Source organism: Sebastes fasciatus, chromosome 20, assembly GCF_043250625.1.
Source record: "Sebastes fasciatus isolate fSebFas1 chromosome 20, fSebFas1.pri, whole genome shotgun sequence".
Taxonomy (NCBI): domain Eukaryota; kingdom Metazoa; phylum Chordata; class Actinopteri; order Perciformes; family Sebastidae; genus Sebastes; species Sebastes fasciatus.
Genome location: NC_133814.1, coordinates 4,418,099 through 4,562,277, shown reverse-complemented (window position 1 = coordinate 4,562,277; position 144,179 = coordinate 4,418,099). Strand labels below are relative to the sequence as shown.

The 144,179-nt window shown below is 41.1% G+C and overlaps 3 protein-coding genes across 5 annotated transcripts in view; 2 read left to right on the top strand and 1 right to left on the bottom strand.

The window, feature by feature from the left end:
- lmf1 (lipase maturation factor 1) overlaps window positions 1–24,952 on the top strand; it is a 28,622-nt gene extending 3,670 nt beyond the window's left edge. For both annotated transcript variants that reach the window (XM_074620962.1, XM_074620961.1), the window contains 8 exons: window positions 2,256–2,404; window positions 12,702–12,767; window positions 18,660–18,827; window positions 19,352–19,532; window positions 21,627–21,780; window positions 21,919–22,102; window positions 23,370–23,482; window positions 24,431–24,952. In XM_074620962.1, the coding sequence (XP_074477063.1) occupies window positions 2,393–2,404; window positions 12,702–12,767; window positions 18,660–18,827; window positions 19,352–19,532; window positions 21,627–21,780; window positions 21,919–22,102; window positions 23,370–23,482; window positions 24,431–24,617 (1,065 nt within the window). In that variant the 5' untranslated portion in view covers window positions 2,256–2,392 and the 3' untranslated portion in view covers window positions 24,618–24,952. The remainder of the gene's footprint in view (window positions 1–2,255; window positions 2,405–12,701; window positions 12,768–18,659; window positions 18,828–19,351; window positions 19,533–21,626; window positions 21,781–21,918; window positions 22,103–23,369; window positions 23,483–24,430) is intronic.
- Window positions 24,953–32,620: 7,668 nt separating this feature from the next.
- On the top strand, window positions 32,621–136,361 carry rab26 (RAB26, member RAS oncogene family). The gene is made up of 9 exons (XM_074620322.1): window positions 32,621–33,231; window positions 37,148–37,258; window positions 73,673–73,714; window positions 75,213–75,279; window positions 91,200–91,252; window positions 125,241–125,306; window positions 126,635–126,691; window positions 127,448–127,524; window positions 131,944–136,361. Exons 1-9 carry the CDS (start codon window positions 33,055–33,057, stop codon window positions 132,044–132,046), a joined length of 753 nt encoding a protein of 250 aa, XP_074476423.1. The 5' UTR covers window positions 32,621–33,054; the 3' UTR covers window positions 132,047–136,361.
- On the bottom strand, window positions 112,919–117,828 carry LOC141758493 (uncharacterized). 2 transcript variants are annotated; one of them, XM_074619985.1, is made up of 3 exons: window positions 117,686–117,828; window positions 115,997–117,095; window positions 112,919–113,726 (listed from the first exon to the last, which is right to left on the bottom strand). In XM_074619985.1, the coding sequence occupies exons 1-3, from the start codon at window positions 117,713–117,715 to the stop codon at window positions 113,665–113,667; spliced, it is 1,191 nt and encodes a 396-aa protein (XP_074476086.1). In that variant the 5' UTR covers window positions 117,716–117,828; the 3' UTR covers window positions 112,919–113,664. The 2 variants fall into 2 exon arrangements, with proteins under 2 accessions (XP_074476086.1, XP_074476087.1); XM_074619986.1 differs by having other exon boundaries at window positions 112,919–113,723; window positions 117,686–117,827.
- Window positions 136,362–144,179: the final 7,818 nt, after the last annotated feature.

Genomic DNA, 144,179 nt, shown 5'->3' with positions numbered 1-144,179 from the left:
ATGGATCATAACCATAATACAGCACATGAATCTACGTTTATGCTTATGCTTGTGAGTAACCCTCCCAGCTTTCTCATGATTGTTTACAGCCAGTTATTGGGTTTAAAACACAGTCACTGACAGAATGACGGTTTACTGATGTGCAGTATTGCCTCTTTGCTTGGTGAACCCAATAAACTGTCATGAACGTAATAATAAAGAGGGGGAGGACAGAAAGGAGAAAGTATAAATAGGAGTTTGTATGAAGGGCTCCGGCCCAGATAAGTGGCGAGGTCAGTGGCAGCTCTGTGATTGGTTAATGACACTTTGTAGTCAGAGACGCCAGGCCAGTGTCTGTGGTTGGGAGTTGTGGCTTCTGTTTTGCTTTTTTAAAAACGTTTTTTTTTTCTTTTTCTCTCACTCTCACTGTCTTTCTCCCTCACTAACTGTTTTCTTTTTGGACCTATTATCACCCTGTAGCTGACAGTGCAGCTTCGAGTCTGCAGACAGAGCTTCTCTGATTGTTCCCAAGTCTAGAGGCCTGTTAGGGCCATTAGTCTCTGGAATATATGACAGACAGACATTGTTCAGTCCCTTTTTAAAAATGAAAAACTCAAAAATTAAGTTAAACAATCTTTACACAAGGTCTTCTGGAGCGTTTCACCATATAACATGGTCTTCATCAGTACATGAGGTTTGCTCAGTTGTCATCAAACTGCAGATTTCAAACTCTCCATTCTTCTAATCACTTTTAGTGAGATTTTTAGCCAAGCTGGCCCAGACTGAAATATTTCAACAATAATTTGATAGAAGTTGTTTATACAGACATGCATGGTTACCAGAGGATGAAGCCTACTGGTTCTGGTGATCCCTGACTTTTCATCTACTTTTCACCAGCAGGTCAAAGTATTCACTTATCCTGGGGAAAATCTCACATCTACGAGATGGATTGGTGCAAAATTCTGTTCAGACATTCATGGTCTCTATAGGATGTATCCTAAAGACTATGGTGATCCCCTGACCTTTTCTCTAGCACCACAACAAAGTCGACATTCGTGGCTTGAAGTGAAATGTCTCAACAACTGTTGTGTGAATCAGCATGACATTTAGTACACACATTCCCCCCATCAGGATGAATTTCGTTGATCCCTTAACTTTTTTTTTTTCCTAGCACAATTAGTTTTTATTAGCAAATTTTAGAATGCTTACATGCTGAACTAAGATGGTGAACATGGTAAACCCTGGTGGCTGGCTGCAGTATAAGTCATAAATCCCGCCCTCTCTGTGTTTGCGGATGGGACATGGGCCAAACTAAAAAAGTCAAAGTTCTCGTCAAATATTTTTTTTCCTAAAGATGGTTTCTGTCATTTTAAGTAGTTCTTATCAAGCTGATGTATGTTCAAGTGTTAATTTTTCTGATAAGTTTGATTTTATTTAGTTATTTGATGCTATTAAAAGGTGGTGAGACGTCATGATTGACAGCTGTGATTGACAGCTGCTCTGAGTGAATCAGTCGCAGCCGGAGGCTCGGGAATTGTACGAGAGAGGAGAAGTTACTTTAACTTTCCATAACCGTCACAAGTGTGTTTAATAGAACATGTGTCAATTTGATCATGCGTGCAGTTATAGGGATATTATATAGTTAGTTGCTGTGTCTTTCTCACCAAACATCTCCTGTGGTGCTAACGTAGCAGCTACCGTAGGTGGCTCACACTAGCAAGCTGTGGCCGTGCTAGGCTCGTGATTGGCTCGGGCGGGTGTATGGGTAGCGCTGCTACCCCCCCCCCCCCCCACCCCCCCCCGATCAGACTAGCTCCAAATTACGTCAAAATCTCAAATGGCAGCTCCCGTATCTGGGATGTTTCGCTTCACTTTTGTACAGATGGATGAAGTGGAGCCACGGTGTCCAACTATATATATATACAGTCTATGCTCTCAGTAAATATGCTTAAAATAAGTTATAAATAAGCACCTGTAACCATGCTTGAAATGATCAACTGCTTTAAGCAGCACCAAACAAAGTTTCTGTGTAAAAATGAGGCTATTTCAGAGAGGTCTCTCCAACACTGCTTACCATATCCTGTTGACTTAGATTACATGATATTCTAGATTGAGATATGAACGACTCATAGCCCACAAATGTAGGTCTGTGGTTTAGCTCGAGTGTTCTGCGTGCAGCTAAAGGCATTAAGCATTGTTTGCTCTTGTGTGGCACATTGCCCCTTAGTTTAGAGGAACACTTTTTTTTACGAATGCCCCTCTGATGATTTGTCCAGGTTGGGAGAGTCAGCTGTTGGAGACAGGGTTTCTGTCCATTTTCCTGTGTCCGGTGTGGAGTCTGTCCCAGGTCCCCCGCCGCTGTCCCCCCTCCCTCATCTGCATCTGGACCTTCAGATGGCTCATTGTTCGCATCATGCTGGGAGCTGTGAGTAAAACACTTTACAAATACATGCAACTAAGGGTTTTGCTGCATCTCTCGGACCACCGGAACTAGAGAGTACAACTAACTTTGACAGAAAACAACAAAAAATAGCAACAAGATCATGTTTGCATGTAACTTCTCGTAGCGGCAGTCTAACTTGTCAAACACAATCAAATTGAATTGATTGGAGTTGACTTAATTTAATGCCAGCAGCACCTTGACTAACACATTTCCTGTCGGGAGACCCTGAACAGGCATTGATAACATTCCTCTCTAGGAGGAAGCAGATATTGTAAATTCAAGCAGAAAGGCATGTACCGTACACACACACACACACACACACACACACGCACACCTGAATACATCCAGCAAGCTAACATGGAGAAATAAAACCATTTTGCAACGGTATGATTCCACGGGATATTCCAGTGTTTGTCCTCCTCATTTTAGATCGTTACTTTTGGAGCAGTGCTTCGCTGTAAAACACTGCCAGTATTTAGAAATCCAACCCAAATATATGGTCGGCTAAACAACATGTCTGGTTGTTTGACAGTTTCCATGGTAAATTTTAGACCACCGGCTCGGTTTTTATCTGCCAATCACTGCAGTTGCAGGGTTTTTCCTATTAGGACCATGAAGAGAGCTGAAACACAAGGGGAACCACCTCAGCCCTGTTTAACTGTAGAGACCTCATTTCATTCAGTAATATGCAAAGTCACCACAATGTTGAGAGTTTAGTTGTAAAGTTAGATAGCCCCCATTTCTTATAGCTCGTCTACACTTACTGTTACAGAAATGGTGATTGAAGAAATATATGACATAATGGCCCATGACATAATGTATTGGTTACCAGAAATATTCATCAAATTTTGGATCAGAACTCGTGACATTACAAGTATACATATTTAAATCTGCAGTCGGTAGCTTTGAGCAAATATGATAAAAAGTTATTTTTATAAACCTGTCACTATATCCTGACAGTAGTGCATGAGACAGATAATATAAAAATCATGTTCCTCTGTGTCCTCCTGTACCCCGCATTGTAAGATTTCACCGCGCCCGAACGTAAACAACCAATCAGAGCCAAGGAGACTTGAACGCAGCTGTCAATCACTGCTCGCGAAACTTGCAAACTCCGATCAAACGGTCAAATTAGGCATCGCTGATCAAATATGAATCAAGATTCTGTTACTGTAATGCCTATTTCTCTCCTCAAATGTTTTCAGAAACATCTTGTAGTGTACTGTTAAGCTGTAAAATGAAAAAAGTTTGTGCGTTTGTCCATTCTGGGCTACTGTAGAAACATGGCGGCCGGCTCCCTGTGTAGATAAAGGCTGCTCATTCTAAGGTTACGAAAACACGATTCTTATTTTCAGGTGATTATACACTAAAGAAAGCATAGTAATTAATAGTATATTCCATTTTTTTCCATTAGATCCCCCTAAATGCTACACACTGTTCCTTTAATTGAGAAAATACTCGACAGATTAATCGAAAATAAAAATAATCTTTTGCTGCAGCTCTAGTACTCTGCATATATCGGCTTTTTCAGCATGATATTCACTTAATCTGTTCGTGGCAGTTGGCTACTATCCTACTTGTTTCGTAGTTCGAATTAAACCCAACATTATACTTCATTGTTTAATAGATATTGCATTACTATGTAAGTGTTTTTAGATTTTTTTATGTTTGCAAGGGTTAATCTTCTCCAGCGAAATTAGCAGAAGGTGTCAGACTGTGTGCAAAGTATTTCAGGAAGTCACCCCGACATATTCTAAAATCTGCTGAACAGATCACTTTCAACCTGATTGGATCAGATGATACGATTTGGGCGATTATCCAGATCAGATCTATTTTCATAATGAGATTTTAAATTTTTTTGGTAATTTATAACAGTGCTGCATTCAAGTGCTGTTAAGAATGTCAGACATCCAGAACTTGGGAAGTTTTGTCAGGAAATCAAATCCAGACGTCAAACAATAAACAAAGGAAACAAGAATGTCACCGAGGCTACGTTTTTCTCTCAACTACTCAGCTACATGTCTTTTCCTCATCTTTACCGACACTACGTGAGGTGTTGTGTGAAAATGTGCAACTATGTAATTCCCCGAAATTGCATTTGCGTATACTTCATAGAGACAAATCCATTGCAGATTACATGATAATACGTTGGGAGAGCTCAAGTTGTTTGAAACTATGAAGAGCAAAGACTCCGTCACAGTGACTGTGTTTGTGTAGCAGCTTAGCAGTGTGAAGCCCAGTCCAGCCCCTGCCCACAGTCCCTCAGTGTTTGATCCAGCCCGGTGACTGTCATTTATCTGTCTGACAGCCTGTGGTTCACCGCTGCTCTGTAAGTGCTCTACAGTTTCTGCTTGTGAGGATGACATGACTTAGCAGCACACGCTTCAAAGGCCCCCACGGTCGTAGGAAACGAGTGGGAGATGGGGTGCATAAGCCCACCCATCATGCTTGTTGAGTGTAGTTTCACGGCATGACTAAGAAGTGACCCAAATGGTCACACTCTGGTTACACGCTTTAATCTGGGATGCCTCTTTTTCTGTCTCCACATCATGGTACATGCAGTCATGGTGGCATTTGTCACGTCAATATTTGGGTTTAAGATGGGTAATTTATATTAATACGTGGGATGGGCTCATGTGCTTTTATACGACCAATACTGATGTTGCATCTTCCCGTTATTATCCTTCTAGCCAGCTGTTGCAATAATTCAATACAAATACTGTATAGTCTGTGTGTCAGCCCGGCGTAACGTTAGCGAGTGTCTAATAAACCGTGTGTGTATGTGCTACGTTCACAGCTGAATCGTTGCCGGTGGCTTCGTGTTTGCCGTTGTCACACACATACGGTCTGTCAGCGCGGTGTAAAGTTAGCGAGTGTCCGACAGACCGTGTGCGTCTTGCGGCGGTGAGTGTGGGGTTGTCGGTGGCGTTATAGTTGTGAACGTAGCAGTAGCAGTGTGTGTACAGTTTATTTGCCGGAATAAATGCTACAACTCCTCAGACCCAAGCAAGGTTCCCGTGTTTTGCAACACCGGCTCAGACTCACTTAAGGTGGGCTGTTAAGGTGGACCAGCTATTCTCCGTTAAGTGACGAGCCGCTTCTCTGAGATTTGCTCAGCTTTTTATTTAATAATTAATATTTCTTTTAACCGTTTAACCGATAGCATAGTGAGCGGAGCGGTGCTCAGATGGTTGCAATCTGCAACCACACCACTAGATGTCACTAAATCCTACACACTGTCCCTTTAAGACACACGGTATCTTTCTTTAGAATATCAACATTAATGAGAGTGTTGTGGAAAAGAATCCCATTAATATAGAAGGAATCAAATGCTCCTGTATTCTTGGTTACCTTATAATAACAACAGACTCTGCTAAGCTACATAAAGCACCACCTCATATGGGAAGTAATTGGCTCATTAGAACAAATAGAACTTCCATCACACACAGTAGGTCGCCCAAACATAATCACTTCCAACATATGGCTGCAAAAATACAATAAAAGTCAGATGACCATTTGTTATGCTAAACAAGATTGTTGACATAGAAATATTTGCTAATTAATAGATTAATTGCCCTTATTAGTGTGGTCATTAGCATAGTTGGATGTGTTCAATACATCATGCAGATTGTGTTGGGACATTAAGCAGCTGGTGTGATTCGTGCTGCACCAAGGTTGTTTACATCAGCAGCCTGTGCGGGTTAATCAGGCGAGAAGCTACAAAAAGTGTAGCTAATGTGATCCGATCGGACCATGTTGGCTCACAAACTGTGAAATATTCTGAAATACAATTAGCCGTGTTTACATAAGGGCAGAGCGAAAAAGTAGTGCCGATTCACATGCAGCCCTGTAGTCCTTTTTAGTTTCCTTTTCCTTACAAATAAATTAGCGTTGAGGTTTCAGTGGACCTCAGTGGCTGTAAGATCTGGTTATGCTGTTTGATTATTATACTAAGGTGATACATTTTAGAGTGCATGTTTAAGACTCTCACCTCTGTCCACATCGCTGTAGTTCTTCATGAAAAGTTAAAGGTGCAGTGTGTGGGATCTGGCGGCATCTAGCAGTGAGGTTGCAGATTGCAACCAACTGAAATTTCTCAAGCATGTAGGAACACAAGCATGCAGGAGAACTGCGGTGGCCGACACGAAAACGTGAAAATGCGAATGGCCCTATAGAGCCAGTGTTTGGTTTGTACGTTTCGGGCTACTGTAGAAACATGGCGGCCATCTTTGTGAAGAGGACCTGCTCCGTATGTAGATATAAACGGCTCATTCTAAGGTAATAAAAACACAACGATTCATATTTTCAGTTGAAACACTAAAGAAAACATACGTATTAATATTATATTCCATTTCTGCCAATAGATCCCCCTTAATGTTGCACAATGTTCCTTTAAAGGATTTTAGCATCTCCACAAATTGGCCGTGCAGCCTCTGATGGCTCAGTCTATTCAGTGTGGCTTAATGCTACAGCGAGATAATGGTTTCCAGTATGACCCGAACAAAACATCAATGTGGAAGTATTTTTTTTAACCTGTACTAGTCTTGGTACTGGGGCTTTACTTCTAAAATCCCAACAAAATATTTAAAACAGGCTAAATTAATTGATAACGGAGCACCCATCTTTACTTGCTAGCAGTTAACTGATAGCATAGCATTTGCAAAGCGAAAAATATTTTAGGAAATGTCCTTGTATCCTGGCTTTTTCCATCATCACATAAGAAGGTATAGAGATATGTCCAGAATGTGGTTAGCATTGTCTTAGCTTAGCACAAATATTGGAATCAGGGGGGGAACTGCTAGCCAAGCAAGCTAGTATCCTGGGTGGTGTCCAGTGTCTACAGTGCTAACCACGGAGAGTGTTTAGCATTAATCTTTCCTTAATGAAACCCTGTCAGCTGAATCATGTTGTTTAATAAATAATAAAGCCAGTGAATATGAGGTTTCTTGATATTTAATTTGTCACAGAATGAGTTGCCTTGGCACAAGGCACATTTCTTGTGAAGAAACTCTTAAATGATTCATTTCTCTGGTTTTCTACTAAATGTTTATGAGCTTCCTGTTTAAAGTGCTGGCATGGAGATTGTGAATTGGATTACACATTTCACTGCTGGCAGGAACATCTCTATGAAACACTCCCATAACAGTTGGAAGTGCTATGCTAGGTGTGGAGTTTTGGGTATTAACTGGGATTAGAGTTAGCGTGAGAATGTGTTTCGTGGGTGCAGATCAGATTGGTTTGCCTGTTAGCTAAGGATCTTGGGATATAGTGTTGCTGGCATGCTCACCAGGGTGTTGGTGTTCAACTGGCCGACTGGAATAGGTTCGCCCTGACTCTTATGATAAAGATCTGTGGTGAGAGTGACTTTGAGGTGTACAAGTGTGGTTGATGATGAGGTCCTATGATCTTGCTTTACTGCTGCTGCACAGTGGCTCTGACCTATTTAGAAATGTTTCTTTTCTTTTACTGTTACACTGAACAGTCTGGTAAATAACTGTTTTACTAAGAGTTTTGTTTTGTGGTGCTCTAATTTCTTCTTTCTAATGTTCAAGCAGGATTGAATAGCTTACAGAAAATTTACGTCTGAAATAGGTGACCCCCATTTCCCCTACTCTCCTATGTTTTGAAATACAAAACCTGAATTGATTTCCTAAACCTCTTTATGAAATAATCTGAAATGATTACATTAGATCTGTTTGGCTCTCCACTAACTCCTGGGGGAAATATCTGGCTGTGTAGCAGCTAAACGCTCCACTATGCTCATCAGCTAGTAGCTAACTGCTGTCTGCCTGCTGTTAAGTGCTCGGTAGGTAGCGCACAGCGAGTTTATCACAGCTTTTTCGCTGAAAACAGATGTCTACTTTGGCCGAAAACGCAGATGAGAGCTGTGAGACTGAAAAAAACAACAGTGAGCAAATTGGAAATGGGACTGTGTCATCACCGGCAGATTAATTATGAAAATGAAAAACTGTCATGGCCATTTTCAAAGGGGTCCCTTGACCTCTGACCTCAAGGTATGTGAATGATAATGGGTTCTATGGGTACCCACGAGTCTCCCCTTTACAGACATGCCCACTTTATGATAATCACATGCAGTTTGGGGCAAGTCATAGTCAAGTCAGCACACTGACACACTGACAGCTGTTGTTGCCTGTTGGGCTTATGTACCTGTGAGGGTTTCTGGACAATATTTGTCATTGTTTTGTGTTGTTAATTGTTTTCCAGTAGTAAATATATACATAATTTTGCAGTATTTGCTCTTTTAAGGTACATTTTCAACAGATACAAAATTTGATTAATTTGCGAATAATCGCGATTAACTATGGACAATCATGCGATTAATCTGGATTCAATATTTTAATCGATTGACAGCCCTAATGAGTAGCCAAAGTTGTGTTAGCATTTAGTTAGCATAACATTAGCTAGCTTATCTGTGTCTGTATAATTATGTAGTTGGCATTTGACTTGTAGATCTGAAGGTCCTTTACCCACCCGTTCGCACATTGGAAATGGGCCTCCAAAGATTTACATTTTTTGAATTACAGACAGGTGTAACTTTAGGCACTGGCACATAACACCACATAGACATCAGTGACTGTAATGGGTGGCAAGCTGTCAAGGTCCTTTGACCATTTTATGTCTCCTAATTCGTAAGGATCGATATCATTACCTAACTTTATTTTTTTAATATAGCGCTCGTTTGCCTCTTCCCTTGAGAGGGCGATTGACAGGTGACAGATGACCAGACCGGTGACAGATAATCACAGCAACCGTAGGCCCAATTTTTTTTCCTAGGATGGCAAAGTCATGACCAACCGCCCTATTCTGCCTCTGAATCTACGTATGCTATCCTCCAAAAATGGTGGCGCCGACCCAGAAGTGCCCCACAATTCCCATTACCTGTAGAGCTGAGGGGAACTGCAGAGACGGATGATAATTCGTTGTGGGTTTGTCACAATGTGCTGATATGAATTCCTTTTGAATGAAGGATATCCTGGAAAAAATTCCATACCCGTGTCCGTCACAGTGCTAAAAATGAGGCCCTGCTGTGGCACTGCCACCGTGGTTCCTGTTGCTTTCTTTTTGAAACCCTGTTTTTGTTATTGTTGGGATCCGGGGTAAGGCGTCGCTTTGCCAGTCTCTCCCTTTGAAATGGTGCCGTCTACCTCATGTCATATGTATTTTTGTCAGTGTCGGTGTACCTGGAAGACAGAGCTTGTGGTCTTTACCTCAGTTGCTTTGTAAGTTCCTTTTTTAGCGAGTCGAATCAGTCTCACTGTGACTTATTTGGTATAACATGCTGACAGAATTTGTCATGGTCTCTTTTAGTGGTGAAGTTGATGGTGAATTTACCATTTTTTTCTAGTTTGCTAGAAATAGTGTAGACATTTTTATTTGTTATTCTCTTAATTAAATCTCTGTGTTCTTCCTGGAAAAGTGCTAAATTCACATCAGTATCCCTCTCCCCGGGGCTCTGCAGGGCTCTGTTTATGTCAAGGTCTGCATATCAGCTTGTAATTGATGACATTTCAGGATCTCATGACTGAATTGGATTATCAGCAACATCTTCGGCCGCATCATCTCAACAGCCAGCAGCAAGCAGTCAGCAGCCGAGCTCATAATCAGAGTGAAATGTCCTGGCTTTTTCTAAATCTGGTTAGAGAAGTTAGCGGACGATTTTTTCCGCATTCCATGCGGCGGGCTGATGTGTCAATATTGACAGTCCCGTGTCCTGGATAGCTTTACTTAGTTCATTTGGTGAAAAACAGGCTTGGAGCAGAGGACACATTCAGTGTTTCCCAGTGAATTCTGTGAGAAATTTTCTGATTAGTATGGGGGTTTATTACCTGCGTCAGTTAGTGATTTCCTTCATTTCCCAAAATGCTTTGATAGCAGAGTACTTCCTCATTTTTTTCAGTCAAAAACAGGCTACAGAAGCATTTCTCTTTTTTTCATGTTGCACGATATATATGATTTTTAGGGAGAGCGTTCCTGTTCAGTTCCTAACACCCTGTATAGTTAGATTTATCATTGCTTATTGCTTGTCTACATGTGTAGCTCTCTGTAAGTGGGACGTCTGTGCAGCTGTTAGGTCAGAACACCTCATGATGTGTTCAGACGGCAAGCAAATTAGATTTGTCCTTTTTTAGATTTGCTCTGTAAGGCAGACCGTCCACTTTGTAGTTTAGTCAAGTCAGGGGACTGAAATGGATCCGTGTGTTTAGAGTTAGTGTGGTAATATGAACCGAAGAAGAGTGGTCAACAATGTAACAACTTATTTCCGCAAGAAGAAAATAAAGATTATCCTTCAAAAAGGCCTCATATGTGACAGCAAAATTGACCCTCATCACTGATAAGGGCTGCTGGATTTATGTAACTGCTCTTTATCCTGCTACTAACCATGCCCTGGCATGAGGGCACTGTTTCTATAGTAACAGCATCCTCTGAGGAGGAGCAGAGGAGACATTAACAGTAAAGTTAAGTCAAGTGGTTAGGAAATGTACAGTATAGGTTTCAGTTTTAACTCTGAATAGACGCTGCAACTCCTAAAGACCCGAGTAAAGTAAACAAACTCCCCTGTGCTTTCCGACCACGGCGTGGAACATTTGAGGGTGTGGGCATGTTCATAATTGTCATGGGACGCAGCCTCGACCTGGAATGTTTATTAAAAGTAACGCAAGCCATCGCCTGTCCACTGTGCGCTGGCGACTGAAATAAGACAATAACACTTGAGTAATCCAGAACAACAAACTGTTGAAAATAGCAATAATTATATTATTGAATTTATTAAATTAAAGCGGTCCTCAATTATTGGTCTGAAACGTAGCTAAACCATGTCATGTGATATACTGTTTCAGTACACTTTATGAACAAATATTACTGGGACCAGTACGGAAAGTTGCAGATGAACATTTAATATCCTGGAATTCACATTATAGACACCGCTGACCATCCCCTTTAACAATGTGGCCGCAATTCAGCACATTGAACACAAGTCTTGTTTCATTCCATTGTTGTAATTTTGAGGGCATTATATAGTAAACAGTAAATATGGTGCACTACGTAGTAAACAGGGACAGATTTCAGACATGGCCTTTATTTTCTTGTTTTTTTTATCTCCTCTTATGGCTCCATCACTTTGCTCTTTCTTCTTTTCTCACCCCCGTCCCTCTCTTTGGCTCCCTCCTGTTTTTCAAAGGGGTTATATGGTCAAGTCATCCTGTTTATACGCAAGAGAGCTCAAGCCGGATCAAGCATGTGTCTAATTTAAATGGGCACAAGTTTAGTCTGTGTTTTCGTCTTAGAGCTGCAACTCTTTCACAGTGTGTTTTCAGTTTTCAGATAGTTGATTGTAACATTTTTGTCGTCTAAAAATGTCTTATTCAGCGTTTGATTGTATGGAGTCATAGGAGTGCCATAAAAAAAATAATAAATCTGTAAAAGAATAAGCAAATAAATGTGGGAATATAAAGATGAATAAATAAAAGAATAGATACATGTGGAAGACAAATAATAAAATAAAATATAAAAGAATATTAATAAGAATTTTAATTTATTTTCACATTTATTTGTTCAATGATTTTTCTATATAATTATTTATTTTTAAATATTTATTTATATATGTATTAGCATTTAGATTAATCTATTTTCTGTATTTTGCAATTATTTATTTTTATATACAGTAATGTAATTTATTTATTTTTATGTTTTATCCCTATTGCTTTTCCTTTTTCCTTTTTGCTTTTCCTTTTCTGGAAGTTTTAAACTGTCAATCAACTGGCTTTGGGCAGGCCTTCCTGCCCAGGCTGAGTAGTCAATGCCTGCACACATATACTCTATTTTAAATTAAAAGAAATTAGTAATTTATATGCAAGAAAGTAAATAATATAAATATTTTTAAATATGTATAAATAAATATGTACAGAAATAAATGAGAAAATAAATGAAAATGCTTATAATCATTCTATTATATTTTATTATTTATCGTTATATTTCCATATTTCTTTTCTTATTCTTTGACAGATTCATAATTTTTTATGGCACTCTTATGAATCCATGAGATTGTGCGTAGCTCCATTTATGTATGTACCTGGATGAGGGTAAATCCTACTGTAATTATTCCTTTTAGACCGTTTCAGTCAGTGATGAGATTTGAATGAATGCAGTCTGTAATCTGATCTTCTGATGGACTGCTGATGGTTGCTTATTTGAGCTGATATACAACAACACTCATAAAAAATAAACTGTAACATGTTTGTATGTTCTCTGTCTTTTTCAGGGTCTCATTAAAATCAGAGGCGACCAATGCTGGAGAGACCTCACCTGCATGGACTACCACTACGAGGTGTGTGTACAGAATGTTAGTGTATTTAATGTGCTGTGTGTGTGTGTGTTTCCCTGTCTATTGAGTTGGCCCGTTACAGCACATGAAGCAGATGATCGCTCTCCTGCTCTGCAGCTATAAATTGATTAAACCGACTGACCTTTTCATCAGCTGCTCAGCTTATCTTGATGTTTTCCTCGACATTTGTAACCTTTTCAGCTTTCTTTCCGAGGTTTTCATGAATTCAGACTTTCCAATGTGAAGACTGATACAACAAGGAAACGTTAGCAAACAGTCCATTACTTACTACTACTTTCCAGGAAACCATCATTTCTATAAGGGCTGCAACTTCTGATTATTTTCATCGATTATTTTATCAATTCATTATTTTTTATAAATGAGGATACATGCTCAATTTAGTTTCTTAGAGGCAAGTTCTTTGTTTTGTGACGAACAATCCAAATATGAGTTTGAGTTGGTCCACTATGTTCACTAGCTAGTCGCTAACGTATCACTTAGGGGCAGGTAGTGTGCTGTGGGTTTATCACAGGCGGCAACCTTCAGTTCTGAAAAGTGAAGCCAATGAGGAAGTGCCTTAAACCTGCATTCTTTCTAACAGCCAGCAGGGGGCGACTCCTCTGGTTGCAAAAGGAGTCTGATTGTATAGAAGTGTACGAGAAAATGAGCCCTTTCAACCCTTTCACAGTGTGTTTTTAGTTCATGAAAGTTAATTGTAACATATTGGTCGTCTAAAAATGTCTTATTCAGCGTTCAGTTTTACTTAGCTTCACCCTGTCATGTCACTTTTGGTTACAATAAACCAAGATGGCGACGGCCAAAATGCAGAACTCAAGTCTTCAAAACGGCAGTCCACAAACCAATGGGTGACGTCACAGTGACTACGTCCACTTCTTATATACAGTCTATGGTTTAACAGAGTTTTTTTTTCCTGAAAACTGGAAATTATACTAATGAGAGCGGTGTGACTCAACCAAAACAGTAAAGTTATGAGCTGTAAAACTAAAACAAGGTGCTGAAAGACGTTAAAATGCTCAATAGAGCTGAGAGGAACTGCTGAGTCGTGCCATTTCATTTTGGTTCATCACTACGAGCAACACCTTTCACAATAAACTTAGTCATCTGACCAACTGTTAATACACAAATATTGATTAGAGCCCCTTTAAGGTATACTAAGTTCATGAAACGTTTAATATTTTCAGTGCAGAGCACTTTGTACATGGCTGTTCTTTCATGGGAAAAAAATCTGCTGGTGCACAAGAAATGTGACGTTTGTAGCTGCAGCAACAGAGAAAGAGAACAGGGTGATCATTATGAGTGACAAAGGAAATAAGAGAAACTCAGATTTTCTCAACATAAAGTATCAAGAGCTGTTTGTTGACTTCTGGGAAGTGCAGTGCAGAAAACAGCACCAATGATTTCACATTATAAATAGCTCAGGGAACGACTTTCTAAATTTCCCAAAGACCTGTTATTTGACAATCTGAACGTCTTAAGACGGGTCCAGATGTACGAAAACATTGCGCCATGGCTTTGTCTCCCGAATGATGACAAGACAGCAATGAACTCGCATCAGGCTAACCACACCAGGGCAACACATTACAGTGACCGCTCTTTCAATAAATCAGTCTCTTATGCAGACCGTGAGGTTGTGCAAATCCCATGTTTGTTTTTTCGCTGTGGGACGCTCGACCGCTCTGACCCACACTGCTCTGTGTTAGCAAGCCGCAGAGGGAGGAGGGCCGTCTTCTGTAATTAACATAGACAGGAATACACTGGCTCCTATGGGACTGGATGACTGGAGATGACACACACACGTCAAGAATACAATATAGATACTCACATAGTCTTTTTTTTTAAGATCATTTTTTGGGGCTTTTTTATTGAGAGTGATAGTGACAGTGGTGAAATGGGATGACAATGCAGAAAGGGCCACAGGTCGGATTCGAACCCTGGGCCGCTGCAGCAAGGACTCGCCTACTTGATACATGGGGCGCCCGCTCTACCCGGTGAGCTAACCGGCGCCCCGATACTCACATAGTCTGAAATACAATGGGAAATGATGGTGTTTCTGCAGCTACGGACATTTTTAAGTCCCAGCAATACAATTTTGAATTTATGTTCAAATTTGCAGTGCAATGGCTGAGAGCGCTGGGTGACATGTGTCTATCTGTCAGCATGGAGTTCTGCATTGAAACAAAATTGAAGCATAAAGATTATAATCTTCCATAGTGCAAAATAACCATCTTATGCTCTTAGAAATGACAATTTTATCACAAATTACAATATATAATTTTTTGTCTTTAAAGACCTTTACACACCGGCAGCATTTTTTTTTGTGCGATCAATACTCACGTCAATATCATTTTTTTAAACGTTGTTCTTGTCATGACAGTATGCAAATATTACGCGGTAAGGTTGATTTTTCGCACCGCGAATAAAAGCATCAATCCGTCCTGTAGTTGTCGAGACATTTTGTTGAAAAACTAAAATGTCAACCTCATGGTGGTGCTATAAAAAAAAGTAGATCATTAATGTCAGATGGATTCATCCCCTGGGGACCATGAATGTCTGAGGATATTAAAACCCCTCTCTGAAACCAGGCTAAATGTAATTCTTTAATGCAGAGTGAGCCACTATAATTATACAGTGGTGAAGTAATTAAACTCTGAGACACATTGAGCCTTTCAGTTACAAAAAAACACAAAATGTAACAGCAATTCACTGATGCACTGATTGCAGATTCCAATGGTTTTAAAGAACCAAAGTCTTAATTATATTGTCTACACCGTTCATATTTTAAAAGGGGCAGGAGCAGTTTGACAAAAATGCAGGAAAATGTGAACCCACTAGTGTCAGCATGTGAACTTGATGAACTTTAAACGAGGAGAATCATGTGTAACATCTAAATGTAAGCTGGATAATTTCACATAAATCAACATGGTGTGGCTTCCAATGTACGCTACTGTGATTTATATATATATCTATGTCCCGTGACGGTCTTCCTTATATGTGCGTGTGCGTGTGCCCTTTACGCTTTAAATCAATTAATTGTATGCGGTTCTTTATTGTGTCCTTATACATTTCTGTTCTATTTTTAATCCAGCTATATACGTCAAATAATCGCTGAGGCAACGATGGATGCTTTTGCAAACAACTATGACTCTCCTCTACTAGTGCTACTATTAGTCTATATTTTAGCATTTACCCTTATCCTCGAGCTGACGTGTGTGGCCACATTGGCTAACAAAAGCTGCATAATCTGGCTTTAACTGAACTCCAAATTCAACTCTTAACCTCTTAAACCCTATAGGGTGCTGGAAGGTGTGGTTCGACTAGACAGACATACCCAAAAATAAATCAAGAATAGCTCCACAACTAGCAGGTCTATAACATGATCTTGGTCTCTATGGATAGGTAAGACTTCAGAGAATTCATCCCCAGTGTCAGTAACATTGTGACTGTTACTATGCCGGAGTAAATTGTGATGAACCAAAGGAAAAATTAACATTTTTATCCTCGCCTAAAATGTTTTCAGTGGATAACACCATTATAGCAATGATGTCATGCACAGAGATGCCACTGAATTCATTCAGCAGCTCCTTGACTACAACTGTGCCAAAACAGATATATAAATAACACAAAGCACATAGATGCTACAAAGGTTTTAGTCAGGATAGGACCAGGCCGACTCTATTTTTGGCCACCCAAAGTGTGCCAAATGGGTTTTCTACCTCTTGAGAGAGAACCTGGCTATAAAATACTCCTGATATCCACTACAGGAGGCTATGTGCACACAATGGAGTCGTTGTCCATGACATTTACCCTGTGCATCATCACATTCTACCACTGTGCACTGTATAAAATCAATAAAAAAACAACTAAATTGTATAATTTTGACTACAAATGGAGTAGTTTTATTATAATAATGAACTTAGATAATAACACATAAGATCAATAACAATGTAAATAAGATAACAAAAAATAATCCAAAGTCAAGTGTGTACATTCAATATAAAAACGGTCAATTTTAAAGTAAAAATACAATTTCTCGTGCGTTGATTTTGTAACTAAAATATTAAAATCATTGCCAAACAAACATTGGTTGGACAAAATACACTTGGAGTGTTGTTTTGGTAGCGTTAAGGCCTCGTCTTTTAGAAACAGTTCGGAAAGAAGACCACCACAGCATTTTATTTTAAGCATTTTAAGTTTTTAAAGGTAGGGCTCGTCGGGTGATTAAATGGGAGAAAATGCTTGCAAAGGGGATTCTTCTTGGTACATGCATACAGGTGTTTAAAATGTAATTAAATGTAGTGTATCAGAAAATATGTTGTCACCTGACAAATCATATTACAGTATGGACCTTATGCCACGCTGGGTCAGTTTGCTTTAACCTGAGCTGTCGACGGTCTTAGGGGTGATATAGATTTACATATACACACACATACAGAGCACCGGAAGCCACTGGCGCCAAGTGAAGCCTTATTAACCCCATCTGACACACTGCTCTCTTTCAATCCTGCAGGAAAAACTGCAGATCGCCTCCTGTCCTCACTCTCAGGGGGCCGCGTAGGTGTTTCTTCGGCATAGTCGGTGTTTTGTTTGCTTCGGTATGTTTGTTGTAATGCAGCTAGCTCGCAGACCAGGTGGGGTTGTTTGGTTGTCTGCGGTTGCAGGCTCCTTGCCCTTGGATTTCCACGGGCGTTTTGGTAAGTTACAGGTTAAATAACCCCCCAATTATTTAATTCCATTCCATAAAAGAAAACAATAAGAGTATAGACGAGTGTGCCAGTGCCTTGTTTTCTTTTCCTCCCACCTATTTCAGTGGTGTATTTATTTTCCGCCACCTCACCTGACACTATTTGCATGTTCGGCTATTACACGGTTTGTATGTGACCACCTCTCACACACACACACTTAATCATACGCACACAAACACTGCACGGCTCTGTGCGAGTGTTTTTTGTGTGTAGGTGGGGTTGCCTTCATTTAAATAAAGTTCCACCTTTATTTAGACATGGAAATGTTTCCCCCAAGGCGTGGCACCATAAATTACTCTCCATCCTGGGCTCAGACGAGATTTTAGTGCCAAAGTAAAGCAGAGAAAACATGCATTTTGAGCAGAAGAAGTCTGTGTTCAAGAAAATGTTTGGCACAAGTATTAACCTTTTATGCATAAATGCATGGAACAAAAATCAATTGATTAAAGATCAGGATTATCTTGACAAACCCCTCTGTTCTGACACGTTTGCTGCTACAAAGCACCGCTTCTGGCATCATCAAAAGCTTAAAGATATGGAGGACAGAACCTGCCAAAATCAAAAATACATAAATAAATAGATAAATAAATGACTTGATAAATAAATAAATAAACATGTCATTAAATAGAGCAAAAATAATATTTAAATGTTAAAATGTTTTGTGACTTAAATAAATTGATATTTCTGTTCTAATTTGCTTCTTTATTTATTTATCTTTGTATTAATTTCCTTATTTATTTACTTTTCTGTTTAATTTTTTCCATTTATTTATGTATTTATTTTTTATTCGATTTTAAATGTATGTATTTTTTTTCATTTATGTATTTTGTTTTTGCATAATTTTTTTATTCATTTATTTATTTTTGCATTTATTTTTAATTGTATTTATTTTTTTTATTTGTGCATTTATTTATTTATCCATGCACCCCTATTTATTTCCCCTGCACACCTGTGCCGGTACGAGGCAGCTCCTGGGGGAGAAGCATGCCGACGACCTGCTGTACGGAGCCAGGAATGGAGACTGAAGTGCAGCTAGCTGGCTAGCATATAAATCTATGCACTCTGACCCATGCTCTGACTGATCTGGGTTTCACATTTTCACCTCTGATTGTCCTCCATCTCTCCCCACCAGACCCAGCCAGTTCCTAACCCCATGTCCTACTACATGCACCGCTCCCCGTGGTGGTTCCATCGCTTCGAGACGCTGTCCAACCACCTCATCGAGCTCATCTTCCCGCTCTTCACCTTCTTGGGCAGGCGGATGTGCGCGTTCAACGGAGCGATCCAGATCCTCTTCCAGGTAACTCGCACTGTTCACCGACTAACAGGAGCCGATGATAACAAACACTGGTGCTGTTAATGGTGGCACCTCGTGATGAAAGCCTGTACTTCTACAGATCCAGATTTTGAATTTAGAGTTTTACTCCTCTGGCTATCAGGGTGCCAACACCAATGTAGTTTGAATGTCTTAGTTCTTGAATTGGTTTTGGGCCAGTCATAGCATGACATGTTATTATTACATTAAACATGTTCACTGGCTGATTTAAGGAGATGTTTTATTAAATTTATCTGTTTTATTGAATTATGTGTGACTTGTGTGAACTTAAATTGAATTTGCGCATCATGTGCAGTGGGTGTCAGAGCTGTATGTTACTGTAGTCGGCTCAAAATAAGTCAGTGCTCAACGTCCACATGTTGGCTGAACTCCTTAAAATGCTGATATACTAACGTGATGCAATACAATCAGTCCAGCAGGAGTTTAATTCTAATGTTTTCTATACCACCTGTGTGTCTTTTCACTCTGCCTTGTCTCTCATGCTACAGGTGGTTCTGATAGTGAGTGGGAACCTCAGTTTCCTTAACTGGCTGACCATTGTTCCCAGTCTGGCCTGTTTTGACGACGCATCGCTGGGCTTCTTGTTTAACTCTCGAGGTGGAGCTAAGAAGGCTGTGCTCGAGATACAGGATGAGGATGCAGCTGGACGCACCCCCAAACCCACCAAAGGTATTCAGGGGCCGCATTCACAAAACATCCGTAGGATAAAAGTAGAGAGACAACTCCTCAGAGTAAAGGGCATGTCAGTTCTGACTTTAGGGACTTTGGTGAATCTGTACTAACCATTTAAAACACCAATAACAAACAAACCAACCAATCGAGGCAACAACTCCCGTGTTCTGTGAGGTAAAATTACTGTTTTTGTCAAAGGAGTCTGGTGGCTTTGACGAGAGCATAGATCGATTTTATGAACCTTTCGTGCCATTCAGGAGGTGAGATAAGATCCTTTGTTACTGTAATAAGACCCCAGACTCGGAAAAATGTATGAGTCATAATGAGTCATGGCCATATGCTCTGTCTATGGTACAGTATTGCAAATGAATACACATTTCCACGTAGTGTTTTTGACCTTTTTTCACTTTGTTTTTCAAATGGTTGGTATCTCATTTTGGAGTTAAACTTTAATACACACAATGGTGTCCAGAGACTCTTGTACTCTTGTATAGACATCGGTATCTCTGACAGTCGAGGCTAATGGGTACAGGAGGAAGGGAATTATGGAACAGAAAGGGAATTATGGGAAGAAAAGGGATTAGCTCTTGGACAGCTGAGAAGCTGGGAAAAGTATGACATATGGTTTATTGGAATTTAATGCGACGTGGCTTACATTTTTACAATACAGACTGCTTCAAATGGGGTCAAAGCAACAGCGGCCCCTCTCTAATTGGTCTCATTGGACCCGTTAGTGTCTTTGCTTTATCGCAGGATGTTGGAATATAAAATAGTCTCCTACCTGGAGCGTGAGCATGCTTCAATCATTTGAACAGTGTGAGAAGTTTTAGTTGGATTATGCTGATGTGTTTAACATGCGTGGGATAAGCAGGCAGACACTGGTAGGAACTGATGTGGACTCGGCCAACATTCGTCAATACCAGCCGTCCCATGATCTAATGGGTCAAACCTCCACTGAGGAAGTGTTGAAGTCATCACACACACACAATTCTGTTAACGTATCCTCACGAAAAGTTATTCCTCATTTTATGAGTGTTTTCCAAAGAATGTGCAGCAACACGTGACGCACGTGTCAATTTCCACTTTGATATTTTCAAAATAAAATTACTTAAATAGGAAGACATTGACTTGGTTAGGTTTAGGCAACAAAATTACCTAGTTAGGTTTCGGAAAAGGTTGCGGTTTGTGTTAAAATAACTCCGGAAGTGGTGTAACTTAAGTACGGAAGTTACGTGACAAATCAATGTCTGGGTTAAAATAACTATGGAAGTGGCGTAACATAAGTAAAAAAATTACGTGACAAAAACTACTTAGTTAGGTTTAGGAAAAGGTCGTGGTTTGGCTTCAAATGACTTTGGTATTTTAACCCAAACTTATGGAATTTTGTTCCATAAGTATGGAAGTTATGTGACAAAAAATACTTATTTAGGTGTAGGAAGAAATTGTGGTTTGGTTTAAAATAACTACAGAAGTGGCGTAACTTAAGTACGGAAGTTACATGAAAAATAAATCAATGTTGACTGGGGTACTAACAGCGGTCTCCTGGGCGAAAGTCCGGTGTTTTTTGACCCACCCATCCACCCTGATCTCCTACCTACGCGCTGTTTGTTGCTCTTTATACTTCCTGGTTCACGATTACATGGATTACATACGAATTGATTTCGTGGGATATATACGAATTACAGTGCATTACTTTTCGTAGGTATAGCTACGAACGGTGTAAAAGAAGAGCCTGATTCTGTTCTCCACACGTACCAGTGAACACGTCGTCCCCACACAAAGGATGAATCCCCCTCCAGGCCAGACACTAAGAAAAATGTCATCTTGATGTAAGCTGTAATTACTGTTTTCCCCTCAGGCCACTCAGTGTTATTTTTGAAATCCTGGATTGGAGACACGAGGAGTATTATTTCTCTAAAAGTCAACAAAATTGAACAAGTAAACAAAATGCTGTAGCAGCTCCTTCAGGCAAAGCAGGAGCAGTTTCATCAAATGTGTCTCTCAAAGAGCAGTGTCTAGATAGTGTGTAACTGATAATGTAGACAGATGTAGCAGTGTTCCATTGCTGTGCTGTTTTTTCATGTGATCCAGGTATGACGATACGTTGGATGGTGAACATTTCTTTGGGCGTTCTGATCGGCTACCTGAGCATTCCCGTGGTGATGAACCTGTACAGTTCCAAGCAGGTGATGAACACCTCTTTCGACCCGCTGCGCATCGTCAACACCTACGGGGCCTTTGGCAGGTACAGCAGGGTCAGGGGTCATGACATTGGACAAGGTATCTGTGGATCCTTAAAACAGCTCCAGAACTGCTAAAGTCATATCTCAATGTAAGGCCTTAAGATGTCCCCCCCCCCCCCTCCCCCCTCCCCCCTGTCCAGCATTACCAAGGAGCGTACCGAGGTGATCTTCCAGGGCACTCTGAGCCAGGATCCCAAGGACCCTGAGGCGCTTTGGGAGGAGTACCAGTTCCTGTGTAAGCCAGGGGACGTTTACCGACGACCATGCGTCATATCACCATACCACTACCGGCTGGACTGGCTCATGTGGTTTGCTGCCTTCCAGGTGAGATACTGAACAACTGCAGGAGATGATGACAGGGCTCCGGACTAACTTTTTACATTGGTTGCACTGGGGAGCCTTACTTTTTCATTTAGGTGCACCAGCACATCATTTAGGTGAACCCCAAAATTTTTCACTACGCCCTTTTGGGCACCGCAATAATACATTTTAAGTGTGTCTTAAAAGTCTTTACACATCATGTTAATTATTTTAAACTGGAATAGGTGCATCATTTTTTTTTTTGAGTCCGATGAGGCGCACTGCGAACAAGTGTAGATGAAGAAAACAACGTGTAAAAATGCCACGCCACGCCAAGCTTTGATGCTCGTAGTACTACCGTGTGAAAATAGCCAAGACTGTGTTTAAGTGCAATCCACATTTGTACATATTTCGTTGCTATACAGTAAGAAGAGCGTAATGTAATGTGTGCGTTGCGAGTGTGTGGTCGATTGACAGAGATGGAGGAGAGATGCACTCAGAGCAGATCAGCTGTTTGGCGATCGATTGAAGCAGAGAAGAAATTAACGGTAGAGTTGTCTTGTGTTATTAAATGTAGCCTGCAGCGTCACACATACACTTTTTGCCCTCCCTACTCGTGAAATGCATCCGGCGTGTCAGATCAGGATTAGGCATCTTAGCAGGGACTGGGGAGCGAAGTACACTACCAGCCTAGAAACATACTGTCTTCACGATGAATGTATTTTTTGTGTGGATATAGGATTTAGTGTGATTAATCAGTATCATTACATGTAAGACTTTCATTATGAAAAACAAGTCACCTCTGATAATATGAAGCCAAAACACATATAGAGACATCAGTTAATTGTGTAAGAATTCCCCCTTTTAGCTGGTTTATCCCTTCATTTTTAGGGCTTGTGTGCCAAAAATGAGTTGTGAGCCTCAGCTGTTTAGTCCTGCATGTGGCATTAAGTGTGTTTAGCCACTAGAGGGCAGTAGTGTCATGTACCTCAATTAAATAAGATGGATTTTGGTCTGTGTTTCTCTGCTCCTTATCTTCTGTCAGTCTCCATATCTTTCTTCGTGTCTCTTTCTGTGTTTATTTTCTTATTGTCTGCACACCTGTCCCTTTTTATCCTTGTCTCTTTGTCTTAGTCTTTATTGTTTTGCCTCAGAGCCTCTAACTACACTCTCCATCTCTCTGTGCCTCTGTAAGTCCACATTTACGTCTCTTTCACACCATGTGTTATTTTCGTCTCTTCCTCTTACTTTCTGTTCCTTTCTAACACCTCGTCTCCATGTCTTCACACAGACCTACGAGCAGAGTGAGTGGGTGATCCACATAGCAGGACGTCTGCTGTCCAATGACAGCAGCGTCCTGTCCCTGCTTGACCACAACCCCTTCCACGGCAGAGAAACTCCCAGGTAAACACAGATCCTTCTGCAGGGTGGTGATACTATATGATGAACTTAAATTAGCATCAAGCATTTTATGTGGACATCGACTTCACCAAAGCACATATTTGTCATATTAATAATCAAGCTCCGGTTAGAGAAATATATTAGTCATTAAATGTGTTAGCATGAGTCAATCAAAATGACAATCCCATACTCCCCATGAGTAGTTATTCTCTGTGCTACAGCCCCCTCTGGTGGAGCAACGAGCACATAATCTTTGTTTTGCTAAAATACAAAAAATGAAATATGTAGATGTTGACCAGTGTATCACAATGAACTTGTTTTTTCGACGGTATACTGTATACCTCTAATTATAATATTAATAATAATGTAATAATTTACGGTCCTGAGAGGCAAGTGAGAAAAAAAAATCTGGTGATCCGTTTTCTAAGTCTGATTTAAATTGTTTTCTCTCCTCTGTTTATGACAGGTAAAACAAGTTTTGCCAGGATAATCTTTCTTAGTTCCTTACATGTTTTTTTCATCTATGAAACAGCTGGAAAAAGATTTTTCGTTGTCGTTGTCAGGATCATTTTTAAGTGTTTGTTGCTGTAATACTCATTTTGGCCACAATAGGCTGAGGTGCACCACTACCACATGTTCTAAACATAGGCTGTATATAAAGATGGACGACATGACAGCTCCCCAAAAGTGAAGCCAAGATATCTCGATCGCTCCCTGGTGGCTGGCTGCAGTGTAGGTCATAAATCCCGCCCCCTCCATGTTAGTGGATGGGACACGGGCCAAACTAAAAAGTCAAAGTACACATCAAATAAATTTTTCCCAAGGTAGGTTTCTGTCATTTTAGACCGACATTGCCGCTAGCATGATTGGCTAAAAAACTGCTCGTTGTGAACTGGGACTCCTCCTCCTCCTCCTCCTCCTCCTCCTCCTCCTCCTCCTCCTCTTCCTCAGGTGGGTTCGAGGGGAACATTTCAGGTACAAGTTCAGCCAGCCGGGCACCACCAGCGCAGCTCAGGGGAAGTGGTGGCTGAGGAAACGCATCGGAGCCTACTTCCCTGCAGTGGACCTGGAAGGACTCAAGGGCTACTTCCAGTCCAGGAGCTGGCCCCACCCTCACATACCAACAAACAGGAGCTAAAGCCATGACCTTTGACCTCTTCACTACAGCACCAAGAGGAGACATCAGAGGACTTCAGGTGTTTGAGGTTGGAAAGAGGTCAGTTTCAGTTGTGATGCTGCTGGAGTTGAACTCCGGGTTCAAAGGACCATCAAGTTTTTTTAAGGTTGCCATGTTTCATGAAGAACTGCTTGATAAATTCCTGATATTTAATCACAATGTGACACTTTTCAAGGTTTCATTTAGGGATGCATCTATGTATCACAGATAATTACTGCCTCTTGTATCTCATAAAACAACCTCAGTGAACGCACAACATTGAATGTGACTTCAACATTAAAACTGCTTCAATTTTATATTTAGCTTTTCCTTCTTTCTATTCTATTCTCAATGCGGAGTTCAATATGTGGAACTCATACCTAGGATCATTTTAAATCAAGGATGAAACCGTTTTTGAAGAGTGATCAGACATGTAGACACGAGCAGACACTAGTATGCTCGAATGCTTTGTTTGCATGCTCTGCACTTTTTCTCCCATGCAATAACCAACCAGCAAAATGTTACATAAAGGAAAATCTGCCACCTTTAATGTGGATGTTCAATCACTGTTGATGGTAAATGAAGCCACTTGAGGCAATAAATTCCTCGGTATTGACAGAGAAAGCTGAGTTTCAGCGCCGTCATAGTCATATTTCTGTTATTTATATAGTTGCTATTGTTATTATCATTGTTGTTGTTGTTGTGCATCTCTCATACAAACTTTGAAATAACTGGTGTTGGTTTTAGCTGGTTCCTTTCTTGCAGAATTATTCCTGAAATTCAAATTTCCATATCTTTGAGCTTTTTGATTTATGAATTGTCTCTGAAATGGCTCCACGAAGGGATTTTTTCTCATCAACACTATTCAGAGTAACCAATTCTATCATCACCACAAGTATTTAGATGAAATATGATCAACAACATTCAGCCTACAAATTAAGTCAATTTTACACTGAGGTGAAGTGTATGAAATCAGTTGTGTATATTTGATAAACGCTAATTTAAATTTGAAAGAAAGAATAAATTAGATATGTATATAAAAAACAAATGCAGTAAATGAAAACATTGCTAAAGAGTTGGCTCATGATAAGATTTCAACATAAGACCTTAAGTTGCAAATATATAACAAACATGAATTACAGCATTAACATCATAATGTGTAAAATAACTGTTGAAGGTGATATGAACGAAAATAAATTAGAAATGAATTAGGGCAGGCAATTGATTAAAATATTATGTACATTTTTTATCTGTTCAAAATGTACCTTAAAGGGAGATTTGTCAAGTATTTAATACTCTTCTCAACTTTGGAGTGGACAAATATGCTGCTTTATGCAAATGTATGTATATATTTATTATTGGAAATCAATTAACAACACAAAACAATGACAGATATTGTCCAGAAACCCTCACAGGTACTGCATTTAGCATAAAATACATGCTCAAATCATAACATGGCAAACTGCAGCCCAACAGAAAACAACAGCTGTCAGTGTGTCAGTGTGCTGACTTGACTATGACTTGCCCCAAACTGCATGTGATTATCATAAAGTGGGCATGTCTGTAAAGGGGAGACTCGTGGGTACCCATAGAACCCATTTTCATTTATATATCTTTAGGTTAGAGGTCAAGGGACCCCTTTGAAAATGGCCATGACAGTTTTTCCTCTCCAAAATCGAGTGTAAATTTAGAGCATAATTTTATTGTCCTTCGCGACAAGCTTGTATGCCATGGTTGGTACCGATTCCTTAGGTCTTTTAGTTTCATATGATGTCAGTACCTTCACTCTAGCTTTAAAACTGAACCCGCTACAACCTTAAAAACTTTAAGTTGAGTTGGTGCGTTAAAGAAATTAGTGGCATTAAAACAAATTTGCGTTAACGCATTATCATATTAACTTTGACTAAAATGAATATAAAATAAAGTATACTCCTAAATAAGTACAAAATGTTTGTTGCTGAGCAGATACACATACCCAGTTGTCCTCCTCACTGGTACACCATGCTGGCACTGGATATTATAGCTGAACACAAACTTGTGATTATGGCTTTCTGGTAGGAGTTCCAGTAACACAAAGAGGCCACTAGATGGTGCTGTTCTCCAGGTAATTCATACTATCTGTTCTTGGTGGTTCACTCTGCCTGATTCACCACTTCAGCTGCATTTTCCTCAAAGTTAACCAACCTGAACCGAGGTGTTGTGCTCGGTATGGTTTTTGAGTGACACCACCCCTCCTGTCTGTAAGCCAATAACATCATTTAGCCTCCTCTTGTGCCAAAAGAATTCAAAAACACAGAAGACTGATCAGACTGACTGCACCCTACGCCCACTAAAAACATTTATCTTCGTCAGTGACAAATGAACTGTAATATATTTGGATTATTTGTCTTCTTAATTTATCAAAACCTTCTCTGACTCTTGTATGTCTTTGATTAATTGAGCCTGTTTTTGGCTTTGGATTCTACCAATCTGATGAAAAATATTTTCCAAAGAGCTGCCTGAAACACTAGAATTTAGTACGTGCAGCGCATCTTAAATATGAATTATTCTACTCGTCGCCCGGTGCCTTTGCGTCTCTTGTGCCAGAGATCACGCAGCACAGAGACGTTTATTGACCCCCTCGTGTGAGAGTGTGATCCAGTTGCAACAGCAGATGGAAAAACACTCAGCAAAGTCATTATTGTTGGCTCTCAAATCCAGAACCGGCCATGTGAGTGTCAGTAGAGACAGATGGTTTGTTTGTGCTGATAATAAAAAAAAAATATATTAACCTGGTGATTTGTTTGTGTTTGTGTGACAGAGTGGATCTGTCTTTTTGAAGATTGAGCAGTCACACTGTCTCGTTAATACAAATAAAAGGAGAGGGGGGGTTTACTGTGTTCTGTTTATTTACAGCAGCAGCCTCACAGTTAACTCAGAATTACTTTGACGTTGTTGCTCTAGCTAACGGGAGCTAACTGGCTAGCTATCATGCTTGCTTAAAGGAGCAGTGTGTAGCACCTATTAGCAGAAATGGAATATAATATTCATAACAAGGGTTTCATTAGTGTATAATCATAGTGTGTAAGAACCTGAAGAATTGTGTTTTTGTTAGCTTAGAATGAGCCCTTCATATCTAAAGGAGCAGGTCCTCTTCACAGAGTCCTCCATGTTGCTTCACCATGTTTCTACAGTAGCCCAGAACAGACAAACCAAATACTGGCTCTAGAGAGAGCCTTTCACATTTTTTCATTACCTGAAGGCCACCGTAGTTCTCTGACACACTTGTGAAACTGCAGTAATGTAAGCCGCAAATGGTCTCTGAGCGAGACGAACGGCTCACGTTACCGCAGTCTTGGAAAGGGAGGAGTGAGCGGAGGGGAACTCAGTTGGTTGCAATCTGCAACCACACTACTATATGCCGCCAAATCCCAGACACTGCTCCTTTAAGAGAGGCTAACTTAAATAAAACTGTTAATGTAAAAAAAGAAGAAGAAAAGAATGATTAAATAACCTTTGGTAAGAATGAGGTTGAGTTTGAATGATTTCTTCAATTATTTCAGAACTTATTGGTTCATTTCTATATTTTACACAGTTTATGTATGATTACTGTATTTCTTAATGTGTTGTTTATTCAATATTGAACTATTTAGGGCTCCAATATTTATTGAAATTTATCGAAAATTGTCTGGTACAGGATATTAATCCTCCACACCAGACTCCCCAAGCATTCAACTGTTATCAGCTCATTAAATGTGTGTTATCAGTCTTTATAAGCCTCATAGTTGTGGGTCAGTAGGGGCCTGCTACACCTACTACGTTGTAAAAGTGACAGCAAAACATAAAAGCAACACGTTCTCACACGCTGTAAAACTGATTGAAAAGTGACGTTTTGGACACAAACAAAACTTCTTTAGGTTTAGGCAAAAAACATACTACTTCAAAACCACTTAGTTAAGTTTAGGGGAAAAGATTGTGTTTAGGCTTAGAATGAAATTTGAAAAGTGAAAGTGAAACTTAAGGTTGTGAACACAAAGACAACTGCACGTTGGTTTTACACAGGATGCAAACCCCTTTCTCCTGGGTGAAAGTACTGTGTTAAAGTTTCACGTTGTCTATACTACAGTGCCTAACTTTCACTTTTGCTTCTGTCATAATTACTACGGTTGCTAGAGTTCGCTGTTGTCTTCTTTTATTCCTTCTTTTGGTGAACGCGTATGTGAATCCACGATAAAACCTACTAGTGGGTGTAGTAGGCCCCTACTGACCCACATCTATGAGGCTTATCACCACTGATAAGGCCCATTTAATGACCTGATAACCGTCTTATCAGCTGCACCAACTACAACAACAAAACAAAACAAAAACAAAAAATAAAACCACAATATACTAGTTTAAAATAACAATATTTTAACAAATAATCACAAGTCAGCTTTATAGTTGTACAAAATATCCTCTGTAAAGAGTTAACTGAAGGAGCCTGCACCGCATGCTCTGGATGCTCGTTCCAAGCTTTTCCAGCACAAAGTGTGAAGAAGTGTTTTCTCTTTTCAGAGAAAAACTTTAGTAGGAATAATTTTAAGGAATTATTCCAAAAGTGAATGACAGGCTTGGCTGCGATATCATATATTCTGTGAATAAGCTTGTAGACATTAATCATGTCACCTCTGCGTATACTACAGTAGCTCTCCTCATATGACATCTCTTTCAGACCTGGAATTCATATAAATATGTGCTTTGGCTGATATGATGTGAGAAATTATTGACGGGATAAACAAACAGCGAGGTAGGCTCTCTATTATAACATCAGTGGTCGAAGGGTGTGCGTGCTCCTCCTGTTGTTCACAGCTCATTGGTTGTGACGATGCACGGCTCTCACAGCATGGGCATTTTTAATAGTCTCCTCATCAAACGTATCTGCATCCTGTTTGTTGTCTTCCCCGCCTTCGGACTGCAAATAAATTTCCCCGCAGAATCGCTTTTCGCAGCTTTTCTTGCAGTTTTATGCGACTTTGATGGTTACCTTACAGATTGTGCGCCGGATCACATAGCTGTCCATTTTTTTGGAGCTCTGATTGTGTAACGGACAGCAGGGACATGTGTCTGTCTCATCTCTACAGCTCCAGGTTGGCTCATGCCATTTTCCCTGTTGTCCTCTGATATAATATTAAAGAGGGGGCGGCAGCAATGCTCAAAGACTGATTATGACCAAAAGGGGGTGTGGGTTGTTGGTTCGATTCTCTGATGGGAAAGTCTGGACGGTAGAAGCGAGTGAATCACATCACAGACCTCAAGACAAATCGATGGTCAGTCAGTTGCCCGATGGCTACTGGTTGTACTGGGCAGCTCTCAGGTGTGAACGTTTCTAACTACAGTAGAAGATGAAGAAACTCAGTTGAGTCACCATCATCCTCTGTTCATGGTTACGTAAAATGCTTTATGGAGTATGTATCATCACAGTGGACACAGTCACTGTTTGCTTGCTGAAAGATATTGAGCTCTATTTAACATAAGGAGTGAGTCATGTCGTATTTTCACATAATCCGGTTGCCACATATAGCAACTTTCTCCTGTACGCACATTTTTGCTATTAATTTATGACCATGATATTAATCATGCTATTGGTATAGGTCAAACCAGAATGGCTCGCTTGAAATTGCACGTAATCACATGGCTGAAATTATTCATTTACACTCTGGTCTCTCTGTGTCCGTACAAACATGCTGCACCCTCCTCAAGTTGATGTGGAGTTGCCTTATGCAGTTCCTCTAATGGCCACTAGATGCTGGCTCCGTTGCATTGTACTGAAATTAGAAGTTTGGAAATTATTGAAAGGGTTAGTTCTGGTTTTTCTAAGTAGGGTTGTATGTATAGTCCTTTGATCTGCGAGGTAAAATTACCGTTGAATGTAGTCTGGTGGCTTTGAAGAGAGCAATATAATGGCTTTAGTTCCCCGTCAGAATGGGCTGTCTGATGGAGAGGTAAAGTGGCTGTGGATGGGAGCAGCAGAAACATTTATTTTAGTCACTCAAAAAAACATCAATATCAGTTTAAGTGTATACCGTATTTAGAATATTTTCACTGCTTTATCTTGTCATCAGACCACCCTCTCCAACGGGGAACTGAAGCCGTTATACTGTATCGCTGTCTTCAGAGCCACCAGACTACATTCACAAAAACAGTAATTTTATCTCGCAGAACACAGGAGTTGTCATACTAGCTTGTCGAGAAGGAGGCTAAATAACGCTCCAAAGTTAAGCTAAATATTGGTGAGGAAAAACTGTCATGGCCGTTTTCAAAGGGGTCCCTTGACCTCTGACCTCCAGATATGCGAATGAAAATGGGTTCTATGGGTACCCACGAGTCTCCCCGTTATAGACATGCCCACTTTATGATAATCACATGCAGTTTGGGGGCAAGTCATAGTCAAGTCAGCACACTGACACACTGACAGCTGTTGTTGCCTGTTGGGCTGCAGTTTGCCATGTTATGATTTGAGCATATTTTTTTATGCTAGTGCAGTACCTGTGAGGGTTTCTGGACAATATTTGTCATTGTTTAGTGTTGCTAATTGATTTGCAATAATAAATATATACATACATTTGCATAAAGCGAGTATATTTGTCCACTCCCATGTTGATAAGAGTATTAAATACTTGACAAATCTCCCTTTAAGGTACATTTTGAACAGATAAAAAATATATTATTTAATATATATGCATCTAAATATACATATATGTATATATAGCTGTGTATAAATATATATATATATATATACATATATATATATATATATATATACACCCTTAATATAGCAAAAAACAGCAATTTATATGTAAAGATATAGAGGAGTAATGTCTAATGTCTGAGAATGAAGTCGCTTCCCCTCTGTGTGTGTTGTAATCCGAGCTTCTCTGTGCTTTGTTTCCATAGCCAGCCGCCTGCTCCTGCCGTATAGTGCATGTTAGTGCATGTGAGTGTGCCCCACTGGTTAACTCATGGCCGCCGCTCTGCACTGTGCTCATAGGGGACTCCCCAAAAACTTGGTATTTCACCCGGAGGCGTTGTCTGACGTCCTGCGTCAGACACCATCAACGCTGCAGCATAGCGCCCAGGTAAGTTTATTAGCTCTGTCAGCACTGCGGGTTCGTCATTATGTGTGACTCCTGTCATGTACAAGTAGTAAGATCCATTGCTAATATCAAAATATTGATTATAATTGCTTTACGGAGATCTAAATCTGTATTAGCATGCTAGTGCTGGATTGCCTGGTGTATTATGCTTTTATGGTGTTTTTTGTTTGCTCATGCCACATCATTTCCTCTCAGGCTTTACCCTGTTAAACTTTGTTTTTTTGGTTTTACAGTAGAGGGTGGACACATTTATTTAAAAAGAAAAAACAGATGTGGACACCTTGTACTCACTTGAAGGCTGACATTTGTGTTTATATTTTGATGCCACCAGGCCTCTGTCCCAGTTTTCAAAACATCCCCTCTATAGTCCAGTGGACTGTGTCCATGCCTAACTCCATTCATTTCACTACCCACACTGATAAAAGATGACTTTTTCCCCCCCCACTGGGCTTCAATCACATTACCTGTAGCCACTGAGGCTTAACCAATGCAATTTTTTCTGCTTTGAGAGCAACTCTGAATCCCAAATGCTTTATGTAAAAACATGCACCTGCTGGCCACACTGTGAAAACACACTCTAGGCAGCAATAAAGTGACACATTTTAAAGCATGCCCGCCTGCACTTGTAACCCAGAAGGAGCGGTTGTGTGGATATTAGGCAGACTGAAATTGTCAGTGGAGAAAATGTGAAGCCTCCTTTTAACAAGCTGCCATAAAGACCTGCACCTTTAAAAGGAAAATACACCCTAAAATTACAATTCACATTTAATTTCTACTGTGTACAACTCAGTTTTTTACATTATAAATTGGATCCAGTCTCTACTTAAGATCATCATAAATGTCACCGGTCACATCATCAGTCTGAGGAGTGTTCTCATTTCCAGCTTAGAGAGACCACACATGTTGCTATTAATTAGATGTTGGTATGGGAAGAGTGTGTTATTTCTGTTTTAGGGTGGATTTCTCCCATAAACGCACTGAAACAACCCATGCCTTCCTTCATGCGCTCCCAACATCACAATACGAGAGAGGGAGGAGTGAGAGCTGTTTACATTGTGAACCAGACCTCAGATTTATTACAGTCATCCAGCTGCACCACCGGGATAACAGCTGGCTCGCTTTATACACACTTTTTTGTCCGTTAAATCGTTCCAAATTGACGCTTTTACGCACAGTCATGATTTCCACGCACAGGTGAACTTATTTTTCCTCAACGCGCCTCGACCACAACTCCACAAGGAAAAGAAAAAAGTGTTTTGAGACTGAAAGAAAACCCCATTTGGTGTATTGCAAACTGTCCAGAGAAGATGTCCAGGAAGAAGGCAGTGAAAGGCAAAGGGAGCTCCAGGAGCCCCAAGGCGTCTCCGAGCAGCGGGAGGACGGCCAAAGGTCTGGCCGCCGCCGCAGCTCCGTCCTCCGGACTGGTTTATCCCAGCAGACCATCCATCAGCAACAGCGGGGAGTTCTATGACATCGCCTTCAAGGTGAGCTGACAGCTTAAAGACTATAGTGAGAGATGATACTGTACGAGCTCGCGTTCAATCAAGTAATCAATCAATCAATTAGTAAACGAGCACAGGTGCGAGGTTGAAGCAGCCAATAAAAACACCTTTCAGTTGGCTGTTTATGTGTCCCTGTACTCCTCTTCACTCGTTCTGTAATCACTTTATTACACAATAATAAAAGACTTTTCAATAGACACTTTTAAAATTAAGTAGAGGTGTTTATATCTTCTTTTTCTCGAAGTGTAAATTTGCAAAGTAATTTGTAATTTGTTGATCTGAATTCAAGGAAAGGATTGAAGCAAGATGATTTGCAGTGGAAAGTAACAGCATGGCCATGTCTTTCATAAAATGATGGTGCGTTAGGTTTCATAGCCTATTTAGTTGTCCTTTTGTAGACACTTGTAAAACGTCACATGTGAGACAGTTGTATGGAAGCCCATTTCTGCCAAGGAAAAAAAAATGTCTAGCTATATGAAATGTTTGACATGATAAAAAACAAGAACTGCTTTTGAATTAGTATCTCATCATTTTGACTGGGAAAGTGAAAGTTTTGACTTGGTAATTCTCTCATACTGTATTATTATAGTTTTGATGAAGTAAATTGAAATTGTGACTCAGTATTTTCACAATTTTGACTCGGTAAGCTAGATATTTGACTATGTCTCTCATAATTTTGACTTACCAAGCAAGAGTTATAAGCGTTTTCAGGAACATGTGAGACAGGTGTATGGAAACCCATTTCTGCCAAGGAAAAAAAAAAACTATAGCTATGAAATGTTTGGCATGATAAAAACAAGAACTACTACTCATGGTGGTAAGTCGAGATTTTGAATTAGTATCTCATAATTTTGACTGGGAAAGTGAAAGTTTTGACTTGGTAGCTCTCTTATACTGTATTATTATTATTATAGTTTTGACGAAATAAATTTAAATTGCGACTCAGTTTTTCACAATTTTTGACTCAGTAAGCTAGATATTTGACTCTGAAGTCTCTCATAATTTTGACTTACCAAGTGAGAGTTATAAGCATTTTCAGGGACATGTTAGACAGGTGTATGGAAACCCCTTTTCCGCCAAGAAAAAACAAAACAAAAAAAAAATTGGCTAGCTTTATGAAAAGTTTGGCATGATAAAAACAAAAATTGCTAGTCATGGTAAGTCAAGATTTGGAATTAGCATCTCATAACTTTGTCTGAGAAAGTGAAAGTTTTGACGTACTATCTTATATTATTATAGTTTTGATTCAAATTAAATTTAAATTACGACTCAGTAAGTCTTATGAATATAGCCTACATATGTTATGTCTCTTCCAGGAGAAGGCGCTATGCCGCAATTTGCTCACATCGGACACTAAAGTACAACGAAGATCATATATTGAACATCATGGCCATTCCTGCACAGTTCTCCAACCATGTATTTTGTATTATGCAGCTACGTACTTCTGAGACATTATAGCTGGCCCTAACAAAAAAAAACTAAAATGTACTGTAAAATTAAATATATAAAATCTAAAAACTGAAACTAAACTAAAACGAAACTAAAATGAAATCGAAAAGTCAAAACTAAAATAAATATTAATAATATTAACTACTTGAAATTTCAAAACTATTATAACCTTGGTGATTTCATTCTTTATTTTGCATAGCTTTTCATCTCTTTTCTTTTCTTGGCGGAAATGGGCTTCCATACAGTAAATGTGCCTGTGCAGTACTATGTGGATAATTAGGTGGATATTGTGCATCTTTTTCTGCAGGCTTGCAATAAAAAAACGTTAATTTCACCAGTATTCCCCCTGAAGGCACAGTCTCAAAATGCATAATAAGGTAGATTGTTTTTGTCCTATAGGTAAATTTCCCCCCAGCTGTTTAAATTCATCATAATTAATCCCAAAACTCCTCTTGCATGTATGAAATACAACAAGTTACAGTATATCCAAGGTGTCTCTAGTCTGGTCCCTGCGAATGCAAAGAGATTAGGAGCTACAGCAGCTTTATTGGCCAACAGGAACATTAAGTGGTGAGCGCCACAGCTTTAGCCCAGTGCAATAACGTGAAAGAGATGGCGTAGAGGGGTTTCTGTTATGTATGAGATCAATAACCAGCAGCACAGGAGGAGGCTTTATAGCAGCATTGGACATAATGACAAAACATCTGGCTGCTACTACACATCCCAAAATGCACCAGCCAATTTCATTGTTTTACCAAACCAACACATTTTCAGAACTTTAAATTTCTATTTATGAACAATGTCATAAATAAAAGTAATCCTTTTACTTGTTAGAATGCTATGTACCTACACATGAAATGTATCAAATAGCCTGTGTGGATCTCCACTTCCTGAAGCCAAAATATCCCGGAAACGGGAGCTGCCATCTTGAGATTTTGACATCATTTGGAGCCAGAGTCTGCTCAGTAGTGATCGGGGGGGTGGAGCCGCGGTATTGATGTCCCGCCCACACTCCCGACCGAGCCAATCACGAGCCGAGCACGGCCGCAGCTAGCTGTTACGTTAGCACCACGGTAGCTGTTTGGCTAGAAAGACACACCAACTCAGCATAATATCTCATCACTTATAATATAAATTGACATGTTCTATTACACAGACTTGTGTTGGTTATGGAAAGTTAAAGTTCTCTCGTACAATTCCCGAGCCTCCGGCTGCGACTACTTCACTCAGAGCAGCTGTCAATCACAGCTGTCAATCGGGACGTCTCACCCCCCTTTTATAGCATCAAATAATAATTAAAACCACATTTATGAGAAATATTAACACGTGAACATACATCAGCGTGATAAGAACTACATAAAATGACAGAAACCATCTTTGGGAAAAATGTATTTGACGTCTACGTTGACTTTTTAGTTTGGCTCATGTCCCATCCGTTAACATGAGGGGGCGGGATATATTACTGCAGCCAGCCACCAGGGGGCGATCCAGATGTTTTGGCTTCCCTTTTGGGGAGCTGTCATGTCGTCCATCTTTATATACAGCCTTTGACATATCCCAAGTCAGAAATGTGTCCCATTCTATTGTAAAGTTACCCTTAGCTTGTTTGTCACCTACAAAATACACACTCTATGTCTCTGCAGGAATATTATAATGTCATAATTATCAGTAAAACACGTCAAATCCAGGGAAGATTTCTCGAAACTTGAGTAATCGTTTCAGTCTTTTAATTAACCAAAAACTGCCAAATATTAGCTGGTCCCCTTGGGCTTTCATTTGTCACTTTTTAGTTGTAATTCTTATAGACTAAATGATTGAAATTGAAAAAAATACAGCCAGACAGATGAATCGATAATGAAAATAAGGAATTAGTTGCAGCCCCATTGGCTATATAGAAATGACACATAGAATGTAATTAGGAAAGTTTGAGATGGAGATGATGAAGACTAATGATAATCTGAATTGAGCATATGCAAATCTAAATTCTCATCATGTCAGCTGGGATTTATTACGCACCCTGATTAAACTCTCTTCCTGTGACAGGCCTTCGAAAATCACTGCTCTGTGCTTAACTTTGACTTTATGAAACACACATAACAGTTTATTGTACAAACGTGAACAGTCTTGTGTTGTCTGATGGGGAAAAGGGGAACAAACAAACTCTGGTCCCGCCTTTGCCTGCGTCCCATTGGTCGGTACAATCTGCTCTCTCCCACTGGAGCGAGTGTGACGCTCTGTTTCCTCTGTAAATGGGAGTTTGGGGAGTGTGTGTATATACAGTATACGTGTGTTGTGTTGCCTTGCCTAAACTCCTGTGTATTTGTAGATACGTTTTCACCTGAGCTGTTTCCCTTCCCTACCTCAAACACCTTCCCAAACACACACACACACACACACACACACACACACAAACACGGTTTTGACTTGTGTCTGTCTGTCGGTGTCTCAGGTGATGCTGGTGGGAGATTCAGGCGTTGGGAAGACCTGTCTGCTGGTTCGCTTCAAAGACGGAGCCTTTCTAGCCGGGAGCTTCATCTCCACTGTGGGCATCGACTTCAGGGTAAGCACACATATGCTCAGAGGAAAAGTGGACAAAGTAAAGAAATGAAGGTGTATGAATGTTTTCATCATTGCTGCTCTAGCAGCAAACTTCATGCTTTGTCGGCCCCAAGTTGCAGCTCAAGGAAACTGAGGTATTGAAACTTTGAAACCCATCACTGACCATTCACTAAGCTTCCTGTTCTTGAAGTAATTTTGCAACATGTATCTATGGTAATCTGAGGATATATCTAGTTTTTGGTAACATTTATCTTGTCGTCTGAGTAGTGGTGTAGTGCAGCGTACAGTATACTCAGGTATGAGGTGTATACCTACTCATTTTTCAGTTGGCCACCCACTTCTAAATCCCCTCTGATGCGCATCTTCATTATACATTGTATTGAGCTCCCCAGGGATTGAGGCTGTTACTTTTCTCATTTTGACAATCTAACCGATGACGACACATTAGTTAAGGTTGTAAAGACTATGGCCGTTGGTAGTTGTTGTTAGTTTAGTTTAAATATGATAATTGTCATTTTATGGGATATTGTTGTTCGGACTATTAAGCTAAGACAGCTAATATGCGCTAACGTCAGTTGTCACTTGTTTCCACGGTAAATATTCACATATTCTGAAGCCTGATGGAGAGACCAGTGTCTGTGCAGCCAGGCATGGCGGAGGCAGCCTCCTTTTATTGCCGAGCACTTGGAATTGGTACCGGAGTGAAGCATGGAGCTTACCGTCAAACTCTGCCTTTCCGTTTCTTTCGACACTAACTGACAACTTGATCGCTGACGACACAGACACCACGTGATACCAATGTATTTATACTATTGGCTCACAAGCCTTGTTAGAAGTGGAAACGAACGTCAGATATCTTCCACAGAGATAAACAAAATATTCATTTTGGACCTGTCAAAATTTTTAAAATGATTATTTCACAATCATAACAACTTTTTTTTTTTTTTTTTTAAGGAAATTCAATACTTTTATTCAACATCTTTCTAAGAAGCAATTTTTTCTTTTTTAATTGTCTACATAAAAATCAATCAATAAGACCTTGAAGTATCTTTTGGGGCATTTACACAACACACTCATGTTCCCTAACGTGCCAGTCTGACAATTTATATAACTAATACATTCAAGAAAGATGGGAGGAAAAATACAAACTTGGGAGTCTAAATTTGTCACTGCTGTTTGACAGACAGTTTGACTTCGAACACCTCCTTTTTGGCACTATAATAGCCATAAAGAGATGAAGTTAGGCCAACAGGGCAACTGGACAGGATGGGTGCTTTTATACTATGATAAGAAGTGAGTACATCCCCTTAAAAAAAATGACCTGCGGCTGTAACAACAGAGCTTTAAAAGTTTATGTGCTGGCTCTCTTCCTTTGTCTGTGTCTACGCTGTATAAGGAGGTGACTTGCACGGTGTTTAACCCTGCCAGCAGCCCTAGATCTCCCCTCTGGGACACAACGCATTTGAACTGAATCAAGCTAAATTAAAAAGGTAATTTAAAGTGAGGTTATTTATTGACGCTCTAATCCTTCTTTTACTGCTAATGGCTAACCCATTTTCCGCCTGTTGTGCCCTTGGGGGAAATTGCAGACGAGGGTTACAGTGGTGGTAAGAAAAAAAAAATGTAAGCGCCACAGCAGTGGACTAGAAGCGGTGACCCTTTCAGTGTTTTACTGCCTTGCTAGTTACCAAGCAAGTTCTATATAACTGCAGAATCTGACACAGCTCTTTGGGAAAAACCTTCCCGTAGGAGGCATTCTCAGCCCTGTTTCACGGATGCTGTCATCCTCAGCGACTTACAGTAGAACAAGTGTAAGAGGTTCAATTCCAGGATATTAACTCTGCTAGCAGGAACGTGTGCAGGAGCTGAAAACGCACTGTTGATGCAGCCCAGCAGGATGCCTTAGGCTGTGTGTTAATTGACAAAACGGCGTGGTATGTTAACAGGACCACATATAAAGCATGCAACGTAATTTGGTGTTTTGCCCTGGAATCAGGAGTCTTTTGGTTGTTAGTTAACCTAATTCCTCACCTGAGAAGCCAGTCTTAAGCAACATATCAGCTATAGCAGTAGAGGTAAAAGTACCACCAGCAGGATGTACGAAGCAAAGGGGCGACTTTGAAACAAATGCTGCTTTCCTGCGGCAGTGGCTGGGAAATTAGGACAGTGGTAGGCTACAGCATTGGACAGCCACGACTGTGTGTTGGACTAAAGACTCACTGAGTCGTTTCACAAGAAGCACCGTAGGCGATAGAATAGAAGAACTGTCTTTCATCTGCATTTCGTGGGGGGAAAGTCTTTGCAGACTTTGCAGGAAGAACTGGCCATTATCACTTCCATATACAAAGAGAATGTATTGAGCGTGCACATCCAAAAACTTTTACAGCATCTGGATCAAAAGATTTTATTGTTTTTCCTCACAAAGCCTCGTGGAAATAACTGTGAAATGTTTACTTCATTAAATTAGATGGAAGCTATTGGTACAGCTGCTTTGACTTGTTTGTGCCCTCATTATCACTCCAGTTTACCATGGGACCGTCTTCCCTGGTACTGAGAGGTGACATGTCATTTCAAAGCCACACCAATCAAAATACATAATTGTAATCACACAATTTCTTTGTTGTTTTCTCTATTTCCTGGTGTACACTCACGTCAGCACTCACATATTTGTACTTCTGTACTTGCAAGGACCTTTTTTTGACATAATGTATGCCCTAGACTCTAAACCTAACCATCCCTTACCCTATAACCTTAACCTGAGTCTAATTTCTAACCGTAAAGGAATAGTTTGACTAGTAATGACAAGTATTTTGTGCAAAATGCTTTTGCATATAGCGTACAATTAAACTGAATTAATGGGCCTTTTTTTTAGGTGGTTAAAACACGTGTTTCTGCTGCTCCCGTCCACAGCCGCTTTACATCGCTGTCAGACATCCTTTTTCATCAGGAACTGAAACCGTTATATTGCTCTCTTCAAAGCTAACCAACTACATTCACAAAAACAGTAATTTTACCTCGCAGAACACAGGAGTATACAAACAACCCCACATCAAAAAATCCAAAATAACCCTTTCAGTTATTTCAGAATTTAGCATGGCTAACTTTGACTCAGCTAGTGCTAGCATTCCTGTTATTCATAACCTTATTGATTAGCTTACTGGGGTAACCTACCACATGTTTTTTTTGCTAATGGCTGAGTGGGCCTTTAAAAAACTTAGCTTAGCATAAAATGCTAGCCTGGCTCTGACCAAAATAGAAAACAAAGATAACATATCTGCATACCAGCACCTCTAAAGCTCACTAAGAGACATGTTTGTTTAAGCCGTCTCCTGGCTATACTGTAGGTTCATATTTAGTCTACAGACAGAGTGGTATCCATCTTCGTCATCACCTAACTTCTGGCAAGAAAGTAAATAAACAGGATTATCTGTCAATTTCAAGGTCTAAAAGTCAAGTAGGTTCTCAAAAAGATAGACACACAAGAGCGCACACACACACATATATACACAGTCACACTGTGCTTGCTCAGTCCCCTTCTCTTTAATCTCCTGCTTTGTATATACATTTTTGATGTGTAGAGCACTTTGTAATGGATCTGTTAGTTGAAAGAGTTTTATTTTTAGAAACTTGAATATCTGGGCTATTGAGACTGAAGAACACTCTCGCAGTCTTTTCAAATTGCTCTGCTTCATCAGCTTGCTTACTTACTAAGATATGATAAAGGACATTACATGAATCCGCATGGTTAACACTTCCATATGCCATATGTTTTGTAATAATAATTTTGGATTTTAACTCCAAAAATGAGAGTGGAGTTTAGTGCTCCACTGCTAAAAATGATGCTATTTTTAAATAGCAGAACTCATTTCTGTGTTTCTTTAAAAGGAAAAGGCAGCGGATGATTACGAGTCTCCGTGATCAACATATAGGGTTAAATCGCTCGCCGCCATTAATGTCCCAGATAGAACAGAACAGAAGGTGCACACAGCTCTTTTGAATGACTTTTTAATAATGTTTTTTTTTACCACACTTGTTCTTTCACACGGTACGTTACCTACCTTGAGAAAGACCATGTGTGATGATGAATGTGGATTCTCATCTGTGAACAACAAACCTGGCTACATTCGTTTTGTTGAGTTAATTTTGTATAACCCAAAGAGACCCACATAGACCCGTTTTTGTCTTTTTTAGGGGGGTACAGGGGGAGATATCAGGTCAATAGTAGATGTCACATAGAAGTGGTGTACATCACCTGAAAGCTGTGAACCTGAAGATTAAGTTGTTCCAGTCATAAATCAGAAATGAACATTAATCAATTAATTACGGGTTTAGAATTGACATATCTTGAGGTCAGAGGTCAGGGGGTCCCTTTGAAAATGGCCATGGCAGTTTTTCCTTACCAAAATTAAGCCTAATTTTGGAGTGTTATTTAGCCTCCTTCCCATCAAGCTAGCATGACATGGTCTTGTTTTATGTGATACCAGTATCTTCACTCTAGCTTTAAGTCTCCAACAGCCTCTTAAAAACAGTAATGTCTGTCGGGATCGCCGGAAATAGGTAGAAATAACTCCTGGGGCCAGATATCTACTGTACCAGGGACTTGTGGATGATTTGGATGTCTCTGTTCTGTTAACTTACTTAACCAGTGGACAAATATACCAAAAGCTAAGTGAATTTCTTTAATTCACTCTGTTCACTGATATTTGAAGAGATGTAATTATTTTTTTGGCAGTGCATTTGCAGCTTGCCGCTAACACAGTGCAGCAGAGGTCCACTCGACTCTAACTCTGTGCTTAATTGAAACGGAGAAAAAGTCTTTTTTATCTGATGTAAAATGTTGATATAGATAATATGCTACAAAGTCAACAGGAAGAAAAGGCTAATTTGTTGCTTTGTTGCTTTTCCTCATGTTGTTAAATTACTTGGTCGTTAGTTTATGTCCTACAAAGTTCCACCGAAGACTTCTGACTGTATAAAACTCTATCAGTAGGGGAAGAAAACAAGCTTGTTATCCGTTCACACTTCGGCCAATTTACTCAACTGTTCAGCTTTGTAGGAAATAAACGCACCTCCATCCTGACTTTGGATGTATCTCACAGTGTGGATGTGGGGTCAGACTTAATTGCTGGAGCTTTTCGGTCCATCAGGCAGCAGCACTGAGCAGATACTGGGAAGGAAGGCTGATAGAGACGTGCTGTAATGTGCTGCTCTTTAGCTAAAAAGTTGATATATTGTAGCCGTGAGTGCAGCGGCGTTAAAAAACCTGCATCTTTCGCAACGTCAGGAATGTGCAGCAGTGTGACCTTTTATTCTTGAGATAATGAGGAATAGGAGTCAGCGCCCCGTGGGGAAAAAAAAGAAAAGTTTTTGGGGGTAGAGCGCATCCTAACTTCAGATTTTCTCCATGTATTGATATTTCTCCTGACAATGAAATGATGAGTCAGAAATCAAACTTCGAACTCTGCTCTCAGACTTCTTTTTCCCTGGGAGAAGTTTGTTAGAATTGCCGATGAGATTTCTCTGTTTCCACGTAATAAGAAGAGCAGGGTGTATTTCTTCTTCTCCTCCCCACTGTCCATGATGTGTGTGTGTGTGTGTGTGTGCATTTAATTACGTGTGCTACCTCTCATTTCCATAGCACGGCTTTTCTCCCTTTCATCACGTATTCACTCTGCTTGAAATGATGCAGCACAGCACCGGACCGGTTAATCATTAAACAAACAGCCGCACAGCTCGCGCTGATGTAGATGCTTTTTTGGTGTGTGTGTGTTTGTGTGTGTGTGTGTGTGTGTGTGTGTGGCCCTGGAAGGAGCAACAACCTGCCAGAGCATGACGGGAGGATCATATTGACCACCCTCACTGCCCTTTAAAACTAATTGCCATGTGACACGGTTTGCGTATGTGTGTAGATGTGTGACACATATAAAAAATGATATGTGTGTGTGTGTGTGTGTGCGCCACCACTCGCGGCTTACTCTGTCAGGAGGAACAGCTGGGGGAAACAGCTGGCTTGAGTCACATTTACCTACATCTTCACTCAGAATATTTAAAAGTTCTAACCAGCCAGATCGTGAATGTAGCTTTTTGTCCAGTGCTTTAAGAGCTTGTTTAAAGACTAAAGCCTGGCCTAGCCTACTACAAAATAAATCATTTTAACCGTTTCATACTGCATACTACTGAGGAACGTTCGTCAGTAGTATGTTGTAGGCGGTTTCGAATACAGCCATGGACTAACTTTGCACTTAGAAAGCATTACGGGCCCTAGGTTTGCATCAGGCTCATCAAACTGCAACTACATGTCCCTTAAACTGTACTCATCAAAATAGTTCAAGGCAGTCAGCCTCTGTTGTGCATTTTGCTTTGTGAGCCACAGGGTTAGATTGGGAGAAACAAAATATGCTTTATTGCTTTATGGCACAGAACTGAAATAGGTAGGTATTCATCCAGAGCAAATGGAGCTAAAGCTTTCAGAGTTTGTGGTGATGATGCCAGATGGCGGAAGGAGTGAAGGGATAATAAAGAAATCACGTTCAACCTGTTTGTCCTCTTCAGGAAAGACAAAGAGGAAAAACTCTTAGTGACAGGCTCTCTAACATTTAATAGCTAGACAGGATATTCATTAGAGATATCTGCAACGTCATTTTGCCTAGTCAAAACTCTAATTCAAGATATCCCTAATTCTATATTTGACTAGGCAAAACTCTAATTTTGGATATCTGTAATTACATTTTGACTAGTACAGTTCACTACTATCCAAGTCAGCAAAAGCTTCTGCTGACACTGTTCAGATGCTTTGTTGGGCCGATATCCAACGGGAAGCCTTGATGTGCAACGCCATGACAACAATTCTGACTACCCATAATGAGGTTTGAGATATCTGTGACTGTTATTTAAGATAGTCAGAACTGAACTACAGATCGTCGTTTTGACTAGTCACAATGACGTTATAGATATCTTGAATAATTCTGGATAGTCAAGCTCAGCTGTTAAATGTTAAAACGGCTTGCCATAGTTGTCATCATCCAAACTGTTCCCCATAGCTTCCTTGATTAGTCTGGTTGCTGGCCCCAGTACATTCTCAGAGGATGTTTTGCAAGACTGAAATGTTGCAGTGAACATGAAGCTTGTGAGATTTACTCTTGCTTTGCAAGACTGGGAAGCAACAGTGTTCATGGGAAAATGTGTTAATTTTAGAGCTGGCAATGCCACTGCTGTGAGATAGAAACAGCTTGTCCTGGCCATGGGCTCGGTAATTAAATCAGTTGATTTGATTTTCTCATAATTATATCTTTAGTATGTGCATTCTGCTTAGATAACTCATTTCCCTTTATACCTACCTGTACCTCGCATGCGTGCACATCTGCATTTCTGCCTTTTATGCATGACTACGTACGAGTGCAAGCACGTGTGCGTGCATAGTAGAATGGGGCAGCCTTAGTGTCCTGATCGACAGACTATAATCAGTCAGCAGAGAACTGATGATGATTGCAGTCCCTCAGTGGCTCTTCAGGCTCCCAGACGTCGTCCATCGATCCCGGAACGCCCTTTTTTTTTTTTTGTGGCTGTGAATCTTAATTCCCCCGGTAATGACCGTAGCTATATGCTCAGACTGCAGGCAAATCTAATGATTTCTTTTAAAATATCTTTATGCTCGACTGTCCGCTTTGTGATTTACCGCTGACCACACTGGACAACAACGGTTGTCATAGTAACAATGCACAGGTACACCAAAGGCAATTTTCTGTCCGCAATATGAAAAGGGTGAAATGTAGTCTTCATTATGCATGCACCAGCACAGACATTCACTCTCTTATTCACATATCATCAGGACACAGTGGAAATGCTCTTTTGTCATCAGCTCCATATTGTTTAGTTGGTTTATTTTGTTAGTATAGGATGAATGATTGATATCTTCAGGGCCTCACTGTACATCCATGTTTTATATACGTGTATCTTTGGAATTGTGTACAGTTTGTCTGTGACCTGCTTATCCAGGATCTACTCACACAGTACTTCTCAAATAAGGACACTTGTGACTATCAGTTTACGTAACACTGTGTGCTTGTGTCAGTGCTGTGAAATGTGTCTGGGTTAGACAGCACGAGGTTGTGTGAAATAGCACCCATTTCAAATCTTATCAGCTTTTTGTGTGAAATAGCACCAATTTCGAATGTTATCAGCCGATTGAATGGGCGTTATCAGTGTTTATTATCACTACCATTCTAATGCTTCAGACAGCTCCAAACTGCGCCTACCACATTGTGAAAGTGAAACACAACGCAGTGAATTGAAACAAAACAACTTTAGGTTTAGGCAACAAAACTATTTGGTTAGGTTTAGGGGAAGATTAAAGGTTTGGGTTAAAATAATCATGTTTGTCATGTAACTTATGTACGTGGCGTTAGTTAAATAAGTAAGTTACAAAAGTAATGTCACGGTAAAATAAGTCAAAGTTGACTTGTGATTTCACACGAGACACGAACAGCGGTCTCCTGAGTGAAAGTCCTGTGTTTGTTCGCCCTGAAGGGGTTTCTTTCACAACAATGACCCGCTAGCTGTACATTACTCCGCTTATTACACAACTACTTACTGAAGAAATCAATATTTGGACACAAAATCGGTCCACCAGAGTCCGATATCTGAACTGCGCCCATGGCAACGGTCTGTTATACAGAAATTACAGACCGCAGAACGCCGTGATTGTCTAATCATAATCGAGTATTCAACACAGCTGTGTAATAAATGACGGTCGTCTCTCACTCTCGCTGATGTTATGCCACACACAGCGGGTATCTACGATACTGACACATTGGCACATTGGCAGTTGAACACTCAGTCGCCATCTTTCTGAGCTCAGCTGTCTGTTAGACTATAGAGACCGACCTCTGGTGAAGTGCTGTGGAATACAATACATCACATCAATACAGCATCATAGAAAGTGAGCATGTCTGTAAAGGGGAGACTTGTGGGCACCCATAGAACCCATTTTCATTCACATATCTTGAGGTCAGAGGTCAAGGGACCCCTTTTGAAAATGTCCTTGACAGTTTTTCCTTGCCAAAATTTAGCGTAAGTTTGTAGCGTTGTTTAACCTACTTCGCGACAAGCTAGTATAGCATGGTTGGTACCAATGGGTTTTTTAGGCGATAGCTTTAAAACTCAGTCCGCTACAACTTTCGAAATCGCAAGTTGTGTCAATGCGTTAAAGAAATTAGTGGAGTTAAAACAAATTTGCGTTAATGCGTTGTTATTGCTTTGACAGCCTGAGTAGAAATATAATTTTGACATTCAAAAGTGGTGTTGGAAGTTGGAGAACTGCTCAGTGTTGGCAGAGGTTTTAGTTTTTTTTTACATCATCATCATCATCATCATCATCATTTTCCTTCAGTTGAACTTGACACGAATGATGAAAAACCTCAAAATGCTCTCAAGTGGAAATAAGATCAAATGACAATCAAACGTCACTTAAAAAACAGCAAACAACTCAAAGTGCAGAATGGATCATCAGCATCATCGCCATCAAAAGCTTCCCGTCGGTCTGCACCACATGGTCTGCTCTTCTCCTGCGGTGTCGGCTGAAAATAAGCCATATGCAGATGCACTTCAGTATTCATGAATAAGCAGAATGATGAAACACACTCATGCTAATAAGCCGCCACGGGACAAACAACACCAGGAATAGTACAAAGTCAAAGCCACATTTTCTCTACTCTTACATAACCCATCATTCCACTTCCTCTTCCCTTCATCCCTAATCCTCTCTGCTACTGTAGGGTTTCATTTACATTTACTTTGCCCCTCTTTTTGAGCTTGGTGAAGTATTTTTGTTGCAATATGTAATATGATACAGGTTTGTTAGTAGTGACGTGGCCCAGTAGACATGAAGAGCCGGTGACAGATATTATAGTTGACAAAAGCACATACAGAGGCAGGCGTGCTGCTCTGCTTTGATTTTACCTTTTTCCCTTTTCGTCACACGACTCCTCAAGTGCTTGTTGGGTTCCCAGGAGACGGTTGTTACGGCCCAGTAACCATGACAACGATGCAAAGCAATGAATGCGTGGAAACAGCTTCTACCAGAGTCTGCTCGTTTGGCTGGCAGATGGCTCTCAGGCTTTTTCTGAGCTTCTGGGTGGACTGAGGTCCTTAGCTGGGGACTGGGAGGGTTTAGTTGTGGCGGAACACATATAGCAAGCCATGACCAAAATCTGCATTTTGTGACAAAGTTACAGATGGGTTTTTAGCCGGTGTTCATTTTTTTGGGCTCAGCAATTGCTTTGCTTCACACTCGCACAGTTCAGTGCGCCCGGAATTGGGAGCATTCCAGTTCAATCAGAGTCCTCCACAGAACAGCTCCACTGGAGCAAGTCAGCGTTAAAGTGTCGATCTGGGCGCCACACAAGATTTCACATGGAGAACAGATTTCTTTCTATGACACAACATAATTGGATAGTTGGTGATATAAGGGCCATTTAACAAACAACAGTTTACATTCCACAGTTAAACACCAATTGCACATGGTGAGTTGTTTAACCCTTCAAAAACGCACTTCCCGCGGGCGGGCATTGTTTGCATGATCCTGTTTAAATTGACCTAATATAAAAACCATAATAGCTAGAGCATTATTTACAATTAATTAATGAGGATTTTGCAGTGGAAAGGTAAGGGGTCTGTCTTTCGCATCATCACGTTATACGCTCGTGATGACATCATTATGGTACGTGCGGTACAAATCGTGGTGACAACACGTGGTGGCGCCTGAGTATTGTCTTGTAATGCCCGCGGGACATTGTTGTTAACATGATCCCGTTTAAATGGGCGGGTGTCAGCTCTGTGTCTGTGTTCCAGGACAAAAACACAGACGCATCACCAACCGTATGAAAATAATGCACTTCCCCTGCCTAATCTGATAGTCTGTAGATATATAGCTTATACATGAAATATATTTTAATTAGGGCTCTTAAAGTTAATGTGATAATAATGTGTTAACGGAAATGTGTTTTGATGCCACTACTTTCTTTAATGCATTAACACAACTTGCGATTTTTACTTCGTAGCGAGCTCAGTTTTTAAAGCTAGAGTGAAGATACTGGTATCATATGAAACTAAGTAATCCATTGGTACCAACCATGTCATACTAACTTGTTGCGAAGGAGGCTAAATAACGCTGTTAACGCTGTTGTTGCCTGTTGGGCTTGCGTTTGCCATGTTATGATCTGAGCATATTTTTATGTTAACTGCAGTACCTGTGAGGGTTTCCTGACAATATTTGTCATTGTTTTGTGTTGTCAATTGATTTCCAATAATAAATATATACATACATTTGCATAAAGCAAGCATATTTGCCCACTTCGATGATGATAAGAGTATTAAATACTTGACAAAAAATCTCCCTTTAAGGTACATTTTGAACAGATAAAACAACGTGTGATTAATTTGCGATTAAATATTTTAATCATTTGACAGCCCAATTAATAAAATACAGTTGTTTCCATGCTGTGAGGTAGACAAAGCAATTACGTCTGCCTGTCTTTTCACATGAGGAGCGCAGTGAGACCCCGCAGATCCAAGCAGGACGTCAGTAGAGTAAGCGGCCCTTATTGTGGCCCGGGACACATTCACGTACACACTGCTAAAAGAATGAGGCCATATGCAGCCCAGACCACCTCTGAATGTGGTCTGAGCGATCAGATCTCAATGCGTCTCAACTAAAACGACTTGATTAAGGTTGGAGAAAGATCATGATCATAGTTGCATTTTTAGAAAAGGCCAGCGCTACAACACGGGATGTGATTGTATACCATTAGTGTAGAAGACAAAAGAACACCTATCCACCAGCCCAACCTTCATCTTTTGTCTGCTCTCTTAAAACATCAGCTCCCCGCATTATCACTGATGTTCCCTCTTAATATACTTGTCTTTATAAGAATCCTCCTGCTTCCACTTCATGGAGTTAGAAAAAATGTACATCTCGTAGCTTCCCAATTCGATTACACACATTCATGCCTTGCTAGAGCGCACCCCAACTGAAGCAGAGGACCACACTGCTCATTCACTTTCCCCCCGTGCACCTTTTCTCTGCCAGATTCAAACTGGCAACTGGCAGTGTTTCGTTCTGCCTGTGAGTTTATATTCGTATTGGCCTTGTAAGGTCTTTGATCAAGTCGTTCAAATGTGTTTTTATAAATAAATCTGACTTTGAGGAGTCTACCGCTGCCCCTCGGGTTACTGTCGTCACGGGTGAAAACGAGATTTTATAATTAGAAATTTTAAAGTAAGGAGGCGGTGTCAGAAAATAAATCAAAAGAATTGCTTTCCGATTTAACAACAGCTCGTATTGTCTGGAACTCGCTCTGCTCAAAGATGACAGATGATGTCTCTGTGTGTGCGAGTTTGTGTTTGCACGTGTGTGAGTGAATTAGTGAAAGACGGATGGACAGAAAAATGTTGTTAACAAACTCCTTCGTTTGAAACTGTGCGAGGAAAGAATTTGTGTCTCAGTCTGTAATTTGTCACAGTAATGAGGAATCACAACACAGCTGTATTCACTTCTGTTCTCTCCATCTGCATCTGAATTTGCCGCTTCGGCTCACCAGTGCTCGGCTTTACACTAGAGTACTTTTCAATCGGTTTCCGCAAATTATTTACAGAGACTTAACACTTTGAGCTGTCCCAGAATATTTGGGAAAGTGGTTACTGAGGCTTTCAGGGACACGAGTGGCAAATCGTAACACATTTCCTCCCATTCAAAACAAAGATATCCTTAATCTCTGTCCAAAGGATGGAAGGAATTCAATTATCTTTTAGATGGGAAAAAGATTTAATAAGTATATCTAGATTACTTTTTATACACGGCATAACATTACTCGGAAATTAATTTTACAATAGATGAGCAGACTTCAGGCCAACATAAGCACACTAGTTAAAGGTCCCATATTGTAAAAAGTGAGATTTTCATGTCTTTTATATTATAAAGCAGGTTTAAGTGCTTTATAAATACTGTTAAACTATCAAAACGCTCAATATACGGAGAAATACACACAGCCCGTATTCAGAAATTGTGCATTTGAAACAAGCCGTCAGGATTTCTGTCCATTTGTGATGTCACAAATATAAAATATATATAGACCATTTCACAGTTTTAAACGTAAACATTCTAAATGTGTCCCAGTTTATTTCCTGTTGCAGTGTATGTGAATGACATCAGCTGACAGGAAGTAAACATGGACCCAAGCTGTTGCCTAACAGTCATAACTAAACGAGAAAAAAAGAAAAAAAACACGTGAAAATACTACTTAATAATATTATGACTTTATTCTCATGATACTACGACATTTTTCTCTTAAACTTCTGACTTTATTCTCATAATATTACGACTTTTTTTTTCTTAAACTTCTGACTTTATTCTCATAATATTACGACTTTTTTTTCTCGTAAACCTATGACTTTATTCTCGTAATATTATAACTTTATGATGAAGATGGTGCTTTTTTTTTAGTCGGAGGTTTTTGTCGTGAAATAACTACAAAAAATACCGCACTTGTCAGGATCCTCTGTATGAGTACCTTTCCTTTTAGTTAAAGTTAGCATTAAGATTTATGTAAAGAAAGATCGACCACTCACAATGTGTTCGCAACAGCTTATATCTCAGTTTTCATTAACTAAGTAAATTGCAGTTTGAATCACTGTTGTTATAGCATTCTGTCAAAAAACAACTTCATGGCTTTATAACAGTTTTGTTTTTTTTAATTGAATTTTAAGCTGTTGCTCACCAAACTAATTAATTTCTTATTACCTTTAAGACTCCCATGTTAGGATATGACGTCCTTCAAGGTTGTGATCCTAAAATAAAACAACCAGGTAGCAGGAAATAGCCTCTCCAAAATGTTTGAAGAGTAGTTGACATTGATTACAAGGATGAGAACACCATGTTGGAAGGATGACAAGACATTAATGCCTCTTCCTCTCTCACATAATAAGACATTGCGTAATCTAAGTAATGCTGGGTTTAGTATTCTATAACGTTATCCTTTTTCCCATGTTATATTCTGATCAATCCAGTCTCCCACAGCACAGAACTCAACTATTATTTTGTCAAGGAGAAAAACTTTAAACATTGTAGCCTTACATTTGATGATAACATGGCAGCATGGCCTTGTAAACTAAGATTTACAGACCTCACATGGCAACAACAGCATGTACATTTTCACAGCTATTATACACAGGAAAAAGAGGAGAAGGTATTTGATCTGAACAACAAGGACTGGAGCTCAAAGCTCTGACAAAGCCCGTCAACACGCTGCTGAAAATAGTTTGCTCTGCGTTGTAGCTATTTCAAGGCTAATACAACACAGAACTCTGTCAGTCTGCAAATCACTATTTCTGTGCTCTGTGGCTATAGCAACATCCTATGTACCCTTCAATGTATGCTCACATGTAAAAAATCACATTTTGTTTTAAGGCTTGAATTTACAGTATAGTGGTATGCAAGTAGCGCTGTGCCTCAGCAAAGATAAGCTGAGTACCGTCCTCAGAAAATCATGGCACCAGTATCAACATAGTTTATTAGCAAAAAAAACCTACATCATTAACCACTGTAAAAAAATACAGATCCCAGAGTACAGTACTGCAGAAATATATTTTTTTAAATACTACACAGTTGAGCAACAACCAGAATTTTAGCAATTCTTAGCCAACTTGTCACCATGGCATTTTATTTTAATTCACAAAAGGGAGAGCTTTCCATGAATTTTGTTTTTTATCCTTCTGAGCACCAAGTGCAGTATTATTTCAGCAAAAAAATTTACTTAAAAGTAAGGCTGGGCCATAATTTGATATTATATTATCATAAGTGGGGAAAGTTACTTGATTATTTGGTCGGTCGGTAGAAAGTAAATCAACACCTATTTGGATAATGACTTGGCAATTTTGCTTACAAATTGTGTACACATTTTTGTATATTTTGTATCATTATAAATTTAACATATTTGAGATTTGAAGTGTTGATTAGACAAAACAAGCTATTTGAAGATGGTAATTGACATTTGTCACTATTTTCTGACCTTTTATAGAATAAATAATTAACTTATTAACATAATGAAATTATAATATAGAAAATAATTGTAAATATTAGCCCTAATTATGATTTCTTAACTTTCAGTAAAATCGTCTTGAAATGAAGTGAAAGTATTGTGTTATGATTTTACAAAAGTATGTAATCCACAGTAATGATTTTGAGCACAATTGAATTATAAACTCACTAAAGGTGTACATTTTATTGAAGATTTGGTTTAATGTGTTATAAGTAGGCTCATTTTCTCATAGACTTCTATACAATCAGACTTCTTTTTGTAACCAGAGGAGTCGCCCCCTGCTGGCTGTTAGAAAGAATGCAAGTTGAAGGTACTTCTGCATTGGCTTCACTTTTCAGACCAGGAGGTTGCCCACTAGTCCCAACCAAGAAATAGTCTGGCACATTACCACCCAATAAATGACAATTTGATGTTTTTTACTTAAAAAATATCTAACTTTTCCAGTTAAATTCTCGGGCCATCCTTGCCATAACTATATTAAGTTGAATGAAACCACATTAGTATACGCAGTGAGTATGGTCATCCTGGATTAGTGTCCAAGGACAAAACAGACTGTCTGAAATAAAAGCCCCAAGGGCTCATTTGAACTATTGAAAGAGGACCTCAGGAGGCTCCTTGGTGAACTCCTTTATAAAGACTTCAAAAACCCGGATAGCTTTTCAAAAAACATTCAAGTGCAATTAAAAAAATACCCATTTCAGATGAACTCCAGGTGGACCCTGTATATTTTCAAATACTGCACTGGATTCTGGGAAACATGCACAAGCAGAAGTAGTTGTATAACACAAAGAGGGCATGTGTGTGTTGACTGCAGTGTAATGCTCTTTTAGCTACTCCTTTATCACAACGCAACACTGCCTCTCATGAGTGACCTCGGAGAGTGAGGGATGAACAGCTGGGCCGTGGGGTGGGGGTGGGTGGGAGCGGCGTACGCACATACATACTCTATATGTACACAAGAAAGCAATGGACTGCATGACTGCACTTACAGAATAAAGAGTTTTAAATGCCCAAGACACCATTTACCATCTTCTATCCTCTCATATCTTCACTTCCTTCTACTCATTTTCAGTCTTTTAAGCTGTATCTCTCTTTCCCTCCCTCTCACGTTCCATCCTTTCCTTGTTCCATCTTCCGAAAACAAATGTCAGCACCGCTCAGTAATCACAATGATCAAACTCTAGTCTCCAAGAAAATAAAGGCGGAGAGGATGAAGTAAGGCAACAACTGCCAAGATGTACTACTTGGTAAAAACTAATTTACTCTCCAGCTTTTGATTATCAGAAGCAAACACTTTCCCTCCTACACATACAAGCCAAGCAGGACTGCATCTAGAAAACAGCAGCCTTTAGTCCCTCATCTTCGTCAAATCGCAGAGATACGCAGTGACTATTCATCAAGCTGTCAGCCCCTACTTTCTTTACTTAACAATACCAAAGCCTCAACAAAATGCCGTAGTATAACACAGTGCTCCTAGAATACTTTAACTAAAAGAGCTTGTACACTGTGTCCTTTAAATACGGAGAGATAACGCTCGGGCTTAAGCAGAAGTTTTAAAGCCCATGACTTATTCTCCCAGAATGCGACATGCCGTAATAGGATTTCCAGCCTATTGTTTGGATTATACTATCATGTCTGGGCAAGGATTGAATGGTTTTTAGGGGCATTACATCCTGTACAGTTAAAATAAGGGCTTCTATTGAGTCTATTCTAATGTCCAGACGGAGCCAGGAAGCACCTTATGGTACCTTGTGGAAAAAATATCCCAGATCAATTCTTTGGGGATGAGCACTGCCTCGTTCTTCTGTGATTGTCCAAGTATACACTGTAACTTTGAAGATGCACAAATGTTAATTTTAACAATGGAAAAAAATGTCTATTTAAAAGGTGTCATTCGTGATGATGAACCCTCAGATAGTTATCACCTGACTACAGTTCCCCTCAGCTCTATGGAGCCTTTAACCATCTTTCAGCTCATTGTTATGGTTTTACGGCCCGCCGCTTTACGATCTTGATTCAGTCTCACCGCTCTCATCAACCTTGTTTCCAGTTGCAGCAGACAGCTGTTTTCTGCAAAAATGGTCTGATAAACCGGCTGCCCACATGGCAGACTGACAAAGTTTGAAATTGGCTGCTGAACACATGGAAGATTTCAAAGCTTAAAGTTACAGTCTCGAAGATCTCCGTTTCGTTCTCTTTGGCGGCACCTATGACGATAACCGATAAATGTAGTTTTTTTTTTTAATTTGAATTTGTTTCTTGTTCTTTGGATTTGCACTTTGCTTTTGAACACATACAGGAAAATATAAAATTATACAGAAAAAAAGTGGCACCAAAGATTACGATATTTTAAGCTGGGCATACACTGTATGATGTTAGCCCGTTTCTGTCCCGAATTTTGAGCTGCTCAACTCATTTGAGAGTCGGACCGAATTTCAGCTTCGTCGGGCGTTGTTTTCCTTGCAGTGTACAGGGGGGGGGGGCAGAGTACCGATTAACTCCTCCCGACCGGCCGTCGGCCAGTCAGAGGGATTTCTGACGTGTCAGAAATATTGTTCGGCAGTCCACAGGCTCTCGCACAGTTGAAACAGAGCCACGAACCGATTCCCCAATGTCAGTGCCTTTGCTCTGCTTTTCTTACAGTAATCAGAGAGTAGCTATGAAGATAAAAATCTACAATAGATATAGTAAAACATAGCTAGCTTACGTCCAATTCTCTCTGCAAAATGGAGAAGCAATACTGTCCACATCTTCCTAGCCACCATATACGCCGGCGCTTCTTTTTTTAGACATTTCAGCAGGCAGCATGGCACAGATGATCAAGGCAGCACGTTTCTGCCTTGTTAGCATTGTGACCCGTACAGACCTCTGTTCGCAAACAAACCTGACCTGTCTCGGAGCTTTCAAACCAATCTTTATTGACATCTGTCAACAGCTAAAACGGCCCTCAGGGGCCGACGGGACGTGTTCTATTTTACACGTACAGTGTGAGAACTCAGGTCGTGTCTGATGATCGGACCGTACAGTGTGAGCACATAAATCGTGAGCTTTGGCTTTACATCGCAAACGATCTACTCGTACATTGGGAGTAGGAATTACACAACAACATTTCTATAATGTACAGTGTATGCCCAGCTTTAGAGGGCTTACACAATCAATACGTACTGCACATATGAGGGACAAAGACATGAAAAAGAAACATTGCCAACTTCGTACCGTAATCATTGTAACGGAGGCCCATAAAATACAATTGTGCTTCAATAAAATTAGCATGGATGGAATATCCATGATATAAGTGCCCATTCAGATCCTTTTACTGCTGCGGCGAGTGATTTCCACCGGGAACCTGTGTAAAAGCAGAGGTTAGGGCAATGTTAATGCCCTCTCCAGAGATGGAAAGAGAAGACAAGCGAAACGGACCAAGCTTTAAAGTGGACAAGTCAGACTCGCCGTGGTTGGCTGCCCCCGATTCTAAATCTTTGCAGAGATTTGTGACAGCGAGACAAAGAGGGAAAGGGAAGGAGAGAGCCCTCATGGGTCGGTAGCTATCCAAACCGTAAGCCAGACTTCTTAGAGACAGCCAGAGAGACATATCTCATATTAGGTACAGCTATGGGAATAGTCAGCGTAAGGAGAGGTTAGACCTGTAGTGTAATACGGGAAGAGAAGGATGAAGAAAAATGGTAAGGTCTAAGGAGTTTGATGTGCGAACAGGAACACAAGGGTAAAGATTTCAAGACTTTGATGGACAGATGGAGCGGCAGGGATATCACAGAGGTCAGGCCAGAGCACAGCATGAGGGAACAAGACTCTAGGAAGGGAGGAAGAAGAGAGGCTGAGCAGAGAAGATGAAGTTTTGAAATCGAAGCAAGGGGTTATAAAAGACAAAGAGACACGTACAGGAAATTAACAGATGGAGAAAGTGAACAAGTGGGAAAGAAAGAGGAGCCACAGAGGGTGACAAATCCAGGATTAGCTAGTCTTATTGCCAGATGCAGGGTGTTAGCCATTCTGTGCCAAACCACTGCAACATGAGTGGAGAGGAGGAGGGTTTCAGGAGACTATAGGGCTTGGTCTGGGAAGGCTCAGTGTGCATTTACCTGGGTTAATTGTGTTGCTATTTGTGTTAACTGAAATCGATTTGTAGCCTTTTGGATCAGCCTTTAGCCAGTTTTCACATAAGTGTCGGCCGTCAATCTGAACAACAGGCTATTGATAAATGCTTTGTTTAACCTACAGTAATTATACAAGCTCACCACTCTCTTGGCTGCCTTGGCTTTCGTTTTGAATTATCCTTGGAGCTTCAAACCTTCACATTTTCTTTTCTATACACTATTCAGTCTGTTCAGGAAAGTTAACCTTGGATCAAGACTATGGGTGCTTTCACACCTTGGGATCATCTGGTACAGACCAAGGGGAAAAAATGATACATTGTTGCATTTTAGTTCTGGTCTGGTTCCTGTTCACACTGACTTTTTTACAAACGAACCAGAGGAGTAAACATGAAGTTATACAGACTGACAGATTGGACAGTTTTAACGATTGTCATCCTGCATCATCAGGACCCATCATCAGAGGTTTATGCAGCACTTTAATGCCTCTGATGTGTATATTTATGTTCTTTGAGTAAGAACTGATTATAAGCATTATTAGTATTATTGGACTGCAAATTGACTGCGTGTTATGATGAATAATGGTAGAGACAGGACTGTACAAAAACCTCTTTGCGCGCTCCCAGGTGACTGCTGCGATCGCTTAGTGCTTAGTACGCATGAGGCGTATTACTGTGGGATCGCTGTCACACACTTTTTAATGGAGTTCATGAAATTGACAAAGTACACGGAGTCGGATACACGCACAGCAGTTTTAACAGCTTTTGACCTATTAATCAGGGAAAATACCCGCACTGACGTGATCACTTCCTGAACAGATTTCACGATCAGCAGATGGATTTATTAGTATCTTAGCTGTTTAAATCATGTTGAAATCACATCTCTGCTATCATAAAATCCTGTGTTTGATTCATTTGCTTTTACAACACAAACGAACCGCACCAGAGTCCGCTTGGAAGCAGACCGACACCGGTTGTTGTTTGGTCCGCACCAGGGTTCGATTGACAGCTTTTCACACCAGTCCAAAGGAACCGTACTAACCGGGCAAACGGACCTGAGTTTGTTTTACCGAAACCAAACGGGTTAGACGTGAAAGCACCTTGAGAGTCTAGAGCCACGCTAGCCACTTTGTGAAGCTATACTTACATTATACTTGCATTTTTTGTCCAAGGTGTCATGCCCTCATACTCCATAGGAACAAGAGCTAGATGTCATCAACAATTGGAAGTGAACAGAGCGTATCTCGAGCTAAATGCTAACATCCATCCGATATTTGTTGAGATATTTCAGAGAAATCCAACAAGTAAACAGTAATATGTGCAGTATGTAAGGCGTCCATTTCAAGGGGTGGCAGTACCTTAGTAGGGTGTGTGAATATTGCACCCTGCAGGACAAATTAGCACACAGGCTGTCCACTGAGGAGACAGCTAAGAGAATATAGAATTGTATTGTGTAAAGATAGCAATCATATCATATCCATACATAGTCAGTAGGAAACAGCTGTTAAATAATAATAATAACTATATATATATTTTTTATCATACTGGTATTGGATCAGTACTTGGTATCGGCCGATACCGCAAGTTCAGGTATCAGAATCGGTATCGCAACATCTCTAATCTTTAGCATGAGCAGCGATAAATACCATGCTGAATAGATAAAGAAAACTGCGCCAACTATAGACCACAATTAAATCTACAGAAAGTCCAAAGGGAAAAACATCCCAATACCACTCAGAGTATTTGACTGACAGATGATCTCTGAGAGTGCTGTTCAAAATAACATCGCAGCAGCAAAGCATAGCGGGTGTCAACAGAACTGTTGTAACTCGTGTCAGTCGTTGCACTACGACACAATCTTCCAGTTAATGATAAACCAGAAAACAAATACACATGCCTCTGTGTCTTTCATGTGGTACCTTTCGTCTGAATTAATGTGCTTTCTTATTGAAGGCTGTGTTGGCTTTTCATCGAGAACCAGTGTCCATTTCCTCTAGACTGCTAAGCTAACATGGCAGGCTGCTCCTTCTGTTTGAAGAGCTCACTTAAGACGTGTGTGTGTGTGTGTGTGTGTGTGCGTATATGTGTGTGCAGACAAAATGAGGAAGCATGGTTCGATACAAACAAGCAATTGTAGTATATTACAGCATTCTATATTAATCAATACATTGTTCTTTTAATGCGTTCAAGCGACATTAAAGCTGCACTAATCAATGTTTCTGATATTAAAGGCACCGTTTGTAGTATTTAGGGGGATCCATTGGGAGAAATGGAATATAATGTTAGTTTTCTTTAGTGTATAATCACCTGAAAATAAGAGTTTTTCATTACCTTAGATTGAGCTGTTTATATCTACATAGGGAACAGGTCCATGTTTCTACAGTAGCCCAAACACTGGCTCTAGATGAGGCCATTCGTGTTTTCAGTTGGTTGCAATCTGCAACCTCACCGCTAGATGCCGCCAAATCCTACACACTGCACTTTTAATAAGGGATCAAATGACTATTTGTAATTTGAAAGAGTTCTCTCATAGTGTCATAAAGAATTATCACCATCTCTATGGTTCCTCTCCGCTCTACTGAGCTTGTTAGCATCTTTAAGCCCCTTGTTTGTTTTTTTTAGGGCCGCAATTTTTGTAATTTGGTTCAACAACCTCATGAGAACCTACAAAAATCTCTGATAAACCCACTGTACGTTACCTGTCCAGCATCAATCCATAAACAGACAAAGTTAGCGACTAGCTGGTGAACAAAGTGGAGCATTTTAGCAGCTAATAAGCAAGATATTTCCCTGAGCAGTTGGTGGAGACCAAAAAAAAGCTGAAAGCAGAGTGGATATTGGACGTATATCCATCTGGTGGCCAGAAATACGCATCTCCAAATGAATGCTAATGTTGCTCCGTGTCTGCTGAAGTTATAAATAGGCAACTCTTTGTGAACACTTTATGAAGTAATGTCAGTTTTGTGTTTGTAGCTTGTTTCGCTGCATCCAAGTGGCCAACAAAAGTAAATGAATGCTGCTTTAAGACTATTTAAAGACTTACTTTGTTACTTGCCAACTAAGTTGCACTTTTGTTGTCTAGTCTTGCACCTCGGATTGCAACCATCAGTCCAGAGTGAAAGTTTTACCATTTGGTTTTGACTCGACGAAGAACTGGTGGCACATTAAGATAAGGTAATATTATATTTTTATGAACTTTGGTTTGACAATGAAGCAGTTAAGAGAACAAAGTTCCCAATCGAAATCAGCGGGGCATATTATGCTGATTACAGTGTGGAAGAAGCCAGGGATTCATTGATTTAATTTTCCTCTCGTCAATGAAATAGGTCCTTCATTACAAACGTTGCTGTGTGGGACCAGTTTCTTTGACAGAGGGGCAAAGTGGGTGTTCATGGTGGGTGTTCATGCTACAGTGCTTTATTTGAACCCAAGGCCAGCGAGAGGAAATTACTTTCTTTTATTTCCTTTTTATTTCTGAACTTTTGATTTCAGTAACCACTACATAGCACATCCGTCATTGTCAAATGAGTTCCTACAGTAGTTTCTGTATTCATCTCTCGTACGACCACTCAGGGTTTTCTCGTAATTTGTCTTTACCTGAGCCCTCGATTCCTCCCCAAAACTTGAAGAGCCAGCATACTGAAATAATTAACTCTCATTAAGTCAGCGCTAATTAGAGAGAGCGCTGTTGAGACGTGTGTGTGTGTTGTAAAAGCTTTTTGATAAAGTTCGCTGGCAGTTTTTCTGTTTACCTCCCGATAGTGAAGTGGAAGCCAGGGAGAAAATTAACAGCAGCTGAAAGCCAAATGCTGACAGTTTCTTTGTGTCTGTAAAGTTTGTCAGGTCTGCTACTTTGTCAGAAAAGCACCTGGCCGTTTTTACGTTCCAACCCACACAAAACCCCTCGGGCTTGGCTCATTAGAGGAAAACCTTGAGAATTTAAATAAAATGACCCTTTTAACCTTTTTAAACTCTGGTTTAATACAACATTGGTCTTAAGGTCTTATTTTCAACCCGATCTCATGGGAAGGCGTATAAATAGCACGCATTACAATGATATGCCGCATGTCATGAGAACGCATTTAAGGCTATTCGCATTACAATGATATCCCGCATGTCATGAGAACGCATTTAAGGCTATTCGCATGTCATTTATACGAGGCCTTTTGCGACTTTGTACACCATGCAACAAAACTATGGTTATGGCTGCAGTTAGGTTTAGGCAACAAAACCACTTTGTTAGGTTTAAGAAAAAAATACATGGTTGGGCTTAAAATAGTCAAATATGTACAGAAACAACATAACATAAGTACAGAAAACACGTAAAGAACATCACTAAAACACGTGACAAATGTCACTAATGTAACTTACAAAAAAAACCACCAGTTTCGAACATCCCCATCTCCTGGTTGAAAGTCCTCTGTTTGTTGGACCCCGAAAAAGTGTCTACTTTTTTTCCGAACAAGGTCAATTTTACTGAGCTTTTGCACCACGAATAAAGACATCAACCTATCAATTTGTGCGGAATGGGTTGAGTGACGCCTATATTTATGAAACAACAATACGGAGGCTTCGTAAGAACCAAGACAGCAACCTTTATTACTCCTTTGTACCTTGACAAAGATGGTGAAGAGCAGATCCACTCCTTCCGTTCTTACCTTTCACAATAAAAGCCCTAGACATAATATTCGTAGGCGAGTATCTTGCATTTGCGTGTTGTTTATTCATCACGCCCCTGGTGTGTAAAGGTCTTTAGATGAGACAATTTATACTACTACTACACTAATCAACCCGTTATATCTTGTTTTATTCAATCCGTACAAAAAAACAAGTGTAAAAATGACACATTGTAGTTAAACAGGGGGTTATGTGCAGGACTATTTCTTGGCCTGGCACAGTCACTTGCTGGAGTCTTGACTAGTTGCCTGGCAACCTCACGGCGACGACAAGATTCCAGGTGCTGATGTGCTGTTTTGCTAAGCAGCCAGTACAGACAAGGTGTCACATAATCTACCACACTGTTCCTGACCTCAAGATGTTTATCTGTCATCTGCCTTGCATTGGTTTCTGTTGTTGGAACACTTGGTTGGTTGTGACACATCAAATGTGTCAGAAAGATGGAAAAACATAATGCCTATTGGGAACGAGCCACAGCATTAGTTCAGCATTTGAAATGGATTGATCAATATCAGCGAGTCATCCTCGTATTACTAGCGGGGTTGTTGAGATTTCTGGTGTTTAAACCTCACTGCTGGCACTCTGTTTTGGAAATCAAAACAGCGAGTGATTAAAATGAATGAATGAAACTTCACAGCAGTTTTTTTAATGCTAGGACAAACAAAGGAGCACAATTGAGTGGGAAAACCCTGCTACAGTTTTAGATGACGGCCAATAGAGACTCCATTTCAAAAACGGAATACATGATACACTGTTGCAGCAACTGTTCCAATGGTTCTGTCCTTTGCTGTTATCCAAAGCATGATGTAGGGAGTATCATAAGACCATAGTAAAATGTTTATACAAGGGCTGTCAATCGATTAAGATATTTAATCGCGATTAATCACGATTGTCAATAGTTAATCGTGATTAATCACACATTTTTCTGCTCAAAATGTACCTTAAATGAAGATCTGTCAAGTGTTTAATACTCTTATCAACATGGAAGTAGGCAAATATGCTTGCTTTATGCAAATGTATGTACATATTTATTATTGGAAATCAATTAACAACACAAAACAATGACAACTATTGTCCAGAAACCCTCACAGGTACTGCATTTAGCAGAAATAATATGCTCAAATCATAACATGGCAAACTGCAGCCCAACAGGCAACAACAGCTGTCAGTGTGTCAGTGTGCTGACTTGACTATGACTTGCCCCAAACTGCATGTGATTATCATAAAGTGGGCATGTCTGTAAAGGGGACACTCGTGGGTACCCATAGAACCCATTTACATTCACATATCTGGAGGTCAGAGGTCAAGGGACTCAAGTTTGGTGCGTCATTTAGCTTCCTTCCCAACTAGCTTGTTGGGACATAACAGGGTTGGAACCCCTTTTCTAGTTTCATAGGATACCAGTATCTTCACTCTAGCTCTAATGGTACATGTCCACATCCTCCGTCCATTCCACGCTTCCCATTCATTGTCTACGTAAGCAGCCGTGCAATGCATTCTGATAGCGTGGCGGCGCGATTCGAGAGACGGGGCGTCACACTGGCCGTTCCTCATTTACATAAAGTTACATAAAGCAAATCACGGACGTCCGACGCAACTCACCGCCTATGGAAACTCCCAAGAAACTTTTAAACTAAGCTTTGTGGTTCCAAAATATAGACAGATTCAGCCAGTGCATGGCTTATTTCTCTCATAAAATGCTATCAGAGATACATTTCAGTGAACTATTTTTTGTTATATAAGAGAAGAGAAGAAACGATGTTTGGAAACCAACCATGTTGGTTCCAGTTTCGAAAGTTGGGAGCAGCAGCCCAGGAGGGAAAGTGTTCGTCCAATCAGGTGCCCAGTGCCTATAGTAGCAGCCCATCAAGCGTGCTGGGAAGCGAGGCGATCCCTCGCGATAAAAAACGCCCCTGTGGACATGTACCATAAAACCTGAGCCTGAGCATGGTACAGCTTCTGAAAGACAGTAAAGTCGGCCGAGGACGCCGACATCCGAGTGGAAGAGGTTAAAATGCTGCCTTGTGTTAATGCTTTGTGACAAGCTGGTATGACATGGCTGGTACCAATGGATTCATTAGGTTTTTCTAGTTTGATATGATACAAGTATCTTCACTCTAGCTTTAAAACTGAGCGTCTACAACCTAAAAATTGCAAGTTTCGTTAAAAAAATGGTGGCGTTCAAAACGAATTTGCGTTAACGCGTTATTACATTAACTTTGATAGTCCTAGTTTATATGTATGTTGTTGTTGTTGGAGGTCCTGATTACTCATATATATTCAAAGTAAGTACTGGTCAGGCTGGCAGGTTGATTGACAGATAGCTTAGAGCTGTCTAGTTCTTAAGGCTGCTGATGAATATTAATGGTCATTTGTCAATAGCTCAGCACCGTGTGTAGGCGTTAGTGTGTTTAGTCATAGCCTTTATACTGTATGTGTGTGTGTGTATTGTCTTTGTGTTTTAATAAGTGTTCAGTATGTGTGGCCGTTGTCTAATATGTGTGTGTTGGGCTTCCTTACTTACTGTTGTTTGCATGTACGTGTGTGTGTGTGTGTGTGTGTGTGTGTGTGTGTGTGTGTGTGTGGCAACGTGTGGGTGTCCACACTGCACAGCAATCTACAAAAATTGTCAGTCTGTCAAAGCCCATTCCACAATCTGCCACTTTACTGCTGCCACGCTTATCAGCTAACACACACACACCTTCGGAAATATGACTTCTTTGTGTCAACTTTTAACATTGATTTCCTCAGCTGCCTATTGAACCTTCTTAGTTTATTTTTGGGGATGAAGTGCCAAAGGAAGCACCATTTAGAAGAGCTGACATTTTGTTTAAACAACCAGTGCATGATGGAGTGTATGCATGGTGGCTATGGGGCCCTACATGTAAAGTGTTCTGTATTTTTAGTTTTATCTGTGCTCTGAAACTTTGGTATTTTGAGGTGCAGGTTTTTTTTAAATTTCGGTAGCTGGTTCGATTAAAAACAAACCAACCAATAAAATCTCTTGAACGTCATAATTCTCTTCATACCGTCACACAACAATATGGATATCGTTCGATTGATCCATTTGGTCTCGCAAAATAGTGTCCTCTTTGACAAACAAAATAAAGATTACAAAAACAACGAACATAGACAACATCTGGAGATGTAGAGCAGTTGAAGTTGCTTGTGATGGTTCATAGTATAGGTAACATATAGCGAACCACTTCATTTCATAGCGCATTAGCTAACGTTATGATATGGACATTAGTGTCAGAAACTATGTAGTCGTTGTGAAAGGTATACTATAAAACCTGACTATATAGGATAGGCCATAGCATTACATCAATTATGTCTACACATTGTCAATCGATGACTGTGTGATGGTGCAAACCTTTAATTTTCAGTGCAATGCACGAAACGCAAACATACATACATAGAATACATAACAATACTTTAAAGTTTCAATGTAAAAGTACGTGTTTAGCAGGCAAAATTGCCCCTGTAAGTGTCATATCATCTTACATTATATTATATTGGAATATTATTACTGATGCATTAACACAAGGCAGCATTTGCAGTTTTGGAAAAAAAACATGCAGTTTTTTGACTGCAGTATAAATGTGTTTTTTTTCGCCTATTCTAAATGAACCCTAAACAGTCTTGGAATTTTTTATAAATTGGATATGACTGGGAAGACTCTTGTGGATCCAATGAGCCCAATTGTATTCATGTGTGATGATGTTAGTCCCCATAGTAGCCATTTCATTGTAGTGAGACCTTTTATTGAAACTTGATGTCACTGTATAAAATGACCTGTGGTGACCTCTAGGATAATCACAGCCTCATGAAACTTTACAGCCACAAACTAGAGACCTAGAGCATTCAGAGGATGGATGGATCAAACTAGAGACCTAGAGCATTCAGAGGATGGATGGATCAAACTGGAGACCTAGAGCATTCAGAGGATGGATGGATCAAACTAGAGACCTAGAGCATTCAGAGGATGGATGGATCAAACTAGAGACCTAGAGCATTCAGAGGATGCAGGCTTGGGAGCCAATTGTAAAAACAACGTTGGTATCACGTGGTGTCTCTGTGTCGTCAGTTAGTGTGGAAAAAAGGGATAAACGGCTGAGATTGACGTTGTCTGCCTGGCAACGACTTGTTGTGAAGTTAATGCAATAGAACGGGGGAGGGAGAATGCGACATCTAGTGGCCGAATGTTATCAATAGCACCTTTTAAAGTGCAGCTGAGTCCCAATACACTCTACAAGTAAAATTGATACATTGAACAAATCATTTAGCTCAAATTAATCTTCAGGTTCCAGCTTTCAGATGATGTACTCCACTTTTATGTGACATCTACTGTTGACCTGCTGTCTCCCCCTAAAGACCCCTTGTCCCCCACTGGGTCTATGGTAAAGAGGGGTGGAGTGGAAGAGGTGCTGAAGCTGGTCCAGGTGGACTGTTTGTTCTACTATCGGGTGGTTTAATACTATAACAGCTCATTATATAGAACCATAAATTAGCATAAAATAGAGGATAATCAAGTGCAAGTACTTCTAAATTTTACATAAGTACTTGAGTTAATTTACTTAGCTACGTGCCTCAGAAAGGCATACATTGAAGCAACAACACAACAAGCTTTAATGCTCAATGAATCCTTCTAACACAGCTCTTTTTATTCTAATGAGCTAGCTTGCTTTGACCCACATCTGTGTAATCTAATTTGGACGTGGTTCAAGGTGCCTGTAGGCTGGACCACAGTCATCCTTGAGCTCGCACTTAACTCTCCGTTCCTCTCTCTGACTGCGGTCAGCTTGTTATCATCAGAGTTATGTGGATGTTCTTCCAAAAATGACCCTGGGAGACTAGTTTTTCTGGTGTAACAGATGGCTGTTGAGAAGATACTGTACATGGAGTGGAAAGGAAAGACAAGCTCTCATAATCGCACACAGCGAACTCATGTTTTTTTGACATTTTTTGCTCTTTCTCAGACTTCCATCTCTCCGCCGGTCTCCACTTTCATTACTTTGGTTATTTGGCAGCTCTGGCAGACCTCATCGTTAATATAAGAGGATCGAAACAAGAGGGAGAGTAAAGTGAAGAGGTCAAGGGGACAATGAGAACACGGGTGGGGGTGGGAGAGGAGATGAAATGGAATTGGAGCCTCAGGTTATTGAAAAATCTTTACCAAAGCGGCCATGCAGATTGTTGCTTATATGAGAGGGCAAGAGGGAGAAGTGTGGTACATCCAGTTCACATTGAGGACGGTTTTTCAACATACAAGTTTGGATTTTAACTTTGGTTTAAGTTGAATGAATCTTGATTAGAATTAGTATTTGGTTTTGACTTTAGGCAGTTAATATAATCGAGGGTTGTTTGTGCACGCAAAGATGGAATTTCGTCTTAAACCTAAGGAACCAACACCTGTAACACCTACAGTGTCTACTACTACATGCATGTTCATGTTTTTATGTGTTAACAGGGCTAATAATTGGACTTGCAGCTGCAGTATTTGGATATACTTTGACTGGGGAACCATTTTCAGAAGCACTAAACAAAGGAGGTGGGACCTGGGTCCTTATTTATCAAGCATCTCAGAATCAGTCCCAGTATATGTGCTGAAAGTTAAACTACAACTAAATACACTTCAGAGTTGGACTTGAGTCATTTATGAAGCCACCTACACTTACTTTCAGGACTATTCCTTGGGGAGTGTGACATGACTGTTTTATGACACTCAAAGCCGCAAAGCAGAAAGTCAGATAACGTGTTGCAGTGTACTGCTGTGTTTGAAATATGCAGAAAATAGTACCACTTTTTTTGTTGGCTTTATATGTATAGGCAAATAATATACATGACTAAGTTATAAATAAATAGCTTAAATCTCAGAATGATATTTACCAGTCATTCGCATAACAGACTATAACTAAAAACTGGCAAGCAACTCGTGGCTAAAAAAAACAGAACTTGTATCCTATTACAACGGTTTGTATGATATCTTACGGAAAGTTATTTTTTCATTTTTCATGCCTTCTACGAATGCCCAGCAACACAAGTGATCAGTAAATAAGCATGTAAAACAATTACGTTAAAATCGGTACTTTCGTTGCATAAAATAAGTATGTTTGTTACATAAAATCAGTATGATTGTTATGTAAAACAATTACGTTTGTTACGTATAATAAGTACGTTTGTTATGTAACTTACACAAGTGGCGTTAGTTAAGTACGTAAGTTACGTAACAGAAGTACGTTAAAATAAGTCAACCTTGACCTTTGGTATATCACCCGGGACACTAACAGCAGTCTCCTGGGGAAAAGTCTCATGTTTGTTTGACCCGACCTTCTCCCTACGCAAACTTTGTCGGCCTTTTTTACTATGTCACCTACAGGCCGTCCTGCACGTTCTGGCTCACGACTACGTGGGATATATATGAATTAGTCATTTCATTAGTCATTAGCCAACTTAGGAAATGAATTTCCTAGGTTAATAAAGTTAAGCTACTCTGACAATTTTTTGGCGTAGGACTGATTTCCCACTCTGAGACGCTTGACAAATACAGGCCCAAGTCTTTGTTTCGTGTGTGTTTCTTTCTCAGTGAGTACAGGTGTGCTGGTTCACATATGCGTCCTTGTATGTCACACAGCCTAAAAAACAAATGCCCAGCTTCTGTTTGTTTTTCCAGGTCAGCAACGCAGTAGATATGAGCCTTTAGATGCTGTGTAAGAGCTGAGTACAGCTGGAGATCATTATTATTTGTATGTATAACAGTTTGTTTCATCAGTGATCCCGTTTAAAAAACGTTGACTGAGACACTCACTCACAACGTAGAATAATGGAGCTGGAAAAGATGGTGTAAAAGACGGTGATGACCGGTCCTATTGACAAGGTCAAGTCAAAGTTTATTTATTGCCTATAATAAACAGGATTTTATAGACAAATAGGCTATAGATCATATGACAAGGCTTGATCTCTTATGCCTCCTATCTCATCCAGTTATGACTTCATCTTCATAAAACCTGCTTCACATATCTGCTCATCACAGAAAGCTGATAGATTTCACATCAAAGCTGAAACATTCTGCCGGATGGTGTTGTGGACTCACAGTTATATTAACACCCAGCCTACACGCAGCGCCGCTAACATCTTTACTCCGGTGTAAAGTAAAACATTAGTAACACTTTGTGTCACTGTAACACTGTAACCAGTCCCTGTTAGTCCCGCTTCCATCAGACATTAACACGGATATCTCAGTTGTGGCTCTTACATAACAGAACCAAATAAAACTGCATATTGCAAACAAACCTCCAGTGACTCAGAATAAGCATTACTGGTTACTTATAATGGTGGAGAGCCCTGAAACATCTGCTCCCAGGCAGAGTGGTGGTGGTGGTGGTGATGGTGGTAGCAAATGGATTTGGAGTGGCTGCACCTGGAAAACTCACCCAGTGTGTCATTTTTTTTTAATTCAATTTCAGCTTCCTCCTTTTCCATTTACACATAGTGCCAAACATATTGCTGTCTGAGTTGTGTTATTTAGCAACATGGTTATTATGTCTAGTTTTAGAAATAAAATTAAAATATTGAAATCAGATCCAGATAAGATAGGCACAGTTAACCCCAGGAAATATCTTTTACACTATTTGCTGGCTGGGTGGCTGGAGTATTGCTTCCTTGGTGGTAAGCATTTCAGTAATGGAAACTGCTCAGAAACCCTTTTTATTGTCAATCTATCTAGGAAAGCCATCCATCCTCTGAATGCCATAGGCCTCTATGAAGGGACTGCATTTTTGTGGCTGTTAAGTTTCATGAGGCTGTGATTCAGCACAGGTCATTTTTATACAGTGAGGTCAAGTTTAAAAAAATGGTCTCACGACAATTAAATGGCTACTATGGGGACTAACATCATCACACATGAAAACAGTTGGGCTCCTTGGATCCATAAGAGTCTCAGCTTTACAGTGATACCCACTTTATGTAATTCTAAGACTGTTTAGGGACCCCAGTATGCAGAAACCAAAACCAAAAAATGGCATTGTTTTTTACCCAAACTGCATGTGATTATCATAAAGTGGGCATGTCTGTAAAGGGGAGACTCGTGGGTACCCATAGAACCCATTTTCACTCTGATATTTTGAGGTCAGAGGTCAAGGGGACCCCTTTGGAAATTGCCATGCCAGTTTTTCCTCACCAAGATTTAGGAGCGTTATTTAGCCTCCTTCCCGTTGGCTGGTACCAATGGATTCCTTGGGTTTTTTTCTAGCTCCATATGATAGTAACTTCTCTAGCTCTAAAACTGAGCCCGCCACAGCCTCTGAAAGACCGTAAAGTCGTCCGACGGTGCCGGCGCCCTCGAGGAGTGGAAGAGGTTGATGCTGTTGCACTCTGCTGCTTCAAAGTGAGTGGCCTCATTGAAATGAATCAAGGGACTGTATTTTTTCACACAGGGCTGTTGTCTGTCTAAAAGCGGCCTAAGGCTTATAGAGAAATTTAACAAAGTTTAGCATTTTAACTCAACACTACTCAAGCGGCTGGTGGTGGGGTTAGGGTACAAAAACCATTTATACAGCTGGTACCAGGAGGCATCCTTCCCTACATGTAAAAACATATTTTTCCAGTGAGCTGCTCCGCCGGAATGAGCGAGCTAACCCAGGGAGTCTCTCAGATTGCTAATTCATGTTAGAATCTGTAACCCTTCTGTCAACAGCCATCATAGAAGACTTCTCCTGAGCTTCTGTGGGCATAAACATAAACACTGTTTGTTTCCAGAGGCTGCCCTTGGGCGGTTACTCTTTCCAGGTGTAAAGCGCAGTAAACACGCAGCAAATGATTCTCCGATGATGTTAAGTGTTTCCCATTTGTAAGGTAAACTAACAATACCTCACTATATCCCATGCAATATGGATGAAATGCATTAAAAATGAGGGAAAGTAAGTCGTCGGAGAGTGGGCCAATTGCTCAAGGCTTCAAACTCACCGACACCAGCCTCTGATTGTACAGTTTGACTGCCAAGCAGAAAACTGGATGGAAACCAAAAGGAACTTTTGGGTGCAGGTGATGCAGCATTAAGCGGAGTGACCAAATAAATTAGGCTTTGTTTGCTCTTGTGATTAGTTTATTTTCAACATACACACTGTGCCGAGCCACTTGCCTGCAGGGTCGCTCCAGCCCGTGATTTGTTGCTCAGTTATTCTACAATCCACTTCAACCTAGCCGGCAGGTATTCAATTCAGTTTAATGGAATGCATTTTTCCGTGTTCCGTGTGTGTATGTTGACATGCTTTTTAACACAGACTGCTCACCCTCCTGCTACCGTATTCAGCCGCTTTCTTTCGTGCTGAGGTCTTTTTGTTGTCTGACCTGCCAACCTACCCACATTGGAAAGAGGAAATGCCTCAATTTAAAAAAAAAAAAGAAAAGCTTTTTCAACTGCAGTGAAAAGCAATCATAACATCCATTTCTCTGCTGTTGAGACTGGGCCAACAGATCAGCCGTTTTCTGCTGCCGTCTCCTCTCCTGTTTTGCTTAGAACCCAAAAGGTCTTCATCTGGGATTTTCATGCAGTTCTCTGACCAACCATCACTTTTGACGAGAGTCAACTATAAACTGCTATTCCCGTCACAGTCATCTTTCTTGCCGTACCAGGTTCTTTCCGACTTCCCTGAAAGACAAAGCCTTGTTTGCCATTTTCATCTCCTGCTCATGTCTTGGCCCCTTAAATGTAGATGAACATCCAGCACCACCATGGATGTATAAGCGAACTGATTACAGCGTTGGAGGCAGGCTCCCTTCATTCCTATAGAAGTTGCTCAGTGGTGCGTGAAGCCAAAATGGCTCGACTGCCGAGTGATAAAAATACCCAGATCTTTCGGCGGTCTTCCACATCCATGGGTCCACAGGGCAGTAGCGTTTCCTTTAACCCCGCCTCCCAGCCCTCGATCCAGCATCGGGCTTGGGCTCATTCACATGAATGGAGGAAAATAACTCTGGATTTGGCTATTAGTGTATTTTACAATTTCTAGTACCCAATGATTTAAATAAGGGTTATTTAAGTATTTGTACTGGGTAGTTGATTTACCTAAAAAAAAAAAGAAAGATCAGCTGAGTTACAGACGTCTCTTTCCCAATGTAAGTCTATGGGAAAAAGTCATTTTGGGCTTAATCACATCATGTGACCCACCCGGAAGTTGTAATCCCATTGTGGCCACTGCGAATATTTGCTTCAAAGCCCGGAGCTCTTTCTGGGAGCTTGGGCTCCACAATATACCGTTATGCTACAACTTGGGGGTGTGGTCCGCTTCTGCGTAGAATTCAACCAGGCGGGTCAGGGACGGCCACTCGGTTTGGTATATTTGTAGAGTATTTCTTCATTGACAGAAGATCAAAGTACGGTACCGAATGCTTTTCTCATTGGAAAAGATGTTTTTTGCTCTTCTCCCTACCGGTTTCGGCAAGAGTTTGATTGACAGACAGTTCATCCAATCACCTGCCAAGTATTTTTTGAAAATGCCTGTCCTTTTCTAGGCAGTTTCCAATGACGGCTTCTCAGATGGTTCTGTGTAACAAAACATCTAACAGGTCAGGTTAACAACCACAGGTTTAAGATTAAATTGTTAACAAGAGCACAAAGTTCAACATAGCTCTACATACTGAAGAGCTAGCCTCTTAATTTTGCTCTCAAAGTGCACCAGATTGATGCATCAACCTTTTTCAAAAGATACATAATTTAGGGTGAAAAGTCCTGTATTTTTTCATATCGCAATATACTGTATATTGCATAAAAAAAATTGCAATGTCAGTTTTCTTTCCAATATCGTGCAGCCTTATTAATTGGACTACTATGTCAGCATGTTGACACTCTATTGGGCTTTACAGGACCATAAGAGTAAAGGCTAAACCATTCAACCATAGTTTCAGTCCCCAAGCTGTACATACTATATGCTCAGATCTGGTCAGCAAAAAAGTAATTGTGTTCACATTAATGGGTCTAGGGAGGGACATGCATGCAGAAGCTTTAAATTGTTGAGTCATTAGGGTGTCGATGACATGTACTATATGATAGAGGAAAGTGCCTTGATGGCTGTTCTTATCCTAGATTCTGACATTTCAGCAGAGTTCTTACACTTTTGCTCTTGTGTCTTGATTTTAAATGGCTAGAAAAAAAGGCACCCTCCAAACTGTTAAGATGGCAAATATCACTCTTACTAAAACACGATTCTGCTTATGCAGTAGGAGAGCTCTCCAAGGTCTTTATCTTTTGCCCCACAGAGACCTCAAAGCATGTGACTGAACTGCAAATCCTGTGGTCCAAGGAACATTAGCGTATAAGCACCTTCAGCATCTGCATTCTACCATCTCTGTCCTCCTTTATCCTAACAGGCAGATACGGGATGACTTGTCAGGATGGATCAAACATACAATGCGTCATCATCATCAAGGCACACACACACAGCAATTGCATCCCAGCGAGCGCTTGATGGACGGTGATGCGATTTCAAACACTTCATAACAGGATAACGAGACGTAAAATGCAGAGAAAAACATGTTTTGCGCCAGCACCGGTTGGAAACCCGTCTCTCTGTGAAACGCAGGGTTGCTGATATCCCCACTGGGTCCTGACCAAGGCTGTGTGCTCATCCATCTTGTTTGCCAATTGTATCACACCTTGTGTAATGATGGATGGCAAAGTTAAGGTCAGCTCTCTATCTAGTAGAGTCGTTGAAGACAATGCAGGAGCTGCTGCAACTGGTGACCATTAACTTGGTGTCATTCTGATCCCAAGAACCAATTATTTTCCTCCATGAAAATACCGCAGAGGTATTGGAAAGCTACAGTGTGCTTGGCATCTTCAGTGTTGGTAAATGATGCAATAAACGTGGAATAAAAATTGAGAAAGACTGCTTATGGCGGAGGTGAATGGGTACAAAACAAACACAGGACTTTCAACCAGGACACCAGTTTTCGAGAGTTTTTCAGTTTTGTCTGCAAAAGTTAAAGTTTTTCCAAAGTTTTTTAGTGACATTTGTGACGTGTTTTCCATACTTTTGTTACGTATGTTTGTTGCGTTGTTTCTGTAGGTATTTTACTTTTACTTATAAGTACTTGACGTACTTATTTTAAGCGCAACTATGATATTTTTCCTAAACCTAAGTGAGTGGTTTTGTTGCTCCCTGCTGATGCTGCACCTTCATACATTCATGTAATATTCCCTATTTGGTGAGGCAAAACATGACACTGACACGCGATCCTCTGGTGGACAGCTTTAACTTGATATTGAGTTGAAAAGAGAGCCTCGTTGTAGATGCCGGTCTCTTAGTATTCACAAAAAGCTAACCATAATAAAGCTATACGCCACTGCACTCGCTTTACAAACTCCATTTCATTTTAGAAAAGAGCATTCCCCTTGAAAGCATCATTTAGTTTGGCCTCTGTAATGTTTTGAATAGCTGTTTTTACTCACTTGCGCTCAGTGTCTTTATCACTTGCCTTGCTTTCAATGTCTGCAGTTGTAATTTAGTTTAATTTTTTTCTCTCTTTTGTCTTTCAGAATAAAGTAATGAGCATTGATGCTGTGAAGGTCAAACTGCAGGTAAGAACAACAATGTATCTCTAAGAAGTCTCTGTGTAAATGCTTAAGAGTCTACTTTAGTTTAGTCAGAGTGAGGATGTATGTGTGTTCTCCTTAATAAGAAATCACCAGCTTCCCATGGCGCACATACCTCCCATACATCTTCACTGCCGCCCATACGATGACTTAATGAGGCCTTGGTTAATCTCCATCAGTCAATTAGCCCGCTGCTCTGCCTGACTGAAGACACAAGAGGGAATAACAGACTTTCCATCAGATTACCAAGCCTGGAAGTTATCAGCGAGAGACAGCCAGAGATGCCGATGAATCCTCGTCGTTCAAAAACAGCATTAGATACTGTCTGATGAGTTTTTCACGTCAATTACACAACACTCGCGCTCTCTCTCCCACTCTCTCATCTTTCATATCTTTAATAGATCTGTGTAATGGATCGCTCAAATGTGATATTTCAGGTGATTTCCTCAGGAAAGAGTTTAATGAAAGTTGCAGGCATAGACGCACTTTGTAATTTAAAAAACTTTATTAAAAGTTGTAAAACAGAATGGAACATTACAGCAGATTGCACGGCTCCAGTTTTGCAAACCTGCACAGCTCAGTACCAGAACCAACCCATTATGTTAATATAAGTACTGCGACCCGACCATTGGCAAACGTCCGGGTTTGAGAAGTGAAGCCAATGCAGAAGTGCCTTAAACTTGAATTCTTTCTAACCGCCAACAGGGGGCGACTCCTCTGGTTGCTAAAAGAAGTCTGATTGTATAGAAGTCTATGAGAAAATGAGCCTACTTCTCTCTTGATTTATTACCTCAGTAAACATTGTGAACATGAGTTTATGGTCTCAATCACTAGTTTTAAGTCTTCTTCAATACAGCATGATGTTCATTTAGTAAATTATGGTCCCATTTAGAGTCAAATAGACCATAAAGCAGGGGATGCTTTAGGGCGTGGCTACCTTGTGATTGACAGGTCGCTACCACGGCATTGCCCGGTCTGAGAGTTGTCCGTGTTTTCGTATTAGACATTTTTGGTGACGGACAAAAACCACGATGATGACGGCCAAAATGCCGAACTCGAGGCTTCAAAACGGCGATCCACAAACCAATGGGTGATGTCACGGTGACTACAATCCTTGGTTTAAGCTGGGTTCTCTGTTCTTGAATCACAAAGAGGAAAGAGGAAAAGTCTTTCTCACTCCATGCCAGGATGGCGAGCACATCCCCGCACAATCAGTGCCAGGCTTTCGCAATAATAGTCACGTAACTACGTCATGTACGATACGTTGCTGACTTAACTATGTAACAAATGTATTTATGTAACCCAAACCACAATATTTTGCCTAACCTAACCAAGTAGTTTTGTTGCCTAAATGAATAATTGCTCGGGCGATGTTGTTTAAGCTAATCAAATAAAAGTTGGTTCAGGGACATGTTAAATATTATTATACAATAATAATATAATATTGTGATGATAAAGATATGCTCTTGTTCTTTCTCTTTAGATTTGGGACACTGCTGGACAGGAGCGTTTCCGGAGCGTCACTCATGCTTACTACCGCGATGCTAACGGTAGGATCCCTCTGTGCTTGATTGTGACTGACATCCTCCCCTCGATCTTTCATTTCCTTCTGACACAGCCAAACTGCTCTGACTGATGTTTCATTGCCCTTGTTTTCTTCAAAACGTTGTGATTGACATCGACATTCTCCCCGTTGCTCCCACTTTCCTGTTGGGATAGCAAAAAAAACACCCAAGTTGCAGCTGATTTGATAGACTGGTGTGTGTGTGTGTGCGTGTGTGTGTGTGCAGGCATTCGCCAGAGGCTCTGTGATGTGCAGGTTCCCTTAAGCGAGAGAGGCTAACCACTGGGTGGGAAAATGAGCCTGCCTCTCACACAGCGGGGGGGCGGGACAGCTATGAGTTTGTGTGTGTGTGTAGCAGTTATATCTCGAAACAATCCCACTGAGTACAGACAGCGCTGTGCCTCAGACCAACCTGAATGAGCAGGTGTTCTGGAACACAAACACACACACACACTCACACACACTCCGCCGTAGAGGTATTATCTCAAACCTGAATCTATTCAGCTGCATACAAAATAGCATCGTAATGGGTGGTTGTTGTGAAAGCGATCCCGTTGTTATCTTTATGTATGAGTGTGTGATTGCGTGTGTGTGTGCGGGTTTGTGTAAATGTGTGTTTTAACGGGTACGTACAGCCGTGGAATCGCAAGTGCATTCGCGCGGCTGGCCAGTTGCCCGGTGTTATTCTGATCCGTCAGTGCAACAGTTTACCCTCGCTGATCTTTAACAAGGCACCCAGGGAGCCTCGAAACCAACTCCTCCCGAGTTGTCCGTCTGTTACTGACTTTCAAATAAAGCTCATTCAGTCTGACGGGCAGGACCAGGGGAGGGGAAGCGGCCCGAATGCAGCTGTCACAGAGGCTGTCAATTCCTGTGAACTAATGGATGGTTTTTCCCTGACTCCGACTTTGAAATGCAAAGATCTGACGTTTGGAGGGCTCTGCCTCGTTTGTGGAAGTCCGATGTCTTAAAAAAGACTTAACAATTACAGTGCCTCGACATTAGATCTATAATCCAAAGCATGACACATCCATTTTGGAGAAAAACACTGCCTAAAGTCTGTCATTTAAAGCTTCTACACAGAACTTTAATTTTGTGTTTATTTTGGCGGTCCCTGTGGACAAAAGCGGTAGTGTTTCCAAGCACCAGAATCCCTTTAGAAAACCGCTCATTTTACTGCAGCGGGGTATCACAGTCTGCCCTGCGCAGTCCTGGTTCTGGTTTTCCCTTGCCTCCCTTCCCTCCAGCGGGCCCAGCAATGCGGCCTCGGTCTCCAGCAGCGTGGTCGGCTCCCAGCGTGGTCGGCTCCCAGCGGGTACCGGCGGAGCAGCCGCTGCTGCCAGGCGCGGAGCTATCCACCTCCCAACGGAGCTCCGACTGCAGGTCGAATGCAGCAGCGAAGCCTGATCTGGGTCTGTCCGCAGTGGGCCGGTCATATAGAGGCATCAGTATTAAATTGAGACCGTTTCATAACGAGTTAAAAGTTCCTCAAAGTAACTTTAAATACTTCTACGGAGGATAAAGTCTATAGTTATTATTTATAAATTATTCATAAATCGATATAAGATCAGTGTGTGGCATGGTGCGTTTAATTGCCTCACTAATTACATTTTTGCTTTCTAGTATTTTCGTATTCTTTTTCATCTCTCATCATGAAGCCATTAGCCAAGCACCTACAGTATGCTCTGCTCTCTCAGTCACAGTCTTTGGAGCCCCTCGCCGCCATAGCCAAAGTTTTCTGCCACTGCACAGCTCCACCGCCATCTGCTATTAGTTGAGAAAAAAGATTTGAGCACATAAGGTGCTAAACTGAAAAGTGTCCACAAGTCTGAATGGAAAAGTGAACAGCCTGCCAGCGTCAGGAACGTCTCCAGGCTGCCGCTTATGTCACTACTCGAGCTAAAATAGATTATTCTACAACAAATGAGTCACAATCCGTTGTCATTTCCTATGAATAACTGTGTGCTTTGTGGGCTGTTTCTCTCTGTTGGAGGCTGATATATACCCAGCATCAGCCTGCAGTTAGTAAGTCATACCTGGCATGAATCATCTCGTGCAGCGAGTTAGTAAGAAAAATCACCGCAGTACTGAAAGCTCTGCAGCAGAAATGAAAATAAAAATAAAAAAATATATATTTTACGACTTAGGACGTTACTGGGAAATTCAGCTTTCATAAAATCTTGGTCTTGTCTTTGCAGTTTTGGCTGTTAACAATATGTTAATTGCTCAGATGTGGGAATGTTTGTTGTAAATGTTCATCAAAGTTTACAGACCGAATTTGTATTTCGACTTTGACCTACTTAGGTCGCTGGATGAAACACATCAGGTAAAATAATGTTACTTTTGTGCGTGGTCATAGCTACGTTAGCTAGCTAGCTAGCTAATGTTGGTGACGTGTATTGTGCGAGACGAGAGATGTAGTTCACTGAGCGGCTTCACACAAAACTGAATTATACTTCGACAAACCTACAACGAAACTGTGACTTTCTTGGCTTGCAAAATTATCTTTCCAAATGACCACGGAAAACAGTTCAATGTCCATTCTACTCCGATTCTATTTCTATAAAAAGCAGCAAATGCCCGGCCCATCTGGTGTACAAGGCGCCGCGAAGGTCCAGCTGGGTCCAGAAACCAGCCGCAGACTTTCGATTCCCTCCCTTTCCCCCCAGTGGAGCTGACAGTTAGTCATTCCCACAGCATGGAGCCAAACCACAGAAGCAGACTCAGTGGGGGAGACAAGTAACGAAGGGGGGTGGACTGGAAAGAGAGAGACAGAGATGTAAAATAAGAGAGAGGATACTAGATTGAAAGGCGTGGGTGGGAGAGGGTTAAAGATGGAGAAATTAATAATAATAATTTATCATATCAAGAAAGGAAACAAGAGGTCCAGGGGAACAAAGCAGTCAGACCTGTTCCAATACGCAAACAACTATTCTTCAAAACTCTCCAGGCTCGCTGACAAAATATGTAGAGAAAGAGAGCGTGAATAAAAGGGTAGAGAGAAATCATTGTAGAGCTTTCAATAGAAGCTCGCCCTGTAATGAAGTGGCATTCTGCTTCAATAGAAGGCAGCACCCTGTAACGAGAACAGAGGAATTAGAGAATAATGGAATTCAAGGTTGTCAAGAGTGCTCAGGTAATGGAAGAGAGTGAGCGGCTTTATTCCAGCCCCTTCATGCACTTATCCTTTATGACAAATGATGTGCTACTTAATGTGTTTAATTTAATGCAGTTTTGGAATTATTGTAGTCATAAGGAATCATAAGTGAAAGCCCCCGTCACAACCATTAACTCAGTGCTAGCAGTCACACAGATGTCACATTTTTCAATTGATGGACATTTCAGCCTAAAATGAAACTCCTCCAATGTCCTCTCCCATCATACCTTATCGCAAAAAAAAAGACCCATCGTGATGGATTTAAAGAAACAGACTGACAGAGTTAATAAATTTCATGGTGCAGGAAATAAATAAATAAATAAATAAATATATTGGATTTATATAGCGCTTTATATTAATCTCAAAGACGCTTTAACATAGTCGGGGGGAAAACGGTGTGAGACAGACAGACAGGAGACGAACGACAAAAAGCGACATACACAGGAACAATCACATACATACACATGGACTGATGGGTAGGGTGAAGGAGGGGGCTACGGGTAAGCAGATGAGAAAAGATGTGTTTTGAGGCGGGACTGGAATGTGGTGAGGGAATCGGAGTCTCTGATGAGATTGGGGAGTGAGTTCCAGAGCTTGGGAGCTGCCCTGGAGAATGCTCTGTCCCCAAAGCTGCGGAGTTTGGACGTGGGGGTGGAGAGTAAACCAGCCGAGGTGGATCTGAGGGACCGTTGAGGTTGGTAGGGGGAGAGGAGTTCAGAGAGATAGGGGGGTGCAAGTTGGTGGAGGGCTTTGTAGGTGAGGGTCAGGATTTTGTAGGAGATCCGGTGGGAGACGGGGAGCCAGTGAAGGTCTTTCAGGACTGGGGTGATATGGTGCCATGATTTGGTGTGGGTGAGGAGTCGGGCAGCTGCATTCTGGACCAGTTGTAATTTATTTATGGAGGTGTTGCTGATGCCATAGAGGAGTGAGTTGCAATAGTCAAGGCGGGAGGAGATGAAGGCGTGGATGAGTTTCTCTGCTGTAGGGGGTGTGAGGGACGGACGGATTTTTGCGATATTGCGAAGGTGGAAGAAGGATATTTTGACCAGTTGGCGGATGTGGGGCTCAAGGGAGAGGGTGGAGTCGAAGATCACGCCAAGGTTACGTGCCTGGGGGGAGGGGGAAACAGAAGTGCCATCAATGTTGAGTGTGAGGTTGTTGGTTTTGGTGAGGGTGGATTTGGAGCCGATGAGGAGGAGTTGTGTTTTGTCGCTGTTGAGTTTTAGAAAGTTCTGTTGCATCCAGGTTTTAATTGCAGAGAGGCAGGAGTTGATGTGGGAGAGCGGTGGGTTGTGAGGGGTGTTGGTGCTGAGATAGATCTGAGTGTCGTCAGCATAGCAGTGGAAGTCCAGGTTGAAGTGGCGTAGGATCTGACCGAGGGGGAATAAGTAGATTATGAACAGGAGTGGACCGAGTACAGAGCCTTGGGGGACACCTTGTGTGACTGTGGATGTGGCAGAGGAGTTGTTGTGAAGGGAGATGAAGTGAGATCTGTTGGTGAGGTATGACTGGAGCCAGCTGAGTGCAGTACCTTCGATACCGATGTCTTGGAGTCTGGTGAGAAGAATGTTGTGACTCACGGTATCGAAGGCTGCACTCAGGTCCAGGAGGATGAGGATGTTGAGGGCTCCGGTGTCAGCAGAGGTGAGGAGGTTATTGAGGACTTGGAGGAGTGCAGTTTCTGTGCTGTGGAGGGGGCGAAAGCCAGATTGGAGGGGTTCAAGCAGGTTGTTGGAATGCAGGTGGGATTGGAGCTGGGTGGAGACGAGGCGTTCGAGGGTTTTGGAGAGGAAGGGGAGGTTGGAGATAGGGCGGTAGTGATTGAGACAGGAGGGGTCCAGACCAGGTTTCTTGAGTGTGGGGGTGACAGCAGCAGTTTTGAAGGCTGAGGGGACAGTTCCATGGGACAGTGAGGAGTTGAAGAGGTCGGTGAGGTAGGGGCATAGGACAGGGAGGCAGGACTTCAGCAGGGGGGTGGGGAGGGGGTCCAGGGAGCAGGTGGTGGGTTTGGATGTGCTGATGAGTTTGGCAATGGTTGCTGAGTCAACAGGGTCGAACCGGGAGAGGCGGTGCTGGGGGGGAGGGGTCAGGGGGTCCAGAGGGATGGAGAGAAAAGGGGTCGGTGTGGTTGCTGCTGGGTCAGACACAGGGAGCAGTGAGTTGTTGATGGTGGTGATTTTGTCGCTGAAGAACTGAAGGAATGAGTTACATAGATCGGGTGAGGGGTCAGAGAGGGTGTTGGCACGAGGCTTGAGGAGAGTGTTGACAGTGGAGAAGAGGGTTCGGGGGTTACGGGTGGGGTCATTGATGATGGTGGAGAAGTAGTCAGATTTGGCAGCAGTGATGGCGTCTTTGTAGGTGATGAGGTGAGATTTGTAGGCTTCGAGGTGAACAGTGAGTGATGATTTTCTCCAGAGGCGTTCAAGTTGGCGGCCGGTCTGTTTGAGTTTTCTGAGGTGGGGTGTGAACCAGGGGGAGGAGGTGTTGAATGAAACAGTTTTGGTTCTCAGGGGGGCCAGTGAATTGAGGGAGGCAGACAGGGTGGCGTTGAGGTGGTTGGTGAGATCATCGGGCGAGGTGGGGGGTGGGTCCAGGTGGAGGGCAGCAGATAGCAGGTCGGAGAGATGGAGGGGATCAATGGACTTGATGTTGCGAAATGAGATGACTCTGGGGAGTTTCAGACGGGGTGATGGGGAAGGGATTGTGAATTGGATGAGTTTGTGATCAGATAGGGGAAAGGGGGATGGTTGGATGTTCAGAACCGGGACGTTGGCAGAGCAGACGAGATCCAGAATATGGCCTTTATTGTGTGTGGGGAAGGTGATGTGCTGGGTGAGGTTGAAGTTGTCCAGTAGAGTGGAGAAATCAGAGGCAAGTTTACAGGTGGGGGAGTCCATGTGGATGTTGAAGTCGCCCAGTAGCAGTAGGGGTAAGGGGAGGGATGATGCTAGGATGAGGAGTTCAGACAGATCGGAGAGGAAGGATGAATTTGGTTTAGGTGGGCGGTAAATAAGAATGACTGTGTTGGAGCAGGTTTTGAAGGCGAGGGATTCGAATGATGTGACTGTAGGGAAAGTGAGTTCGGTGGTCCTGAGGTTCTTGTTGAATAAGACTGCGAGGCCCCCTCCACGCCGGGAGGGGCGGGGTTTGCAGAGGTAGCCGAAGTTGGGGGGGGATGCTTGGTTGAGGGAGAAGAAGTCATTGGGTTGTTGCCAGGTTTCAGTGAGCAGGAGGAAGTCCAGTGAATTGTCCAGGATGAGTTCACAGAGGATGGGGGCTTTGTTGTTAAGTGAACGGGTGTTGAGGAGGGCAAAGTTGGATGAGTGGGAGGGTGGTGTGATGGGGGCACGCTGGAGAGGTTTGAGGTTGGCCAGGTTCACAGTGCGGCGGGGTCCAGTGGAGGGGGGGCGGCGGGGGTGAGTGGTTTGGATGTTGTAAGTCGGGGTGGTGGGGGTAATGGATGACTGGAGATGACGGTTGTGTTTGGGGCCACGGTGAAGGTAGCGTTTACAGATGAGGATTCCAGCAGATTGAGCAGAGGAGAGAGCAGTGGAGGATAGCCGGTCGTTTTTCCTGAGGCGGAGGAGTTGACAGCGAGAGTAGGGGAGGGGAGGGGAGGAGGTAATGGGGGGACAAAACAACTGTGGGAACCAGGGGGGTCCTTTGAATAACAGGGGGGGTAGTGTAAGAAGCAACAGGAGAGGGGTGAGTAGGGTTGATGGTTCCATGGTTTAGCAGACGGGTTAGCGGTTAGCAGGTGGTGAGAGGGCCGGTAGAGGCAGCACAGGGTAGCGTTAGACAGGGCGGGGCGGGGGGGGGGCGGTGGTACTCACGATACAGATGGTTACAGATGATGAGGAGAACAGCCAGATGATTAATGTAATTCCAGTGGTGGAGTGTTCGAGAGGAGTTGAGGGGGACAGAGAAACATGCAGGGCAGCTCCGCTAGCGAGTTAGCAGCTAACCGGCGAGGAGAGTGCAGCGAACGGGAGCAGAGGGAAAACAAAAAACAAAAAACAAAAGACGGAGAACAAGAGTGGGAACGAGACGGAACACAACAAAACTCAGGAGAACAGTGAAGAAACAGCAACAAAACGAGAGGAAAGACAGCTGACAGAGGGAGAAGCGGCAGTCAGGAGACGCCAGCAGTGCTCATCCTACCTGATGAATGTCAGATATTGTTACATTTTCCATAAAATTAGTGATGACGTTGTGTAAAAAATATTCCAGCAACGTTTCTGATTGGTGGAGCTGTTCGCTGTTGCCATGGAAATGTTTACTGCACCCGCAAACAGCTGGTGAGGGTACGTGTTAGAACGTGCTGCTCCATAGTCTGCTCCTGGATGTCAAACCGGACCAACATAGCGGCTCTTTGTAAACTTTCTCTGATGTCATGAAACTAGTTCACCGAGACCTGTTTCTGACAACATTTGAGGCGAGAAATAATGGATGCAGTTCCCAGAGGCGGTGAGTCGCCATTCCCAATGGTTTATGGGATGCGTATTTCCTCCATTCCTAAAATAATTATGTCCATAGTCTTGTGCCTTTTTTCCATTTTCCATTTTTTTGCTCCGAATCAAATGTTTTATGGTCAGGATTCAACTTGTAGCTGGTTGGCTTGGTTCCAATGCTTAAAACTCTTCATACAAGGATTTTCTGAAACATCAGTGGAGTGAATGAATGAGAAATTCACTTACGGAACCAGAGCAGTTAAAAATGTGGGTGGTCACTGTTGAGCTCTATTATGCATCCCCCTCAAAGCATTATGGGAACTGTGGTCCCAAAACTGAATTAGACCCCTGGTCTATTTCAAACAGATTACCAGGAACTGGTTACTGTCTTAAAACGGGGTGCCGCGGTGGTGCTAACTCCAGGTTCTTCACATGAATTGGGCTACAAAAACGAGTTACTCGCCACTCTGTTGTGTCTGTGTTTCAACCTGTTCTTGACCCTGATTGCCACAACACCACCAACATGGTGGAAACAAGCTATAACAGAAAGGATGCAAGAACATAGAAAAGTAGTGACAACTGTAGGACCCAGTAATCTAGACTACATCTATTGCATATTAAAACCAGTCATTACCTCATTGTGTCGCCGCTCTGCTCCGCCTCATCCCATGTCGCCCGCATCATTTTTTATTCCCTCTATTCCGTCTTCTTGGGGTCACTGCCTTTCATCGCTAATGAGCGACTGGAGGCCTCAATCAGCAGCAGCTTGTGGGGGCGAAGTCTGTCCCATCTGAGGCAGGAGGATGGACAGCGGCGGAGGGAACGCTCATCAAGAGTCGAGCGGAGAATGTATGAAGGGATTGAGGGGGAATGATGGAAAAGAAAACATAGAGGGAAGAAGAAAGAAAGGGAGGTAGGGAGATGGATGGAGAAGAGAGATTGGAAACAAAACATTGAAGGCATTGCGCCACTACAGGGAGAGCCGTGAGCTGTGCGATCCATCATCAAGCTCTCTCTGTGTCTTTTTCTTTGCACACACACACCTACACATACACAGACACATACACCTCACTAGCTTCCTGCATATTAAAACGGATGTGCAAGGTCACAGTCAAAGGCGTTTTTTGAGGCTTTATTCTCGTGCATCTGTGTGAAGTGGGTTGAGAGGAAGTTGGAAAAGGGAGTGTGGGTGTGCAGGCGAATGTATCTCCCCGCTTATACTCTCCATTGAGCTAATTGTCCATACCATATAATATCCGTCTCACTTTATCGTCTTCAAATATTGATCAAGCTATCATATTCCACATACTTTACCTGTTCATTGCTCTTTAACTTTCACCCGAAAGAGACTGGCTTTAAACATTAATGGATTCAGCTGTCACTACGCCCGGGGAATTTAGTAATCGCTTGGCGCCGTGATTGATCCGCCCCTTTTCTAAAATGGAAACGGTTAGAATGGAGCCCCGTGGAGCTGTGCTTAGCTAGCAGTAGAGGTAGGAATGACAACCGCTGCTGGAACTGTCACAGGAATAATGAAGGTGATGGAAGGAGGGGACGCCGGTAGCAATTTCAGACGCTCACTCTCATTTTGTCATACAGTAACATCAATGCGAGGGGCAACAACTTGCCTGAGGGAATGGAGTGAAACTCATCAGTCAGATATCCCCCACACACACACACACACACATACACACACACACACACACACACACACACATAGGCCTTTCATTAGTAGATGTGCTGCGGAGCAATCATAGGTGTGCTTTTTAATTTCCAAGGCAGTAATGGAGCAGAGCAGAGACTGTTGGTATTTAGCTGTCAATTGCAAGTTGATGGAAATATTCTGGCAGCTTTTTTAATGTGCATGTGAGTCTATCTGTAAAAGTCACCTCTTGAACTCCAACTTTATTTTCATCACAATAGGGAACTTCTCTCTTATAACAAGTGGCAGAAGAAGAGGCACTCCGATGCTTTACTTAGAAATGCTACCATGTTGACATGCTCCATAACGAGTAAAAGTAATGCATTTGATATTTTACTGAGGTAAAAGTACATACATTGTCAACTAAATGTTCTTAAAGGAATAGTCAGACATAGTTATAGACGTATACATTTTGGGAAATATGCTTATTTGCTTTCTTTATGGGAGTTACTTCTGTGCCAACATATCCTCATACAGCGGTTCGTATGACATTTTATGAATAGTTATTCCTAATTTTTCGTGTGTTTTCCTATGAATGTATGCATATAGTCTTTAGGCAACAAAACGACTTAGTTAGGTTTAGGAAAAGATCAGGGTTTGGGTTAAAATAACTCAAAACTTACTGTAAGTATGGAAGTTATGTGACAAATAAATCAACGTTGACATCTGGTTTCACACGAACAGCGGCCTCCTGGGTGAAAGACTGATGGTTTTTGATCCATCCCGACCTCCCTACGCACTCTTTATTCTTTCTGGTTCACAATTACATACAAATTGATTTCGTGGGATACATACGAATTACAGTGCACTACTTTTCGGAGGTATAGCTACAAACGTTGTATGAGAACAGCCTGACTGTACACATGATTAGCATAGCATAGCACAAACACTGGAAGCAGGGGGAAACAGCTAGCCTGGCTGCATACAAAGTATGTAAAAACAAAAAGTTATGTTTTTTTACATGTAGTTACATGCTGGAACAATTTTTTTGGCCGGGCCAGTGTCCTGGAGTCTCTGCTAGTTACCTGGCAACCTCATGGTGGCGACAAGACTCCAGGAAGTCACTGCACCCGGCCAAGAAATAGTGCCGCACATAACCCGTCGTAAAATCAGAACATGTCTTTTTTTACACTTCAGGTTTTGTATGTTTTAATCAAAACAACATACAACATGTTAGTTAGTGAGCTTCAGAGGTGCTGGTAGGTGGATTCTTTTACCTTTGGTCAGAGCCAAGCTAACTGTTTCCCCCTGTTTCCAGTCTTTATGCTAAGCTAATCACCTCTTGGCTTTAGCTTCATCTTTAGTGTACAGAAAACGAGAATATTTCAAAAAATGTGAAAGTATCAAATGAAGAAGTACTCTTTCAAGGTGCAGAATTATTAAACATTAGGTATTATGTTATTGGATAATTATTATTACTGATGAGCTAATGTGTAAGCAGCATTTTATTGTTGTACCTGGTCGATGTGCCGCTAATCTTAATATACTGTTGGGAAGTTTAATGCGTCCTCTTGTCTTAGCTGTTGTAAAGTATAAGGCAGCACATAAATGGAAATAATTACATAACTAGCCAAATTCTGTGGAATTTCTTGTTTAGCTGTCCCATCTTTTTTCCTGTAATGCCCCTTTTTGAAAGATGCTCGGGTGTTGAGTGGTTACGGATGCATACCATATAACTGCAACATAACTTCACCTCTCTCTCTCTCGCTGTGTTTCCTGTCTCTCTATGTTGTCACCCCATCAAATTATGGTAAAAACTATTTAATGCTATGTAGTACTTAAGTATTTATGGATGGTATGATTTTAGGATCTCTATTTATCAAAACCTAAAAGTCACCAATCATAAAAAACCCACAGTGCATTGCAGGCCTGGGTGTGTTTGTGTGCTTATGTCTGCATACATTGGCTTGTTTATGTGACTTATACTCAAGGGAAGGAGAGCAACCAAGGTCAGCCAGAGATTATTGATGCAGATTATCATCTCAGAGATGATGGATGGAAGTGCTCTTTATGGATCACTTCACTCCATCAAACGCCATAACTTCCTGCTCAGGGTTTCTTGTGGGAACTTGAATAGTCAAGGTGGTAGAGGCTCACAAAGTCAAATAGTCGAGATTGTGTGTAATACTGGTGTGATGGCGGGTTGCATTTGGGTCATGCAGTGGGAGTGAAAGTTTTACTGTTCTGTTTCCAAGAATATGGAGCAGCCTTAAACTAGGCAACTACTTTTGTTGGACAATATATTGTCCTAGAAATAATTGCGATAGAGTATATTATGTTATTTTAAGATCATTGTAAGAAAATATGAAAATATTCTAAATGAATAAAACATGAATAAAATAAAATCACTCATCCAAAACAATAAATAAAATCGACTCACAAGATCTGTTTGCAAAAATGTGAATTGTCGGTTCAATGCCCAATGCTTATAATGGTAGGGAAAACCCTGACATTTTTTCTGACATCATGTTGGCTAAATTGTTGGAGACATTGCTATTTAAACAAACACGCATGTAAACACAATGGGTAATATCGAGGTCAGCGAAAAAACATGAGGACATGTCCATATCTCGTACGATAAGTCAATAACGTAAAAATGATCGAAGTCATGTCCATATCTAGTACGACAAGTCAATAAAGTAAAAATGATTGAGGTCATGCCCATACCTCGTACGATAAGTCAATAACGTAAAAATGATCGAGGTCATGCCCATACCTCGTACGATAAGTCAATAACGTAAAAATGATCGAGGTCATGCCCATATCTCGTATGATAAGTCAATAACATACATATTATCGAGGTCATGTCCATATCTGATATGATAAGTCGCTAACGTAAAAATGATCGAGATCATGTCCATATCTCGTACGATAAGTCGATAGCCTAACGATAACATAGTCAAAGGTCAAAGGTCCCTGTGACCTCATGTCCGTACCATTCTCGTGATATCTCGGGAACACCTCGATGGAATTTCTTCAAATTTGGCATAAACGTCCACTTGGACTCAAGGATGAGCTACTTCTAATTTTTGGGTCAAAAGTCAAGGTTACTTTGACCTCACAAAATGCATTTTTGGCCATGACTCAAGAATTTTTATGTTAGCATAAGAATTCTTGAGTAAGTCAACAATTTAACAAAAATGTCTAATAGGATAAAATGATGTAGTGATGACATATTGGACAGACATGGATGCAAACTGCTACTTGACTGGAGGCATACAACCTCGAGTCGTTAAATTCTAGTTACTTTGTTTTTTTAGCATTCGTAACAGCTTAATCACCTCATCAACCCAGTGTGCTTTTTTTCACCATCCTTCTTACAGACAGCCATTATTACTAAAAAGCTAGATGAATGCACTTTATATTCTCTGTCAGCCTCTCTCATTAGCATATTTGTCTTGTCATGGTGGTCTCGTTTCACAGTTTCTTGGTGAGGTTATAGGTCGATCCATCAATATGTCTATCTGCCTTTGCATGGTTTATCTTATTCACCTTTTTGTCTCTGCCTGTCTGTATATTCTGCCCTTCTTTCTCTCACCATTACCACCTTCTTTATTTTTCCGTCTCTTCCTCGGCCCTCTCGACTCCCTCCATCTTTCACAGCTATTTCCGTCTGTCTCGTAAATACTGTTTTGCAACCGCACTGTAACTGCCTGTGTTGCCAAAAAACTCTTCTGCGCCTCTACCGCTGTGACAAAGTTCTCTAGCTTTGTCTGTCTTGTGCGCTTGGCGAGATGTAATTGGATTAAGGGAGGGTGAAAGAAAGCAGCTCCTTGTGGTTCACTCTGGTTTGCTGGTGGCTGATAACACAGGAGCCTCGCGGGAGGAAATTAACTGGGGCAGGTCATCTCTCTCTCGTTCTGTCTCTTTTTCTTCACACCTCCCTCTTTTCTCTCCCCCTCTCTTGTGTTCTCTCAGTTTGACAGAGCAAGGCTGCGCTCACGGTGATTACAACTCATTAAACACCCTTCACGCTCTTGTCTGGCTGGAATAAACAAATAGAGGGATTAATCCAAAATAGATTGGTGAAAATGGGGCCGCGGGTCTGGGACCGAGAGGGAAGAGGAGGTATATACGTAGGGGTTAGAAACGAGTGTTGGAATGAGGGCGGAGTGTGATGTAAGTAAAGGAGAAAGGTGGTGCCGTGGAGGTAATTAGCTTAGTCTAATTATTCCAGGTGAAAGTTGATCCAACTGAGAAAACGAGTTACAATTGCCGTCGTACGTAGGTGTAATGGGTTTTTCTGTCTGACAGAGCTTTATAATGCACACCCTCCAGCTTGTGCCACGAACTACCTGAGGTGATATTATCCTGCACGGCAGCACGGTGCAGTTGGAGGTAATTAGAATTCACATGCGTGGTGGTTGTGTTGTCAGGTGTAATACTAATGCTGTGGTAAATAGTGGAGCTCAGCACTTTTGCTCAGCTAACAGCGGAAGACTTTATAGAAGTTTTTTCTCCGTGCATTTCTCTTGTGTGAAATCCAATAGCTCTCATTGAACATCAAATTATGAAACAAATCGCTGCCACATGAATTCTAAAGCAAAGTATATATGGTCGGATGGATGGTGTATTCCCACGGTGCTCCACAAAGTTTTTAGTTGTTTCTCAATGGTTAAACTTCCAGGACATGTTGACTGATTTAACACATTCACATACACACATTGGTGATGTAGAGTGGCCCAGTTATAAGCAAGAAATGTTTTTGGGGTGACGGAAAATAATAGGAATAAGGCATACCTTCAACAAGGCTGCACAAGCTCGAAATCTACATTAAAATACACATAGTGATTGACAATCAAGGGATACATGTGTCTTACAATGTTAATAAATCGTTGGTCTTCCAATTCAAATAACCATTACAGCAATGATTCACATGAGAGATTTCTGATTTGCCACCTGGTTAAGGTTTGGTCAGGTGAAGAAACTGAAACTACTTCCAACTGCAACAGTCTTACCAAGAGGTCCATGCCATAGTTGTTCTTGGGCTTTCAATCGGATCACGTGATCTTCCTCACCAGCAGAATTTTGGATTTGAATTTGAGTTTGATTTTGAATGTGTCGATGCTCAAATTTCCAGTCCTCTGAGCATTTTATGGACTTCTCATCCGTGTTTTATTAAAAAAAATTAAAATGAAGATTGAAAGTTCTTTCTTCAATCTCACCACAAGGTCCATTCAGTCGCTTTAGCTACTTAGGGCAAGGTCATGGTAATGGTTCAAAGAAACCAATGCTGACAGTTGGCAGGAGACGGGATGCATTTAGATGCCTTACTGTGACCTCCCCCGTAAAATGTATTGCAGCGCTAAAACAATGTCACTTTTGCTTCCACCAAGCTGCAACCCCCCGATGCTGAGAAATCAAGCCCAAGTGGAAGTGCCAAAAACTGCAGTTCTTCAAATGGCCACTTGAGGCTGGCTCCAAAAACGAGTCAATCCCCTTAGACCCCCATGTTAAAATGGCAAACATTACAGCAGAAATAAACAGACTGGTACAAAAAGACGGTTATGGTCTCTATAGCTAATATCCCCACAACTGTACAGTATATTCTATAGACAACTCTGTTACTGGATCAAAAGCTATTCATATAATTATTGCTGGGAGGTAGCAGTAGCTCAATCCGTATGGACTTGGCTTGGGAACTGGAGGGTCGCTAGTTCAAATCCCTGCACGGTCCAAGTACGGCGTGTGGACTGGTAGCTGGAGAGGTGCCAGTATTCATCCTGGGCACTGCTGAGGAGGCCCTTGAGCAAGGCAACGACCCCCTAAAACTGCTCCCCGGGTGCAGTATAGTAGCTGCCCACTGCTACTAGGATGGGTTAAATGCAGTAACTAAATTTCACTGTGTGCTGTGCTGTGCTATGTACAATATTACACTTAACATTTACAAGGAGACTGAAAAGAAATTGATTCACAGATTTGCTGCTTATGACAAACAATGGCAGAGATGAAAGACAGAATTATAGAGCGTTTTATTTTTAAAAGAAATAGCCGTGTGGCTGGAATATGATGCTGTAAAAGAAAATATCCCCATTTAATGATGATTTCGTATTATGAGAGCACCAACAGATCAGACGGTGTTGTATCCACATAGAGTACCAATGGAGCAGGTGGGGGAGGAGGAGGGGGGGGCAAGGCCGGAGGCATTCAGTCATTTTGGTTGGCTAACCAATCACGCACGGAGCTCTTGCACTATGATACAGCTTCACTTGTTATGTTGTGTCATGCCATGATTCATCACGACCTTGAACCGTGTTCACTCCATGTTGGACATGTTTTCCATTTCGTTCTTCTGTCCTTGTGTTCTTCTCACTCATTGCCACAGCAGCGTGGCACTAACACTGGTCATTATCAGTGTCTAGTTAGTCACTGCAGCAGCTTTTTGAATGCAGCACCACCAGATTAGTGAACAGCAACAGTGGCTATATGGGAATACATGCTTGTGATTTGATGATATAAACTGTGGGGTGATAACAGTTAGTTATCTGTCTCTTTAGTGACAAAATGACTCTCCAAATCCGTTTTCTGAATGTGGTTTGTTAAAACAGTTAAGTACAGGAACATTACTAACATATTTTTTCCTCTCCTCTCCTCAGCTCTCCTCCTCCTCTATGACGTCACCAACAAAGCATCCTTCGATAACATCCGGGTAAGGACGACCACACTTGGACGACTTTTCCTTCCTTCTTCCCTTCTTTCATATAAGTCACTGCTGTGTTGTATCAATCCCCAGAAATTGGTTTCTGGAACAAATTAGCAGTTATTAAATGAGGTTGGGTTGGTGCGGCGTCGGCAGTAATGTAGGTGTTGAGGTGAAGACCGTCAATCTACTTTCCAACCCTCACCTATGGTTATGAGCTTTTGGGTAGTGATTGAAAGAATGAGATTACGGATTCCAAAGGCTGAAATGAGTTTCCTCCATAGGGTGGCTGGGCTCACTTTTACAGATTGGGTAAGGAGCTCAGACATGCAGAGGGAGCCCGCTTCTCCTTTCACGTTGAAAGGAGCAAGTTAAGGGTGCGCTGGATTGATTATATATCTCATCTCTATACCTCGGGATCCCCCGGGAGGAGCTGGAAGGCGTTGCTTGGGAGAGGGACGTCTGGACTACCCAGATAAGAGGCAGAAAATTGAATGGAATGGCTATTTTGCAACCTAACAAGATTCAGGAGTTAGATTACACCCTAATTTCACTCTCTATACCAGAAATAAATTGGCCGGTTGCCTGAATTGAAAGGTGTAATGATTCGTTGATGCTTGAAATCACTGTTGATCCCTCTGGAGGTACAAATTCAATGCTAGTTGATGGAATAACCAGATTTACTCATTGAATGATGAAGGTGCAGGTGAATGGTCCTGGCATAGAAATAGAATAGAAGTAGAAAGGTCATTAAAGGTCATGGTAATTTGACTAGTACAAAAGAAAATGGTGATTGCTGTTAGTTGTTATGGTGACAACAGAACACACGTCAGTGGGGCTGTTAAGTGTTATCGCAGCTCACCGGGAAGAGAGCGGACGCAGCTCGCGGAGACTGATGGCTTTTTAGGTAGCTTGTTGCGGGGAGTGAGGCGGAACGGCTGTTAGACCAGGCGATGCTGCTGGCCGCTAGCCCGCTGGCCGCTAGCCCGCTGGCCGCTAGCCCGCTGGCCGCTAGCCCGCTGGCCGCTAGCCTACTGTTAGGTAAATTTTCTGTAATCAGTGTAGCATCAAAGCGGAATACAGTGGTGCGAGTCCTAAAACCCAGAAATGAGTTAGCATTTTAGCACTGCTGGTTCCCTCGTCTCAAAGTCAATGGGCCTGAAATAAAGTCTGTGGTTAACACAAGCTTAAGACATGTTAACATTTTGTTCTACGATATAAAAGACGTCAGTAAATATCCTTCAGTCATCACGCTCAACACTAGTCTGCCTTTAACATGCAACTGTGGTGTAGTTCGTTTATGGCCTAACGTTAGCGTTTTACTTTTACTGACTGCATTCACATCCTAAAAGTGGTGTCCATTTGTAAATATTATCTCGCTGAACAAAATGTGTAAGTATCATACACCTGTGTTTGCCAGAGAGCTTATTTTCAGCAATAATCCAACATGCAAAAATCCAATTGGCTTTTTGTTGAGGCAACCCGTGCGATGCTAACTTCCGGGTTGGCCTACAAAAATCAAGTCATAGTCAAGTCAGCACACTGACACACTGACAGCTGTTGTAGCCTATTGGGCTGCAGTTTGACATGTTATGATTGGAGCATATTTTTGATGCTTGTTTGAGAGTTCTTTAGAATTTTGTTTTGTCTGACACAAATTGTGGGTCAACTTAATTCTTTGGACATTCAAATGGGGATTTTACATGAATGCTTATCTTAGATTATGTCACAGAGGAGTGTAACATTGAATCTTGGATATTGTTGAATGCTTTCCCTTCCTGTAAACAAAGCAGAAATAAAATTTGGATTGCACAAGTTCCGATAGCGCTGACGGATACAGCAGTCTCTTTTCCACTGAATGTGCAGATGAATACAAAAGTTCTCAAAGTAATGTGTAAAAGTATGCTCATGCCCAGCAGGGATGGGATGATGAACGATGAGGATGGTGAGTGAGGATGACCACGGTGGCAACAAATGATTAGATTAGACCTCACTTTCCACCACCCCAAATGGAGCCATGTCTTTGTAGTCGCAGCATGACTCTCCTCTGAACTACTCCCACTGTGATTTTCCAGCCATCTCCTGCCCCATTTGGTGCCACTCCCCGCGTCCTTTATAGGTGCATTACTCTCCTTTGATTAACACAGAGTGGAGTTAAGAGCAGAATATGACCATTATATAAGTGTGTGTCTCACACATCAAGGAGAGGAATGGCTCCATAGCCATCCGTCAAGTTTCATGCATTTACATCAGCAGACTGTGTGTGTGTGAGTGTGTGAGTGTGTGTGTGTGTGTGTGTGTGTGTGTGTGTGTGTGTGTGTGTGTGTGTGTGTGTGTGTGTGTGTGTGTGTGGTGTGTTCATGGGTATGTCTGTGTGGGGTGCCTGCGTGACCTGAATGTGCATGTGTGCTCAGGTGTGTGTGTGTGCAGGTGCCCTCATTAACAGAGGATGGAGGACAGTCCCTAGAGAGAGACACAGCTTAGCTTCTCCACAAACAGCTGGTTACCGTCATTATGCTCTTAATAGTTTGCAGTCAATCACTCCAGCAGGTATTTAAATCCTTGGATCTAATGGGGATGGATGACAGAGGACAGACAGGCAGACCGGTGTGAGCTTCAATGCAAAGTCCATCCAAAATGAAAGCATGTTGCACAAGTGTTCTCCATTACACTGTGCTTTATTCTCCAAACATTTTCAGCTATCTTGCCCTCATGAAGTTGGTGTTTAAAGGTATAATATGCAAGAATTTCCTTAAAAATAATGTATAGACTGATACAAAAATAATCCCTCTCAATCACCCACTAGAAGTGCATGGTGGTGGACCCTTCCCTCTGCCTATATTTTCTATGTTCTTCTTATTTTGCTGGACGCTTCTGAGCATCAAACATCCTTTGGGCTCCACGTAGGGGTGTAACCCCCAGCCAATAACAGCGCGCTGTGTGTGCAGCCCCGTCCAGGTTGTCAGATATCACCGCTTTGTCACGATCCTTGGTGTCTAATAACAAAGCACTAGTCCCCCTTTAGCTCTGTCAGATACAAAGCGGCTGCATTTCATAGATTAGAACGGATTGTGTGTTCTTATGTGCATGTGCTCCAGACAGTGTCCCCTCCCCCTTGACTGAAAGCAGCGCTCCCACAGCGGACAGAAGCCTGCCCTCCGACTGCCCTCCGACTGCATTCACTACCATCCCACAGGGTTGTGAGGAGTTGTGGGTTTGTTGTGCTTTAGAACGTAACCGGCGTGAAACAATCAGAAAATTATATTTTATTACGCTGATTCACTGCTTTATTCCCACTAACGCCGCTCCCTCTCTTCATTCATTCTAGGGGCCAACTTTGAATGCTGTGTGTTTACAAGCAGCAACCGACAACGGTTTGCCTACATATTATACCTTTAAGGTTGTTTTCGGTTGTTTTCGGTCGTCATCATTCTCCCATAAATCCAGAACATAATATTACCATCAACCTTTTAAAATATCCTCTAAGTCCATCCAATTCCATCAATGGGTAAAAACATTGAATAATTTTTTAAAACAAAAGTCTGTACTCTTTCAACCTCATTTTTAAGAACACATTACTGTGTAAGCAAATCTCTACCATCTCTTAAAGGTTCTCTGTACATAATTTAGAGCATACCTATTGCCTCCACAAGGCTCTCAACATGCTGACGGCTGCACTGGCAGCTAGCAGCTAACGGTGCTAACAGCACAAACACTGCAAACAACGGCAACAGCTCTGACAGATCTTACAGTGTTAACATGAGGGGGAACAGGAGGGTGGGTGCTACGTTTCCACGACGATGCTGTGGGTCAGGACGGCGTTATTAGTGGTTACGGCTGCATGGTGCAGAGCGGCGGTGATCAGCTAGGCACAACAGCGAGACTCCCATGCACTAACATGCACATGCGGCCGAACTGGCAATGTCAACAAAGCACAGAGAAGCTCGGATTACAACACACACAGAGGGAGAGCGACTTCATTCTCTGCTCAGGTAGACATTACTCCACTATATCTTTACATAGCAAATAGATATGTGCTGCTATATTAATGCTGTGGATCTCATATATAGAACCTTTCCTATTTTTTGGACAACACTAACTAAGACTTTTATCCTCCCACCTGAGAAATTAATGGGTGAGTGTTAAAATGCTGCCTGTATTGCCGCTAATTTTACAATATGGTTTACAGAGACAGTTTGTCATTGTATGGAACTCAAAAATGTACTGTGACCTCGGCCAGTGTATTCCTGAGAACCACAGGAGCACCCCCAATCACACTGCCAGGTATTCTTGGAGCAATCAGAGAACACAGGAACAGTAGGAGTGTCAATGATTTGAAATCAGAAAGCTATAGTTAAAACTGGAACTGGGGATTTAAGCACTGGAGTATGCACCTGTAGCACGTACACGGTTTGCTGATTGATTTTTTTGCTTAATTTGAATGTATGAAGCAGTAGCACTCTCTGTAGTCTCTGTATTGCCCGTGTATTACTTCACGTTTCAAATATCAGAATCTGGGCTCTGAAAATAAATCTTCCTTAGCCTGACATGCTTTTTCTCCTCCAATGGCCCTTTGATCATTTGTCTTCATTATATGTGGTATTGATCATATCCTCTACATTTTTAATGCATCAACCCTGCTCCTCTTACTGTACAGGTTTCTCCATGTATGAGGATGTTAGCCTATTAGCATTTTAAGTTACACACAGCGACAGCATTAGCATAAAAAACAGCTCTAGAGCAGATGCAAACTCAGCGAGAGGCTAGGGGACAGTCTGCCAGTGTGTGTGTGTGTGTGTGTGTGTGCGTGTGTGTGTGTGTGTGTGTGTGTGTGTAGTGAATATACAGTAAGGGCTGTAATCCCTTCGGAGGGGTGAGAGAGCACACCTGTTCAGCTCAGTGCTGAACCGCAACCTACACATGCAAATCACTGTGGGCTTGTTAATGTTAATCAATTCTAATTAGAACTGAAGTGCAGATTGTGCAGGCCTAATAAGTGCACACAAACACACACTTCTTTCCTGAGATGCAGCCGTGGTTTTCTTTATTTTTTCCACTTTCACCTGTGTGATATATTTGCCGGCTTGTCATGTGTCGCAACGGCTGGAGAGGCACAGTGTAGCTGCAATCCAGCAGTGCACTGAGGTTATGGTGTCAACATTCCCAGCCACCACTCATATTTGTATCATTTTTGTCACCGTAGTGTATGCAGCCAAGTAGACCTTTCCAAAAACCACACATATTATACATGTTATGTACAGTGGTGGAAGATACAGTATACTGTACTTAATCACACTTTTTTAGGGACTTGTAATTTTGTATAGACCTTTTCATTGCCATTCTGTTGCTAGGGCAACAGCTTTGGTCTAATTTTCCTTCCTGTCAGCTACTGCATTAACAACCATTGGAACAGGAAATACAAAGGGGCCCATTTAGTTTAGTTTATGTTAGGGTACCACTTTTTTCAGACCGAGTACAAGTACTTACATTTGGGTACTCGCCAATACCAAGTACTGATACGAGTACTTCTCTGTGCCAAAAGACCCTCGTTAACAGCCAGCTGGAGGGTGTGAGCGACACATGGCAGGCTGGGGAGTCCCGCATTCGGGGCGGTGCGCCGCGACCGGCTCTAGGTCGGCTTGGAAAGGCTCGGGGCCAAGGTGCTTCTTGGGGCCGTGGCCAAAGAGTCACCGGAGCGGACTGTCCTTAATGCGCCCCAGCCACGTCGTGCCTCCAGGACGGGGCTTTGCCCACGTAAAGGGCGCCAGGAGTCTGCCGCGATGTCTGCATCCCACCCGTCCCGTCTTGAAACACGGACTAAGGAGTCTAACGCAAGCGCAAGTCAGAGGGTGCAAGCAAAACCCCGTGGCGCAATGAAAGTGAGGGCCGATGTGTGCCGCCTGAGGTGGGATCCCGGCCCCGCAGGCTCGGGCGCACCACTGGCCCGTCTCGCCCGCACCGTCGGGGAGGTGGAGCATGAGCGCGTGCGATAGGACCCGAAAGATGGTGACGAGAGGTTAACGTCACGCTGCCGTAAAGTGGTATCGGTGCCGTTGTATCTGAGCCGTTTCGCAAGTACGAGTACATGAGCACAATATCGGACCCGATACCCGATACTGGTATCGGTATCGGTGCATCCCTAGTTTATGTTTTCAAGTTTGAAAAGGTCAATTGCTCTTTTTTACTACCTACTTCTAGAATGAAATATACTTTTTAAAGACCTTTGCACACCAAGTCCGTATTTTTCATCCGAAAGTGTCGCATCTTTTTTTTTTTTTTTTTTTTGGGGTGATTTTTAAGTATTTTATTGATAGGACAGTGGATAGAGTGTTGGAAAGGGGGAGAGAGAGAAATGACATGCGGAAAGGACCACAGGCCGGATTCGAACCCCGGTCCACCGCTGCTAGGTCTGAGCCTTGGCGATACATGGGCGCTCGCTCTACCTACTGAGCTAAAGCTGGGGAACAATAGTATGGATGGGCGGGGAAAGAAGGTGGAAAAAGGGGGAGAAAGGGGGGAGAGGAAAAGAGAGGAAAAGAAAGAAAAAGAGAGAAAAAGAGAGAAGAAAACACAATTCTGTAGCTCTTATTTTCACCCACATGGTGTTTTGAAGTCTTTATACACCATAGTATTTTTGTTAAAGAATAAAAACATTATTTTTTGTGCTTTTCGGGGGGAAGAATACATGTCCACTTGAGAGGCAGTTCGAATCTCGTCTTTGGCAGGGTCGAAGTTTATAATATGCAGTAAAAAATAGTTTGTGTTGCTCGTGTAAACTTGAATTGACTCAAGATATAATTTTAATGCAAGACTTGTGCACTGCAACTAATACATTAATATTGAAAATCGTTCAGGTTTCCTTATACAGTCATATAACTGGTAGATTACTACAGATAACAAATATACAAAACATTATCATCATCCATGATGATGTTTTGCATTATTATTATTGCATACATCCTCCTTATGACTGATTAATGAACTGTTAGGCAAGATAGGTCAAAATGTTAGTAGAATAAATCATAATGTACTGGAGAATAGTTGAGCAATATTGGGATGGACTTGCTGTGTGTAATTAATTAAAAAAATAACCATAGGAATACACATGAATTGAGACAGTGATGATATTAAAGCTTTAACTTTATTGTCTTTGGGCCTGGAACACGTGAAACAACAAGAACAAATAATTTGAAGAAGATAATACTATTCTTAATGTTTGTCATTGGGTCTGATTCCCTGCAACATCAGACAGAATGATTTACAGCACACAGATTCACCAGAAACTCCTTCAGCTCAGACTCCAGCGGGGCCTCCGGCAGTGACCAGCCCACTGTAGATTGCTGGGCCCTCTGTCAACGTCCAGCAGGTTTTGCTACAGGGCCACAATTGTGCTTCCCTTATAAAAAAACATGAAAAGAACAACAGAGACTGAATATTTATTCACACAACAGGCTTATGTGAGTAATTAATGAAATGAAAACAACAACATTGTCTTATTCTTTTTGGACTAAGCATGGTATTCCAAATTACAGATATTACTAACCTGCTGGTTGCTGAGAGTCATGGAGGTCTGTGTCCTCAGTTCTACCAGGTGCTCTGCAAGGCTGTCAACCCGATCCGTACCTGGCACACCATGCCCGTCCCCTAAACATACAATTTGTCATCAGTAAGCAAATAAACAGGATAAACTGCTGTGAAATTACACTACATGTAACATATAGTGTCTTAATGTCCGTATGCTGTCTGTTGTATGTTAAATAGATTCGACCCAACTGTTACTATTGCTTTGTTGTGAGGTTTATGTAAACATTACTTACCAACTGTATTTCTGCCACCTGAGACACCAGGTGAGGATTCAGACTGAACTGCAGGCTGAGCTTCTGGGGCAGAGGATGCAGGATGACTGACAGCCTGGAGAAGTCTAAACAGACATTGAAATAAAACTTATATGTAGAAACAATTTCACACATATGATAATTATGTTTCTTTTACCTTGAAAAACCTTGCAAACTACAGTCATGTTTATATAACTTTAGTATGAACATTTAATATAACGTTTATGATCATATAATCATTAATCATGAACATTAATATAACACAGCAGTTATCTGACAGTTACCTGTCTGAGCTAAAAACAGTGATTGTGATAGTAAACTTTGTTTCACAACGCTAAGAAGCTAAACAGTAGCAGTCATACTGTATATGTATATATAGCTTTAGTATTAACATAACGTTTATGATCATATAATCATTAATATAACACCACAGTTATCTTACAGTTACCTGTCTGAGCTAAAAGAAGGGACTGTGGTAGTGTTAGTTTAACAACGCTGAGGAGCTCATACAGTAGGAGTAACGTTACCTCTATGTAACTGTAACTGTAACGTAGCCTCAGCATAATGATCAGAGCTCTGAACAGATTATAAAGTGATTGATAACTAATTCACTAAGTCTAGCTAACATAATTAAAGCCAGGTGAGCTTAGACAGAGTAACATTACAAACCTATTCATTGATTTCACAGCGACTCTTAATCAGCCCACATTAAAAAACGCCAGAAAGCTAAAACACGTTTAATCCGTATTGTCTAAGAGAACCCAATATCACTGTTACGTAATGTTAATAATGGCATTTACCTGTCTGTAGCTGAATATAATGTTAATAATGGCATTTACCTGTCTGTAGCTGAATAGGCGTTTCTGCGACGACGGCAGTGAATAGTTCAAAAGTCCCTCCTCCGCATCGCGTCCGCTGGGACGGCTGTGATTGGCTATTCAAAAATGGATGACGTGGCGGAGATCAGCCACACGATTCGTTGCCTGAAAATGGAATCCAGAGCTCCGATTGGCTGTATCCGCGGTGAAAATGGATGACGTCGGTATTGAAAATGGATGACGTCGGCAGTGAAAATGGAAAGCCGCCACATGATTTGTCTAGAGAAAATGGAAATCCTGGAAGCTGATTCGTCGGCAGACCCACTCTATCCCTCTCCCGCTGCCGCAAACCAGCCGCCCAGTGTCGCATCTTTTAAAATAAATAGGACCTCACGTTCGATTTTCTGTGTTTTTTTCGCATCCGTCAAAAAGGCAAAAGAGGGTTGTTTGACTTGACATGGAATGTCCTTAAAATCTTGTGCTATTTATACGCCTTTCCATGAGATCAGGTAGATTGCTGTTACTTTTACTCAAGTAAAATATCAAAATACTTCTTTCACTACTGCCGAGATGAGCGTATTAATATTTATATAATATTGGCTACATGTGGCACACATCATTCTAACCGGATATGCATTCAAGGCTACTGTAGCACACTGTATCACCAGCACACACTGATGTCTCCCACAGTGTAAATCCATTAGCAGCAGAGCCTCAGGGTGAAGGCTGGAGAGCATTTGGATGATAAAGAGATGGAGACAGCGTGCCCAGTGATTTCCATCCCTCTCTCTGGCTTATTCTGTCTCCCGTGTGTTTCTGTTGCTCTTTCACTTCTCTCTTCGCTCTCCATACCATCTGTAACCATGACCACACAGCCACTGCTGCTTCCTATCTGACTCTTTTCTCTGCCTCTATGTAATGTCATCTATAGCTTCTGCTGCCTTTCTGTTTCAGTAGTCCAGGGTATTTCTACTTAACATTCTATTTTCTAACCTTTTAGTGTCCTCACAAAATAAAAAAAACCAATGGAAAATTGTTCCCTTTGCATTTTTATGTCCTTGGGGAAATAATAACAATCAGTGTTTTGTTTTTTTAAACAGACCCCACAGTTTTTTTTTTTTTTTTACATTGGTCTCTACCAAACGGTTGAGATGTCGCTTCATGGTAAAAGAAAAATACGAACCATACACTGTTAGTATGCTAGTAATAGGTTAGGTAGTATTACCAGTATTACTGTCATTCCCATGTATTTATTCTAGATATTTACCATATTTACAGTAAACTGCTTTAAAAACATCTCAGAAATGATGAAAAAGGCCACTGATATAATTTGTTCATCAAATATATAATGGAATAACATTAAATATGTGATAATAACAACAGTGAATCTTCATTTTTTTTTATAATTTCATAAAAATTACACGTTTCTATCTACAACCTTTACCACTAAATGACAACTCAACTGTTCAGTCGAGCATATTTTTAGACAGTAAAAAAAAATCCTACTAATTAAATTCTTTCAGCATATATATGATGGAATAACAGTTAAACTGAGTTAAGTCAACACATATTTCAATAAGATATAGTGACTCAAAATGTGCTCTACCAAACAGCCGAGCAGAACATTAAGACCAGTGTATTTGCAGTAATTCTGATAAATGGGGATTGTCTTTGTTAAAGTAAGGAGGGGAACTAAAATAATCAATAATCATTTTGCCTTTGGCCTCTCAAGCCCATTTCAGGCATGTACCTTGTTAAATAAATGTGCTGGCAATGTAGGTCTTATGTACGAATAAGCCCCGGGTCACTTCCATGTGGTCGCAACGACAGTTTTATTAGGTTCCTGTGAGATTAACCTAACGATTAAATACACGTCTTCTTCTGCCTTTTTAAGAACACAAAAATCTATTCTCAATTTGCTCCAATGACATCATGTTCAATTTACAACATTGCTAACAGTAAAGAAAAAAATGAATGAGTGCTGTTCAGCACAGCACATAAAGGTCTTGACGTAAAGTCTCAACCTTGGCTCCTTTCCATGTGACAGTAATGTCCTGTCATAACAAAGAAACAAAGGAATCCTTCATAAATTTATATGGATGTTGTATCTATAGAGCAGCACGCTCAACATATCAAGGCTACACTGCTTTCACACAAACACACACACACACACACACACACACACACACACACACACACACATCTCATCAACCTTTATCATTACTGTTGTGATGCAAGTAGTAAAACATAATGCCCTACATGATTATGCAATCTGTAACTATGTTCAGGTTTCTCATTGGTCCCCAAGGACATGTTCATCATAATTTAGTGCTTTTCTGGTTGTCATGCCAACCGGTTAATGACTGCATATGTAATTATTTTTGCGAGTTTTTACCATCGATGCAGGAATAATCTTTCACCATCACCCTCAACATTTTTGATTGGACCATGATGTTCTCCCATTATGGCACCCACAATGGAATCAAATTAAAGGGTAACTGTGGTATTTTTTTCAACCTGGACACTATTTTCCCATGTTTTTGTGTCTAAGTGACTAATAGGGACAACAGTTTTTGAAATTGGTCCAGTATTGAGGGATAGCACTGTAACCGGCAGCCACGAAACAAACAGCAAGTGCAATTGTGCGCGCGTCAGTGTAACGTTACATCCACTATGTGCTTGTTTTTGTCACTAACAGGCTCAAAATTGTTATTATAAGTATCTGCCAATATTATGGGAAGGAACCTTACAGAGAAATAAAACCGTTTTCTTACCTTTTACTTGTTGTTGTGCCCAAGTCCCTCTCAAGGAGAAGTGTCCTTGTGAAATCTGAAATATTTGTAGAACGGATGGCCATCAAATTCAAAGACCACATTGAAAATCTGTTGAATCAACGTTTCCTCGTACAACATTTCGTATGATATCTTACAAAAAAGATATTCCTCCTTTTTCGTTCGTTTTCCTACCAATGTCCAGCAACACGAGTCAATTTCCACTCGTTGCATACATACAGTCTTTTCAAAATTAACTTCTGTCTTCACAGGAAACAACTTCCTTAGGAGCTGGCGGCAAACAAACCTACTTAGTTAGGTTTAGGAAAATATAGACTTGGTTAGGTTTAGGCAACAAAATTACTTAGTAAAAAAGATTGTGGTTTGGCTTAAAATAACTCTGGCAGTGGCGTAACTTACGTGACAAATAAATCAACGTTGACTTCTGGTTTCACACGAACGCCGGTCTCCTTGGCGAAAGTCCGATGTCTTTTGACCAACCCATCCACTCGGACCTCCTCCCTGCGCTGCGTTCGCCAGTCTTTTTATTTAGTGGTACACAATTCCGTGAATTACACACAAATTGATTTTGTGGGATATACACAAATTACAGTGTATTTCTTTTCGTAGGTATAGCTACGAATGGTGTATGAGACCAGCCTGTTTAGATAGCACTAAGCTACGCTTTCTGTACTCCAGCACAACAAACTCTGCCCGGCTGCCACTCGCGTTTCCACCACGGATGTATTCCACTATTCCACCGTTGTCTTCCGGCAGCACGTCACCTCGCCAGATTTCAGAACGAGACTTCTCCTTGAGCGAGACTCTTTCTATAATGTTGCCAGATACTTATAATAACAATTCAGAGCTTGTCATGGCAAAAAACAGCACTTTTAGCGGACGTAAATTAGCGCTCTCCCACACAAAAACAAGGGGAAAATTGGGTCGAGGTTGAAAGATACCCTTTAAGTTATAATAAAACAATAAAAACAAAGAAAGTACATGATCTAGGGTCATTTGTGTGATTTTTAGACATGATGATAACCAATACCAACAACTTCATCTAGATGATCAGAAAAAAACATGACCTCTTTTCTCCATGTTGTATTATTTATTCTGTATGTGCTACTGCATGCATGTAAATATAGTCATAATGTTTCAGGAGCCTCATGACTTTAAACCCTTGAATCCTTAACAACCTCTTATCAGGGCTTTACAGCTGCTTCTTTGGCACCATGCACCATGTTGGCTAAAGACAATTCCTCAGTTGCGGATTTGCACTCACTCACATGCCAAACACACACATATGAATATACAATCCTGGCAAGGCACACGCAGACGGAATTTATTGGTATTGACCAGCACGCTTGGGAGCAGAGGCCACAGAGAACAAAATCATTAAATCGTTAAATCACTGAAAACCTTTTCACAGCAGGGAGGCTTTGTTGTTCAAAAGATTCCCACAACAAGTAAAGTAAAAATCAATTTGATGTACACCCGGGGGTCAGCTGGCGCACGGTCAGCTAAATGTTTGGAGAGGGGAAAGTAATGGAGCAGACTGTAGCGAGCAGAATTACGGCGTGTTTGTGCAAATATAATCAGTAGAGATATATTTTTTTCTGTTGCATTTACCACATGCTGTTCTCGCAACTCATGTCTTGAAGCAGGCTGTTCTCACACACCGTTCGTAGCTTTGCCGACGAAAAGTAATGCACTGTAATTCGTATATACACACCACGAAATCAAGTCATATGTAATCCACGTAAGCAGGTGGAGCAGGAAGTATAAAGAGCATGAAAAGCTGTGAAGGGAGGAGGTCGGTGTGGATGGATGGATGAAAAAAAATACAAAAAAACACTGGACTTTCGCTCAGGAGGCCGCTGTTCGTTTTACAAAGACATAGCGTGTTCTTTGCTATAGCCAGAGATAGACTTGTACTGTCAGCTGCACTGTCCATCTCTGTCAAATAAACTGCAAAAACACTCCAGCGGTAAGATTTGCACAGATAAAGCAAGTGGTCTGAGCACACTTTGAGTAAGATACGTTAACAAACTTACAACCAAGCTTCATATCAGCTTCAGCATGAACTTAAGAACTCCTTTTGCCACATGACAAGGACCGTGGATTTCATCCCAAATTCTCTTTTGACAGTGTAGTAGAATAATCTTCCAGCACAGCCTCTCTAGCAGCAACATAGACGTTGATGAATCTCAGTGCCAGTTTGTCTAATTGAGCTGCAGGGACACCAAAAAGATTTGTGATGAACAAAAAAAACCCACTGATGATTAGCAGGAGCGAGTGGTGACGCTTTGCTCATCGAGGTCCTTTTCAAGCAGAAAAATCGACGATGCAAAAAACACTCTCCAGCTCTCTGCCTGTTTATTGAACGAAATCAAATAATGTTTGTCCTTCCATCTCCCTCCTCCCTCTGCTCGTCTGTCTGTCTGTCTCTCATCTATACTCACACAAACTCAGGAGCATATTTGTTTATTTTCTCCATCTACCCCGCGACATCCAGCCAGCCCTCGCACTTTCTCTCAATTTCTGCTTCTTCTTCGTCTGTTTATTTTTCATTTTTCACGCTTTCTCCCTTCTGTCAAGGCTCTAAGGTAGCTTTTCACCCCCTTCTCCGACGCTAACAATGGCATTTCCTCTTCTTTTTTTTTTTAGTCAGTTTACTTAAAAACATTCTCAGTGTCGCCACAGCTTTTCAGAAAGACGTAAGAAAACAGCTTGAAAGGGCCGATGTGTGTCTCATGAATATGTAGAAGACAAGGAGCAGGAGATTAAGATGTGAAAGACGTGTGGTAGTTGGATGCTAATTGGTTATTCAGCTTTTTAAGGGATTTGACAGCAACTTTAATGGCTCCATCTGTATAGTTGGTTTATTGCAGTATTTTAAGGACCTGGAAAGAGTCAACACACACGCCTGCTCTTGCATGTGATGTTGCCCTAAACCAAGGCGGTCAAACTCATTGTAGTTCATTGGCCAGCCCAATTTGATCTCAAGTGGGCCAGACCAGTAAAATCATTGCATGATAGCCTATAAATAACAACACCTCCAAATGTTTCCCTTTCTTTTAGTGTAAAGAAGTACAAGTACCTTCTGAAAACATTCACAATTAACAATCCATTTACAAAACAGATGATGAACAGCTTGAGACATCTCGCTGATGTCTCGGCTACGACTAAATACAGACAGCTGTTTCCTCAAACCTGCCAACAATTCATGTATCCTCTCTGTTCTCAGTTGTCCTTGTATTTTTCACCATGATGAGTATGATAGTGGCGCCGAATGTTATATTCCTTGAGCACTGAAAGGTGCTGTGAACACACCAAGCACACTGGCCTCCCATTTACCTCTGTGAAGAAATAGGAAGTGACAGTGTTGTGTCACGTAGCTTGTACGTGAGCATGTGGGATCTATAACAGCGTATTCAGCACAGGGCCTGTTTCTCTTATTACCTCTGCCAAGGCCTAGGAAGGAGGTTATGTTTTCACCGGCGTTGGTTTGTTGGTTTGGTGGTTTGTCCATTTGGAGGATTACTCCAAAAGTCCGCAATGGATTTGAATTAAATTTTTTGGAGGGTTGGGGTGTGGCACAATGAACAATCCATTAGATTTTGGCGTACCGCTCATCTCAATATAAACAAAAACACATGTGGATAATGGTGCAGCGAGGTACATGAAACTTGCCTTGGCGGAGGTTTGCGCTCTCCGAGTGCACCGTTAGAGTTCTGCTCCCTTTCGCTCTGTGCTCCAATAACAAGTCGAGCGAGCTCGGAACACGGCAGAACCTCGGCCAACTTTCTCCTTTCCTATATATTATGCAACGTTATGTGCTAGGCTTGTCTACGCTGAAAAGAAAAACAAATTTTGACACCTACGTCTGTTCAAAGCTAACATTACTAGAAAGCCAGATGACACTGATGTTGCAATCTTCACATACACATTCCATCGTATATATTCACATCTTGAGTTAGCTAATGTTAGCAAAATGCTAGCTAGCTAACATATAGCTAACGCTAAAGTTACATCTAGAGGAGTTAGCCTAATGTCAGAACACCCCACGTCAGCCAGGTTTATTTCCTCCTTATTTCTATGGTAACGTTAAAGATATTTGGAAAATGGCCATAGGTTGGTTGCTGACATGTTTCTAAGATGACATGAGCTATCATTAGCCAGAAGAGGTCAAGGCTAACGTTCTTATCTAAGGCTATGTGCCGCACAGCACAGCTATGTCTCCGAAGTAACTTTTGGTGTTATTTATTTGGATATACACAACATCTAACATCCCAATCGGGAAAAGTCCAAGTCCTTGCTGTCGGCTTCTTGAAGCTATATTGCCTGAAACTGCCCAAAAACTAGTTCACACATACTACGGCACCAGCTAAACGGAACATCCATGTTTCTCTTAGTAAAGCTTGCAACAGCAACTAAGGGGGGCAGGACTTGCCTATTTTCACACTCCAACCCACTCATCTAGTGGGCCGGATTGGATCTTTTAGCGGGCCGGTTCTGGCCCTCGGGCCGCATGTTTGACACCCCTGACCCTAAACGCAGACTCACATAGTGACATTCACAATAGACACATACCAGTTAACACAAGTGCAAAAACACCAACACTGAGTCATATTTGCACATGCGGTACACCCCAAAATTGAGTGACCACATTTTCTGTATATTGCGATATCATTAGCCAAACACACATTTTTAGATATCTTCATGAAGTGATAATAACATTATTCTATTCTCCACATGTATTGTGAAGAAAAATAATATCTGATTATAAAGCGGCCGTTTACAGTACTTGCACAGTTTTGTTATTTGGGCTCCTACACACTTCATAGAACAGTTATATTATATAACAGAGACATTCTTGTTTAAGGAAAATGTAAATATTGTAATTATGCAGTTAAATGTTTGAAGTTCTAATCTGAGGGTTTCATACTGAAGTTGTTTGAGCTTCTCTGGAATGATGTTTAGGTAACCTCAGTCTGGTATCAGTTTATGCAGCCAAATATAGCTTACTTTAAGTGCTTTAAGTGGGACCCGTTACACACACATTCCACTAACATGGATACTTTTGTACACTTTTATACAAACCTACACTCATACTACTCCTGCTTACACAACCTGATGCTGTCCCAAACACACGCACACACACACACACACTCAGAGTGCAGCAGGCTAATAAGTGTCAGTCGGTTCAGCCTCGCTGATGGAGGAAACGATCTCTTCTTCTCTGTCTTTTCATCTTCTTCTTCTTGTTCCTCCTCAGAGGCGGAGTGCATCCCACCTAGACTCCTGAGAATTTTGCTTTTTTTTTTTTTTACCCTTCAAGCTCTAGTTATTAATCACTCAGTTCGAGGGGAAAGCTCACTGTATATCTACCGAGTGCATTCGGAGCGTTTGATCCTTCAGCTCATTTGGCTGCTCAGGTGGATCCAAATAAAACCACTAAAGATGCCTTAAGAAGACTATGCCGTGGTTTGTAACGGGTTTACCAAACTCTCTTATTCCTTTCCTGATACCGACACTCAGTACATGTCACTGTGTAGAACTGATTGGGATCATTCTACCATAAGTAGCACAAGCCTGTAACTACACTTACCTAACTATAAGTGGAGATGTTCATGCACCAACTTTTCTTTTTGGGGCTGGTGCTAATGTGTTTTTGTACAGGGCAGGATTTCCATTAGAAAAAATTGGTGCTGGTATCTGTGTTTATTAAGCTTAAAAACAATTTATAGGAAGGCTATATAAAGAATCATGCTGTGGCTGGAACCGGGCCTAAGCACCAAGGATTTTGTGTTAAACAAGTAGCAAACTCCTTTTAAGGAACAGTGTGTAACAGTTAGGGGGATCCATTGGCAGAAATGTAATATTTTACTATAATATGTAATTACCTAAAAATAAGAATGGTTGTGTTTTCGTCACTGTAGAATGAGGCGTTTATATCTACACAGGGAGCGGGTTCTCTTCACAGAGCCGGCCGCCATGTTTCTACAGTAGCTCAGAACCGACAAACCAAACACCGTTAACTTTTCCTGTTTTGTCCAGAGTCAATAACGTTACTCACTCTGAAGTCAACTCCCCCCGTCACTCCACTAAGCCGCCGGGAACCAAGACACGGGAAACTTCTCTTGGTCTTGAGGAGCTGCAGTATTTATTCCTACACAAACTGCAACTTCCACTGTACATTCACTTGATATCCTCAAAGCTGAACTGACTCTCTTCTGTTCCACTCACTCACTTGTTCATTCACACACATTTGCCGCCGCTCTCTCTCTCTTGCTTCACCACTCACTTCCCAACAAACTCATGGCTTTCATCCAGGAGTCCGCTGTTTGTATCCTGTGCGTTAAGTTTCACTTTCACTTTACAATCAGCTGCTCGTTCGTGTCCTGTGTTCACAACGTCAAGTCACATTTGCACTGTATAAACGTAGTAGTTTTAAGCCCAACCATGTTGTTGTTTCCTAAACCTAACTAAGTTGTTTTGTTGCTTAAACCTAAGCAAGTGTTTTTCTTTAATTCACAAAATTAAGCATGTGTTTACTTAGGCGAAAAGTGACGCCAAGGGGTCGTTAAGCATGTGTTTAGCGAGATGGAAAAAGTGACGCCGAGGGGTCTGATAAAGCGCCAGTATGCAACGAAAGAGATCTAAACACTACTTGAAAGTAGTGTTCCGCCTGTAGGCTTAGAGTGCAATGCGTGTCAGTGTGTGAAGTTGTGTATTTTTATCCTGTTACTTTCATCTAGTTTTCCACCTTATTAGTGGAGTAGTTCCTCTCTGAGATGCAGCAGCTACAGATTTGCATGCGCAGGCTGTGCCACGGAGTGTGTGTGTACGGGTGTGGGGTCTCTGCATGTGTTTATGTGTATGTATGATGATCTGTAGTCCCACTGCTCACCTGCCTGCAGCGTTGCTTCCAGCCTACACTGCAGATCTCTCTCCGCTCGGCTCAACACCCAGCAGCTCATCTCAGCGGACCAAACCCAGATTCACACAACTGAATCCATCCAAACTTCTCTGTCTGCATCTTTTTTACCTTTCACTTATATTGGATCAGATATAGATTTCTTTGCTGAAATACGACCAAATATTTCACTGTGGAAGATAATGTGTTCATTAGGTTAATAGAGATAGCAGACCAGGTCTAATTAGGTTGCATTTATCAAAAGGGCACAGGACATCGTAAACCCTGTCTTGGTTTCGAGATGCCGTTAAAAGCTCTGAAACTCAAGCTCTGGCCTTGAGATTATTTTTCATTCATGGCCAAGAATTAACTTTCATGCTCAAAACACTAAAGTTTAAAAAATAACCATGATGATGTAATAGTAATGTAATATCATCTTGGCCTTGGCTTGAGAATTTTAAGTGAAAGCCTGCAATACAAACTGGAGGTGAGGCTAATATTAAGTTGCATCATGGGATTTGTAGGATCCAGTGTTTTTGGAGCTTTAACCACACTAGCGACTGTCAGGACATATCGACCTCTGCTGCTTCTGTTTTGACCATTCTTCTTTCAGCTGTCTCTTGTGACTTCCCTAACTGTATGAAAAGACAATAATAAATCACTGGAGTTGGACATTGGTTGCACAAAACACCCTTAAAGCCATGTGTAGACTTATCGAGTGACATTTCCCTGAGTCTCCTGTTAGGGTCAGACAAATTACACCTTTATTGTTCTTATTGGTAGATAAGGATTTTGTGACCTCATAAATTCCCATTAAAGCTCCGGCCCACCTTGAACCTGAGCAGAGGTCTAATCAACCAACAATAACTGAAAAAAACTGTGTGGGTGTACAGAGGTAAGTTAAAGTGTTCTCCTTAAGGTTTCCTTAAAATGTTCACTTCAGTATGTAAGCTTTCCTCCTTATCTTGGTCTTATACTTAAGGAATCCCTTAAAGTTAGTTAAACCGTTACACAAAAGACTTTAGCAACCAAAGTCAGGGAAAAAAAACTTAAAGTACCTCTGACTGTCTTAACCACAATTACTGAGTTTATGGCAATAAATGAAGAACATGAATGCATCCTGATAAGTGTTCCGCGACCGGGAGAACCCAATGGTTACACTTAACGGTGAGCAATTGAATTGACCGGCAGTCAATTCATGATTTGTCCGACCATCTACAGTTGGATCACTCTTCTTTCCGCAGCTGTGCTCTTTCTTTGCAATTATTGATTGCCCGGGTCGACAGTTTGATGCTACGGGATCTTTCCAGTCAGTAACAGGCGAGGTATTTCATGTCCACATGGCCAGCGGTGTGCCGTGTCATTCACATGGTTTCCAACGCCCTTACCTGTCTGCTGAAAACCGTGGTGAAGTTCCTATTTTCTTACTATCTATAGGCCAACTTTGTGAGACGATAACAGGTGTCACAAGTGTGAATGCAAGCAAACGGTGTCCATGGAAACTGTAGAATTTTACTGCTGTAAAATGTCTTTAAATGCAGTAAACACCTTTTCCTGAACTAAGGAAACATTTTAAGGGATTCTGTGCAACACCCTTAAGTAAGTCCCTCAGCTAAGGAGAAGTTAAGCCTTAAGTGTCATACTTTAGAAAAACACTTAAGGTGTTTTGTGTGTCCGGCCGCCATTGAAAACCAAGTAGATATTATTTTTTTTCAAAATGTATGCACGTCTATTGCCACATTTGTTTAATTGTAGACTTACTGCATGTCTACAAAGTAAGAGACTCTTTAAGTTACACCAACAATTAATTGGAAATAAATAATTGGAAGTGTACTGAAGTGTCTCCGTTTTCCTTTTAGTAGTATCAAATGACAAAGTCCTTTCCAGGAACCTTCCCAATTACCCGGTCAGTTCTTTTCAAGAAGATGAATAGGAAACTTTGTGACCCATGAAATTGTAAAAGTGTTACCCATTGGTTCAGTTTCCCGCAACACTTAATTCTGTCTGAACCTATTTTTGTTTGTCACGAGTTGATAATGTGAATACATGCTTAAGTCCTTAAACCCGAGCAGTGGCAACAAATGGTAAACAAGTGTTGGCCTTTGGCTGCTACTTTCTGGATTTAGACCAACGTATTAACATGTCCTGTTGGATCCTCTCACTCGTTATAATTGCAAATGTGCCCCTGCTGTTGTTGCTTTAAAAACACACACCATGTGTCTGATGAGCATTACTTGGCATTTATAGTTATTATTTGTAGTTTTAACCAGTATTTTCACGGTGATAACATAGTTGTGTGTTTTTTTTCAATATTCCCAATGATTTCCCGGTAAGCAGCTGTTCCTTTGTGATTCGACGGCCTGTGTAAACTTGAAGCTGTTTTGCTGTCTTGAGCCCATTTTTTCTGTCCAGATAAGCAGCAAGATTCTCAGCACTTTGCACCTGTGTGAAGTCGGCATGCTATTCCAGACACATTGCAGCCACAAGCAAGTTGCTGCTGCACATTGTGAGTGTGTGTTTGTGCATCTGTCAGGCAAAAAATTGTATTGTCTGTATTAAGGGCCTGCCGAGCCTGAAGTGGAGCGTAGCAGAAGAAATTCATCTGTAGGCAGAGTGTCGGAGACATCAGACCATGGGAATTACTGATAAAAACAACCAGAAGAAGCATGAATTCTTCGCAAACTTTATAAAAAAAACAAAACAGTAATTTTATTCCTACACTCACATGGCTCCAATTATTTTAGGGCTGCGACCATCTAATAACAGGTAAAATCATCTCTAGAATATCATAAGTAATGACAAATACCATTCGTACACAGACAAAATAATGTATTAATATTAGGGCGTTCAAAGTTAACACGACAATAACGCTTTAACGCAAATTTAGTTTAAACGCCACTAATTTAACACTCCAAACTTACACTAAATCATGACCATTTTCAAAGGGGTCCCTTGACCTCTGACCTCCAGATATGTGAATGTAAATGGGTTCTACGGGTACCCACGAGTCTCCCCTTTGCAGACATGCCTACTTTATGATAATCACATGCAGTTTGGGGCAAGTCATAGTCAAGTCAGCACACTGACACACTGACAGCTGTTGTTGCCTGTTGGGCTGCAGTTTGCCATGTTATGATTTGAGCATATTTTTTATGCTAAATGGAGTACCTGTGAGGGTTTCTGGACAATATCTGTCATTGTTTTGTGTTGTTAATTGATTTATAATACATATACAGTATATATACACTTGCATAAAGCAAGCATATTTGCCCATTTCCATATACAAGGGTCCTCATCTTCAAAAAATTAACTGATGAACAAAACCAAAATTAACTGAGATGGTTAATGATTTATTGTTATTACAGTTTATTTCCTGTTAATCCATTAATCAAACAATATCAGTGCTCTTTGCCTTTTAACACATTTCAATACAAAGAATATATCTGTCATCTTAAGAAACCTATAGTCAACAGTGCTTTCATATACATATAAATTGCATACACTATATAAATATACAACAGTAACTTAAGGAGAAAAACAAAAGTAAACCTTGACTTATTTTAAATTTACATTAAACGTTTAATGTTACGTACGTAGCATAAGTCATTTAACAAACGCACTTATTTTAAGCCAAAACATGATCTTACCAAGTAGTTTTGTTGCGTTTGTGTTTTGTTTTGTTTCAATTCACAACGTTAACCTCGTGGTTAAAACTGCGACCGTAATCCGGGGAGAAAATATGTTTCCCTCGAAAAACATAATTGAGATTGCAGGATAGTTGTATGGGAATGTAACACTTGTCTGAACTCACCCCAAAGAACAAAGTCATATTTACAAATATTTACAGCAAATATTGCTGTAACAGCAAATGTATGGCGGAGAGATAAAACATCATGCAATGCTGAAGTCATAATAGTCATTCATGTTGGAGGGTTAGAAAAGTCTTTAACTCGATAAATCTAAGACCTTTGAGTAAAAAGGAAACCAAGATGTCCCATCCCCAGCACATACAGCACATGTATTGTAATCTGAACAATAGTTCCTGCTAGTTAGTGGTGTTGATGTTGGAGTCTGCTCAGCCAGGGATGCGTGGAGTGGACCTCTCCCTGTCGCAGCTGGTATCCACACGCAGCCCTGCTGGAACACAGAAAATGCTGTTACTATTGACCGACGCCGTAACGCCTCTCCTCTCATCTCAGCACATGGTAAAGGAAATCAATCAAAAGCTAATCAGGTTGAAAGGCACTCCGCCATCTTCAATTAGATCTTCTGCAAACTTTAAGGGCGGTGTTGTGCATCATCTTCAAACACAGTAATTCATTTCTTAAAAATTTAAATTCACTGTTTGTGTAAAAAAGGATCACCAACAGTTTTACTTTAGTTTACTCATCACGAGGAGTACTACTCAACGTTTACTTGGTTTCACACGGGACAACAACAGTGGTCTGCTGGGTAAAAGTCCTGTGTTCGTTTGACCCAACCATCATCCCTGCACGGACTTTCTCTCTCTTCATACTACATCAGCTGCTCTGTCCATCTAATAATGCCGCAGATGGGTTAACATTGGAGTTAGTTGAAAACCGGTGCGTCGGTATCAGCCGTCGAGGGCCACTGACCAAGATGCGGTACTTGATGCGTTGGGCGTGAGAGCAGGTTGAAAACTCAGGATATCTCAGCTTCTGCTGCATTAATTGTGACCATTCTTAGTTTAAAGTTGTCTCTCACAAGTTGTTTTTCTTCCCCCACCTCCATCCCCCCTCATTGTAGGACAATTTTCCTTCTCTTCTACTCTAATCCTACTGCTAAACCTCAGGAATTGGAATAATTGAAATGTAATGCTTCAGTAATAATGGACAAAGGCTCCACAAAAGAACATTCAACTCTGTTCATTATTTCAGTTGATTCCATTCATTTATCACCACCCCTAGCAGCATATCTCTTATGCTTGTGCAATTATTATTTCTACTGTACAGCTGTGTTTTATAATCAGGTGGCAACCTCCAGGTCTGAGAAGTGACGCCAATGCGGAAGTGCCTTAAACTTGCATTCTTTCTAACAGCCAGCAGGGGGCGACTCCTCTGGTTGCAAACAGAAGTCTGATTGTATAGAAGTCTATGAGAAAATGAGCCTACTTCTCACTTGATTTATTACCTCAGTAAACATTGTAAACATGAGTTTATGGTCTCAATCACTAGTTTCAAGTGTTTTTCAATACAACATGATGTTCATTTAGAAGATTATGGTCCCATTTAGAGTCAAATAGACCATAAAGCAGGGTATGATTTGGGGCGTGGCTACCTTGTGATTGGCAGGTCGCTACCACGGCGTTGTCCGGTCTGGGAGTTGTCCGTGTTTTAAAATTTTAACCCTTTCACAGTGTGCTTTCAGTTCATGAAAGTTATTTATAACAATGTGGTCACCTAAAATTGTCTTATTCAGCGTTCGGTTGTACTTAGCTCCGACCTCTCGTGTCACTTCTGGTTGCAAAAAACCAAGATGGCGACGGCCTAAATGTCGAACTCGAGACTTCAAAACAGCAGTCCACAAACCAATGGGTGACATCACGGTGACTACGTCCACATCTTATATACAGTCTATGAATAAATATTACATATGGTGAATAAAATAAAAATGCAAAAAATATAAAACGGTATTATGAAATGAAGCAAAAACATTTTCTCCAAATTAAAGCAGCAATGGCCCCTTATCTTTCAAAAATATTCTCACATCACAAGTTTTTGGGAAAATGACATAATCCCAATGAAAATACCACTTTAAATCATCAGAATAAGACATTATTAAATCCTACAAATAGCAGCTTTAGATCTGAAGTATTTATCATGATTATGCATTGCCTACCCTTTTGTGTCACTTCTGGTTCCAAAAAAACAAGATGGCGTTGGCCAAAATGACGATTTCGAGGCTTCAAAACCGTAGTCCACAAACCAATGGGTGATGTCATGGTGACTATGTTTGCTTCCTATATAACAGTCTGTGTTTTATAACAGGTTTAAATAGTTCAATATGGAAGTCATTCTCCATGTTTGTGTTGAAAATAAATATTTTTCCAAGCAGGATGGTCATGCTCAACACTGCGTTTACACTTTTAAAATCAGCCATTAGCACAGTCTGTGTGTCCAGTTGTACCTTTAGGCTACACTCCCTTAGCTGTATTTGTATTTGGTTCAGAGCTGTGCCACTTGAGGGCTGCACCAAAATATGTGAGTTATGATTTTATGTCTGCATCTGCACATTAGAGAAGTTTCCCTTCTTTTACTTTATAGACGTGCAATGCTAAATTGCTGGATAAAAGTAGGCTACAGTGCACTTTGTAGTTTTGTTTCGATGTTAATCCATCATTATTCTTTCTTCTCAGTAATTATTAGGAGGTTTTCATGAGTGCTTACCAGTTATTCTAGCATTCAGCCTGTTGTGGTCCTCACTCTGCTGGGAATGTTTGGGTTTTGGCTTTATAACCCTGCTGTAAATGATTTCCCCATCAGCTGTACCAGGCCCACAGTGTTGGTGTGAATGAGCCAGCAGCTGTGCTATCTGTCTTGCCGCGGTTGTTTTTTCCGGAACGGGCGGTGGTATTTTGCGAGGCCGAGCGGTCACATTCACCTCCTCTTCATCCCCCCCACTGAAGACATCATCAGACTCATCCAACAGGGTGAGTGGATGGAGATGCACGGCGCAGAGCTCCTCGAGCGTCACCACAGGTAGAGGGGCCGTCAGGGTTCTGAGGTAGGCCGAGGAGTCGGAGTGGCGGCGGCAGGGTGGTTTGGATATGAGAGGAGGTTTGGTTTTAGGAGAGGGATCTGGATTAGCGGTGGCCGATTGAGAGTTAGCAGCAGGACTAGATTTTGGTCCAGGCAAGATGACGGGGATGGGAATCTGCAGAGACAGCCTGTTCGCTCGAGCCCGGCGGGAGGCGGAGCTGGACTTGGGACGCAACTTCCAGCCAAGAGGATCGGGGCCGGTGATGACAGATGTCGGGACAGGAGGAGGAGAGGAGCAGGAAGAAGTGGAGGATGATGAGGAAGAAGAGGAGTGAGTTGGCGAGTTAAAGACCCCAATGGGGGGGCAGGAGTAGCGTTTGGATGGAGAATGGGCTGCCGCGTGGGGTCGGAGGAGGGATACTTCACGCTGAGGAGGCGGTGGTTCTTTCTTGTTCTTCTTCACAGTTATGATGGGGGAGGTCCCACACTTGCAGAAGTCGGCCGACCACCGCCGCTGATGAGAACGTGGTGTCACATTCGAGGTGGAGACCGATGGCTCCTGGCTGTGTGTTGTGACACGTCCCGGTCCTCGTCTGTTCTTGCAGTCTCTGTTCTGCGCTCCGAGGCTCACGTGATTTGCTTCAGACATTTTTTTACTCAGCTGGCCACACTTGGCATACAGGTAGCTACCGTTGGCACTGGCTGGGCTAGCAGTGCCGTTAACAGCAGCGGAACATTTCTTCATCTTGCTTGAAGTGTTTGTCAGGTCTGATGAGCATAAGCAACCCTGCCAAGAGAAACATGTAGAAAGTGAGAGGACGAAGGGGGGGTCAAGATCTTCACATTTCAAAAAGAGGAACAGGAGACGCCCAAATAAGGTTTCACAACCAATGTATTTTCACAACAGAGATACTAGCTGCTCGGTCAACACCCATCAGTCGTGTGAAGGTTGTTGATCAACTGAAAACCCCCTGTCTAAAATGCTATGCTATTGTAACTGTAACATAAGTGGACATGAGCCCAAACTGACATGTATTATTATGTTCTTTATATAATAGCCTAACATAACATAAGCTACCAGACCAAAGTCATGCTGTAGCAGCATTGCATTTTGAGTATTGAATTGCATTACTTATTATGAATTCAGCTTTTCATTTGTAAGAGGAACATTATGTAACTTTTTGAGAGAGGAAATTACACAGCCTCGCTTTAAATTACATAAAATAGTTGCCATGATGTATTGCTCACACATCAATAAACATGCCAACCAAATAACTAAACATGAACTCTCAAAACAGTCAATAACTTAAAATGTAGTTGGCTACTTAAAAACTTGAAACCTGAAATGATTATACCCCAAAGACTGAAGAACCTTACCTGCAGAGCTGTGTTGATCTCAGTTCTCATCCAAGCTGGACTAATCCCTTTCTAACATCTCTTTCTTGATGTCACTCTCTCTCTCTCTGGGTTTCCCCACCCAGCAACTAACTCATGTCTGACCACAGCTTCCTCAAACTCTAACGCCCAGAAACCCAGAGTCCCCATTTCACACACACACACCTGCACACCAGTCAGGGTTGATTAACAGCTGCTTTCACAACAGCATGAAGTAAGAGCAGTATGTGAAAGTAGATATTTGTTCTTGAGAAACTTATTTCAGGTATGAACAGCAGTGTTTAACCAGTGTTTAGTGTGTAGCCAGTTCATTAAAGGGGTAGTTCACCAAATAATGAAAGAACATTATTCTCCCACTTTGCCCAGGCTGAGTAGCCATTTAGTAGAATTTTATAATGACTTATAAGGTAATACAGGAAAATATGAAATTGAGTGGAAGAGGTAATGTTGATTTTGATTTGTGATGAACAATTTTCCTTCAACGGTAGCTTGGACTGATACTGCCGTGATCGACAGTCATGTGGTGCCGAGGAGAAGTACTAAGTACTTGAGTATACTTCAGTGTAAACAGTCTGCTTAATCGTTACTTTAGTAGGTAAAATGCAGTACATACTGATTGAGTATGTTGTATGAAGTACATTAGTATGCAGTACGTCAGCATGCAGTACGTTAGTATGCAGTATGGTCGTATGCAGTACGTTAGTATGCAGTACGGTCGTATGCAGTACATTAGTATGCAGTACGTCAGTATGCAGTACGTTAGCATGCAGTATGTTAGTAGGCTATGCAGTATGTTAGTATGTAGTATGTTAGTATGCAGTACATTAGTATGCAGTATGTTAGCATACAGTATGTTAGCATGCAGTATGTTAGTAGGCTATGGAGTATGTTAGTATGCAGTATGTTAGTATGCAGTATGTTAGCATACAGTATGTTAGTAGGCTATGGAGTATGTTAGTATGCAGTATGTTAGTATGCAGTATGTTAGCATACAGTATGTTAGCATGCAGTATGTTAGTAGGCTATGGAGTATGTTAGTATGCAGTATGTTAGTATGCAGTATGTTAGCATGCAGTATGTTAGCATGCAGTACATTAGTATGCAGTACATTAGTATGCAGTACATTAGTATGCAGTACATTAGTATGCAGTACGTTCGTATGCATAATCTTAGTATGCAGTACGTTAGTTCTGCCAAAACGTGGGTGACCTACAGTCAGTGCCTGAACACATCCTTTAGCTGCTGCTCTGCTAATGTATTTTTGTATAGACATTGTGCAAGTCTTGTTACTAGATAGGCAACCTGCAAGTAGAATGTAACTGCATTTTCCATTTGGATGTTCTCAAAGATGAAAGCATAACCATGATAATTAATTCAGACATAAAGCTGCTATTTGTATGATTTCAATTTGAATGTCTGTCTGACTCTGGTGACTCAAAGTGGTATTTTCATTCAGATCATCTAATTTACTCAAAAATGTATGAAAATACTTTGAAAGACAATGGGCAATAGTTGTGTTAATATTTAGAAAATGTTACTTGGTTTATTTTATGATACAGTTTTATAGTTTTAAATTTATATTTTATTCACCATATATAACATTTAATACCAACTTAGATGCTGAAAATGCTCTTTTCAATTTCTGAAGTTACAGCCCACCCTCATGACATTATCTCTTGAGAACTTTTTCTCGTTGAAACTTTTTTAAACCAGGGCGAGCTAGATTTATTTGTTGACTTCTGTGGCATTTGGAGATTCATGACTGATTCACACTTCTCGCTTATCTGTTTTGAAGAAAACCACACAGTTCAGAGAGCTGTAGCAACTATGCAAATTAGGATGTGACATTCTCTCGTGACTTCTGGTGACCGCTGCAAACACGGTCTGTAATTGGTTCGATAGAACTTTTTCACCCTAAATTGTTTGGATGTTTAATAAGCACCCAGTAAACTGATGACGTGACTCTGCCGTAGCCCCTTTTAGAAGTCCACGGCCATGACGTTAAGTCTCTTTCGTCAGTCTCCCACAGTCAAAGTGTCAATCAAAAGCTGCACCAAAGCCGTTAATCTGGCCGCGTGTCGCAACCTATCACATGTAGACCAACACGTTCACGTGTGCTCCTCTCATGCTCCCACATAGGGTATGACTTCTAACGCTCAGTGTCGACAGCGATGCTTTTGAAGTTTGATCAGCACCGAGGCTTCGTTTCTGCTTTCACTTCCTCGTAATCCACCCACAGACCGCAGAGATCTTTCAAGGCTGTGCGAGTAATTGGCAAGTTTGCATGTTGTTGAGAGCCGGATCTGCTAGGTGAGGGCTCGGTACATTAATCTCTGTGTAATGAAGTGATGTAAACCCTCGGGGAGGGAGCGCAGAATACTGTAAACCTGTAGACGAAGGGGAGGGGATTACAGCTGATCCGAGCGCTACTCGTCTGATGATACGCTCAGAGAGAGGAGGCATGGAGGGCGGCAGGAGGAAATATGTGTGTACTGTACAGTATGTGTGTGAGTGTGAGAGAGGCCTGACCTTTCTCCTGCTGTTTCACTAGATAGCAATGAGATATATTTACAGTTCCTCTGCTCCTCGCCAGTCAGAAGTGATCAATATGTGCTTATTAATGCTTGACATGTTAACAGCAGCTGTCTGCCCTCCGGGCCCTCTCTATGTATGTTATGTTTGGGGTTATACTGTATCTTCTGTATACCACATCACTGTTATAACCCATGGGAACTTTTCAACTCATTTTGCTCTATTAGAAAATGGCTGTAAAAGATATATAGATTTACTTTATTTCTACAATCTTGGAAAAATGAAAACAATGTGTCTAAAAGAAGGAAGGGAAATGGTTTATAATGGAAAGAATATGAGGTGTAAAGTTTCAGAAATCGGGTGGGAATAGTGTCTGAAAAGCAGGAGGAGGATTTCTTTTTTTTTTTCTTTTTTTTTTTAAATCAGAAGCTGACAGAGAGATTTGATCACAACGGGAAAGTGCAGTAATCGGCAGAGATGTACAATATAGCTCTGTGGAAAATGGAGAAATTCGAAGCCTGATCCCTCAGGTTTGCTAGAAAAATGATTAAAGAAATCCTTCAGATTTTTTTTTTTCTTTTTGAGGAAGGACTCAGAGATCCGAGTATAATAGCTAGTCACACGCTTAGGGTTTGGAGGATTCCTGAAAGTGTAAAATGTCCCAGATTTTGCGTAATTCTACACTGAAAAATACAAGGAAGGTACAATATTTCTAATTTTCGTGCGTTCTCCTTTGAATGTCCAACAATTTCACCAGCAGTGTCAATTTCCGCTCGTTACATGGATACAGTCTTTTCAAAATAAACTTCCGTCTTCACAGGAAAAAACTTGGTTAGGTTTAGGCAACAAAACTACTTGGTTAGGGTTAGGAAAAGATTGCGGTAGGCTAACTATGGATGTGGCGTTAATTATGTATGAATGTTACCTGACAAATAAGTCAACACCTGGATTAAAATATTTACGGAAGTGGCGTTACTTAAGTACAGATGTTACGTGACAAATAAGTCAACGTTTGGGTTAAAATTACTATGGAAGTGGCGTTAATTAAGTATGCATGTTCTGTGACAAATAAGTCAACGTTTGGGTTAAAACAAAAATGGAAGTGGTGTTACTTAAGTATGGAAGTTACGTGACAATTAAGTCAATGTCTGGGTTAAAATAACTATGGAATTGACGTTACTTAAGTACGGAAGTTACATGACAAATAAATCAACGTTTGGGTCTAAATACATACGGAAGTAGCGTTAATTAAATACGGAAGTTACGTGACAAATAAGTCAACGTTTGGGTTAAAATACGTACGGGAGTGGTTATTTAAATACGGAAGTTACGTGAAAAATAAGTCAATGTCTGGGTTAAAATACGTGCGGAAATAGTGAATCATCAATGATAAGACCTTTCTATGTGGTTGTCAGTGACATCACCAGCCAAGTTGTACTACAGTCTTTATAATCTGATATAACCCTCTAATATAACGGATATATTTTTCCAGCTTCCTGTAAACAACTGTAATACTGATGAAATGTCCATTGTCCTCTGTCATAAGAGCGTAACCTTCCTGTTCTCCTCCCTTAGAGCAGAGGTGTTCTGACACAACCTTGAACCTCTAACACTGACTTCACTGTTGCATAAGCTCTCCCATTTCATTACACCTACCTCCATCTTCTTCTTCTCACTCTTATCCAGGCTTAGTAGCACAATCTCTGTCCTTCACGATATCCTGTGAACAAAATATGAGGCAGGCTGGAAAGTTAATACAAATCCTGTGATCCTCTGTGGCTTATTGTTTAGTACCTTCACTCTCTGGAAATTCATTTTACTGCAAAAAAAATGCGTCTTTTCAGGATTTTTTAATGTATAGTGGTTGAAAGTGAGATTGGATTTAGATTCAATCACACACACAAAAGCACACACACAATACAGTGTCTGCTCAGAGAATGTTAAGGGGACAGTAATTACCATAACTGAAATGATTTCCATAATCATCTGGGCTAATCAGAAACATGAAAGTAGGCAAGCTACTTGGCTGTAATGTAAATTATTGTAGCCTGCATTAATTTTCCTGTTCTAATATTGACACATGGTCATCATCACAGCCACAATGTTAAGCTACATGTTTGTATTCTTCTTTAACGGCATTAAGCAAATGCTAATTTGAATGAATTGTATTAGTCTGGATGACGGTGGAGATTGTTCGTGTTCCATGTTGGAGGCTTTCACACTTAAAGTTGTCTTCTGGAAGAATTCATTTTGTAATTTGACTCTGTACAAAGGATGGCGTCACTGTGATTGTGAGGTAACCAGTAGAAATACAGTATTGATGTTACAAAGTAATCTCCCACTCCAGCATGTATTTGGTTGGCCAATGCCTTGCCGGATGGAATCAGGCATTATGTTTTTGGGTTGTCCGTCTGTCCATCCGTCCATCTGTCCATCCGTCTGTTTGTCCATTTCATTCTCATGAACACGATATCTCAGGACGAGATGGAGGGAATTTCTTCAAATTTGGCACAAACGTCCATTTGGACTCAAGGATGAACTGATTAAATTTTGCTGGTCAAAGGTCACTGTGACCTCACAAAACATTTTTTTTGGCCATAACCCAAGAATACATATGCTAATTTTGACAATTTCACAGAAATGTCTAAAAGGATGAAATAATGAATTGATGATATTTTGGAGAGACATGGATGTATACTTCAACTGACTTGTTGGCGGAGGCTTACAACGGCGAGGAAGTAATTCTAGTTTACATTGTTACGTTGGAGCCTCCTGCGTTGACGCTTCTGCTGCTGCGTCCCCTGGACTGGCCTGAGTTTTTTCGTGCAAGGCTAAAATTGGTCTGAACACAGTCTAAAGATGCAGTCAAACCACATTTCGTGGTAAAGCCAGGCAGGACAGGAAGTAGCGTGGGCAGGATTATAAGCATAAACTGTGGGAACTAGCTTGGCTAGCAGGCTAACAACAGCAGTCCAAAAAGTTGCAAATTCAACAGCTTCAACAATATTTCCTGAATGAGAGGTTAATGCAACCCCCTTTTTGTTTGTGAAATGTGAATATGACTTTTATATTGTAAAGAGATAAGTGCTGAGGAGGACATTTTACTGTTGAAAAATAAACTTGTCAGTGCTCCCTGGTAGACAAACAATGTAATGGTGACAGTTTCTAAATCAACTCAAACATATCATTGGCGCACCATGGCCCTGAAGCTGTCAGAGGCTCATGTAGGATGGCATTTTTTTTTTGCCACTTTTATAATGTAGGCAGGCCCTCTCACATTCAGGAAAGGATTAGTGATGGCAAAAGCCATTTCAGAATGAATGTCTTTAACGCCAGCCTGGACATCATTATCGGCCAGCTTTCACAGAGGTTCACTTCTGTGTATGAAACTAACACACATTTCCAGGCTATCCAACTGGGAGCACCGAACAGTCGGTGCAGTGAATGACGCAGTTTACCAGTACGCACACTGCCTCGCGGACCACTACAGCAGGGATTCATCCTTTCTCTGACCAACTCCTTGCATTCAGAGCCTGTTTTTTTAAGACAGAAATAGCAAAAGAGACAACTGTAAAGGATCTGGCCCAGATGACTCATTGTGGATCACAGCTCAATGGCGGCGACGTTTATTGATGTTTGCACAGCATTGCTGTTATACCTCACTATACCTGTCACGGTTGTGACTGCAGAGCACTCATTCTCCAAGCTCAAATTGATTAAGGCAGCATGGAACGAGAAAGACTGAGTGGACTGGCTATACTCTCAATAGAGAACAGCAGAGCCAGGAATTTGGACTTGAGCAGTGTTGTTAATGACTTTGCTCAGCACAAGGCCCGTAGGATGAACTTTCTAACGTGTGAGTACAAGTTTTTTTAGTTATGGAGTGGGATCAAGGATTTAAATCTATAGCAATGTAGCTGTTAATTGTTATGCTGATGATGCATGATAAAATCTATAAATGCAAGCGGTTTTGTGATCAGGTACCGTCATCCATTCATTCGTACTGTATGCGTATCGACATACTGTGTAACCTACCTTTGTGTTAATTTGTTAGTGTACTGTAGGCTGGCTAAAGTCATTTCAGATGTTTGATAGTAGGAGAAATCAGGCTGTGGTGCTTTGAATCCAGGGCAGGCTGTTAAATTAGCGTTGATAAATGTGGCCCTTCGGCTGCTGTCCGTGGTGCTGATCAAAGACTGCTATGCAGGATGGGAGATGATTCGTGAGCCTCTCCATGGTGATATAGCATTGTCTGCTTTGCAATTGTCTGAGTTGAATGGCTGTGTGTCCGTGCATAAGCACAGGAGTGCACTCGTGTTTGGGGCGAGGGAGGGCCCAAGGAAAAATATTTGCACTGGTGCCGATCACAATGATGTTACACTGCTGTCCAATACTAATCAGGTCTGGACTGGAAGGACTGCAACCATTTCTCTCTCTCTGTCTCTCTCCTTTTTGAGCTACATCATCCTCATCTTGTTGGTTTCTTCTCATTGGCATCACTGGTCATTGGGGATTTCTAAAGTTTGCATAAAGGTTGTCTGAAAGTGGGATGGAAACGCTCTTTGTCTCAGCTTCCGTTTTCATGTGTGCTGCATGTAATGAACTAACAATGAAGAAAGTGCATGTGAGTAGAGTATCAGAGCATCAAAGACCCTCAGAGACATTTAATGCTTTTTAACCAAGTCAGGTAATAGAGACAAGACACTACTGGCCTGTAATTGTAAGAAGATGGATGGATAGAGAGGCAGAAGGAGAGAAGAAGGGTGGAAAAGGGGATCTGGAGGGAGAAGGGGAGGACAAGATGGACTGCAGCCAGTGAACAAAAAATTAATCTTTTGTCTTTCTCCCCCTCTCCTTCTCTGCGGATTCATCCATCTCCTCTGTCACCACTATCTATCTCCAATCCCTCCCCTGTATTGAGCCTATCTCCTCTGTACTCTTCCCCTTCTTTCCTTTCCTCGTTTTTGGATTTCTTCACCACTCTGTGCTCTCTTTTCGTCTCCAGGCATGGCTGACAGAGATCCATGAGTACGGCCAGCAGGACGTGGTCGTCATGCTGCTGGGCAACAAGGTGAGACCTTGTTGCCAACACTGGGGGATGGATGTACAGATGGACTCATAGAGGGAGGGAGGGAGGGATCATGGAGGGAGGTATGGCGGGAGCCGGAGTTTAAAGACGGATTTATGGATGTGTCTGGAAGCAGGGAAAGAGTTGTACTTTATATGTATTGCAAACATCACAAAACATGTCTTGGTAGTGATTACTGGTCATTTCAACAGTACCTGTTGGAGAAGTGGCAATAAAGTTATCAAAGGTAGTGGCTAGAAGGTAACATGCAAATTGAGAAAACTCTCACAAGATGGTTAAGGTTAGGCAGTGACCTCTAATGGTTAAAGTTAAGCATTGACCTTGAATGGTTAAAGTTAAGCATTGACCTCTAATAGTTAAAGTTAAACATTGACCTCCAATGGTTAAGATTAGGCATTGACCTCTAATAGTTGAGGTTAAGTATTGAGCTCCAATAGTTGAGGTATTGACCTCTAATAGTTGAGGTTAGGCATTGACCTCTAATAGTTAAAGTTAAGCACTGACCTCTAATGGTTAAAGTTAAGCATTGATCTCTAATGGTTAAAGTTAAGCATTGTCCTCTAATAGTTAAAGTTAAGCACTGGTCTCTAATAGAAGAATAGTGGCCGGGCATGCCGGCGGGTCGAAGAAATTGTTAAGAGGTTAATAATTTAGTCCGTGTATCGATACAGTATTGCCAAGCAAAATATTGCGATACTATGCTGTATCGAATTTTTACCCCATCCCAAGTTAGCAGGCTAAAAAGCCACATATTTTTCTCAGGGGTTGGTGGAGACCAAAGCAGAGCTAAAAGAAGAGAGAATATTGCTCTTACATTCACAAGTTAGCCAGAAACACTGCTCCAAATGAATCCACATGTTGCTCCGCGTCTATTAAAAGTGAGAACAGGTAACTGTTTGCTAGCACATTATTCATACCAGCTTTGCAAGGCGATGAAATGTCAGATGTTGTGTTTTTAGCATGCTATGGAGCTCCTCTGCCTCCAAGTGAACAAAAAAAATGCAATTAATGCAGCTTTAGTCAACATTTCATATATCTATACATCTTATTTCTGTGACATTTATGCCCAAATCATCCTCCCTACTTATATAATTTTTCAGTAGAGGTGGTGGTGAAATTCTAAACCAAAAATTAAAAATTTATGTAAAGCAGCTGGTAAAACATGAAAGTGATTTCCATGTATATGTCAAACATGGACAACAACCTGCTGTGAATTCCCTCATTAAGCACTCTCCAGACACTGTGTGTGTCAGGACTTGGGATGTGAGCGACAGTTTCTAACTTGATACCGTGCGTCCGATGTGTTCCAGGTCGACTCCACACATGACAGGATGGTGAAGAGAGAGGAGGGAGAGAAACTGGCAAAGGTGAGCTTCATGATACACGCACACACACGCACACACACGCACACACACGCACTCACACACACACACACACACACACACACACACACACACACACACACACACACACACACACACACACATTCAATTTGACATATGTAACAAGCATAGAAGACATGCTGTGCTCTGCCCACGCAGCCACGTGGACTCTAAAACTCCCCCCCTCCCATGTAGCTGCTGCGTCTTGATTAGTGTGTGTAATTACGTATTCATGGAGGCGCATAATGTTGTTATTGTTTGGAATAAATGACGGGGGCTCGCTAACTCAATTTTCCAGGCCGTTTCGCTCAGATAAGCTCTGAGAGGCGTGTTAGAGTAAATACGAACAGAAGTGGTAGGGAGAAGCATGAAGCACTGCAGCTGTCAAGGTAGAGACACACACAGCGGGAATATTGACACGCACACACACACACACACACACACATACACAGAATGAGACTGCTATTACCTGGGAGCATCTTTCATCGACTACACACTGTGTTCATTTTCTGTCTTATAAGTTACAACAAAGAGGGGAGTAAATTAGTTTTTGAGAGCCAGAAATCTCAGCACCCGTCAAAATTATTGTTGAATTACTGGTATTGATCACCAGCCCTCTCATCCCCCCCCTGGTACTTTGAACCTATAAACTCCCAAACCTGAAATTAATATTAAACCTTATTTTTCTGTCAGCGTCAGACATACAAGAGTACCCGGAATAACAGATGTTTCTCTGTGCAGGAGTTTGGAGTGCCCTTCATGGAGACGAGTGCTAAATCTGGACTGAATGTGGAGCTGGCCTTCACTGCAGTGGCCAAGTGAGTCACACACACACACACACACAACACCACCACAGTGTGAAGGAGCACACAATAGCAGAGCAACACAAACTCTCAAAAACCTCCAAGTGATGAGAACCGGAACAGTGCTGTCCCCCCGTAGTTCAATAGCTCTGGTGTTCCATGATGAACAGTATAGGCGACAAGTATTGTGTTGAAGAATATGTAACTTTTTAGAGAAGCACTTACACAACCTGCTATTATGTTAATATATGACTGTATTACTGCAGCAGCCTCCTTCTCAAGCTAGTCATTGTCACCGGCATCATTTAGCGATTTACCACACCGACAGTGAATATTCACGTCTCGTATGTGCCTCAAATCTCAGTGTGAAAGCCTTGGTTAACTCGCTACACAACAGCTTTTCATCATTTTCTCTCCTGTGACAGCGAGTTTCTTTCCCACAAAAGGGAGCGCAGCCTTGGCGATGACGCGTCTATCGTCTGGTCTATAGCTTGGAGCCATAAAGCCCCTCTATTATATATGTTTTAGGACACGGCAGAGGAACAAATCGGTGATCAGTGTTTTGGGATTTATTGTTTGTGCGACCAACTACACAGCAACTCTTCAGCATAACATTATTTATATTACTGGTTTGTTTAAAGTAGAAGTTTGGAGACATGTTTCAACTTTTTACTCTGTTACCGTCTATGATTGGACACGGGATTGTTTCCCCCCCAAATTGGGGCGTGGTAATGCGAGCCTATTCTGGATGATGTATAAACGGCTCATTCTAATGTAACGAAAGCACGATTCTTAAAACAATTCTTATTTTCAGGTGATTATACACTAAAGAAAACATACTTATTAATATTATTTTCCATTTCTGCCAATAGATCCCCTTAAATGCTACACACTGTGCCTTTAAAACACACCCCTCCTCAGTTCAGTACACTCAGGGGTTATTCCCCTTATAGTCTTACTTGATCTGGCTGGACCACTAGCTACTACAATGTAAAACCAATGTCCGCAAACTCTAGATAGATATCATTGTGTAACTAACATTCCAGAGTCGGTGTGACAATTCTCTACTTTTGCTGCCTTTAGCAAGTCACAGATAAACATTTCAATGGTTTCATCACAAAAGTGAAACATGAAGTAATCACACCATACCTCACCCAACAGGAGTCTGTTTCCTTTTTTATTATTGCGTTAACTTTGACAGCCCTAATGGTTCTGTAACATACTTATGTCGCAGACGTAGCGTAGCCTATTTAACTACGTAACAAACATACTTATTTTAACCCGAACCACGATCTTTTCCTAAACCTAACTAAATTGTTTCCTGTGAACACGTAACTTTATTTTGAAAAGACGGTGTATGCATGTAACAAGCGAAAAATGTACACATGCAAACTGATACTGAGATGTGTAGGGCATTTTGAGTCTGAGTTGAGATTATCAGCTGAATGCCTTAAACTGTTAAAGAAAGGACAATACCTCCTGTCTTGCAGAATATATCTGGTGTAAAATATCCAGCTGAGCAAATTACAATGGCTTCATCAGCTGCACAGTTGTACAGGTCTTCACATCTGAACCACTCCTGCATTGTTACTCTAACACCCGACACTTCTGAACAGGCATCACATATTTGTATGGAGCTATTTCAGGTCTTTTATATTCTGTTTTCAAAAACTCTGCATCACTAATGGAGGGCAGGTGCGGATGGAGGACTTTTTTGCAACACCTACTCCATTTGAACAAGTTTAAAAGCCCTTGTCTTTACAAAACAAGGCCAGTCTGGTAATTACAGAGGAGGGCAGGGTTATTAAGATTTATTTTTATGACGTGCATTTGCATTTATTCCCTACGGCCGTGGTATGATAATGCAAAAAATGTCAAACTTAAGTATTCAAATAGACAGTGATACAAAATTATAAATTCAGCTGTTTATATCAACCAAAGTTTATCTTGACTGCAACACATCTATTAGTTGTGGTTGTGTTTTCTTTCCTTATAATGAGGATGCTATTTTAACTGTGTGTCCGGCTTAGATGTAGTGTCGGACAGTTTGTGTGGGAGTTGCTTTACATTTATAGCCTCGTTATGGTAACAGGCTGGCATGGTGGGGTGTTACCAAGAATAGCATGACAGTCTGGCACATAACACCGCGCAGATACAGAGCATGAGACCAGCTCGTCTCTTGTTGCCGTCCTCCAGCTCGTGTTAGCACCTTTTTAGTTTTTTTACTTTTTTTCTGATCTCTCCAAACTTCTCCATCACCTCTCGTCTGCCACTCTTCCACTTTCTCATCTCTTCCACGCCATCATGCTTTGTTCATTTCCCTTCGCGAGTGCTTTATTTGCATAAAACACACAAGTGCTTAAAGGAAAAGCATCTAAAAACAGATAAAAACATGAGTCACATGGAAATGATATTGATGGCATGACAACAGCAAATGGTCATATTGTGATATTGAATCACTAACGAACACGGGCATCATATTTATGTGCTTTAAGTGTTCTATGTAATTATTTGTTTTTATTTATTTTATTTCTCTTTATTTGTTGCTCGGATTTTTTTGTGTATGTATGTACATATATGTAAATATATATATGAATTGTCAATCACACATTTAGGAAGCAATTAACAGTTATTGATGAACTTATTTGAAGCTGATGGCAAAGACGGCAACACAATTAACACCTATTTAATTACAAATTCACAGTTTGGAGTTTCCTCTCGCTGAAATTAAATGCTGGAATTCATCAACAATGTGCACCAAACATGGTTTTTGAAATAGTACCACCTTGCAGCTTCATTACCACACAGTGATACAGTAACTCTCTCAATTTGCAGGTTCAGGTTTCAAAGAGCTTCAAGTTCAAAGTTCACTGAAAGTAATGGAAAACTGTGGCTTCCTGGAATTTCACATTTGTTGAGCTAAAACCTAGAAGTATGCTTTGGAAATTATTCTGCTTAACATGCTCTCAATTTAGAATGAATGGACTCAGTCTATTTCTAAAACATGCAATGGTGCTTCGCTTAGAAGTATTTGACTTCCATGACACCTTGTCTAGAGATGTCACGATACCAGAAATTTAGTAGTCGATACCAATAGCAGTGAAATTCCACAATTCTCGATACCCAATTTGATACCACGGTAAAAAACAAAAACAAAACAATAAATCCCATGTACTTCAGCATACACTCCTTTATTACCATTTGCATATTGTTTTTTGCGAATTTATTATTAATCCCTGATGATCCGCCCTCAAGTTTCTTGTTTTTAAGACATTTGAAAACATGATAACGTTCTAATTTACCTCTGCCTAATATTTGCTGAATTTACTGAATAAAGCTTCACATTACACATTCATCATAATGTAACAGCTAAGGTTAATCGCCTCCTGCTGTTTTCAACATGGATTTGTTGTTCACTGTGTGAACATTGTGTAGCATTATCAGGGACATTTTCTATAGTCCCCGGGACAATGGGACGCCATTAGCCTCAAGCCCTGACAGTACCTACTGTACCTTCGGTACTGTAGAAAAAAAGAGTCATCTTTTCAGAATTTTGGCATTGACTTATGGTGCCTTCAAATGTGTGAGCTGGTGTTTACAACATGGGAAGTTTACACAATATTTTTTGCGTTCAAGAAGTCGTGAGAACACTGCTGCTAAGCAACGGCAATATTAACGTTACTGTCGGTGTCTAGAAGCCACAGAGGATAACAATTTAGCAAGCTAGCAAGTGGGTAGCATAATGCAGGAAATGCAAAGGCTTAATGACAGAGGAAAAAGATGAGGCCGTTGGGAATATCAACATTTCCCTCAGACATATTATAAAATTACGAAGAAAAACGATAGATGACTAAAATTACAATATATTAACTTATCATGCACCGAAAAATGAACTTCCAAGGCCTCCACCATTTCTGACAACGGCAACAAACACGGCACAACTCGTAAACTCTGAGCTTTCAGGAACTTTCCACTTACGAGGTCTTGAAAACCACAAGAGGGGGTCATTCACATGGACTCTTCTCGTGAACACGGTAAACACGACCCCATTTGAAGGCACCATCAATGCAACCTCCGTTAACGTTAGCTGTTAGCTCCGTTATTTAGCCAAGCAGGACTGTGCTTCCCCCCAGCTGCTAACAGCTAAGGTTACTCGCCTCCTGCTGATTTCAACACAGATTTGTTGTTCACAATGTAGCATTATCAGGGAACATTTATATTTTCCCCGGCACAATGGGTCGCCATTAGTCTCGAAACCCTGAAAGTACCAATGGTGCCTGAGGTACTGTAGAAAAACGAATACCGTCACATTTTCAGAATTTTGGCATCGACCGAAGTATCGGTTCTCGTGACATCCTTATACTGCTGTGCTCTGTCGCCACCTGTTGGTAGCAGAGTTATTACAGCCTCATGTTTATACTGTCTCTCTCTCAGAGAACTGAAGCACAGGACCATGAAGGAGCCCGACGAGCCAAAGTTTCAGCTGCAGGAGTACGTCGACAAAGAAATGAGGACTGCCGGCTGCTGCCGCACGTAGACCTATCCTATGTGTGTGTATACGTGTGTGTGTGAGAGAAAGAAAGAAAGAGAAAAAAAGAACAGGTACAATATATTAAAGTGGTAATTAATCTGGTATGTCTGGGAATTATCATGAAATTCTCACTGATGGTAATATTTCTATCAGTGGTGATATGCTCTCTCCCAACCCACCTATCCTCTGCAACTGTGAATGTAATATAACTCCTATCTACATGCTTGCACATACACATGCATGTACACACACATAGACACACACACACACACACGGCTAAGTTGACTTCACAGCCCGTTCGGTCCATTTTTTCCATAAGATGATGATGTGATGTACATATTTTTAAATGTAATTTAAAATCCTGTGCTCTGAAGCTTTGTAGTTTGTAAATGCCCGTCTTGTTGAAACAGAAGAACATGGACACAAATTTGTTGAATATTAAATCCATCCCGTCAAAGTAATAGAAATTAATAGATCTTACGAACACATTTTGTACAGATACACCGTTGCACCCTAATGTAAGCTGCCAAATGGCACTGTGTGCTGTTTATGTACAGGATATCATATGCTAACTGTTTTTAATACTTGTGATCATGACTATTATCATACTGATGTGTGGAATTTAATTTGAGCTCTTCACCTTTTATACACAGATTGTTCAGTTTGAGTTTAAAGCTGTTATGTGAAGCATCTTAACATTTAAGGGTGGGTCCATTATTTGTTTGTTTTTTATGTATTGTAGCTTCCCAGTGGTGTTCCTTATGTTTTCAAATCCAAATATTCAAATTTTGGTACGTATGTTTTAGCTTAAAAATGCTATTTTCCCAAGCCCTTCTTAAAAACGTTTGATTTCTGAATGATGACGCTGCTACATGTACAGTATACCGTATATATATATCCTTATAGTCTGTGTATTACATACAGTTATTAAGATGGAGGTCGGCCTGCTCCCAGTTTAGAGAAGCAGACAGGAGAACCGACACGAAAGCTAAGCAATATACTGCTGTGTGGACGCCACGTTAGTTCAGATCCAAAAGTCACACAATAACACAAACAAACTTACTGATCGATGCAGCGGTAGACCAGCAACTCCCGTGTTCTACGAGGCAAAATTACTGTTTTTGTGAATGGAGTCTGGTGGCTTTGAAGACAGCGTTTTTCTGCTGCTCCCGTTCACAGCTGCTTTACCTCGCTGTCGGGGGACTGAAGCCATTATATCTCATCAGACTACATTCACAAAAGCAGTAAATTTGCCTCAGAACACGGGAGTGTACATACAACCCCACTTCAGAAAATCCGATCTAACCCTTTCAGTTATTTCCAAACTTAGCACAGCTAACTTTGACTCAGCTAGTGCTAGCGTTCACAGTATTCATAACCTTATTGCTTACTTTGGTAACTTGTGTTTCCATTTGAAAAAATGGAAAACAGAACGTAGATGGACTCGCCCTTTAAGAAATCTCCCTTAGTGATTACTAAATCGTCAACTAGTCGTCATCGTCACATACTGCCCGCCAAAGCTTCCCATCCAGCCTGCAGAATATTTATGAATTCAGAAAATGTGAGAAGGAAAAAAAATGCGTTCTGGTATTCTGGCATGTTTCTCTTCCTACATTAAAGCAACCCCTAAAACAACTGAGATGAAAATGATCTTATTAGGAATGATTTACCAACCCCAAATATGTGCGTTTGACCCACGGGTACTAAAGATGTTATAAATCCATCAGTTAGATTATTATTAATGAGTAGCCTACACAACCCGATGCAGGAGTCAGGCCTACCGCACTCACAAAACTGTGCTTGCTTCGCTGGTTGTACACTGAATAGCAGTCGCCTAGGATGGGTGAAGCTGGAACAAATTCCTTTTATAAATGGTTGTGCCATATTTTCATGTAAGAATGGGGACAAACTCATAGCTGTCATTTAAAGGTGCAGTGTGCCGGATTTGGCGGCACCTAGCGGTGAGGTTGCAGATTGCAACCAACTGAAACTTCTCCCATGTGCCTAGCGTGTAGGACAACTATGGTGGCTGACGCAAAAACGTGAAAACACGAATGGCCTTATCTAGAGCCATAGTTTGGTTTGTCCATTCTGGGCTACTGTAGAAACATGGCGGCCGGCTCCATGTGTTGATATAAACGGGTCATTCTAAGGTAACGAAAACACACAAATTCTTAATTTCAGGTGATTATACCCTAAAGAAAACATACTAATTATATTCCATTTCTGCAAATAGATCCCCCAAAATGCTGCACACTGTTCCTTTAACACTTTAGCATAATAGCATCAAAACCGGTTAAAGTTGATTAATATATCCTGCCAATCAGGACTGCATTCTACAATTACGTTTCTGTAATTTCAGATTTGAACCATCATTATGGAGAGTGTTCACACTGATATAGGCTAATAAAAATAATAATTTTTGTAAGAAAGTGAAAATATGAAACAATGATAGGCTAATTAGGCCTAAATAAATGTATTTATTTTTTTTATTTAAAAGTCCGGCCCCCACAGTATCTGCTTAGAAAAATTCTGGCCCTTGGAGAAATGTAGTTGATGACCCCTGTATGAGACCATATTAAATGTAAAAGACAAGATCATAGGCAAAAGAGAGTGACTCTACTCTGCGTTTTATAGATTTGGGGAGTAATCAGTTGTATTGCTTTATGGCACAAAACAAGAGCAGGTTGCTGCTCTTCTATAGAAATCACTTGTAGCACTCAATCCTTTTTGAGTAAGGGAAAGGGAGACAAATAATATATTTTTTGTGACACAAAGCAACAAGGTTCTTGTGAATTCTGGTCTAACTGGGATTTTTAAAAGTCAGATATTGAGTGTGAAGTTCATTCTTGACTTTGGAAACAGAAATTGGAAAAAAAACATCTTGATTCAAGGTCCACTTTTTTTCTCCAAATTTTTTTTGAGCTTTCCACCACATCTCACTCTCTTTATAGAGTCAATCTTCTGATGAAGATCAGAACATCAACTCTGTCAGTTTTGACAAAACTAAACAATATTGAGCTATGTGATATTTAACAGATCTACTCCATTCCCAGATGAAGACAGCAAGATGTGGTTGAAAGATCCAGATAAAGCTAATAAGTGGACTTTGAGTTAAAGGGGAACACCACCTGAATTGAGAATTCCTATATGTTAGTTCCATGGCCTAGTAAAGTTCAATCAATATTTGTGAACATGAGCTACTCTTTCTCAAAGCCAGAAACCAGAGAAGTAAGTCTCAAACTTATGATGTCATAGGGTTTAAAGTCTGGAGCTGCTCCATAGATAATGAATGGGAGACTGATTTTGTTTGTTTTCTTTTTTGTACCTAAATCAGCTTTATTCTATTGTAGTGTTGTCAATTGTGAAACAGAAAATGTCCCCATATACTCAGAACATTCCCCTGGGTGATCTCACTGTCATCTATAACATATTTCTCCATTCATTGTCTATGGAGCGGTTCCACACTTTATACCCTATGACAACACAAGTTTCAGTTTTAGCACTCTAGTTTTTGGATTTGGGAGAGAGTTGTTCATGTTTACTAATATTTTTTGGACTATCTTAGACCATAGGAATAACATGTAGGAATTTTGAAAATGGGTTTAGTTCCCCTTTAAAATTCTAAGAAGTTGAATATTGCTGGTTTGAGATAGCGGTTCTATAGAGTATAGAGGATCTGTTATTCTCCAATTTTTGTACGTACACAGTGAATTTTCAAGTATACAGAATATTGTATAAATGTTTAAAACTGCTACAGCAGACATCTTGATTCTTTTCCTCTACTTTGCCAGGCTTAATTTCAATGCTTAAACATGTCAAAACAAGATCAAATAAACATGAGCACAGCAGATACGTAGAGTGCCAGTCTTGTGCTTTTCAATCAATGTCACAAAATGTAGAAAACTGAAACTCCCAGAAGTGTTTGCGCTTGAAGCATTTGTGAAACCTAGAAGAAGGTTTGACTGAATCTGTTTCTGTTTTGTAGTACCCGTTGTTGCGTAGGTATATGTAGCCATTGTTATTGGATCTTTGCTGGCATTTTAATCTTTTTGTGAGATGTTTCATCAAAGATGGTTTCATACTGCTTTCTGCTTACGTTAAAAAATACCATAAATTCTATCATGAATTACTATAAATACAGATTAAATTTGCGTACATTAAATGGCGACACTGATATACAGATTTTACAATAGATTTTCAGTATGAATCAGAAGTCATTAATTTTATTGTTGACTTGTAATCTGTATACTGTATCTTTAACTGAAATTATTTGTATTGTATCAATCTCCAGTGTTCACAATAAATAAATCAATCAACAGTGAATGAGTTGTTCTTACCTCTCACATGTATCTACACCACCACCATGTGGCGGGGTCTTGTTATTACAGCTTGACTGTATTTGTGCAATACAATGATATCTGATGTAGCACCATCTCTTTACAGAGCCTTGGAACATCAAGACCGGTTTGTAAAATGTAATGGAACTTGTTGTGGTGCTTTGAAAGTTATTTTACACTCAACAAATGACCTGCTTTGCTGCCCTCACCTTCTCTAATTTTTTCTCCAAGCTCTCGTACTCCCTCATGGTCTCAGCTCCTGAATGGTGTTAACCTGCAGCTCTTGGAAAGCTCCCTACCAAAACACTGACTCAGGATCAGCAAAGAATAGACACACTGGTCAGCACGTCTTACCATCATCACTGGGACATGAAACTCGTGGCTTGAATACAGGTGGGTGTATTGAAAACATAGGAAGAAGAAGTAGTGTATCATGTGTGTGCAGATGTCTTTCATACTGAGTGCCACAGCTTTTGGAAGTTAAATGTGTATTCACTTTTCTTTATTCACAGTTTCAAACCACATTATTAATTAATTTGATGTTTTATGAAACTAGTTTGTGCATTCACAGTTTTCTGTTAACCTTTTGAGTCTTTATAGCCTTGACGTGACTGCTCAATGCTGCATTAACCTGCTGCAATTTAAACAAGACATTATGAATGCCAGTACACTGGACGTACAGTATATACTTTTATTTCAACAATTGACTGGACCACCTGAAGGCAGCATAATGCTACTCAAAAGACAATACAGCCAGAGCCTCTGATGTGTATAGAGTCTCATTCAGGATTGACATAACTTGACATTTGTCCATGAACATTTAAAAAATCTCTCTCTCTCTCTCTCTCTCTCTCTCTCTATATATATATATATATATATATATACTGTATACATATATACAGTATATATATATATAAATAAACAAAATAATTCATGTGGAGAATATCATTTGTTTGTACTAGATCTGTAGTAATTTGATATAGCTAGCAAAATAAGAGTTAAGATTAATCATCCCTAAATAGAAATAAAAATGTGTACAAACACTGAAATCTTACCTGAACCTGTCTACACCAGTGGATGCCAGGCTTCACAGAGATTTAGGATTGGTGTTTGCTTATTTGTTAAATTGCTTATTGTGCTTATTTAAAGGACCGGTGTGTAGGATTTAGTGGCATCTAGTGGTGAGGTTGCAGATTGCGTGAGGAGGACCCGCTTCGTATGTAGTTTTAACCCAAACCCTGATTCTAAGCTAACGAAGACACAATGACTCTTAGTTGCAGGTGATTATACAGTAAATAAACATAGTTATAAATATTATATTCCATTTCTGCTAATAGATCCCCTAATCAGAATCAAAAAATACTTTGAAAATTGGAAATTGGGGCTTTACAGTTGCTCTTATATAGACACAAAGTAATGTAAGAAAATAGAAATAAAGGAGTATGTAACATGTAAATTATGTAAATGATGCTACAATATTGTACATAATTCTACAATATAAACCCAATATACTGTATGTAGGGAAATATAGGTACAAAATAAAAATAAGAAATGAGAAAATAAGAAATATGTACAAATATTTGCATTAAGACATGCAATATATAACATAAATACAAAATGCTGAGAAGTGGGATCTATTAAGTGTGTTAAATATTAATGCCAGAATGGTTTAAATGAGAATATTTCTTGAAATGTACAGTATAAATGCAGTATTAATGACAGAGTAAATCCTACACACTGGTCCTTTGAGTAATAGCTGTAATTGATGTGCCCTGCTTACTATTTACATGTTACTTCACCCTGTGACACAATCAGTAAGATCATTTCTGCCTCCAAAAAATATGTATGATGCCTGAAACGTAAATGTGCAGGGAGGTGGGAGGGAGAGTGGAGAGACTGTGAGACCAGGACGTATTAACCTGGAGGTATGGTGTGGAACAGTGTGGGTGTGGAACATAGGGAAAAGCCCTGTTTTTCAAATGCAGGACTCAGTGCAGGTGCAGGGGCACTTTAACCTGAGAGCCTCTCTTTATTATCGGTCAATGACTAATCCGCTATGACGTTCTGCAACAAATTAGAAGAAAGTGAAAGGAAATGGAAGAATGTGGAGGAGGAGTAGAGGAGACAGAATGGAGCAGGTCAACGTCACACAGTATGACACAAGCAGATGTCATACAGGTAAGCAAGAGAACATCATGACCTGCTGCAAGAAGGGAATTCATCTTTTTGATAGTATTTTCTAAGCCTTTATTTTCTAAGCCTTTGCAGATGAAAATTCTTGAATTCTTTTGCACGCTCACAGCATCGGTCTGCAGCTGAAAAAAAGCAGTTGGAAATGGTAAAGAGTCTTGAAGCTTTAATCAGAGGGGAATGCAGACCCAATAATGAGGTTTTCAGCCACGCTAGCAGCAGTTCTCAGGTATCCTGTGAAATATCTCACATTTACTAAATGGATTGGCTCAAAATTTTTGCCTAGACATAGAAGATTGTAAATTGTAATAACTGGTGATCCTCTGACTTTACATCTAGCGCCATCATCAGGTCAAAATGTCAAGTTTAAATACATATCGACTGTAGATAACAATAAATACATGCCTCATTTAAATCGCAATAAATATGACCTCGAAACATCTAATACTAAACCCCCCGTGAAGAGATACATGGAAACCGTGGCTGCTGCATCTCATTCCGCGCAAGGATGTTTAGTTTAGATATAACAGTGCATGGTGCTAAAATTAATTCTAATATGCTTAATGAACTTTAATAAATAAATATATACTGTACATATATAGAACCTGTGAATTCAAACAAAGTTTAAATTCCACAGTTTGACCAAAACAGCATTGTGTATTTACAACAATATACAACAGTATTTTCATTCAACCATAGATGAAGGAGGTCACTGTTTCTCATCTCTAGTGACATAGTGCGATACAGAACATGCACATTTGAATCATTTTTTAAATATTTTCAATAACACTTTAATGTTCTGCTCGACTGTTTGGTAGAGTGCATTTTATGTCACTATATATCTTATTGAAAAATGTATTGAACTTAAAGGGACTGTTTGTAAGAATCAGAAATTGCTTGTTAACAGCGACACCTGTGGCTGCTAAGTCAACGAAAGTCAGCGTATATTTCACCTGCTTGGCAGTAATGTTAGCTGACCAGACGAAGGTCTCTCCATGAATCACTGCAGGAAAAGCGGATCGGTGCAGTGCTGAAGCAGGAAGAGAAACGTTATCGTCTCCCAACTGCGCCCGCAGGGAGACACTGGCACCCGGTCAGAGATGATAATGTTTCTCTCTGCAGAGCCCCGTCACTTCACAAGACACTGGAAACCTCTGTTGGTCTGGAGGAGCTGCAGCATTTATTTCTGCACAAACGTCCACTGTACATTTACTAGATATTCTCAGAGCTAAACTAACTCTTCTGTAGTGTGGAGTGAGCACGCATGCACATGTAGAGGTGGAGCGAGAGAGCGAGAGAGCGAGAGAGCGAGAGAGCGAGAGAGCGAGAGAGTGAGAGAGCGAGAACGCGCGCGCTGTGTGAGTGAAGGCAAGCAGGCAGGCAGAGGAGGAGAGACTCCGGCCACACGCGAACGTGCGCATGGGATCCCGACCCGGTAGATTTATACGTGTAAAAAGTTACAAACAGTCCCTTTAAGATAAATAATGTTTTAATATCATATATTTTTTAATTTGTACAAATCCATATTACATTATGCCTTATTTCATATGCCAATTTTTTAATTTTGATAGTAACTTCCATCTTCCAACTGTTTTGTCTTGAGCTCAGTTTTCGACACCAGAAATTTGAATAAGCTTGCATTTCTTCAGGCGTTCAGTTTAGATAATGTGCTGCTGCTGATGGTGAAGAAGGAGACACAATGAATCTCCATTGTATTCTGTCCACTTTTGATGAATCTAGTGTTCTCATCTTTCTGTCCGTGTCCCTCGTTGCGAGTGGAAAATACATTACCACACATACATGATCAACACCGTGACTCAGACTCTGACTAATAGTTATTCCAATTTCCTTAAAATGTCCCAGTCTGGAACAGTATGACAGTGACACCCACAAATATTTCCCCTCTCTCTGTCTCTCTTGTTTACTAGATTCAGTGGCACTCAGTAGAGAAGGTGGGCGATGTGAAGTACACGGTGACCTGATGATGTGAAGTTTCGTCATTGTATCATGGAACAAGGACTTTAATTATTAAATGTGAATTACAGGCATGCTGACCTAACTGCACTGTAACTAAACTTTGACTAAACTTGAATTCTTACAAGTGTGAATCATTAATCATTCACTTTCATCACCAACATTTCACATGCTGTTTTAAAGCTGCCAGAAACCTCTAGTCTGCCACAAAATGAGCGTATACTTTATATTTTCTGCCACAGTACGATCTCATAAATTTGCAAAATGTGCGCAATACCCTGATTTCTGTTCAAAGGACATAATACTAGGAAATACGCACTTACTCCATTAAAGCTGAAGTAGGCAAGTTGGAGCAAATATGATTAAAAAAGTTATTTTTATAAAACGGTCACTATATCCTGACAGTAGTGCATGAGACAGGTAATCAAAACAAAAAAAATCATGTTCCTCTGTGTCCTCCGGTGTCCTCCGATGCTTCTAACGGCATCTGCAAGATTTCACAGACCGGAGGAAAACAACCAATCAGAGCCGAGCTGGAGCCTTGCCGTCTCTGAGCAGCTGTCAATCACTCGCAAACTCCGATCAAATGGTCAAACTAGGCAGCGCTGATCAAATATGAATCAGTATTCTGTTACGTTAATGCCTATTTCCCATCTCAAATGTTTTCAGAATCATATTGTAGTGTACTGTTTTGCTGTAAAATTATAAAATGTTTGTGATCTGGCAGCCATGTTGAGATCAGTTGAGGAAATACCAAGCACCGCTCACATGACCGGAGCACAGCCATTAGGAACACTCTCTCTCTGAAATGACCTGTGATTGGTCAAAGTCTCAGGACATTTACTTGTAACAGAGTATTTTTTACGGTGTGACATTAGAACTTTTACTTAAGTAAAGGATCTGAATATTTCTTCCAGCACTGTGGTCAACAGTGAACTCAAGCTGCAATGCCTGTTATGCTCAGCAGGGGTTACACTTGTATCACAGATTTGCTCAGTCGCCACAGGCAGCACTTGTTGCTCACTGCCGAAGAATGAGCTGATGTAAGAGATGAAGAGGAAAAGATTCATTAACAAGGACAGGAGGTGCATTCATTTTCTTGTTTGGACAGAGTTTTAAGTTCAATTATTTCTGAAACCACAAAATGCATCATACAGTATGGTTAAGTTACGTCCTGTCCTGCTATCTCTGCTATGTCATGTTAAAAGTGTGTCATTTTATACCCTTTTTCAGTGTTCGTGTTAGGGCCATGTTGCAGAGAAAAAGAGACTGCTAAATAGGGGTGTAAATCACAAGTTTTATCACGATACAATATTATATTGATTCTTTGGACAACGATACAATATTTGCTGATATGTCGAGTCTGCCACGATACGATTTCAATTTGATGAAATTCAGGGAGCTGCGATTGATATGAGACGGTATCATATACCCATTCAACTCAATCAGTTACATTTATATCACCTCAGAAAATGATTTCATCCTGTCAAATGATTTGACAATTTTATTGCTGGGCTCTTCCAGACATTTTAAATGAAAACCAATCTTCTCTTTTTTAATAAAAAGAATAAAAAATAAAGTGGGAATTTCAAAATAAAGGTGTACGTTAAAGGTGATGATAAGTATCGATGTTTTCACTTTGCATCGATGATATTGGATCGTCGATCATTGAATTGATATATCGATCAAGATCGATGTATCGTTACATCCCTACTACTAAAGTATCAGCCTGTTCTCATTCGCAGGGCGTAATGCCGTTTTTTCCTCTGTCTGCATTCATTTTTTCATGTGTCTCCTCTATGTGCTGGACGTTTTATAAGTTTAAGATCTGAATTAGCGGCAACCTCTCTCTGTTTTTGGCTTCGTTTTGGTCATTTCAATAATTGCAAATTGGTTACAGAATTCGTGACATTACCAGAATCAGAATGGTGTTTATTGCCAGGTGTAAGAGGTATACACTAGGAATTTTCTTTGGCATTTTTGGTGCGAGACAAACAGTACAATATAATAACAAAAGAATGGATAAAAACAAAAGAATAGATAAAAGAATAGATAAAAACGTTAGAATAAAATAATAAAAATGTACAATTTACAAATTACAAATAAGCTATAAACATGATATAAAGATAGTGCAAATATTGAGAGAGGGGGGAGAGTCAGTGTCGGCAGGGGGGGCAGTAGTGTGTGTGTGAGGGAGAGACAGTCACAGGGGGGCGGATGGGCTGTTGGAGAGCCCCACTGCCATGGGGAAGAAACTGTTTTTATGGCGTGAGGTTTTGGTCCTGATGGACCTTAACCTCCTGCCAGATGGCAGAGTCTGAAAAAGATGGTGTCCAGGATGGGAGGGGTCGGCCACAATCTTCCCTACCCTCCTTAAGGTCCTGGAGGTGTACAGCTCCTGGAGGGAGGGAAGGTTGCAGCCGATCGCCTTCTCTGCAGCACGGATGACCCGCTGCAGCCTGGCCTTGTCCCTGGCGGTGGCAGCGGCGAACCAGACGGTGATGGAGGAGGTGAGGATGGACTCGATGATGGCCGAGTAAAAGTGCACCATCATGGTCTGTGGCAGGTTGAATTTCTTCAACTGCCTCAGGAAGTACATCCTCTGCTGGGCCTTACTAGTGAGGGAGCTGATGTTTAGCTCCCACTTGAGGTCCTGGGCGATGGTCGTGCCCAGGAAACGGAACGACTCCGCCGTGTTGACTGGGGAGCCACGCAGGATGAGAGGGGGGAGCGGGGCTGAGTTCCTCCTGAAGTCCACTGCCATCTCCACTGTCTTCAGGGCGTTCAGCTCCATGTGGTTCTGGCTGCACCAGGATGCCAGATGGTCAACCTCCCATCTGTAGGCAGACTCGTCACCCTCGGAGATGAGGCCGATGAGGGTGGTGTCGTCCGCAAACTTAAGGAGCTTGACAGATTGGTGTCTGGAGGTGCAGCCGTTGGTGTACAGGGAGAAGAGCAGTGGGGAGAGAACGCAGCCTTGGGGGGCACCGGTGCTGATGGTCTGGGTGTCGGAGACTTGCTTCCCCAGCCTTACGTGCTGACTCCTGTCAGTTAGAAAGTCTGTGATCCACCTGCAGGTGGAGTCAGGCACGCTCAGCAGGGAAAGCTTGTCCTGTAGCAGAGCTGGGCTGATGGTGTTGAATGCGGAACTGAAGTCCACAAACAGGATCCTGGCATAGGAGCCAGGGGAGTCCAGGTGCTGGAGAATGTAATGAAGGGCTAAATTTACTGCGTCGTCTACAGATCTGTTAGGTCTGTAGGCGAACTGCAGTGGGTCCAGCAGGGGGTTGGTTATTGTCTTTAGGTGTTGGAGCACAAGTCGTTCAAAGGTCTTCATTATCACAGAGGTCAGAGCGACGGGTCTGTAGTCCTGAAGACCTGTGATCCTTGGCTTCTTGGGGACCGGGATGATGGTGGAGGCTTTGAAGCAGGACGGCACCCTGCAGTTTTCCAGGGAGGTGTTGAAAATCCCTGTAAACACTGGAGACAACTGGTCTGCACAGTGTTTCAGGGTTGCAGGTGAGACAGAGTCTGGGCCGGCTGCTTTGCGGGGGTTTTGTCCTTTGAAGAGCCTGTTGACTTCCTCCTCTTGGATGGACAGAGGTGTGAAGGGGGGGAGGGGTGTGCACAGGCTG

What these genes read in the sequence shown, in the direction of transcription:
- rab26 (XM_074620322.1), top strand. Translation starts at nt 33,055, where the DNA reads ATGTCCAGGAAGAAGGCAGTGAAAGGCAAAGGGAGCTCCAGGAGCCCC. An exon ending in TCTATGACATCGCCTTCAAG is followed by an intron (nt 33,232 to 37,147) that starts GTGAGCTGACAG and finishes TCGGTGTCTCAG; the next exon opens with GTGATGCTGGTGGGAGATTC. An exon ending in CTGTGAAGGTCAAACTGCAG is followed by an intron (nt 73,715 to 75,212) that starts GTAAGAACAACA and finishes CTTTCTCTTTAG; the next exon opens with ATTTGGGACACTGCTGGACA.
- LOC141758493 (XM_074619985.1), bottom strand. Translation starts at nt 117,715, where the DNA reads ATGAGAACTGAGATCAACACAGCTCTGCAG. An exon ending in AGATCAACACAGCTCTGCAG is followed by an intron (nt 117,096 to 117,685) that starts GTAAGGTTCTTC and finishes TTCTCTTGGCAG; the next exon opens with GGTTGCTTATGCTCATCAGA. An exon ending in GCTGAATGCTAGAATAACTG is followed by an intron (nt 113,727 to 115,996) that starts GTAAGCACTCAT and finishes TCTGTGTTCCAG; the next exon opens with CAGGGCTGCGTGTGGATACC.